A 101,330-nucleotide genomic window follows, 5' to 3' on the forward strand; every position below is an offset into this window, starting at 1 on the left:
GAAATACAGGAGTACTGTTTGGATCATCTGAACACAGCTGGACCCAAATCAAGAAGTAAAAAAAATCACAACTTGGGGGAAAAAAAAAAAAGAAGAGTTTGGATGATTCTCCATTCAGCTGCACTTCAACTTTTCACTTTACATACATTTATAAAGATAAACGGTGGGGTCTCAAAGTCTGAGACCACATTGAAAATCTCTATTTTCATGTAAACCTGAAAATAATCAGAAAGTTTGAGGATTCAGAAACATTTAAAAACACAAGAAGTTATGACATGTTTAAGACTCTGCACTATTTCTAAGTCAGCAATCAAATTTAAGCAAATTTGTGGCGTTGACCAACTTAACTCCTTTGTACAAAAGCTCAGATTTCCCTGAGTTGTATCTCTTCCATTGAAGCGTTCAGATGACACTCAGGTGGATTTGATCGACTCATCAGAGGCTCGTTCAAGTAACTCAACTTGCAGCCAGTGTTCACCTGTTATAATTACAGTTGTGCCTCAAATTTTCCAGCAGATCATTGCTCACTAAGTACTATTGTAATAGTGAGAAACATGGCATCAGAACTAAGTGAAAGTGTTAGAAGTCAAATTGTTATTCTAAGCAAAGAGGGGCTTTCTCAGCGTTAAATCATGTCTAGACTAAAGGTTTCTATGGGGGCAGTGCGTGGAACTCTACAACGCTTTCCAGAAACTGGATCACTTGTATCCAAAGCAGGACAGACAGACTGAAAGTGATCACACCATCAGAAGATCAGTACATCAAGCTCAGTTCCCTGAGAGATAGAAAAAAAAGCAACTTCATCACAGATACAGAATTGTAAAAGTACTGTCAAAAGAAGTTTGTCTTGTTGTGGTCTCAGAAGACGAGTAGCAGTGTCTAAACCGCTTCTCAGGAGGGGAAACAAGGCCAAACGCTTGAGGTGGGCTGAGAGATAACAGCATTTCATAATCCAAGTTTGAGATTTATGGCAGTAGCAGAAGGGTATATGTAAGGAGATGAACAGGAGAGAGAATGATACCGCAGTTTACAGTCTATGTATCCCACGAGATACGTTGCTAGATTAGGGGTAAAAAATTTGTTTGCATATTTTATGACAGGCAAGTAGAGAGGATTAGGTTGATTGGGAGCAACCGCAGGTCACAAACAGTTCTTTGTATTTGAGTTTTTCTTTCTGTTTGAAGTCACAAAGTCATGACGGTCATTGCGCTTCCACAGAGGTACATGGCGGGAAGGAACGCATGGATGAAGTCGATGCAAATTAAATACACTTGGAAACCGCTTGTCACAGCCAGTTGGAGTGTGATTAGAATGCCAGCTGGAACTACCTGCGAGCAATATTCGTTTGCAGCAGTGGAAGTAGTCAAATAGTTTTCATTGGGCCAAAAGTTCATCTTGGTGCCATGACGTTGGCATGGTGTTGGTAGTCATATCTGGTATTTTGCTAACGTCAGTTGCTTTTGGTTGGTCATGTGTCACACTGCATGCCAAGGTTTTGGTTTTGGAACTGAAACTTATGGTAGGCCGATACTATGACAGAAATGATAAAATCATTTTAAAAACTAGTATGTGTGATGTTATGACCAGGGAAAACAAAAATATATCACTTCTCTCCATCAAATAAAACATTAAAATGTTTACCATTATGACCATTTTTATACCATAATAGGACAACATATACTGGGAGATGCAACTCATAAAATCCAAAATATACAAAATATTTAAAAAAAAAAATAAATATGGAAATGTTTTACTTAGGTGCAAATGATAATGAGATAATTAATAACATTAAATTATTTTTTACAACTTATTTTCCACACTATTTAAGGGTTAAAATAGTTTAAGATGTCCACCAATAGGGTTAAGTGTGTTTAAAAATGTCCATAGATGTAAGTAGCAATACAGCTAGCACCCAAGCTAGCTCAGGCATTAATGAGTCTACTGGATGCACCTCAAAGCTTTGTAAGAACTACTTGAAGACCAAGGAGTCCTGACTGTCATGGACTTTCTTCCACAGCCACCTGACCTCGACCCCACTGAACATTTATGGGAGCACTTGTCAATTCATGCTGGGACAACATGAGTCATCAGGTTTTGCACAAACTTGTGGAGTCCATGCCAACTCGAATGCATGCTGTCATCAAAGCAAAAGGGGGACATACCAAACATACCTAAGATATTCTGAAATTTATGTACATTTTTCAAAGTACATTTTTCACAAAACAGTATTACGTTCAAAACAAATGCAAAATAGAAGTATTTTGACTGGTGGTCTCAAACCTTTAGACCCCTCTGTATACATGAGAAAATCCACTCTAATCAGCCCTGAATTCAGGTTCACCTGAAGTGCATGCCCTAGTGACATTTGACATTTCTGATGCAAAAATTCAACGAAGATGCAAAAGTGCTGAAGAGGAAGTTTCACCACAACAATGTCTGCAAGCCTGAAGTACCGTATGTCCGTACCGTAAGTTACTCAGGAGGGGAATTCAAGGTTGGATAAACGACAACAACCCTCTCCTAGAGGTGTAAATTATTCTGGATCCACTGGATACAAATTTATAAATATCAAGTTTGCAAATAAACTCAGTCCCTTAAATTAAAACAAATATTAAAAAACATATAAACAACAACACAAAACTTAAAAGTAAAAGAGCTAATTCAGTTTTTCTCACTACGTCATCTGTTAGATGCGTTTAGCCATGCTAATGTTTGTATCACACCTTGTCGGGAATGGCCCAAATCTGGCGGCAGATGTTATCAGGTCTGTCAGGAAAATTAACAGGCAAATTTGCCTCCAAGTACGCATATCACTACAAATTTCAATGAATGCTGGGAAGCAGACGGAATGAATTTCTTTGTTTCATTTGAACAGATATCCATGTGTGTTCATGTAAAATATGGTATACTTCCCACTTCATGGCAGTAAACACAATGTTTGTGATAGTGCTCAACTTCAGCTCATTTGTTTTTCCAACTTCAACTTCAGTTTATTTGAAGTGCACATCTACAGAGAGTCTCTGTACACTTTACAAGTCAATAAAAGAAAAAAAACACACAATATTACATGTTAAAGTACACACATATATAGGTAATGATGTTAATATGACAACATGTTTGAGGTTAGTAATTTTAAGCAGAGATCATATAACAGTAACAGGGTTGGGGTAGCTACTTGTCAAGAAGGAAAACAGTCAGTGGTTTGAGTTCCCAGCTGGTGAAATTAGGGAAGGTCCTAGTAAACAGAGAAAAGATGCATTTCCAGCCTGTATTTGAAAGTATCAACAGATCTTGCCTCCTGAATGTGCAGTGGTAGATTACTGGAGCTCGGTGGGCAAAGGCTCAATCACCACAAGAGTTCTTATTAAACTGAGGAACAGTTAAGTAACTGCGATCAAGGAAACATAAAGAACGTGATGGACTATACAGAGCAATAAGGCTGGAGATATATGAAGGAGCCAGTCCATTTAAAGCCTTATAGGGAAGAAGGAAGATTTTGAAATCAGATCTCGCGTGAACCGGTAGCCAATGCAGAGACAGTCAGTGTCAGTGCCCTTTTTTTATGATCAGCTGCTTTCTGGACCAATTGGAGACCTTTCGTTGCTATCTTGGGTAGGCCAGAGAAAAGGGCATTACAGTAGTTTATCCTAGATGTTATGAAGGCATGTACAGGGATTTCAGCGTCTGAATTTGATAAAATGGGGAATATTTGGGCTATTTTGCGAAGGTGGAAAAGGGCAGTTCTCGTAATGTACTTGATGTGTGGCTCAAATGTAAGAGAGGGATCGAACACTATTCTCAGATTCTTAACTGCATGGGTCTGAGAAATTGTGCAGCCATCAAGATTAATGACAAAATCTGTAAAAAGCAATGTGAATCTAGCTGGACCAACAAGCAACTTTTCGGTCTTGTGTGCAGGAAATAATTGCACATCCAGTGATGGACTTCTAACAAGCACGTCTCTAGTTTAACCAGCTATGAGGATTCATTGACGGAACACCGTATTTGGCCTTAGAGCAGGGAGTATTATTGTATACACTGCGTTGTGTTCTATTACTCAGGCATGAACAGGAACTAGAAAGTGCCCCCCTTGAGACCTATAAGGTTCTCAAGACAGTGGAGGAGGGTGTCCTGGTCCACTGTGTCAAAGGCGGCACTTAAATCTAGTAACAGCGAGACAGATGAAAGATCGGAGTCCATTGCAATTGATGGGTTGTTAGTTACCTTAGTCAGTGTAGTTTTGGTATTTGGATGTGAAACCAGACTGAAACTCATCAAGAAGTGTATTACTGGACAAATGGGCTGATAGAAATGATAAAATCAGTTTCAATACTAGTATGTGTGATGTTAATGACCAGGGTAAACAAAAATGTATCACTTGTCTTCATCAAATAAAACATTAAAATGTTTACCATTATGACCATTTTTATACCTTAAAAGGGCAAAGCATCCTGGGAGATACAACTCATTAAATCCAAAATATGCAAAATATTTTAAAAAATATGTTTGGAAATGTTTTACTTTGGTGCAAATGAAAATGAGATAAATAATAAAATTAAATTATTTTTTACAACTCATTTTCTACTCCTGCCTGTTCAAGAGTTAAGACAATTCTGCATAGTTTACCTGTAAAATGAATATTATATCCTCACTAAGACCAAGACACTGGCTTCCTGTCTGTCAAAGAATTGACTTTAAGATATTGCTGTTGGTTTATAAAGCACTGAATGATTTAAATACATCTCTGATCTGCTGCTACATTATGAACCATCTAGACCTCTCAGGTCGTCTGGGACAGGTCTGCTTTCTGTCCCCAGAGTAAAAACTAAACATGGTGAAGCAGCGTTCAGTTTTTATGCTCCACATATCTGGAACAAACTACAAACCGAAAACTAGATTTTAGATCTGGTGCAACTCTCAGCTCTTTTAAATCGCAGCTGAAGACTTTCCTGTTTGCCTTTCATTAAACCACATTAGGGGTTAATATTTTACACTGCACTGTAACTTTTATTCTCTTGTTTTATCTGTCTTATTCCCTTTTTAGCTTCTTTTTATTTCCAAACTTAACACTTTTTAATTGTTTTTATGTCTTTTTACTTGTGTTGCTTTTATATTCTATTTTATATCCTTTTATGCTCTATGTAAAGCACTTTGAACTGCCTTGTTGTTGAAATGTGCTATACACATAAACTTGCCTTGCCTGTTAAAACTTATAGTTATATTAACTCTGAAAATTCAACCAGGCATTGTGAGTAGGCAGGGGGATGATATAGGACAGCAATGTAGAAAGACAGGAAAGGTGAGGGCAGAGAGAAGGACGTTAAAAGCACCTCAAATGATAAGAAGCAAACGTCAGTTCTGGGATGAAGAGTGATTGAGCTGTAGATTAGTGCAACACCGCCACCCTTTATGATGTCACGGGTGATATGTGAGTAGAGATAATTAGGCAGTGACGCTTCAGCCAAAGGCAGAGCGTTATCTGTGAATAACCAGGTTTCACAGAGTCCAAAAATATTGAAACTATATTCGGGGATGAATGATCAAATGTTAATAAAGCTTATTTTAAGGCAGGTATTGCTGTTAAAAACCTTCACAGGTTTCAGGTTGTACATATTCCGTTGGTTTTCTTTTTGGATTGGATTTTCTCTTTTGGATGAGGGCAGGGATGTATCAGACTTCATTACCTTGGTTCATTGGAAATCAATTTGTAACAGAATTAATGTCATGAGAGATTCCTTGCCAATTATAAATTGACCTGCAGTCATGCCAGTTTCCTCACTGCTTGACGTTTAATTTAACATTTTTGTCCACAGATTCAGTCCAGGGTTCTTTAATAAAAACACAACTATCAAAATAAAGTTCTGAATGTGATAATTCGAAGCAGTGTAAACAGCAGTGCAATTATTCAGAGGTTGAAAACAAGAAGCCTCGTTTGTGTAACAGTGAGCTCATGATAGCTTTATTTATTTACATGCACCAAAATCACACAGTTTTATTTTTGTTTTGTCTGTTTGTTTTTTTTTAAAAAGGCTCACACGTTATAAAATACAATTATTTTCCTTTTTCCAAAAACATTTCCTAAATGAAAGGTACAAACTTTGACATAATTAAAACTGTTCAGACACTGAGTTGGCAGTGAAAAGAGCTGCAGGTGGACTGTGCAGGCAACAAAGACCTCCATAAACACTGTACACATTGAGAAAATCAATGATAAAAATTACAAAATAAGTGACTGGTTTCAGTCTTTCCAGTGGGAATGTGTCACAGTGCAGCTCACAGCCCCATCACAGAGGGAAACACAGCAGCAGCACCTGTTGGAGGAAGAAGAGTGCTTTCAATCCACTCACAGTGTTTCTATTGTTGCCCTCCACTCTAAACTCATTGTTAACATAAACCTACATCTAATTCAACATTATTTCGTACTTTTTGGGCTACCTTGACCATCTCCTGTGTCTGTCTCCGGGACTTTCCAGTCGAACTGGCGGCCTTTTTCATAGAGTCCCTTCAGGACCTTCCTCACTTCATCGGAGCCACCTCCACGACTCAACTCCAGGTACTTTCTGTACAGCTGCAGAGCGGTGCGTGCATCCTCTATGCTGTCATGGGTTTCCCCTTGGATGTTGAGGTCTGTCAACAGCAGCCACACAATGACAAGGATAAAAAAATGACTAGTCATTCAGCCGTTCAGCATCATTTACACTGCAGGTTATCAGGAATTAACACCTTAATGCTTTGGTGCCAAAACACACAATCATTTATATTATGTATGAACTTTGAGGAAGTAGACAAACCTCAATACTAATTATCCAAATCAAAAGAAAAAATGAGTTTGCATAACTACAAACTGGAAATTTACTGACCAACTGATGTTGAAGTCACCTGCTCATCCTCAGAATTATGAGGCGAAAACATTTGACGATCAATTAATAATTGGAGGCAGATCTGCGATTGCATGATCTTATTTGCTTTAGTCCTGCACCTGCTGCCTTTTTGATTTTTTTTTTTTTTTTAACTTACCGAGAAAGTACCAGGCGAGAAATCTCAGAGAAATCATCCTCTTGCGAGGCAAATGGAACAGGTAGACAGTGTCGACGACTTGATCTTTCAGAACCTTAAAAACAGCAAAGAAACAGACTTTTGTCACGACTGCTCAAAGACATGTAAGATGTAATGAGATATAATTGTGCCATGCACTTACACAATCGACTATAAACTATCAGGATACAAAACAAATCTGACTTGTTGTGAACATACCAATAAGTTAATGACCCGAAAGTCCTTCTGCAAGCCGTGACCAACAAAGCGAACTCCCGTGTCGATGAGGAAGCGCAGCTTCAGGTAGGTGGACTTCAAAGTGGTCAAATGCTTTGAAGAAATCTTTGCATCCAGGTCACCCGGTTTGATGCCAGAATACTGCGTCAAATAGTCCACCACCTGTTAAAACAAATATTCACATTCATTCAAGGTGTTAACGGTAGAAACATGAGCAGCAGCAACAAAGGATTAAAGGATAAGTTCATGATTTTTTCAAGTCTGTCCTAAAACAATAGTCAGGTGCTGTTCATGTCAGATTTTTCCAGAATTAATTGAAATTACTGCTCTCAAATGAACCAGATTATCATACTGTCTTCTTCTTCTGACTAATCAAATGTATTATGAGCACTAACAAAAGGAAACACTGTCTAATGACAATGGAGGCAACATGATAGAGGTAGTAATGGGAAAAAGTGTCATCTGTGCATATTTTTGGTATCCTGTGAATTTCCTTTATAACAATAATTTGTTTTTTCTGATGTTAGGCCATTTCTGCAACCCCTCACCTGCTCCTGGGTAGAGATGTAGTCATCGATGAAGGGCACCCCCTCATTGGGCCCCTGACCCCTCACACAGGTGATACGGGCAACAGACATCTGACTGGGCTTGATGGTCGACTTGGTGCCATCGCTGCGCAGTTCTGCCTCTTCCTGTACACACACACACACAAACACACACACACACACACACACACACACACACACACACACACACACACACACACACACAGTATATTCATGAGTCAAGTTTATTTAAAATCTGTTAACAACAATAACAAAAACCGTATTAGTAGGAGCATTTTTCTAATATATCAGGACAATAATTCCCTTCTTTAGAACATCAGTATGCCACCGTCTTTCCTGACAGTATTAGAGAAGTTATTCTTTAATTCTCGTATTTAAGATGTCGCTCTGATTCACCTCCTGACCGGCTCAATTTGTCCTGTTCAAACATCTAGATGCAATTCAGGAAATGCAAAAAGTTGTCTCCCTCAACCGCACTGCCTTTTCGTCTCAAGGAGCTTTATGATGGTATTTTTTCAAGCTAAGCTAGCTGCATGGAAGGCTGTGGATAAAAGTCAAATTATGTTATTTATAAGCTGTAGACTGTACTTAATAATGGGATAAATGATCAGCTTTGGTTCAAAAGTATTAAAACCAGTAACAGACTTTAAAACTCATTTGATCAAAGACCAGCGTGAGAACTCGTGTAGCTCCAGAGATGATGGATTCAGGTATCAGTAACTCCAAAGGAAGTGCTTGTCAAATCATCGAACAGCGTCTGAAACTTCCTTCCCCCAAACCCCCTTCCAACCCCCCCTCCCAACATCTTTCGGATGTTTTGATTTGAACGTCTCTCTCAAGCTCTTTTCTTCCTTCTTCACACGACTATTTCTGTCACTGTTCATGTGTATAACCGAGTGAAACACCATAAATATGTTTCAAGAGTCTGTCCAAAAGCATGCGCCGTTATTTCCATTTGTAAGATTACGATTACTTGTCACACTTCTGTCTATAAGCGCAGGTGTTTTGTCCTGCTGTCAAGTGTGAACATTCAGAACAGTAATAAATACTTTTGTCTTTAGATGTAGCTGGACAACATACTATACTAACAACTATTTCATTTCAAACACATCCCGACCAAAAATTGAATTGCCAACTATTTTGTTAATCAATTAATCGTTTTGAGTAATTTTTTAAAGAAAAAAATACTAAAATTCTCTGGTTCCAGCTTCTTTAATGTGAATATTTTCTCGTTTCTTTAGTCTTCTATGATAAACTGAATATCTTTGGGTTGTTTGTGGGGACAAAACATTTGCATCTTGGAAACATTTTTCACCATTTTCTGACATTTTACGGACAAAATGACTCATCAATTAATCAAGAAAATAATCGACGGATTACTTGATAATGAAAATAATCGTTAGTTGCAGCCCTAATGCAGAGAGTCGCATTATAATCCAGACTCACCTGGTTGAGTGTGACAAACTCTGCGTCCAGCCCCACCAAATCACCAGCCTGCGGCATCTCGCTGACCATGAGGGGGATGAAAGTGGCGTGACTCTTCCTCTGCTTCCGAGCCAACGAGGCCTCAGTCAGGAGCACGCTGGCATCGATGGGATTTTTAACTGAGATAAAAACAGCAAAGCGTGAGCAGATAAATGAATGCGCTGAATGCAGAAAAAAAAAACTAAAAACTCCAGATTTAATATCCTAAAACTCACTGCGGAGGTCGTATTTGGTATGATAGTTCCTCTTGGCGTAATACAGAATGGCCGGCACCTTCCAGCTCACGTCAAACTGAGCAGCTTCAGCCTTCGACAAAGCAAAGAGTAACAATACATTTTACATGAGCGCAAACATGATATCTCATTAGAATAAATCAAATAAGAAGTCAAATATTTACCTTGTCGATTGGCTCAATTAAGAAATCATTGAAAAGGTACCACTGCTGGTGTGTGACGCCCTAAAACAAACACATACGTCATTCTAAACGTCGATACTCAAACAATATAAAACATCAACTACACTTTACTACTGAACAAATATAAGAACATATGATCAGAAATAAACATTGGCGTTATTATAACAGGGAGCAGGATATTGTTGATTTGTTCCGTGATGTCACTTCTTTTTTTTTTTGCATAATTGTCTCTGTTATTGATTGCAGAACAAGATAAGTGATAAAATTTCATTGACTTTGAAGAAGAAAGTCTCTCTCAGTCTGTATTTCCTCATCTAAACTTCACTAACCTCTTTTCTTTGATGATACGTTTCTCCCACTTTGATGTGTGCGACCAAGTTTCCGCCTGTGCGAGCGTCGAGGATGTGCGGCACCGTGACCACCAAGTCATACAGAGAAGCGCCCTCCGCCTCTTCGGCAGAACTCAACTAGGTGGAGATGACGTAACGGGTGAGTAGTTGCATGTAACTCCGAATGAATTACACAGTCAGCGAGAGAAATTAAAGAATCAATCACCTCCTCTCCTTCAGGCCAGCTGCAGATCTCCAGTCCCTGATTTTTGCTGATGGACATCTTCAGAGTGAGCGGGATCCAGACGTGTCTCAGATCCTCCGCCCGAGTGTCGAAGGTGAAGCCCTCCATACTGCATAACTCCTCCCCACTACACAAGAGGGTACAATATAGTGAGGATAAAAGTGGTGCCACACACTGGGTACGTCTCAAGTCTCTTATTTTATGGCTCCTCGCCTGAACTGGAAGTTGTTCCTGATGCACTATTTTGACGAGCATCCCAAGTCTCTTATTTTGCTCAGAGAAGCGAGTCACATGTGAGGCTGAAAATTCTGTGTTGGGTTTGATATGAGTTACATCATTTCCATTTGCCCTGAAACATTATAATAAATAAATAAATACATATTTTCCAGTGTTCAGAAGACACCCTGATCATATTCTGGGTTATTGAATGATGAATTCACTATCAGGGTTATCAAAAAATACAGATGGAAATGATCGATAAATAGTATAAATGCATTCTGCGAGTAGAAATGGTTTCTACAGCTGTTAAAGCCGACTGACAGCTGATTCAACTGTGATCAGCTGTCGCCGTCATCAGAAATGGACGTCGCTTCACATGACGCTTCAGAGGAGAGGACGTCTCGCGTCTCTTAAAACAAATTTCCTCGTTTCCTCTCTCCTCGCTTGGTTTCCTTGCGTCTCTCCTTGCATCCACGGACTAAGACGCAAGGAAAAGACGCAAGTGAGGGAAACGTGGATGCAATTTAAGAGACTTGGGACACTCGTCAAAATGGCGCATCAGGAAAAACTTCCGGTTCAGGCGAGGAGCGAGGAGCCATAAAATAAGAGACTTGAGACGTACCCACTGACTCAACTGATACAGATGTTGTTATGTGATATTAAAAAGGGATCTTACTCCAAACACCACTCGGTGGGCATGGGTGGCGGTTCTTTAGGTTTCGCAGGTTCCATCGCCTCTTTTTGCTTGGCTTTATTGAAGGCGTACTGAGTGAACAAACAAAGGATAATTAAAATAATGTGACAAACAAAAAATTATAATACATTTTGAAGTGATAATGAGTGACATTACCTCTGCCTGAACTTTCCAGAATTCAGCCTCTTTAGCGCTGTTCACCTCACAGTTGATGACCAGAACGTCCGGTAGACATCGAATGTTTCGTGTCTGCACCTACAGCAGCACACACACAAAAAAAAAAAACACTCTCACAATGCTGAACGGAGCTCGATCAGACTGGAAAAGTAATTTTTTGTTTAATTGTGAGCTGCTGTTATGTCTTAGCTGTAACTCACTGTGGGCTGATACTTCTCACAGTTCTCACACCACGCCTGAGTGCTCTGCTCCAGACAGATGCTCTTCTTCAGGATCTCAGCGAAGTCGTACTCCTTTATTGTCTTTTCTGAGTGCAGTGAAACGAATATAATGCAGTCAACAAATACAGAATATACATATATATATACACACAGGTTATCCATTCTTGCAGAGCTCCACCTCAGGTATATGAATGTCAAAATTCTGCAGATGTAAGACTATTCATGCATAGCAAGTGTAAAAACAACACCTTGAGCTCACCTTGAGAGTTTTGTTCAGGGTAGTGCATGGTGAAGAGCAACGTGAGGGAGGAGCGGACCGTCTCCTTCCCGCAGCGACACAGGCTGCTGTTCTCTACTTCACATCCGAACAGCTTTCCGATGGCAGACTCACCAGAGGAGCCCAGAGAACTGTGACAAATGCAGCATCGACACGATTATGTTTAAACTCGTTTCTGAGAAAGCCACAGACAGTCGGCTGAAAATGAGACGCTGATACCTACATGTTTTCTATTTCTCTTTGCAAATGAAAACAGTGAGAATAGTGTAAAAGAAAACTGAATAACAGGTTATCATTTGATGTATTTCTTCAATATATCATACATGTTTCAGACAGTGTTTAAGTTCAGTTTAGTGTTAGTTTGTGTTTCACACATGTTCTAAATTCTTCTGTGCTATACCTATTCTAAACTTAGTTCTTTGCTGTGTAAGATGAGGCAGTTGTGTGTCTAACAGTTAAGTTTATTCTGTTATACCCTTACCTGAGCCAGTGATAAGATAAATTATAGTTATGTAGATGTTTATGTGTAAAACTGATAAGCTTTAGAGGATAGTGTGGTTTGTCCTTAATTTAATATAGTAGTAATGTTATTTTGTGATGCTACTTGGTGCATGCTTATGTACTGTCATATATGGTCGTGAAGAAAGACTGTTCCTAGGTTAGCTGAACTTTTGACTTATGTTTCTATCTGAGGGTTGGTTGCTGACCTGTAAGGTTAGTAAACAGATGTCTTAAATTCTGTACGAGCAGTATTTAAGGGACTGGTTAAGTGCCAACCTTTCAGACAAAGAAAAGATAGCTAGGTGGTATGTATCTTTGTCTCCAGAACTATGATGCATTATACTTCTGATTGTATTATTTGATTACATTATTTCATAACCTGACAATGCTCTCTTTGTGTGTTTATTGAGTGATCAGCAATTTCCCATTACAATAGACAAGAGGTTTGATAAGAGATTTGTTAGTATCTGAGCTGAATGAATCTAGATCCTTAGCAGACCAGGAACAGGTCAAACACCGCTCTACTGGCTGCTCTGACCTGCTGCTGGCTCCTCTGTAGGCCTGTGGACCCTCCTGCTCCTGCGTCTCCTGGTGGAGCTGGGTGAGGATGAAGCGGTTCCAGCTTTGGATTAAGCGACCGAGTCTGGCCTTCCCTGTTTGTTCGTCCGAGTCTGCGAGGATCAGGCCCAGCGCCGACGCTTCAGGGATGGTACGAAACGCTCGGAGGAAGTTACTGGCCTTGAGGGGAGGAGACAGGAGAGGCTGCGTTCAGAAATCTACACGGTAGATGTGGGTGAAAGTTTCAACTCTTCTGCATTATCAACCTACTGTTATTTAGAGAAGAAGCGACAAACAGCTACCTGACACGGATCTCCTCGAGACAAATCCAACATGTGGAAGAGGAAGCCAAGCTCACAGGCCAAACAAAACTCCTTCTGGCACAAATGATTCCGCACGAGACACCGAATCGGCTCCAGGAAATATAAAACCTAATGTTTCAACACATAAACAAGAGAACAACTCTGCATGGGTACAAAAGAAAACAACATATCTGTAATACACACTAAAACCTTCATAGTTTCTTACCTGGATCATGCAGTTACAGTAGGCGTTGGGGATGTGAGGCTCCAGACCAGCAAACAAAGTTCTGTTGTAATGTTTGAAGTCAAAGTCCTCGAGTCCAAGTTTAGAGTATTTAATGGTGACCTGATCGAGCACAAAGATGTCATCAACACATGTCTCTGCAAACAAAAGCTATTTTTTTTCTCCTTTTATATTAAAACCATAATGAAATATGACAAGTCCAACCTTTCTGTACTTTTTTGGCACCATGTAGAGGTGTGGCTCTTCATCACGTCCAATTGGTGATTCAGGAACCTGGTTGTAATTATCATAATCGAGCTCCACGTCTTTAATTTTATAGGGAACCTGAAACCAACACAGAAAATATATTTGGATGGTTGAGATCTATGTGTGAACATGACACTGAACACAGGAAACATATGGATGTTTTCTAAATGACACCTTGTAGAAATCTGCCCATGTATTTATATATTTAGTTATTTTAAATTTCTTCTAACCTACCAAATGTTTGATAATGTAAAAGGCTGTTGTAAACATTATGACATGTTTTTTTTTTACTCGCCTGGTTCCGAGGGCGAGTCCGAGGATTTGCTGCGTAACCGATGAACCCGACAGTCTTCATCGTGCGCAGGATTTCCGGGTCCACAGGAGGAGCCCGTCTGCAGGAAAAGAAACATTTCATAAAATAGTAGCAGTTAAAAAACAAACAAACTGTGAAGCCACTTGCCAAACGCTGTAGGTGATATATACACTAATGCAATTTACTACAACAGCTATGCACCCTTATACTGAGAGCTGTTTCTAATGTTTTATATCGATGAGGTATCACCTCTAAAACTATTTCAACAAAAACATTTCATGAAGATAAAATTTATTACACGGCTGTTTTATTATACTGAATTAGTTTTAGCTGATAAACTGGCAACTAAGTGTATTTGTCTACTTTTGGAGATGCTTGAAAACAGAAAACAGAAAAATGGCAGCTCATATTCAGATTTGGACACACCCAATCTAGAATTATAGTCGATAAATTATCAAATCTAGGCAGCAAAACAAACATAAATAAATTAAGTCAGATTTTATACCCATTAATTAGCGATATGAAATGTGATTAAATCAGTGGAAATGTGTCCCAGTTACATATATCAACTGCAATATGAAATACAATAAAACACTGACATCACTTCCAGACAGTTAGCCAAACATGACTGCAGAAAGGAGAAATGAACTAGTTCCACACGGTAACTAGATGTGTCTGTGGTGTGAAGAGTGAGATCATACATCTCCATTCGTGATACATATTTTTGTTATTGTCAGTGAATCGTATGACAACACCGACTGACAATGTGTTAGTCCGTCCCTCGATCCTCTCGGGCTTCCTGAGCCTGTCTGTGGCTCATTAGTTTCCACTGAAGACACATATTTACGTCACAAATAGTTTAATATGTGACAAATGCTAATTATTAGGGCTGCAACTACTGATTATTTTTAATATTGATTAATCTGCTGATTATGTTTTCTATTAATTGATTAAACGGTTTGTCTATAGTAAATCAGAAAGTTTCTTCAAATTTTGTCTGATCAACAAAATCCCAAAACGATCAGTTTACTGTAATGTGTGACACAGAAACACTGTAACCAGCAAATGTTTTTGCTCATTTGCTCAATTTTCTGTTAATGGACTAATTGTTGCAGCTCTACTAATTATTGCCTGAAACAGCTGTGTTCTGTAGGTTTTAAGTTACTCAAACAGGAGTAAATAGTACATTTAATGGGGACTATTCTCAGCTGCAGATTTGGTGCTCTAGTGAGTTTTAATAGCAGCATGACAGCGTGCATTTAATTGACTCAAAATAAACTACAGCAGCCATGTTCACCGTAATAAAGGAACATGTCACTCAGTGCAAGAGTGTAGCTCACTGATGTGTTTTTAATAGTTTCTGGACAAGAATGGAGCTCTACAGCACAGAAGAACAAGATATATCGGGCTTCGGATTGACAGAAAATACCTGTTAGTAGGATCAGTTCATTCAGTGTTGCCAGTGCCAGTTGTACAGAATCACCTACAGCACTTGTGGCGGTGTTACCTGGGGCTAGGTGTAGCCAGCGCAGTGGGCCAGTCTGACAGCAGCGGCTCTGTGCTGGTCAGCGGCATGGGGATGAGAGACAGCGGCAGCAGATCGTGGTTCCAGTCCAGCTGAGTATCCACTAGGCAAGGCAGGGCAAACTCTGTCTCCCGAGAGTAGTCGTTGAACGAAACCTCTGGAGCGTCAGACCACAGGTGCACACATCCCCCAGAGTCCCCGAAGGCCAGAGCTTGTTTGCTGGACGATACGTCAAAACTCATGAGCAACTGGCCCACGGTGTTGACGTGGAAAATGTCGGCCATATTGGCGAGACCAGTAGGCTCACAGAACTGGCACTGACCTGGAGAAAGAAACACGTACATGGGAAACACTTCAGTGCTTGAGTGTGACACTAAAATACAAATCTTGATGTTGGCGTTTTAAAAAAAAGCACACATTCATTGACCAAACTCTCCAAGAGAAATAAATATCAGCCAACAAACAGACAGGCTGAAGACTCCCTGCCTGATACCTGTCTGTGAGATGATCGCTAGGCGTGACGTGTAGGTAGGAATGAAGCGCAAGAAGAGAGGGTCAACGTGCACTTGAAGCGGAGTTACGGCTCGCATCATGCGGAGGTCGTACACCATGAGGAAACGGTCACACGCCAACCCGTTCAGTCCTCGGCTGGAGAACCCGCACGCAGCCAAGAGGTTTCCGTGGACGTCGAAGTCTGAGAGGCTGCCAGAGAACGCGTCAAACTCATGTTCCATCTTGAAGGTACGCAAGTCCCGAAGGGTTACCTGGTTTTAACAGAGGGGGAACATGAGTGTTGTGGTTTGGATTAAACCAGAAAAAACATCTGGATCATCACAAACTTACTGGATCATCCTTACCTTGCCAGAAGTGTGACCACAGAAGAAGAAACGACTGGTTTGGCGCATTATTGCCACTCCAGGCACCTCAACAGTGAACTGTCAAGAACATACAAGAAAAAATTACCTTATATGGCAAAATATGGCATGTGGTGCTGTGCAGTATGTATAGGTAGTGTGGGAGTTACAATATCTCACCTTTTGAGTTTCTTGAACAGTATTCAAATCCACTTCGACAACATAGTTCTGTAATCCGCCCATGAGCAGGGTGTTGTTGTCGGTCATGAGGAGACTATGCATATCAGCCCCTTCCTCCATTCTGCAATGCACACATGCTTTATTAATGATAAATTAATAAAATTAAATGACAGAATAAATGACGTAACAGCTGCATGATGTCTACAATCAATCTCTGCAAAAGAGCACTTACGGATAATCAAACATGACTAAGCCGCCACGAGTGTGACACTTGAGGTTAGACTTAGAGAGGAACAGCACGCCTGTTTCCAAACTCTGAATGTGTCGGATGTCATCAGTCGAATGCGCTTGGAAAGAAGAATAGCGGCCCATTGTAGGTCCGAAGAACGAAGTTGCATGACCCTAAAGAGAAGGGCAAAAGCAAAATGAGACAGAATGACAAGGTTGAACAATCTGCGTTTTTATTACAATGGAAAACAAAATGCTTCAGGAGCATTTTCATCATAATCAAGACTCTCACTCTGTGGTTTCCCATCCAGAGCATTTCCTCCTGCAGATCAAAATGCGTTGCAGTGACAGGGATGCCGACTTCTGAGACTGCACTGTGCAGCTCAGAAAACATCCCCTCCATGAGGTGCACGGGCTCGGGGACCGTCACGGCCAGCCCCTCTGGGTCAAGCTCCACACCCTGCAGTAAGTTGGGGTTAAGGTGGGGGTCCATGGAGGGCTCCATCCCTGCGTCCAGAGTCCCGTGGAGGCTGGGTGAGTACTCACCCATCCCCGCGTCGAGACCATCAAAGTTCATCATGTGTACAGCGAAATCAACCTGCAGAGGAATGACAACATCTGTAAATAGTAATAGGGCTGCAACTAATGATTAGTTTGATTTTCGATTAATTGATTAAATGTTTTGTCTATAAAATGTCAGAAAATAGTGAAAATTCCTGTTATAATTTCTTCAGATGTCTTATTTGTATCCAAAACACAATTATTCATATATGAAAATGAAAAACAGTAAATAGTCCCATTTGAGAAGCTAAAATTAGCAAACTTTTGACATTTTTCCTTTAAAAAAAATGACTAAACCCATTATTCGATTATCAAAATAGTGGCCGAATTAATTTTCTGTTGATTAACTAATCAATTAATCTTTTCAGCTCTAAATACAAGCCTAGCCTGCTGATGAATATATTGAATTTTGTTGCTTATTTTAAACATTAAACTTAAGTGTCGGCTCTCTGTGCAGCAGCAGCTCAAATGAGTTTTAGCTTCAGTTTGGCTAACAGTAGCTAGCCCCGGAAGCTAACGTCTAAGCTAACTGCTATAAAAAGCCCCACAAGCCAAAGTTATAATAGTGATTAGTGAAATGTGCACGGGATGCAAAGCTGACATTTCTTCACTCACAATAGCAGCATCTCGTTTCTACTATTTGCACAGCCGTTTAATGTTTAGCTACTTTAACAAGCTAACCAGACAGACAGGCTAAACTGAGCTGCACATAACGTTGCAGTCAGTTTATCAACCAGACACATCTGTGTCACTGAGAAGTTGGTGTCCTTTCAAAGAGTTGAAAGACTTAAAATATCAATAAAACAACTTTACACCGACCTATTCTTGAACAGGAGTCACAGGAGTCCATGCTCACAGCTCATTCACAACAATAACACGTTAAATTAAACTGAAACATATCCGGAGCAAACGGTGGTGCGTTCAAGAGCACCGGTAGAGCTCCGGAGATGTTGCGAGTGTCTCAACTCACTCTACAGGGTTCAGTGTTTTCCAACGATGGAAGAAGTATTCAGAGCCTTTACTTAAGTGCAAGTACTAATACTTTAAAAAAAATCAATTACAAGAGAAGATAGACTATGTTTGTATGTTTGGGGTCGTTGTCATGCTACAGAATTAATTAGGGACCAATCAGATGGTTCCTCCCTGATGGTTCTGCATTATGGATAAGAATCTGAACATCTAAAGCGCCTAAAACCTTTGCACATTACTGTATCTGCAGAGTTTCCCATTAGAGTTTATCTGTTTTCACATTCATCTGCTGAAGGATGAAATTTTACATTAAGGGTAAAACTGCTATACATACAAAACTCCTATCCACTCAAAAATGTGTTTTTCTTCTTGTTCCTTAAGTTCGATGTTTGGACTGATGTAAGTGCAGAGTTTGACACTAGAGGGCTGTTCTCACATTCATTTGGCAAAGGTGGAAAGTTTCTCTAAACTCACTTTAAATCTGAGTTTACAGTGGGTACTTCCGAGCAGGATTTGTGACATCACAACAATTTTGGAGCCAATCCTGGTCCAAAATTCAACATAAACAAGTGTGATGTGGAAACTTGAATCCTCTAGTTCACAAACAATGAGAATAGACTTTACAGTGATGTAGGAGAAGTCTCGTATCAAGCGGTTTAACTTTTAAAATAAACAATATTCGCTTGTTTGAAGATTCTGGATTCTTAATGAACATTTTAAGGATTTTTAAAGTAATTGAACTTTTCTGTGGAAAAAAACATAAACACAAATTATTAGGGTATTTTTTATATGCCTTCAAACATGTCTAGAGGGAATCTTTAAGTAATGTTTAAAGCATGAGTCATGATGATTAAATGCATGAATTCACGCAGGTTGTCTTGTGAATTCCTGTTGCTCAGCATCAACAAATTATCACTGAATCATTATGACTTAATGTGATAAGTTGACACACTTACTTCATACATTCATTGATATGTTACCAAATTAGTTGAATTCTAAGTTGTTGTAAAGGAAATTTTATATGTATGTGATCAGCCTCTATGAAGCTGCTTTGTAATTTAATCAAACTCACATTTAAAAGCGAGATGGATGTATTGATCCATCATGATCAGGTCGTATCAGGCTTTAATCTTACACTCACAGTAACTGTCGATTGATATATATATAAGTAACTGTGAATTAACATTCATTAATCTGTTAAACTGATCACATATGATTTGATAATTTGTTAATGGTGAGCAACATGATACATCCTGCATTAATTCATTCATTAATGCTATTTGTAAATTCATTGATCCTGGATTTTTCAATGGTGGAGAAGGAGTAGATGTGATTTTAAGAATTTTTAACACAGTAATTGAACTTTTTGATTAGAGGAGCCATATCTGCCACTAGTTATTATTCAAATCAGAGTATATCAATAAGTCTTAAAACATGTCTGGAGGAGATCTTTAAAGGCATCAGTTGCCTGATCTTAAAAGCACAAAAATGCATCAATCTTTAGTATATTTATTTAAGACTTTGCACAAAATCTCAGTTATTTTCCCATATAAGTAATAAATTCATTTTGAGCAGCAGATTAAGTATTTTTGTATTAGCAAATTTGTTATGTGTTAATTTGAATTGAAGGTTATCAGCACTCTTTCTACTTTTTTACAACAGTTTAAATTAATCCTAAAAAAAAAAAAATGACAAAAAGTTTGCTAAAGCTGTTAAAGTTCTTAATGAATTTAGTGATTTGTAACACTTTGGAAACCTCTTAGTTTGATAATGTTTATTGCTCTACATGAGTCAGTTAAATTACAGACGAAAAACAAAAACAAAAAAAAAAAAACAGAACATAAATGGGAAATGTACAGGAAGCACGAACGTCTCTAATGTCTTCCCTTTATCGTTTTCCTTCACTGAAAAACAACTTGAACCAAATTTGCTTTATTGGCATTAATGTCAAAACACCAATAATCAATGAAACAAACATTAACACAACATTAGTATTGATATTAATTATGTATATTTATATATCTTATGCACGTGTGTGTGTGTGAGCGTGAGCGCGCGCGTGTGTGTGTGTGTACGTGTGTCTGTGTGTGCGTGTGTCTGTGTATGTAAAATACAAAGGTTTTTCTCTGGTAGAGAAGAGGGACAGATCGCGGACTCGGATGGAAAGTTTGTTCAATCTGTGCTGAGAATTTACTTCATTATCGCCCTGAAATGTAAAGGTTAATCTCACTTCCTCGGCATAACCATAGATGTGAAACTTGATTATATTTGGGTTAATTGGTGTGTCATTCTGAACAGTTGATATAGTGTACTTTCGTTATAAGAAATTACAGGTATGAATAATTTTAAATGAGAATATTAAGTATATGAATAAAGCAGCCACACCACACTAATGCTTGGGGATCCGAGAAAAATCTCATTAAACAATGATGAATATACATAATAATAAATAATAAAGAACATTATTAATATAAGTATACAATGCTCAAGTAAGTTTAAAGTTTCACTTTTGAGTTTTGTGTTGAAAACAGTCGAGCTTTCTCTTTTCTTTTTTGCTCACGGATAATTACCTAATATAGGTTTTTTATTATTATTATTCTATCCTCATCCTTTTTTTCTCTTCTATCAAACATCAGTTCGGGGTCTTCCTGCCTTCTTTGTTACATGAATATTTAATTGGCACTCATGAACTCACCTGAGGGATGCAGGAAAATCCTGCACTGACTCATTCCGCAGGCTACTATAAAGCCAGCAGGACTCCCAACAACTCACACAGAAGGACCACAGCAGTCAACAGGAGACACCTACTCACTAAAACCCAACCATGGCGTTTGTTTTCGCGACTTTTGCTGCTGTTTTCTTGCTCCTCAACGCTGCATCCTGCGCTCCGGCCGGTCTGCAAGATGCTTGTGTGGATGTGCGGAACAGCTCTATGGAGCTTAATCGCATTGCCAAAATTGTGTCAGTACAGGTAAGTCGTTTTTTGTTTGTTTGTTTGTTTGTTTGTTTGTTTGTTTGTTTTTACATTTAAAAGTTAATATATTTGGATATAGCCATGCAAAATACACATAAACACGTTTCCATACAGCATCTGGAATATTTTTAGTCACTAAGATTATGTTTTGTGTGAATGTCATCTTTTTATAAATACACATTTAACCAATTCTACTATGTTGAAACGTGTCTAAAAACACATTTTAATTTTATTCACATTTATTGCTGGCACGCACTGACTGGGCAGATTTCGTTAAGACTGCTTGAAACCATCAAAAACTAGCAAAATTAGAAATACTGATTCTAAATGTGTTGTGTATTTATTGCCTTATATATTTCTAACCTTACATACTGTCACAGTGTACTAAAGCATGTCTGTTTTAAATGTTCTGTAGGCACGAAATGGATCCAAAGATTTGGCAGATTTCTCCACCTCACTTGTTTGGATGAGGGCCGATGACATGTGTGACCCCGAGACCCTGAAACTCAAGTCTACGGTAAGAAATATCACATAAATGTTGTTATATGACTGTTATGTCTGTGACAGTATAAACACTGTTGAAGAAAATCACTCACGTCCTTGTTCAAAGTGTGCTGTGTTGGTGGTTTCTATTAGCGTTTCAAAATACGGTGAGTTTACTGACCCAGAGCAGAGGGACACATATACTAGAGGGTTGAGGTGGGGGGGGGGGGGGGGGGGGCATCAGACCATATGCAAATACAGTTGTGGGTAAAGGAATTATGATCGGATCGGAAGGAAGGAAAGAAGCATCTGCATTGGGGGGGGGATCAAGTCACTATATTAATATAACAGGCTACTCATGATGAGTTCATGATTGTGATGTTTTTTTCCGCTCCTGCTCCCACACAGACGTGCACTGAGAGGATGGTCAAAGCCCTGACAAGCTACAACTCTGTGGTCGAGACTGTTGCTAGATTTCCAAGTTGTTCAGAGTTTGTCAGCAAAGTGAAGCCGGCGCTGGACAAACTGCACGAGGACATGAGCAGATGTGTGAAGTCAAAGGGAGTGACGCATGACCAGCAGGTAAGCAAAACTAAATTTTGTTTTACAAAAAGTCTAATAAGTCAGAGCAGATCCAGGATTTATTCGAGGTCGGGACGGTTGGCTAATTGTTTTCTGATTTTCTGCTCTTATAGGGGTCCCACACCAGTGAAGAGGAGACCAATAGCCAATGGGAGAAGCCCTTGTTGTGCCAGTACACCTTGGACAGACTCTTCTCCTTCTCCATCCTCACCGCTCGTGTCTTCGCTGTCGGTGATCCGGCTAATCACGCCACTGAAGGATCCGCTCAGAAATGCATGTAGAGCATCAGCTGTATTCAGTGTTCACTGACACGCAGCTGTGAGATTGTTACAAGCGTCTTTAAATCTGATCACATTGATCAAAGTGTCCAGAACAGCCGTCAGTGCTTAATTTTGTTTCTACAAGTGTTTCCACTCTTGTTTTCTTCCATGTGCACATGGATTGTATTTCCAATGGAACTATAATTTAAACGTTATCTAAGATATTTATTCAAATTATATTTATTGCATTTTATTTATTGATATTTATTGAAATCAGTTTTTTTGTATTTATCCCTATGTAATTTTTTTATGCATGAGAAATGCAAAGCTCATAATAAACAAGTTTCATCATCATATGTGTTGTGGGTTGTAAATGATGTCATAGTTTTTTTAAATTATTATTATTATGGTGACTTTTCCTTCCAAAGAAAACTATCATGATGAATAAGTCCTTATTTATGGAAAGATATGAAGTTCCCTGTATTGATCTTTTGGAATGAATCTTTGAATTAATTTACAAAACACCCTGACAAATATGCTGAGCTAAGAAGGAAGTTGTGCTTTCCTAAAACATTCCTGCTGCTTCTCCGGAGATCCACAACTTCCTACATACTTCCAACGTGTCTGTTATTGCAGATGTGTTTACTTGAGTTCCTTACACATGCTTTCGATGATGCAATGTTAATCGCATTGTAATTCAAAGGCAAAAGGTGTCACGTTTAAAGGGGAAGAGGAAGTAGCAGTGAGCTCAGTGTAAACGTACTGGATTGCTCGACGAGGAAGTTTGTTCTCCGAGTGACTAAATATTCAGAATTCATTCAACCTCTCGGCGTGTCACGCCCACGTGACGCCCACGACCACGTCACAAGATTACTGTTTACCTCTGTTGGTAGAGTGTCATCCTACGCGGTCATGGCCCTCAGAGAAAAAAATAAAAAATAAAAACAACAAATGTATAGTATCAGGAAAGGTTATAAAAATCAAATAAGATGCATAAACATAAGGAAATGAATGCATGGATAAAATAAAATAAAAAACACAGGAAAAACTAAAGAAAAAACACAGCATTGAAAGTACAAAAAGCCATATCAAAGTAAACATATAACAAGATGTTCTGTGAGGCTGAAATATTCACTGTAAAACAAAGTTGAGCTCCAAAATGTGTTTTTTTTTAATATTGGATATGATGAGTTTTTGATGTGATTGTGATGTAAATGTAGTAACTCACCAGTGGGAAGTGAGAGACTGAAGTCACTTATGCGAGAAGGGTTTATTATGTTGTGAAGAGATGTGTTACATTACATCACTTACCCGTGCGAGGATGATGTAAGCAGAAATGTCAACATGTTAAGTCACCTGAGAGATTTTTATGATAACTCAGCAGGCATCATAAAATGTGAGAAATGAGCCGGATAGGTGTCAGGAGGATTGTCTTTTATATCATTTAGGGATGAATATTTAAACTTAAAGACTGAAAAATAAGAATAACAATAACATGTATGGTCAATGTTTTCATCAATGCAAAGTAACACTGAACACAGAGTACAGTCGAGGCTGATGGGAATGTCATTATTTTGTATTTCCGTCATACACCAAAGTAGTTATACCATAGTGTATTTATATTTTAGACATTTCACTGGATCAGTGAAACTTTTGACTGCCAGATTATTGTGGCGCTAGAAGAGTCAGGGGAGCATGAGAGTCAGTGGGATTCCTCCTCTGGGCACCACATCATGATGGCAATCCGTCCAGTAGTTGTGGAGATATTTCATAAAGAACAAATATAGTAAATCTTATGGTGATGCTAGAAGAAAAAGTCTGTGGACCTTGAAAAATTTCATGAAAATTTCATGGGATGTTTCAGTCGGGAGCAAAGTGACAGGAAGAAAGACAAACATTGCGCTAGCGTGGCTCTAAGGTTTTGAGGAAATGAGGATCAAAGAAAATGTTGAGCTTGATGGTTCATTCTTGACATTGATTGATAAAGGTACACGCTTGCTCTGCAGCTTTTGACCGTATAACACAGTCCTCATCAGCAGATGGTGTTTGTTCAGTTGCTGTTGAACTGTACAAACTCATGTTCCTCATCCATGTTGATTTAGAAGTTGAGCCCGCCAGTTCATTGTTGATATTGAAAATAAGAAAAACAAAGGTCGATACAAAAATGTGTTTCAAGAAATGACCGACTCAGCAAGGCAAGTTCCTCAGGACGTCCCGTGCGTGTAATCCACGGGTCGTTGGCAATGTGAACATGACATCACTTCCTTATTTAATTTCTCTATACTCAGCTCATGCTACTGGGAAGTGATGTGCTCAGCCTGTAGAAAACCGCAAAACAGCCTGTGTGTGTTTTTGTTTTCATGCAGATTGCGTTAGAATGAAAAGTTACTGTTTCCAGCGGCATCTTAATGTTGGTCTAATGGTTAAGGTGCATATCATATTACAAAAAAAGCTACTGCAACCGCAAGGTGACAAAAGCAGTCTGGAGAGTTTCACTGTTTACTTGGTTGAACTTTTAAACCAGAAAAACAGGTCTAGTTGAGCTTAGGGCTGATCCTGCTCAGACACTAGTAAACAGCCAACATTGTTTTCTTTGAGCAGTTACAGCGAGCTCCACAATTATAACGATCTACGGCTCTGCACTCTTTCTATACTGACTATAAACTATGAGGTTCAAGTGTAAATTTGATTTGTGGATTCAAGCCACAAAGGTTTTTCTGATGCACTGACAGTCAGGTCAGGTGTCAACTGTTAGATCTCTCTGTACCATTAACAGCAAAGAGTGAAAGTTGTTCCTTTATTATCTCAATTCCTATCAGGCCTCGGTGGGCAATAACCTAAATTAACGAGCAAGTCGGCTTTACGGCAATACTGGATTAACAAGGATAGCAGCATCTATGTTTATTTCACTGGATAAGCCAAAAACAACAGAACTTCCATGTGGTTATTTTTTATCTACAAACGTTTTCTCGAATGAGTTTTGTGGATAAAAAAAAAAAAACAACAGTATATTGATATGATGTCAGATTCTCTCACAAGCCCATTTGCATGTACAGTTCTCCTGATGATGTTTATCTATGCGTAAAAACATTTCAGGTACATATTAGGTATCAGTTATTATAGGCTGGATGATCACAATCAACGGTGGAAGAAGTATTCAAATCCACAAACACCTGTTGAAGGTCAGACAAACCGAAACGGTGTGAACTAAGAAATATTCCAGCAGTCCACGAGACAGAGTGCGGGAGTTTTTCTCATTCTTCTCCAGTTGCACTTTGAAGTTACACACGTGTGTGGCGCATTCAATTGTGCAGGAATTTTATTACAATTTTTGATGACTATATCCGCATTCGTAAAAGTAGAAACGCCACATCGTAAATCAACTACAAGTCTTGGATTCAAACTTGTACTTGAAAGTACAGTTTGAAAGTATCAAAAGTTATTACGCAGAATGCCCTCTTCCAGAGTTTTATACCATGAATCATGTATATTATAGTATTAGATAACTGTTTACAGAAAGCTTGTTTTAACAACTTTAAGGTGTCATATGATGTAAATTTGTCAGATGTTTTGTATATAAAAAACTGAATCTGCAAAGTGAGAATTATCTGCAGATGTCGAGTAAATGTAGTGAAGTAAAAAGTGTAATATTTGCCTCTGAAATGTGGTGGAGTAGTAGAAGAATGGCTGGATTAACCTGTTAGGGGTCCTGGAGCAAAAATTTAGCCCTTACTGACCTCCACCTACTGCCCTCTGTGTCTGTATGTGTCTGTATCCTGGCGCTCCTATGCTGAAATGATGTGTTAGTTTATAGTGATTTATATAGGAATATGTACTGTGTGAGCACAATATCAACTAAAATAATTAAGCTCTAGATTTCGACCCAGGACCCCTCTACAAGACACAAGTCACTAATAGCGGACCCACTGTAGCTGAAATCGTTTTGTACTTGTGTAAATTTCCAAACACATTTGCAACCTGGCGTTGTGTAAAAGTGTAGAGTACCATAACGTGGAAATACTCATGTAATACCTCGGAACTGTTTCATATTTTTGTTATTGTGAGCAAATCCCAAATGAAACAACCAAAACTAACAATGCAATAGTCTGTCTCTCAATACTTCCCAACTTCCTTTCTTTGCCCCAGAGCCTTGAATCTTTTTTTTAAAAACAGCTCCTAAAACAGCTGAGAACTGTTTTTTTTTTTTTTTTTTGCAAACATTGGCTTTGGTGTGGTAGTGAGGGAGCGGGATGATGTATGTAGGTGTTTTTACATGTTTTAGGACAACAATGGAGCTCTGTGACATAAAGAATAACACTTACACTAAACAGACAATACTTGTTGGATTCAGTGTTTGTTTACATGTTTCATGGGATTTGTTGGTAATACAAAAACTACAGAGGATCTCCTGAAACATCTCTAAAATACTCTACACCGCTGGTCACGTTTGAACCAACCTCTATATTCCAATAAGTTTGTTGACCTTTGACATAAGGTTAATTTTTATGATGCAATTGTATAGTAATGAATTGTGTCACTACATACAACTTCATCACACTTCTAAAACATATGTTTTCTTTAAATTATAGATGCATTAATAACCCACCTACCACATGTAATATGATTTAATATTTTGTCAAATTTAGCTCCACCTGAGAAGCAAATAATCAGTGGTGGAAGAAGTATTCAGATCCTTTACTCAAGTAAAAGTACCAATACAGCAAAGTAAAAATACTCCATTACAAGTAAAAGTCCTGCATGAAAATTCCTACTTAAGTAAAAGTACATAAGTACTTGCAGCAACATGTAGTTAAAGTATTGCACTAAAAGTAGTGGTTTGGTTCCTCTGACTGATATATTATTATATATGACATCATTAGATTATTAATACTGAAGCATCAGTGTTAGAGCAGCATGTTACTGTTGTAGCTGCTGGAGGTGGAGCTAGTTTGAACTACTTTATATACAGTTACTTTATATACTTTATATATTAGGCACTTTATATAGTTTAGTTCAGTGGTTCCCAACCTAGGGGTCAGGCCCCTCCAAAGGGTCACCAAATAAATCTGAGGGGTCATGAGATCATTAATGGGAGAGAAAAGAAGAGAAAACAAAGTTCTGATACACAAATCTGGTTTCAGTTTTTGGACTTTTTCTCTAATCTTTTGGTGAAATATTGGATCATTTGAACATTTATAGAAATGAAACCATGTGAGAAGTTTAGAGGGAAAAATCACTATTTGGTGGAGCTGTTAACAACTCATAGACATCTGAAATGTGACCCCGACTACACACTGCTTTTAGTAAGACGTCAAAAGGCAAAAAGGTTGGAAATCACTAGTTTCATCTTTAACAATGTGTTGTATTTTAAAAGTTTGTTATATTGTCCATTGTGTCAAATCTTCATCTAAAAAGTAACTAAAGCTGTCAAATAAATGTAGCGGAGTAGAAAGTACAATATTTCCCTCTGAAATGTAGTGGAGTGGAAGTATAAAGAGCATAAAATGGAAATACTCAAGTAAAGTACAACTACCTCAAAATTTACTTAAGTGATTAGTTACTTTCCACTACTGCAAACACGCAGTGCAAACTAGCTGAGAGCTGGATCCTGCATCCTGTTACTGTGCTGTCAGTCAGTATAGAGGGGAGGTTGGGGGGGCGGAGGGGGGGTCCTGGGAATTCCTTGAAGGACAGCTGATGTGTGAGTAATGAATTTTCCCCTCACACCTGTTTACCTGCTGGTGTTCAGGACAGGAGGACGCAGGCTGGAGTTTTGACAGATGTCTGCTTCAGCTGCAGCAGAGGAACCAACCCGAACCTAACGAAGGCGGGGTTTAAGAAAAAACAAGGAATTTCCTGGTGAGCTACGACAACACGGGAAGGTAAAGTTTGCTCCGTTGAAATGTAAACTTTTAAATCCGTAAAAGCAGCGAGGGCCGGGCTAATTTAACCACAGTTGATCAGAAGCAGTTAACCCCTTCAGTTATAACCTGCCGCCTTTGACCGTTACATCACGATTACCTTCACTTTGACGTTAGCACGGCAACCTGTAGGTAGCAACTTAGACGGTAGCTAGCTAGCTAGCTTAGCTTCTGAACGTTATGTTATCTAAAGCTAACTGTCAGGCTGCGGTATGTGAACTCCTACAGACATGTCTTCGTAGAGTAAGCTCATATTTCACAGTTTAACCTCACAGCCGCTTCATTGTTGTGTTTTTGGCTCTTCTAGCTTGTGTCTGAATGTTGCGGCTAGATGTGGCTGAATGATGTTAGAGAGGAAGCGCCTGTTTAGTCACAGAGAACAACTCAGTCGGGCGGAGTCATTTCCCCAAAGTTGCTCTAACGATTATCAATTAATTTATCGATATTCCCTTCGATAAATCGTGTACTGTGAAATTTCAGAAAAGTGGAAAAATCCATCACAACTTCCCTTAACGCTCGGTGATGTCTTCATATTCATATCAAAAATGATATATTATATTTTCATTACCGATTGTTGATTATTTTCTCCCAATTAATCAATTAGTTGTTTGGTCTATAAAATGTTGATCACTATTTCCCAAAGCCAGATATCTTTTTTCATCTCAACCAACAGTCACCATCCAAAATATATTCAGTTTATTGTCATAGAAAACTTAAGAAAGCAGAAAATATTCACATTTAAGAAGCTGGAATCAGAGAGTTTGGACATTTTCTTCTTTAAATAAAACAAAACAAACTTAAAACAATGAATCAATTATCAAAATAGTTGCTGTAAAAGTGGGCAACTTATAGGTTAATCTATTTATCATATTTGAAAAGCTGGACCTGATAAGTGTTTGGTATTTTTTGCTTGATAACATTAAATTGATTATCAAAATGTTTGTCAATTAATTTCCCCTTGATTGACTAGTTGTTTCAGCCCTATCAATACACAGATAAATACGAAATGACTGCAAATGGTTTCTTCTCAATTAGAACTTTTTTTAGAGATATAATATTTAAAAAGATTTATTAATTGATATTTAAATCCATCGTCAAAATTAGTCATTTATCTAGAGCTGATAAGTTGATCACCAGAAAAATTGACAACTATTTTGATAATGGATTAATCATTTTGGTATATAACTGCTGATTGATGGATTAGTTGCCAGCTATTTAGATAATACATTCATTGTTTTGAGTCACTTTTTAAGAAGAAATTTCCAAATTCTTTCATTCCAGCTTCTAAAATGTGAATATTTTCTGGTTTCTTCAGTCTTCTGTGACAGTAAACTGAATATATTTGGGTTGAGGACGTCACACTGGGCTTTGAGAAACAGTGATCGAGAGTTCTTCAGCATTTTCTGGACCAAAAAACTTGGTCCAAATAATCAACAGAGTAATCGATAATGAAAATAAACATTAGTCGCAGCTCTATTTCAAGCAGAAATACCAAACATTCCCTGGTTCCAGCTTCTCAGCTGTGAAGATTTACTGCTTTTCTTTGTCTTTTGTGATAATAAATTAAATATTTTCATGTTGACTGTTGAGCAGGCAAAATAAAACATTTGATGACATAATTCCTGGTTTTAGTAAACTGTGATAGACATTTTTCTGACATTAATCAAGATTAGACATTAGCAGGGCTTTTAGATAATCGTAAATTGAATCTTTGGGTTTTGGTCAGTTGCTGGGACAACCTTGGACTTTAGGAAACTGTGACGTGCATCTTTTATCTTTTACAGAAGTAACCTCTGTTTAGCAACGGAGCAGATTAAGATCTTGATGTTGTCCAAAATAAATGTTCTGTTGCCTTTTAAGGAGGTTCCTAAAACTGGCCTCCGAGCACTAAAAAGGTTTTAAAAGATGATTATATTCACTGTAAATGCTGAAATATATAATATAAATGCTGTAATATAGCACATCTGTAATGTTTGGTGATGATGGCAGGACTTGATGAAGCTTAGTGCTCATTGAGTTTTGCATCCTTGTGGATCCGACGCCATAATATTAAGAAATTATGTAAGAAATGTTGGTTTTAACTTAATTTAGTAGGTCAACCACATGACCACTGTTTTTTTTACCACATGCCTCAGTTCCCCAGACACTACCAAAAACAGGTTTTCTTTATTTTTTGGATTTATCTACAGTTCTTTGTTTTTTTTAGCATCCTAAACTCTCAATGTTATCTGTCTCTCTCTCCTCAAGATGAACGTGGGCGTAGCTCACAGCGAGGTGAACCCCAACACGCGGGTGATGAACAGCAGAGGGATATGGCTCACCTACCTGCTGCTGACCGTCGTGTTGCACATCGTGCTGCTCAGCATTCCTTTTTTCACTGTGCCGCTCGTCTGGACCCTTACCAATGTCATCCACAACCTGGTGAGTTACAATGACGACGAACCTGCACTGAATAACAATTAAACTGCCGTACTGTAAGTAGTGTAGCGCATTTCTAGGTCACAAAATTCTTACAACCTTAGCAATTGTCAGGTTTTCATGTTAATCTACTCTTAAGAGAATTGCATCGATTACATATCTGAAATATACAGCATTTATTTTTAGGGTTGTGCAACATGACAATAAAGTTTTGTATCTTTCCCTTTAATATGTCTCGGTGTTTAGACAGTTTTGGGCAATGTTAAAAATAAACGAGTGAGGCTGCTGTATGTCATTTTGGGAAATATCCTTATCAGTTTCTTGCACAGTTGCTTGAGAAAATGGATATTCCTATCATATCTGTCTATTCAATACAAAGCTACAGTTAGGAGATGGTTAGCATAGCTTAGCATAGAGACTGAAAAATCTGCCTACCAGCACCTCTAAAGCTCACTAATTAACACATTATATCTTGTCTATATGAAACACAAAGTGTAAAAATGACAAGTTGTGGTTTTATGGAGGGTTGTGCTGAACTGTTTCTCAGCCGGGCGCAGTGACCTCTGAAGTATTTAAGCAGTAGAGTAGCTTAAGAGGTGCTGGTTGGTTGTTACCCTCAAACAGAGCCAGGCTAACCGTTTCCCTCAGTCTTTATGCTAAGCTAAGCTAACTCTCTCCTGGCTTTAGCTTCGTATTGAACAGACAGATATGAGAGTGGTATTGATCTTCTGTGGATAGATATGATAATTGCATCCATACCATCAAGCAACTCCATATGTCAGGTATTTAATTCACTGGATTAAAAAGAAAATAATAATATCAGAAATAATGTGAAATGCTTCATTGTTTGCAATCATAATCAAAGATCAGAGACAATTTAATTGCAGAATTGTAACAACAGTGTCTATAAATGATTAAGTACGAGGTAAATCTATAAAGGCATAGTTGACATTGAGAGTTGTTGGTGTTGTTGGAGGGCAGCTAATGAAGCTGTGGTATAGCTGAGCCTCTGTGGAGGATTGTTTATTGAAAAATATAAACTGGAGGGAGACTGAAACTGTAATTAAAGTTTAATCACATTTCCATTTGATGTTCTTGTACCCGATTTCATAAAAACACCATCTGAACCATCTCTCCCCAACATGTAACTGGACTGCAGAGTCTCTCATGGAGAAGATACAGATGCTTTATGTAATCGTGCAGCTTAGTGTCAGAGTATGAATTGGTTGATCTGTCCGTGTGGCTGATGGTAGTCGTGTATTGTATCTCCGCTGTGTGCGGTTTTTCCCCTGCAGGTGATGTACCTGTTTCTACACACAGTGAAGGGCACTCCCTTCGAGACACCAGACCAAGGCAAAGCTCGTCTGCTCACACACTGGGAACAGATGGACTACGGGGTCCAATTCACAGCTTCGCGTAAATTCCTCACCATCTCCCCAATTGTTCTGTAAGTATGTTTGCTGCTCATTTTGAAAGGTCACCGTCAGAGCTGTGCAGTTTGCAGTTTCTCTTACATTATGATGATTTCATCAGCATGCAGTAAAATACATGAGTTGATGTTCAGGCTGTTGGGGTGGCTGGCTAAGCCCCTATCCCACTCAGTTACTGTTACTACGCCTGTCGAGCTCTTCATTTTCACACAGCTCATATGCAGTTTACAGTAATGTGGGCAGAATTAGCACTCAAACACAGGAAGTCGCTAGCAGATTGTATCAGCTGTAGCTAGCTAACTAATTAGACAACGTTAGCTTCATGAGTCACTTGAAAACGATTATCAAAATAGTTGCTATCACAATGTTTAACTGTATGAAATGCTCTTTGGTCTTCAAAATAATGCAAAGTTAGTGTTATTACTGTAGGCAGTAAGCCGGACATGCTTGTGTTTTTAGCTTTTTCTTTTATTTTAGAGCAGATAAAGACACAGTTTAAGCCAAATCATACACTTTTGCTCTTGTATTTTTGGTTTTGGAGAGAGTAAAAAAAGACACCATCCTCCAAACTCTTACTGTTTGATCAGGCATGCGGTGCTTAGTTATGGTTTCTAAGCTATGATTGGTTGATTGCTGTTCGAGGGAGGGGTTTATCAAACAATTAATTGAGCAAATTATATCTCTTTATCTCTGCTAATGAATGAGAGTGCCTCTCAGTGTGATTTTTGCAATTCATTTGATTGTGCCTCACAGTTTTAGAGTATGGAGTGAAATAAATATGATTTGTGATGATGTTAATTGTACAATCAAACTGCTGTCCACACTGCCAGGTATGTAGCAGCTCTCACACGTCCTTCATTTAATCTGCAGACTTTTCACACACTCATGTTCCAGCCACAATCAACTTCAGTGCACTATCAGAGCACCTGAGTGCAGAAACAATCGCTCAGCTGTGAAGCTTTGGAGATTGAAAGGCTTTATATAAACTGATGCACTTCATGGAACACAAATGTGAAAAGAAGGTTTTGTGAAAAATAGTTATGTGACTTTTATTCTTTCAGACCTTCTACTTAAATTCTCAAATTCACCAATACATTCGGAGAGCTGTCACAGAAACTGACACCATGCTAGACTCATATCTTGCATGCCAAAAGCTCTGCAAGATAAACTCTTAACCTGTGTGGTTTTGCCTGTGTGGTAATAAGTTAAAGGCTGTATTTTCACTTTTGATTATGTAGAGCAAGACTGTGTAACTTTTTGCTGAACCGTAGTCACTGCTGCCACAAGTGACCTTTAGGGGATAATGGTAAATGCTACAACAGTGTAAAACAAAAGTGAAAAGTCATCAGCAGTCTAGCCTGGTAATGTCAGATACTAGACAATATCTACAAGGGCTGGGCGATAAAGCAATCTCGATATGGGATCATAATATAAGTTATGTCGATTGCAATGACAAACTTTGGACATTTTTTTACTCGATAGGGATAGATCTACCAGCAGATATAAACGTGACAACAGTCAGTCTGCAGTTTTTGACCTGCACGGCAAAGCACACATCCATTTCCTACCATGATTCATTGTTTTAGCTGCCAATGAAGAAAGTGGATGTCCTCTGGAAAAGAGTAAAAAAATGAGTGGAACCGAGGGGCACAAAAGCGATATGATGATATTATTATATTAGCCTCTATGTTGGAGTCTATCCCCGGGTAAAAATTGAACCCAGGCTGGCAAAGAGGGACAAACTCTGCCGCATCTGCTGATGAGGCTATGCCAGTGCTAACATTAGCAGGGCTACAGCTGGAGTGTCTGTCACGTCTAAAGTAACCCTATCCGAAAAAAAGCTGCTTTAAGTCACAGACACTTCTCAGTCATCACACATCATCGTTTTAACGAGGCTGCTTCGACTGTGGATTCACAAAGTTAACTGCTAAACTAGGCTAAGCACAAAGCTAACAGAGTAGCAATGAAAGGCTAGTTACCCACTAACACTAGTGTTGTTTCATAAAGAAAATCAGCTAATCTAGTGATATTTGAACTCAGAACACAGAAAATAATGCAGTCAGTAAGATAAATGAAGAGGTGTATGTGTGTGTGTATATATATATATATATATATATATATATATATATATATATATATATATATATACTGTATATGTATATATAAATAAAGATGTAGCATAATGGCTGGTTTACAATTTTGAACTTTTTACTCAGATTTCTACCTGTAAAACTGAGAGATGGCCAAAGGATTCTGATGTGACAGTTGTTGTTTAAGTTATGCTAACTTGTATTGTTAGGCAGATAAAGCATGTTTTCATTATGTATTTCTTTTTTTATGTTAATAAACTGTTCTAAAGTTTAACTAATGAACCCTCTAGTTTCATCAGGCTTCAGTCATTATCAGGATACTCCTCAAATTAGCAGCATAATCAAATAATATATCATGATAAATACCAATATTGATCAATATGGAAAAAATTATTGCCATATTTTTTGCCATATCACCCAGCCCTGATATCTACTGGTCATACCAGACCAGGTAAGGCTGTAGCAGCACACCTGAGTGTATTTTATTGAGCAGTGGTGTGTTTTTATTGCTCATGAAATCAACTTTTCATTTGTAAAAGGACGACTGTTATTTCCTCTTTCAAAAGTTACATAGTGTCTCTTTAAACGGAAATGTTGATCCTCATTTGTTGATGTTTCGTTCACACCGTTTCCCTCTCTCCGCAGGTATATTCTTGCCAGTTTCTACACAAAATACGATCCCACGCATTTCCTAATCAACACAAGCTCCCTCCTGAGCGTCCTCCTCCCAAAGTTACCTCAGTTTCATGGAGTACGGATATTTGGGATCAACAAATACTGACAGAACTGATTCAACACTGGATTTTAACCACCAACACTGGACTTTTAGTTTTCTGTTTCTGCTGAACTATTTTTAGGTTTAGAAGTCGACGAGAAGAGTTTATCTGTTCAGACTGTGTGGAGTAATATATGAAAGTTGCAGTTCGTGCTGCCTCTTGTAGCCTGAGAAAGAAAAAAAAAAGCAGTAAATGCACTGCTGCTGTTTCATGAAAGTAATTTTATTTTTCTTTAAGGACATTTCCTGTCAGATGTTTTTGTTGTCAAAAAGCCAGATGCTTTGCTCTTGTCATGGAGAGAGAGAGAGCAAAGTTTGACCTGCACTGCTTTCGAATGTGATCTTTATTCATTATTTTTGAAAATGCCATCACTCTCTGTCTTAAGACTTAATTTTACAAATGTTACAAACTGCACTGGCTGCAAGTCTGTAAACTGAGTTTCTGGTTGTCGCCATAAATGTGAATGAATGTTTTCATTCATTGTGGCCGTGTGGTTCATGTTCTGAATGATACTTGCAAGTTTCTTTTTTTTTTTTTTCCATGCTTTCTTTTTGATTTACTTTTAAGGATTCACGTGCAGTATGCATTTACATGCCTACAATAAACACTGCAGACTTTGTTTTGCTATGATACACATAATCCTGTAATTTACTGTTTAATTTGAAAGCTGGATGTCTTTTTTTCCGGCGTATAAAACGAGCGGTGAGAGCTATACGATGCGCAAATGTTTGGTCATCTTATCTGTATTCCGCATGGCCAGAGAATGCAAAATCCTTTTTTTTTTTTTTTGCGGAGGTTTGTGAGAATCAATTGATCGAATGTGGGCCAGTTTGTCAGCTTCGGGGGAACTCCAGACACTTTACTTGGAGGCACCATGAAGGGGGGCTGTCACAGTTTTTGCAATATGTTTACATATCCAAAGGGATTCCCCCCCTTCCGCATGTGTTGCTGCCGTGTTTGCATCGCAGTGAGGTTTCCCTGTTACAGACCTGTGTTTTTGGGGAAGTAGTTCCTAGCAAATGCAGCGGCATGTGAATGCGATTACTCTGTTGGTTATGCCAACCAAAGTCTGGGAAAGATGCAAATAACGCTCGATGTATCTACTGTTTCAAACACGTGTAATCGAGTGTAATTTGGGTGTTCCTGCCGCTTGGACAAGGACAATGGAGACAAGCCAGTGGTGGGATGCAGACTGCAGCTGGGCTAAATGTCACAGTGTCCCCAAGACATCAGATATGGCTACCTGGAACTAGAGAGTGGGAGAGAAAGGATGAATACATATTTTTTTTTGTGACTCCTACTGTACTGAAAGATTTAAGATAAGGTTATCTAGCTTGAACAGCAAATTAGGTCATCCACTGCAGTTTTTCCCAGTTCTGCTTCCACTTTTTATTTAATGTGAATCCAGTAAACCTCGATGAGAGGTACAAGATAGATGATGAATATTTAAAACTGAGGCAATTCAGTGTAATATATTGAAGTATATGCCATCAACTTATTTTTTTTAAATTGTTTTAAACTTAAAAATATTAGATTTAGCTACATAGAAAGATATGCCAAAGAAGATGACAGGGGTAACGTACAGATAAGATAAAGGTCAGAAATTTCTTCTTTGCCACAGATGGTAGAATTTCCTGAGACTTCTTAGAAAATTAAGGTCATATTTAACAAAAAATTTAAAGTTAAACAGAAGCCCAAGAGACAGGACAACTAAGAAAAATCACTTAAGGGACCGGGTGTGGGGGGGCTGGGGGTTTCAAAGTTAGATGCAGTTTCACTTAGGGATTCTAGGTAAGAGACAAAAATCAAAAGATGTAATTCATAACGCTGGTTTTAAGTGACTCACTTCCCAAACACATAGATTAAAACTGTTTACCGATGCTGTTAATAGTCACATTCAGCCTCTGTAAATGCTGTGATTGACATAATTCAGCCCTCTGCTGTTCGTAGAGTGGAAATTCCACTTTATCTCCCTCCACCTGGTCATGTATTTAGTAACAGTCTTTCTAATACTATCTTCTTATCTCAAGCAATTTCGGTAATGGATGAAGTCATTACTCAAGCAAAAATGCCCCAAATTTTAGCCTCTCTGCTGCAGAGATTTGCTGTTTTTTTTTAATGTTTTGTCTCGTTGTGCATTGAATATTTTTGGATGTTGGGATTGTTTTTTTTAGACAAAGACAATTTGAAGATGTCACGTCTGACTTTGAGAACTTGTGATGGGCATTTTTTTAAACAATTTTCTTGCATTTTATAGACTAACTGATAAACAGAAAACAGAATGAATCATTAGTTGCAGCCCTTGATGCAAATAGCAAAATATCTTGAATTGTTCTTGGGAAATACTACAGAAAAACAGAAAGAAATCCTGTTTTAGTAAAGGTGAAAACATCCTTCATGAAAGATAAAATGTTAGTTTTTTGGCTTTAAATACATTTCATAATTAACCAAAACCATGTGGACATTAAATAACACCCAATAATCTCTTACAATGATACTAATAATGCATTACCAGAGCTGAAATATATTTTTTTTATTCAAAATACTTTGGGAATATAAACATGAGTACTTGTACCTCATCATGCTGCTATCTCAGAAAAATGAGAACTCATCACAGTGACGTGGATACATGTAACCTGAACGCTCCTAGTTTGCATTTGCAGGGAGCCCATTTAGAGCCTCAAGGCTGTAAAACACAAAAAAAAAAGAGTTCTGAAAACTAAAACATGAACGTATTTCTGAGTTACGACTTAAGACAACACAAACTACAATCACACAGTAAAAGTTCAATTGCTTTGATCTCCAACCGGTCTCAATCACTGAGTTCATAACTTCAAGTTTAACAGAAGCCTTTGTTCCCCCAAAAAAAGAAGACATTTGGTTTTTGGTGTTTTGTTTTTTTTGAAAATACATCACATTACCATTTTTAACAAATCTGACCACATTTGTTCTGCTTGTCATTTCTTGGATGAACACTGTGACGCAAGTTGGCTCGTATTACTACGATGACAATCCAGTCATTTGTTGACCCCGCCTCCACACTGATTGCTCAAAGTCAGTCTTTGACGTTTACAGAGAAGCCACAGGGAGCTGTTCTCCAATCACCTTTTCTGAAAGGCAAAATCAAAATGATTGTTTCTGTTTTCTTTTTTACACACATCCTCTGACACTGCGCTTCCTCACTCTGGTTTTGTCATAGGTTTAATATCTTCTTCTTCTTCGTCATCTGTGTCAAAAAATTCTTCCTCGAAAAACGATCCTCCGAAGCCATATTCCTGTGCGTGGACGGACACCTCGTTTGACATCAAGTGAGGTGACCCTTCGATAAAATCAGCAAACCTGTGGATTATAGTGACAATATCAGTAAAAACCTTTAGATAGCATGTTATATGCAAAACATTTACTGTAAGAGTAGGTACGTCGTACACATACACTGGTTTTTACATTAGAAAGATATCCAGTTTCACTTCTGTGAAAGACCATTTGTTTTTTTGAATATGACCTTTCTGTTAAAGCGTGAGTTGTTTTGCATTTTGGTTAAACTAATTTTAATATAACTAGACAACAATCTGCAGTTTACTTAGGACAGTTAATCAATCTAACATTTTGAATAAATTAAAAAAAACAAAACAAAACAAAACAAAACCTGATGATTAATGTCTCAAATTTGATTGTTCTCAATTTCAGCCCCCAAAAGTCAATAACATTACTGAAAACAGTACCCATAAAGCATTAATAATTCAATTTCCAAGAGGTTTGTTTTTCAGTGATAGATTGCTCCGTGATGCTGGAAACATCTACAAACTTACTGATGCTGTTAGAAATCCAAGTGTGGGAGGCAACGGAGGATCCCAGTCAGTGTTGGGCCACATGGTTTTTATTCAACATTTGTTAGATGGTGATTCTTTGTATCCACTAATGTATGTAATATCGCATGAGTAGGTAATCAATGTTTACTGCACTGATGTCCACTGCATGCTAATAGAAGAGTATAATTTTTTTTTAAGCTTCCCTGCTTATATTTATTAATTATATAACAAAATTCAGTGCCTATAAAAAGCATTAAATGGACTGTACTTGTATAGCACCTTTCTAGTCTTCTGACCATTCAAAGCACTTTTACACTACGAGCCACATTCACCCATTCATACGCTCAGTGGGTACAAAGTCCCAACCTGCCCATCAGAGGGAATCTAATCTTTCATACACTGATGACGCAGCCATCGGGAGCAATTTGGGGTTCAGTATCTTGCCCGAGGACACTTCGACATGCGGACTTAAGGAGCCGGGAATCGAACCACCGATCTTCCGATTAGTGGACGCGCTGCTCTACCTCCTGAGCCACAGCTGCCCCACAATCCCCCATTAATCACCCCTGCAAGTTTTTATGTATTATTGTTTCACAACATTGAATCACAGGAGATTTAATGTGTCTTTTTTTGACACAGATCAACAGAAAAAAAACCCTGTTAATGTCAAAAAACATCTCTAGAAAGTGATAAATAGAAAAAAAAAACCCTGTTTGCCTAAGTGTTCACACCCGTTAGTAGGATGGACCTATTATTATAATCACTGGTGCAGCTAACTGGTTTAAGAAATAATAATAATTAAATGAAGATCACCTGTGTGTAGTCAAGGGGTTTCAGTTGATTGTAGTATAAAAACACCTGCATCTGGACGGCGAGTCTTAATCAAAACCTACAACTTCTCTGGTCTTATACTTTTCTGTTGATCAGTGACAAAACAACCACGTTAGAAGAACACGCCACCGATTTAACACTATTCCTATAACACTGCTGGACTCCATGGATTGTTATTTTTTAAGGATCAAAACAATTCGACCCAGCAGAACCAGAGATAACGTCTTTTTTTATTCCATGTATTCTTCTTCCTTGTCAAAACCTGGCGTCTACATTACCCACAATGCCACTCAATCATTAACAGTTCATACTCAGATTAGAGTGTGTTTTGCTTGTAGCAGCTCATGTTGCCTCAAACAGAGATGAGATGAGAGGCAGGTTACGGTCGAATAGTCTTTTTTTGCTCAGGAAGGTTCCTAACTGAGTGAAATGACCCGGAAGTATGATGAGAGCTGAGAGCTGGTCGAATTCTCTGAATGCTTCCTTTCTAATCTCCTTCAGCCTAGGGTACACGTGACCATCCTTTACGAAAGCAGAGGAGATCATTTCATCCCACAATTCCTGTTAAAGTGATATGAGATGTTTTTAGTCAAATTATGTTTTTAATTCAACATGTTTGAAACTTAAGAATGATGATATGTACAGTAGTAGATTTATAGGCCTGACATGTAATGTGTATCTCGCATATATTTAACTTTTATTTTAATACAATAATTGGTATTCAGTAGGGTGAGCGTGAGCAAGCATTCTCAATGTGACAATTTAATTTCAGTTTTGTGGACGGTAGCCTTTATTCCTTTTTTTAATTCACTTCCGATCTTGGTAATGAAGTAACATTTTTCACTGTGTTGTCCACAGTTATATAGCCTGCATGAAACAACACGGTAAGAACGTACAGGGCAAAGTATCTAAGATGAGCTTTTTGTTGTCCATATTTTCAGAACATTGTAGTTTCTCCACGTCAACAAAATCCGCCATCGCCATCTTTCCTTGACCTCATGATGTTCTCCATCGAGGTCAAGGAAAAGCGGTTAGGAAAAGACGATAGGACGCATGTTTCGACCGCAGCAACAGACTTTGATGTATAAAATCAGTGTTTCCGAGTTCCCCTTTAAATCTTCTTTGGTTCAATGTTGTAAGACAATATAACATGAAAACATTTGGGGATGAATACTCTTTATAAGCACTGTATTGAATCACAGTAACTATAGATCTTCATGGTAATAATCTACTGAGTTATTAGCTAAAATGAGCCTAAATCAAAAGCATCATGTATCTAAGTGAAGATTTATATATGTAGGAAAAGAAAATCCCAATATTAACCTTTTTGGGGACTGAAGCCTGGACACTGCCTTCCACGGGCTGAACTCTGGGCTGTTACAGTACTTCCGCAACTCGTCCAGCGCTCGCCGAGTCTCTTCCTCCGCTTGCTTCTGATACTCTTCCTCAGTCAGCAGGCGACGCGGCTCTGGCTTCCAGTGAACAAACCTTCTGATCCTCCTTCACAACAATTATACAGTATTACTATACAAATATAAATGAATGTGACAACCAATACTAAAAGGGAGAGTAGTAGTAGTAGAGATCATAAATAATGTTGTGCAGTATCAGAAACTCTTGTACATACAATAACAGATCTACATTATACTGCCTGAGATAACAGAAACACCAAACAAGCTGTCTAAGAGTGGATTTTCAGTTCAACATATCGCTGTACTCTTACGCCACCTTCTGTCAGCATTTGAAAACACCCACCTCCATGCAACAACTGCCAGATAGACTGGATACTCCAGATGTTTGGAGAGCAAAGCCGCCACGATGATGGCGAACGCGACTTGCTGGATTTGAATTCCTAAATAAATCAAGAGCAGGCCAAAGAGCTGTAGTGTCCACGACAGGATGTTGATGCTCTTCTTATCCACCAGAGGACCGTATCGATAACACACAGCAAAACTGATGAATCCCACTACCACCACATAACCTGACAAAGACAGGAAAACAGAGATATCGAGTTACACAGTGTTAAAGAAGAACTAACCCTGTGGAGAGCTGTGCAATGTAAAGACTGCTTGCTGAATTGCAGCTTCTGTATAAGTTTCAGTGTGACAATAGACCTGTTTTACACATGTTTTTTTCTGGCCCACAACCCATCATAGTTTTGTATGAGGGGACAGGAGCTAAAATGGCCTGCTGAATAAAGGCCCGGTATAAGATAAATAAGGTTCATACAGACCATTAGAAGATCCCTTCATAATGCACCTATAATATAAGTGATGGGGGACAAAATCCACAATCCTCCTTCTGTGCAAAAATGTATTTAAATCTGAAGCTAATATGAAGCTTCAGTCGTCCAAATGAGTCAAATCAAGTAGATATCTTTCAACATTACAGTCCTTTTTAGTACCAAAATCCCTCTTTTTGTTACTATACTTCCACTGCAGCTCAACAGAGAAACACTATGAAGTTGAACTAAATATCTTTTGGTTTGGGGCTGTTGCTTGGCAAAAAAAAAAAACAAGCAGTTTGAAAAACTTTGGAAATTATGATGAGCATTTTTTATCATTTTCTGGCATTTTATGGATCAAATGATTCATCGCTTAGCAGATGTCATCAGAATATACAAAATCAACAGACTACTATCCAGACAGAATGAATAGTCTGTATTTCAGTGAGGAAATAAAAATACATGAAGAGATTTGTTTGGCTGCTGAGCTTCTAAGTCACAGTTGAGTTGATAAATGGCAAAGTTAACTTGTATTCATGGATTGTGCATCCATCGTTTACACACGTGAGTGCAAATAATTGGACTCCTCATTTACGGCTTAAGTATATCCATCTGGATTAGCTTTCGAAATACTCCTTTCACTGTGCATGTGTTCAGTCTATATTCAGGAAACACAAAGATATCCACTTGATATGACTAACTCAGACGGCTGAAGCCTCATAGAAGCTCCAGATAAACTTTTAATGTATTTCTGCACAAAATGACTTGAAAGCACATTTGAAGGTGATCTTTCCTCTTATATCCTTTATCCTCTTTCAGTGTTCATATGGACACCTGACTGTTGTTTTAAGACAGACTTGAAAAATTGTGAACCTGTCCTTTAAGAACTTTCACTATATGAAGTTAGTGTGCATGAAGGGTCTGTACCTAATGCCATGTTCCAGTGTTCTCGCAGAATCACGCCGAGATTCCTGCAGACAAGCTGGATGGCGTAGACGGAGAATGACCAGCCGCCAATTATCAATACGTAAAAAGGGCTTTTCTGTGGGAAGAGCAAACACAAAGTGTAGAAAACTTAAGTAAGAAAACAAAGATTATTCTGTAAAATCATGAATGTTTTGAGGATAAACAAAAGACCTTACCTTTGGCAAAAACCGAGCCAATATGAACAGGAGGATGATGAGGGAGGCGATCATTCCTGTGCTCATACCGGCAGAGTAGAAGAAAACTTGACTCCTTCACGTGAGAGATAAAAGTAGTTGATTACATATTATAAGCTTTTAAAATCATTTTTAGGACTTAGAGCTAAAAAAAAGGGAAAGGAATGGAAAAGAATTACCTGCTGAGTGAGTCTGCAAAGAGGAATAACAACGTTCCGGTGAGGAATACCAAAAACAGATAGATATCAAACTCTGCAAGGTAAAAAAACAAACATCGTGTTGGACATGTGATCAATAACAAGCAGATTAATTATGTTAATTAAAAGTTTTCCCACTTACTACGAATTGACTTGACAGTGTACTTAGTGTTATCAGCGGGGTCGATCTTAAAGCAGGTCTTCTTGCTGAACAAGCTGATGTTAATGGTGGTTTCATTGTGGCCCTCACGTAACAAGCTCTGGAACCAGCTCCAGACACTGAAGCGCTCCAGCTCCTGCAGCTCCTCCTCCCCATCTACGGTCTCCACCTTAAACGTGTTTGAACTCCACACTCTGACCTGTCAGAAATTCTTCATTATTATGGACCTAAAACACCTTTATTGACCGTGTGACTGTGCGGAAATGTGCTGCAAAATATAACTTATGTTTTAATAACTTTTGACCCTCCATATTCTATTTTTCCCATGTTGAGAATCACAACATATGTCTGCTTTAAACCAAATTTGCCAGACTGAGGGAAAGAGAACTGTAATAGCACTTTTTTTAAAACATAATTTCACTGTTCTATAACTTAGAAAAATCATTAAAACATAGAATAATAAAGTCTCTGATTTGACAGGGGACCATTCATCTAACTTACCTGAATCCTGGTCCAGATATGCTTCCAGGTCGGCAGTATGGCGTTGTTATAACAGAAGAGATTGGACCCTGTCTTCACATACTGCTCTCCATCCCCGAGATTAAGTATTAGAGACTTGTTTCCTGGGTTTGATGAGCAGAAACATGTATGTGATACTAAGACATGAACAACACATTCAAAAAAATGACATATTTAAAGGCTTTTAGGCTGGTGTTATGCTATACTTTCTCACAGTGGGAAAGCACCGGTGTTACTAGTAAACTTGCACCATATTATATTCAAGTGACCCAGACAATATGACCAATACCAGGACCCTGAAACCGAAGCAGCCAAATTTAAATCAGCCGTCATTAATTTTATTTAAACCTGAGCTTTTCCTACTGTGACATGTCAAAATGTATTCCAAGAGAAACAGCTGATGTCATTAAATCCCATTAAAAGACTAAAACCAACAACAGTTTGTTTGTCTGTCTTAATACTTTCCAACTTCCCCACCCACTGGTTCCCACTGGAGATAAAAATCTTAAAAAACAGGTCAAATATAGTTTCTTTTTTTTTTTAGTAACGGTTCTTAAAAACAACCAGACACTGCAGTTTTAGAAAACATGATTAAAACAAGAGTTAATAGTGCATTTGTGACTATTTTCAGCTGTAAATAATGCATATGTTGTGCTGTGGTGAGTATCTACAGCAGCAGGATGGTGTATGTAAGATCACCCACAGCGACATGTGGCTCATTTAAGTTTTTGGACAACAATAGAGATCTATGGTACAGAGGAATAAACTATATCAGGCTTTAGATATTTCATATTTGTAGGAAAAGGATTGTTGTTGTTGGATTGATTGATGATAGTAAGAAAAATAGTGAATATCAGCAGCAGCAACAACATTATGTGACTATATAGAAGGAACATTATTAAGACAACAAAGTGTAAAATTGTTGAAAATGACAAATGTACTGCTTTTCTCTGGACTGTTTATCGGACTAGAACAAGTTTAAGACATCACCTTGAACTCTGAAAAAATGTGAGGGGAAGTTTTCACTTTTTTTCTGACATTTCATACACCAAACGATTAATCTAAGAACTAACTGACAGATTAAGCAAATTGAAAGAATCATAAGCTCAACCCTAAAATGAACTTTATGAGCTATACGAGGGTGGTGCTCTTTGCAGGGTGATTGTATTTGGTGGCAATTATACGTGCAACAAGTCAATTACTTGTTTAGTCAATTGAAAGCAATTATGATAATCAATTTAATAGTTTAGTCATTTTGTTAAGCAAAAATGCCAACATTTCACACTTGCTGGTTCCAGTTTCTCATATGTGAGGATTTGACAAACCTTTCCTAGACTTTTCCGACACATGGTTTCAAATAAATAAAAGTTTGAGGCCTAAAGAAGTAAAACTTTCCAATATTTCACCAAAAAACAAATATTACAGAAAAGAAAAAAAACAAAACAAACATATTTATGAAACAGAACTATGTTTTTTCTTCTTTCCTACTCAATCTATCATCTCATGACCCCTCAGATTCATCTTGTGACCCTTATAAAGCAAACTAGCTCCACCTTGACCAGCTACAATAATAAAACGCTGCTTATGCACTGACTGTTAAATTTATTTAAGATATCAGTCACAGCCCGATTTTCTGCTAAATAGTACTTTTACTATAGTACTTTGAGTATATTTAGCTGGTAATACTTCAATGCTTTTACTTAGAGTATTGAGTCTGTCTTGAAACAACGGTCAGGTGTCCATATGAACAGAGAAAGAGGTTTTCCTTGCTGTAATCATTCCTACTGTTCATAATGGCCATTAAAAGATCCCCTTCAAATGCACTTTTAATGTAAGTGATAGGGGCCAAAATCCACAGTGTGTCCACAGATGTCAACATTTAAAAGTTTATCTGAAGCTTATATGAGGCTTCATCAGTCTGAGTTAGTCATATCAAGTGGATATCTGCCTCTTTTTAGCATCAAATTCCCTCTTTGTGTTTCCTCGGACAGTCCCTGTTGAGCTGCAGTGGAAGTATAGTAACAAAAAGAGGGACTAAAAACACTGTAACATTGAAAGATATCTACCTGATTTGACTCATTTGGATTACTCAAGCTTCATAATAGCTTCAGATAAACTTTTAAATACATTTTTTTCACAGAAGGAGGACTGTGGATTTTGTCCCCAATCATTTACATTGTAAGTGCATTATGAAAGGATCTTCTAATGGTCAGTATGAACAGGAGGAATGATTACAGCAACGAAAACCAGTTTCAATGTTCATTTGGTCTCCTGATTGTTTTAAAATCTGAAATGCAGGACTTTTACTTGTAATGAAGTGTTTTTACATTGTGGTATTGATACTTTCGCTTAAGTAAAGGATCGGAGTGCTTCTTCCACTTCTGTATAAAACAGGTTTATGATCAGTGACGCAGTAGTTTCATATTTAGGTCGTTATGAGAGACGTGAGGGTGGGGCGGGTTTCTAAGGTCGAGAAACGTTAAGATTTGTCAGATTTATACTCAGCAAATCTTCAACAGCACAATAAATGATTAATTTAAATGATATTTCTCTCCAATATAGTGATAGAATCAGAGAAACTGCCAGCAGTGACCGCGTTATGTGAAAAGTGACACAAAGTCTAAGCATAAACTAACTTCTGTAACGTTACAGTCTCACTGCATCAGAGACGTTAAGACAAGCTAACATGAGTTAGCCGGTAATACTCTGTTGTTTAAAATACGTATCGATTAAACTAAGGTGTCCGTTGCTGCCACGTAACACTTCATCTTACCCGTATCCTGGTGTGAGGTTCGAGGTAAGCAGATAAGCAGCGCCATGAAAACCACTGACTTAGCACTTGCAGAAATGAAAGCGTTTGTCATTTTCATGCATCCCGCCATGATGATAGCACCATATCCCTCCTCTTACGTTTTAGCCCCGCCCCTTCCTCCTCTACCCGCCATGTTGAGTTACAGGCCGTCCAGCCAATCACAGCAGCCAGGCTGGATGTCGTCATCAGTGTTGTTCTTTTTTTGTTGACATGTTAATGAAACTTCTGTCAATTCATTCTCTCAGTGTGAAATAACAATGACATTTTAGTCTGATTCTCATGTTTTCAATACCACTGATTTAATCTTAAAGATATCATTTGTTACTATGACAATATGAGTAACAGCAGAAGTTTTTAGGTTCCCAACCTTGTTTCTCTCTCTTTTTTTGGATTGAGTTTAACTCAATCTTAACTATCTTGCTCTTACAAACAATTTTAAAAAAGCAACAAGTTTTTAGAATATTACAGAAATATATTTGATTAAGGTAAAATTGCAATTTTCCAATGTATTTCCTTTTTTTTTTTTTTTTTTTTTTTTTAAAGATTTAAGAAAATATATATTATTCTTATCATCATTTAATTTTATAAAGTAAAATTTAATTTTAACTTATTTTGAATATTTATTTGTCTCTCATTGCATTGAATTATTTTGTTTTCATCCTTCGTTTTTTAAAATTTATACACACAATTTTTGTTGTTGTTCAGCACTCTTGTATTGCGCCTCTTTTTTTTTAAAGTAACAAAAATTTGTACTAAAGAAATCATGAAAAAAAGTGTTGTGTCAAGTAGGCAATGAAATCTTATATTTATATTAAACAATACATTTCTGTGAAATATAATATATACACATAATGTATTTCTTTATTTTTTTCATGGCCAAATATATATATTTTCATATTATAGCTCCGGTCTAATTACTTTACACTCACCCAGCACTTTATTAGGAACACCTGTGCAATATAATGCAATCCAATACAACAGCTCTGCCATAAATTCAACTTTTATGAAGCTTATACATTTTCAGTTTTTGTTGACATTGTCAGAAAGGTAATAATGTATGTGAATGGGATGGGCAAAATAATAGGAACACTATATAATACATCACCACCACAAGACAGTAAGAGGCTGTAGTTTGACATTGGTGGAGTCAGTAAATACAAGGAGAGATACACAAGCTGCTGGAGGATTAACTACCATCATAAATGAAGGTGTAACAGTGGATTTGGCCACTAAAAACACTGTGATAGATGTAAACACTGGGGACAGTAATAAATCTGAAGGGTCATGGTAAGAAAATTTAACATATACAGAAGCATCACATCTTCATAATCTAATTAAAGGTAGCCACTGCCAACTTTGTCCTAGTTATTCAGCGTCAGCCCTTTTTTTTAAGAGATTGTTAATATGGGCCTTAAAAGACCAAATGTCAGCTGAATGTCAATGTATTTAAATAAGGAAAGAAATTCAGCAGGGGAGCAATCAAACGTTATGACTGGTTGAATTGGCAGCAGTCTTAGGTTTGAAAAAGCACAACATTTTGGATTTACTGCCAATTAGTTTCAACTTTCAAGACTTTGACTGGATCAAATTGAAGATATTTTGCAGATTTGCCAAAAGCCTTTTAGAAGAATGTAGGTTCAAAACAATTTATCTTCTGCATTTTAAGGAGTGGCTGTATTTGACAGATTCTCCACAAGATAATAAATGTACAATGTAAAAGTAAACACAACGCTGACTAAACATCATGGCTCCCTCCTGTGGACAGTCAGAAGAAACGCCATCAACCTGAGGACAATGACAGCTATTGTAACAGAAACCAATAGAGTATTTTCACAGCAGATATATGTTTTCCATTCACATGTCTCAGTTTCAGTGAATCTGTATTATGCACACTCACTGTGATGTCTTACTGGGACATGTAATGGGAGGCAGCCACTGTTTGTATTATTATCTACATCTGTGCCTTTTCCTGCTATAACTGCTCAAAGTGTCCTCTGTGAAAAAACTTGTCTTTAATAGGAGAGTCTAAACATTTTAACATGGGTCCAAACAGATAGCCTGATAGTGATCATTGATTACTAAGAAAAATGTCACTTGTGAGCAATTAGTTTGTTGCAAGTGATTCATTTGTGATATTTTCTGTTGTAATAATGTTTAATAAGCAAGTGATTTAATAATTTTACATCAGATACAATGATCATGTAACAATCAAGTAAATGGAGTATATTTTTACTCTTCATTCTTCTTTTTAATATTAATAATAATAAATAAGTTTATTTATACAGCACCTTGAAAACAAAATTACAAGATGCTTTGCATGAGATAATCAAAGTTAAAACATGTCAGCAGTACAATTAACTGGCAAATAAAAGTATAGAAATCAAAATACAATAAATACACCACAGGATTAAGATAAAAGATGAGATAGGAAAATAAAACAGATAACACACATCAGAACTGGGAAGATAAAACTTTGGGCTCTCATTACTTGAAGGCTTTTTGAATAAAAAGCCTCTAATCTTTTGCTGCATGGCCCTCCGCACATTTAATTCAAATTCATGCAATGAGGTTGAAAAGGACTGTTGAAAACAAAATTACAGGTGGCTTTACACAGGATAATCAAGATGAAAACATTTCAGCAGTACAATTACGTGAAATCAGACGAAAGTACAGAAAATAAGATAAAGAGTGCAATAACCAAATAAAACAGATAACACACATCAGAACTGGAGAGATTAAACTTGCTGCGTCACTGACAAATGCACATTTAAATTCAAATTCATGCAATGAAGTTTACAAGGAAAAATGTCTCCGGCTTAGTTGGCTTGATAACCCTCAGACTGAGACAATGAACCAGTCTTCTGACAGACCTACTCCTACTCTTATTGTACTGTCTGGCTCAACCACATGACGCTGCATTTCCATTTTTCTTATTACTGTAGGCCTACAGCTTACAGAGGGTGCAAACTTTCAAATCTGTCTGCACCAGCACAACAATAAAAGCTGGAGTATTAAAGAGAAATAAAGATTAACCCTTCTGCTAAATATAATATGTCAAAATAACCGACCACGACTTGTTCATAAACCAGTAAAATGAATACGTTATAGCTTTATTTACATAAAGACTAATACAGTTCCTGTATATGAAAGCACTAAACCAGGTCAAGCTGGTATTATCAGTTCATTATGGTCTGCATAGCTATACAGGCCACTCAGGTGTTTGCTTTTTGATACGCTTGTTGTACAAAAAGCATACAGGTCACAGTGAGACTAACTGAGGTCAATGATTTTGTCCGCTCCTTAACAGCATTTATGTGTGAAAACACGCAACATGAGTCAGAAGTCTCCACTTATATTATATCATCGGGAATTAGAGGGAACTTGAAAAACAAAAAACTCATCTTAATTAAAAGAGACTTTGTTTTTAACTCTTAAATCTAAATAGATAATTGGTTGGAGATGGAACAAAGCGTTGACACCATAGAGAATGTCAGTTTTCAGTCATGAATTCTCCCACAACATTCACAAAGACTTGTGACTTTCCCCACATGACCATAACTTTAAGCAACAAGTTCACTTTGTTCAGTCTTACACACTAGTCATTTCCTCATAGTTTGCCCCTCAGTAACGATGCTTACTTTGTCGAATTTGATTTGCACATTAATTTTAGATTTAATTTAATCTCGATTCCCTCCGAAAGCTTATATAAATTAGTTATTGCATTTTGACACAAATTGCGTGGTCACAGTGTCATTTGAAATCTTTGAAAATATTGCTCAAGGAGGCAGTTATTCAGCGGTCGGAGGGTGTTATTCTGTAGAACAGGAAATATTTCAAGAATTGGGTTTCTTACAAATCAGCCTTTGACACAATGATTCATTTCCCATGAATGCAACATCTGAATCTGAATCACCATTGAAAATTATTCTGTTTTAACAGATGAGAGAGAATCTGACTGAGAATATGTGGAGATAATCTCATTGATATATTTCACCATGTCTCCCAGCGCTGTTTTATATTTAATTATTATGAGCTTTGAAGTTAAGCTGTGTTAATCATTTATGCTATAAAAACATGTCAATTGGCATTCAGTCTGAAGTACAACTGTTGACTCCACTTTTACATTTCTTCCTTCAGTCCCTTTTGTAATGAGACAGTGTCTGTTTAGTCTGAAATAATGTTTAGTGCAGCCTGGTTTTATTTTTTTACTATTTTTTTATTTATTTAGTTAGTTAGTCATCAACAACAGTACAATATATACATTATCATACAATTTCTTTCTTTTTCCTTTTTCAGCTGTATATAGCATTGGTACACATTATATTCAAATATTAAGCATAGTGCAGCTTTGTTGACTTTACATTCATTATTGACATTTGTTATAAACCAGTTAATACATCCACAGCTCGTCTGCTGCTTCTCCTCCTTATTGTGTCACTGTCATGCACAGTTTTAAAGGTGTGGTCGGGTGGCCAGTGTAAGTAAGTAAATTTTGTTTTAATAGTTTTAAGCCTGTTTTTAGCTGGCGAAAATTAGCATTAGCATAGCAGTTAACCATGGACTGTAAATCATAGGTGTATTATGCACCATACTAACCAAGCTAGCAGCTAACATTAGGGTCAGCTCCACCCTCAAGTCAAAATATGGTCACTTCTGGCTCCAAAAATCCAAAATGGCCGCAGTCAAAATGCAAACTCGAGGCTTCAAAACATGGATGTATAATAAGAGCTGGATAGGGCCATTGATGTATTATAAGAACTGGATGGGGCGCCGCCACTCAGCCTTGCAGCCAATTTTTCCCAATGGTATGGCAGCGAAAAAAACCCTTATGGTCCAAAAAGCATTTTCCCCATAGGCCACCATTGTAAAAGAGACATCTGTAAAACTGCTGACAGGACACCTCGAACTGCAAACAAGGTCAGTTATGACTTTCTATTATGAACTTTTCATCCATGGAGGTTTGTTTGTAAAACTTTCCTTGAGCCGAGAAAAGCGATTTAAAAATCTATGATGTCATCACAATGTTACGTCTATGGGCCAAGTGGGAACTCGCGGACAGGGCCAGCGGGAGAAACACTACTGCACATATTCAGTGGGCTGCACAACGTGGAAGCTTTTTTTGGCTTATGCGCCAGCCGAACAATTCTTATTGGACTGAATGGCAGCCATTTTCGGTCCGGTATCCAGCTCCTATAATACCTCCATGCTGTAAATGTACTGTGCTAACCAAGCTAGGAACTAGCATTAAGGTCAGCTCCACCCTCAAGTCCAAATCATGGATGTATAATAGAGCTGGATAGAGCGCCGCTGCTGAGCCTTGCAGCCAATTTTTCCCAGTGGCCACTTGTCGTATTGCAGCAAAAAATCCCCATGCGGCCCAAAAAGCATTTTCACTATAGACCACCACTGTAAAAGAGACATCTGTAAAACTGCTGACAGGACACCTCAAAAAGCAAACAAGGTTAGTTATGACTTTTATTATGAACCTTTGGTCCATGGAGGTTTTATATTTGTAAAGCTTTCCTCGAGTATCCAGCTCTTGTTACACCTCCATGGTCCAAATATGGTCACTTCTGGTTATAAAAATCCAAGATGGCAACAGTCAAAATGCAAACTAAAGTCTTCAAAACACGAGTCCACAAACCAACGGGTGACGTCACGGTGGCTACGTCCATTATTTTTTTTGGAGTGTATGGCGAAAACCTAGTCTTGTGTGTACGTGTCTGATTATAGCAAGAAAAAACCTATTCAATGTTCATTTGGGCACCTGGCTATTTTTTTTAAGACATATTCAAAAAATTGTGAACCCATCCTTTAATTGTTACTTACATGTTGTTTAGGTGATTTAGGTGGCTAATCTAAAACAACAACAACAACAACAACAACAACAACAACAACAACAAAACTGGACAACAAACAACACCCGGATTTGTCTTGTGTTAACTAACAGCGACTACACCCAGCAATTGAGGCTGTGTGTTTAACGAGCAGACCGTGAAGGCACCATGCTAATAAAAGGAGAAGGGGTGGTGGGGAGCCGAAGAGCAGGGGAGCAGAGGGAGGGACTATAAACTAGCGTTAGTGTAAAATTTCAACATTTCGTCGTCTTCGTCTCTCATCGCAGGGTTACACAAACTTCTCCACTAAGGTAGGCCTCAAAAAACTGTCGAAAGTACTCTTTTCATCAACCGTTTTCCGTTAACCGTGGTTGGAATGTGGCGTTTAAAGACGTATATCTTCACCTAAAAAAAAGTTGTTAAAAGAAATTTTTAAAAGAAGAGAAGAGGATGTGTTTTTCAGTTTTCGATAAACATCTTGCTGAATCCGCGTATCTGTGTTTATCTTCGACTAATTTATCTGTTAAAACTCTGAGCTAATTCAATAAGACAACTCCGCTTTGGTCGATAATGTGGTAACTTAATTTAGCCGTTGACAAAGCTGGTATTGTTGCCTGGCGGTGATTAACGGTCCCCGGGTTACTCGGGCAGGGCTAGACGGGCTTCTTCCTTAAAAAAAAAAAAAAAAGGACACTTTTGATCCCTTTATGGCTTAGATGATGTGTTGTTTTTCAGCCTGTACAGCTTTAAACACTTTGTCTGATGAATCTGAAAGAGCAGCCCTGCCCTTGTTTGTGGCACAGCTCAACACAGACTGATTATAAACTGGTACTAAACTTTTTAAATGGATATGTCGTGGTATAATATGTGTGGACTAGCAATAAATTCAGCCAAACAATAGGAACATTTGTAGTCCATTGACCTAACATATCTGTTAATGCTAAAAGCTTAATCACCTTCCTTTTTAAAGTGACTCAGATCCTCCAGTGTGCTGCTTGTTGCTGCTCATGTTACAGCTGATGTAATGGTCACATAGTTCAACCTTTAAAAAAGAAAGTTCATGAAATGCAACTCATTTTATTTTTAATGTTTATTTGTTTGTTTGTTTTGGATCCAGGAAATCAATCCTCATCAGCAGCCATGGGTGTAGAGGGGGGAATGAAATGTGTCAAGTTCCTGCTTTTCTTTTTCAACTTTATTTTCTGGGTGAGTAGAAGCAAATGATTACTAACAAAAACACGTAAACACAAACATGTTGAGAAGTGAAGGTGGTTTGTGCTGGCCTAAAAAAAAAAACCCCTCTTCCCTCCCAAAAAAGAAGTTTTTATTCTGCCAGAGAGCAAACAGGAAATAAAACCAGGTTATGGTGTCCAGTGTGATTCCCCGTGATGGAAAGTAAAGAGCACATTACCTCAAGTACTTTTACTTTATTTGAGTATTTACATTATCTGCTACTTTATTTACTTTACTTCCACTTCACTACATTTCAGAGGGAAATATTGTACTTTCTACTCTTAACAGCTTCAGTTACTTTTCAGATGAAGATTTGACACAATGGACAATATAACAAGCTGTTAAAATGCAACACATTGTTAAAGATGAAACCAGTGGTTTCCAATCTTTTTGGCTTTTGACGTCTCACAAAAAGCAGTGTGTAGTCGAGTCACGTTTCAGATGTCTATGAGTTGTTAACAGCTCCACCAAATAGTGATTTTTCCCTCTAAACTTCTCACATGGTTTCATTTCAATAAATGTTCAAATGATCCAATATTTCACTAAAAATCAAAGATTAGAGAAAAACTAAAAACAGATTTGTGTATCAGAACTCTGTTTTTTCTTCTTTTCTCTCCCATTAATCATCTCATGACCCCTCAGATTTATCTGGTGACCCTTTGGAGGGGCCTGACCCCTAGGTTGGGAACCACTGGACTAAACTAGCAAACTGTATATAAAGTAGTTGAAACTAGCTCCACCTCCAGCAGCTACAACAGTAACATGCTGCTCTAACACTGATGCGTCAGTGTTAATAATCTAATGATGTCATATATAATAATATATCAGTCAGAGGAACCAAACCACTACTTTTACTGCAATACTTTACCATTAAGAACATTTTGCTAATAATACTTACATACTGTATTTTTATTTAAGTGGGATCTTTCGTGCAGGACTTTTATTACTTATAATGGAGTACTCTTACATTGCTGTATTAGAACTTTTACTTAAGTAAAGGATCTGAATACTTCTTCCACCACTGGTGATTTGTGTTATCGAGATAAATCAGCTTATCTCTTTTTGGCTGGTGGAAATATTTGCAGCTCTGGACTCATTTTATAACCCTGTCTTTGACTTTGAGCATGAATTCTGGTCTTGTTACCTTACTTTAAGGTCATCATATGTGGGGGAAAAAAAAAAATCAGCTGATGAGCAAACACATACTCACACAACTTATGACATCCCCTCTTGATTTATTCTTCCTGGACACTTTCTGCTTGACTCACATGTTTGGTTAATATCAAATGAACCAAAGCATAGCAGAACACGAACACAAGGACGAAGCATTTATCTCACATATCCTGGCCAACCTGTTTCCTGGATGTTACGTGTTTGCAGTTCTGTCTCGCTGTGTGTTTGGGAGTTTTGGAGGGAGAGTCGATGATGATGGAATTTGAATCTTATGACCAGATTTAAGTGTAACAGCATCATGTGACTCGTCCAGTGTTTTCCTTCTTTTTTTTCTTTTTTTTTTCCTCCCCTTCACTGACACACTGCCACTTAAAACTTTACAGCGAACTTTGTTTTTACTGAGTAACACTCAGATAACAATCTCACACAGGGGAAGAGGAAGCACTGAATGACAAAGCTGATTTTATCCGCATTTTTTAGGGCCGGCTGCAACCAACATTTATTTTCTTTATTTTCAGTTAGATGAGTTAGAAAAAAGAGTCCAACGTGGCTCGAATCAAGTCTTCAAATGTTTTTTTTTTTTGCCAGACCAACATCCAAAGATATTCAGTCCATTATCATATAACAAAAAACTAATAAATCCAGAAAACATTTACATTAGGGAAGCTGGAATGAGTGAATTTGAGTTATTTTTGCTTAAAAATGGATTTGAATGATTAACTGTAGGGCTGCAACTGATGATGATTTTCATTATGGATAAATCCGTCGTTTATTTTCTTGATTAATTCGTTTTTTGGTCCATAAAATGTCAGAAAATGGTCAAAAATCTCGATCACTGTTCCCAAAACCCAAGAAGTCGTCCTTGAATGTCTTGTTTTGTCCCAATCAGCAATCCACAACTCAAAGATATTCATATTTGAGAAGCTGGAATCAGAGAATTTGGACATTTTTTCTTAAAAAATGATGCCAAGTGATTAATCCATTAACAGCGGCCAGAATAAAGACTTTATTACTTTATTCTACTTTTATTGTATTCTGGCATTAATGCACTCCTCTTTGCTCTGTTTGCTTGTTCTGTTCACTCCTTTATGTTTTCCTATGTCAACCATTAGCCACTTATTTGACTCCAGCTCAAATATTTACATTGGTGGTGCCAGCAAGGAGAGGTCGTCAGCTGCAGCTACGGCTTAACATGGATAACATAACAAGCTGGGTCGCATGAGATAAAAGCTACCGACAGATGTCCCGTGTGACTGAAGTAGTCGGTTTTTATACTGGCACAAACATTTCTGTGAATTTTTACTTGACTTGCTTAAAAGGAAATTGAAAGCATTGAAGAGTAGAAAGACCAGTTTGGCTGGGAAATGTTGTTCCTGGAGCATTTGTTCATTTGTTTATAGCGACTCGACTATGCTGCTTTTTAATAGATAAGAAAGACCCGCTGTAGACGATTGACCTCGATTTTAAAACGGAGAGTTCTCACTAAACCTTTTCTGATAACCATAAGCTGAATTTATGTTGGATGTTTGTTTTTGCCTGATGCCAAGTATATTAAGAGTAATAAAGGGTCAATAAATGTCAGCTTGACTCTCAAGTTATGCATAAGCATTATAAGATTATAACAACATCTTTTTGTTTGTTTTTTCCCCTGATCATTAGAGCTGAAACAATAAAGCGATTAGTCGATGAAAAGATAACTTTTTACAACTTTTAAACACTCAATTAACCATTTAAGTATTTTACAGCGATGATGCAACAGAATTTGCTGGTTTCAGTTTCTCAAATGTGAATATTTGCAGGTTTTCTTAATTTTATGATGATAAAATTAATATTTTTACATTCATATTTTGGACTGTAGGTTGGACAACAGTTTGTTTGAATTGGTGTAATTGGTTTATTCAGACTTATCTGACATTTTATAAACTTAAAGATCAATTGAATAAAAGGCAGATTAGATTAATAATGTCACAATAATGAAAAGAATCATTAGTTGCAGCTTTTTTTTTTTTTTTTTTTAAATCATTGTAACATTATAGTCACCAACAATGACTCTGACTCTGAGTCAAACCTCAGTCAGAGTCACTGGATTTTCCATTATTAGTTTTTATATAACCTTTTGCTTTGTGGTCAGTTTTTTTCTGCCCTATATTCTATTTTTATCTTTGACTTGACCGATGATGTCTTCCGTTTCCTCACATCCTCATCGATACATCATCAGATAAATGGATATTTTAAGACGTAGCCTGTCAGTATTTATGAGAAGGTACAAATTTACGATAACACTGAAAGAACTGAGTTACTGGCACCAATGCGTACGTGTTAGTTTGCTGCAGCTTATCTGCATAAAATATGGGAGCAATAAGCCGCTTATTTTTTTCAACACTTTTTTTATACTTCTGCTTTTTGAGATGAACCTAAAGTGCTGACACTAATGACTGACTTACTGTTTGTCCGACAGTTCAGAAACCTTTTTTAAACTATTTGGTTCCTACAAGGGGGGAAAAAAGTACACTTGTATTATCTGAAATTTTTTGCAATTTATTGATTAACTGTGGCTTGTAAAATTTGAAATCACAATATTCAAAAGCCCAAAGTGATGCCAACTAATTGCTTGTTTTGTCTAACCAACACTCAAAACCTTAAGATATTTAGTTTATTATCACAAAAGACAAAAAGAGCAGACAATCTTTACAACTGAGTGTGTTGATTTTAAGTACTTAAAAGTTATTTAAGTAATTGAAAAATTATTAAAAGTTGAACTACACATTGAATGGGGTTTTTTTTTACACTATGCACATAATCACATAGTTCTATATTGGCATATGATAATACTGGTGATTAGTGTGTTAAAAACTACTTTTTTCCTGCTCACAATTATCTTATTTCTATCTCTACGGCTGCAACTAACGATTATCGTCATTACTGATTCATCTGCCGATTATTTTCTCGATTAATCAGTTAAAGTTATAATTTCCTGCTGCCCAGAATAGTGACTTGACATGCCTTGTTTTGCCCTACAGTCAAAATCCCCCAAAATAATCAGTGTGCTATTATATAAATAGAGAAGATCTTTGCATTTGAGAGTTGCTGATCAATTTTCTGTCGACTGATGAACATTTGCAGTTTTAGTGAATTTAAATTCCCCTCCTGACTTCAGCCTGAACCCCATCACACCTGCGTCTACCCTGACTGGACTGCCTCTCCTTCGATAAAGTACCGTCAGAGTGAAGGACGTGTATTTCTCTGTAATGTTTGCCTTTAGAGCTGCTTGATCCCAGCTGATGATGGTCAAACACTTCACCCACATAGTGTTTGTAAAGGATCACTCCACCCTGAACAGTGACACATGAATATCTCTGTTTATCTCGTATCATTTTACATCTGCATACAGGAACCAAAGACTGTCACAACTTCCTTCCATCTGTTAAACATTAGTGCTTATTCATTTAGCCTGCAATGAGGCGTTAATGTGTAAGCAAAGACAGGTTTGACAGTTATTATCAAGTGAATTTTTAGTAATTTCTTCATAATTAATACTTGAATATTGGGTCAATTTTGGATCTAAAAATTCACGTCAAGTCCAAATCAAGATGCTCAAACTGGATTGGTTTAGACCTGCAAGGATTAGTTGATTAATTCTTTGACAGAAAATGAATTGGCTATTTTAATAATCGAATTATAATTTTTCTTAAGCTTTTTTTTTTTTTTTTTTAAGCAAAAATGCTAAATATTTGCTGGTTCCTGCTGATCAAATGATGATAATTTGATGCTTTTCTTCCTCATACATGACAGTAAACTGCATATCTTTGGGTTTTTTGACTGTTGGTTGAACAAAAACATTTGAAGACGTCAACTTTGGCTTTTTCACCAAAAATCAAATAAGTCTTTACTAACATTTTATAAACAAAACGATTAATTAAGTAAAATAATCATTAGTTTTAGCCCTAGATTGATTACATTCAGACACCAAAATTCAGGAAGAATTCACCGTCCGGACTGCACTGTACTTAAACTCTCAACCCTGAATGCAGTCAGACCTGCGCACTATCAGGTTACGTCCTGTCAGCTAAATTATCTGAGAAACAGAAATCCAGATGAGCGGCTTAAAACTCTTAAAAACAACATTTCTGAACCCTGGAAAAAAGTTTCTGAAACAACAAAACTTAAAAAATTACCTGAAATTGTCAAAGAGGGGAATTCAAAAGGCACACATTCAGATTAATGGTGTCAAAGTATTTAGTTGTGGTTTTCTCAATTTCACAAGTACGTATTCAGTTGCTTATATAATTCTAATTATTACAGCCTTTCTTTGCTACCAGATAATCAAATAAAACAATTAAAGTTTCCACTAAAAGGCTCAGATAAAAGAAACAAGCTTGTAGTACATGAATACATCCCTGAGCTGATCTCCCTTTTTTTTTCCTGCAGTTATGCGGCCTAGCGTTGATCGTCGTGGGAATCCTGGTTCAGATTAATTTGCACAAGACCTTCATGATCCGTGATCCGTCAGCCTCCGGAGCTCCCATCGTCCTCATCGGAATCGGTGTGGTGATTTTCTTCATCGCCTTCTTTGGCTGCTGTGGTGCCTGGAAAGAGAACTACTGCATGGTCACCACGGTAATTCATATAGTTTGGTTTCTGTTAAATCACAAAACAATAAAAAGATTTCATTTGTTTTGCTGTGTTGAATGTTAATGGACCAGATTAATGAATAATGTGTGTGCAAAACCTGTATAATGTGTTTAAGTTGATGTAATTCACTGAAAAAGCTTTAATTTTTTTTTATTTTTTCCCCCCAGTTTGCCATCCTTATCTCTCTTATCATCATTGTTGAGATTGCTGCAGCAATTGCCGGATACATCTTCAGGAACAAAGTGAGTCACTGTTTTGTGTGTTAAAGGATGAGTAAAACAACAGTCAGGAGCCCAAATGAAGACTGAAACAGGTTTTGCTTGCTGTAATCATCCCTCCTGTTCATACTGACCATTAGAAGATCTCTTCATAATGCACTTACAATGGAAAAGACAACGGACAAAATCCACAGGCGTTAATTTGAGCAAAAACGTATTTAAAAGTTTATCTGAAACTTATGAGGCTTCAGCAGTCTGAGTTAGTCTAATAAAGTGGATATCTTCCACAGTTGCAGTCTTTTTTTAGTAAAAAAAAAAAATCCCTCTTAGTGTTTTGACAGACAGTGTTTTCCTGTCCAGCTGCAGTTGGAGGATCATAACAAAAATAAGGAATGTGGCACTAAAGACTGTAACGTCTAGATATCTACTTGATTTGACTCATTTGGACGGCTGAAGCTTCATTTTAGCTTCAGATAAACTTTTAAATACATTTTTGAACAGAAGGCGGACTGTGGATTTTGTCCCCCATCACTTACATTTTAATTACATATGAAGGGCTCTTCTAATGGCGGGTACGGAGGATTACACCAAGTAAGACGTATCAATATTCATTTGGGCATCCGACTTAATTGTTTCAGGTCTGACTTGAATAACTGTGAACCCATCCTTTTTAAGTAACACCCTGCAGAACGAGTGTCTTAACTTCCATGTTGTGTTTCCCATCCCATATAGATCTCAAATGTCGTCCAGGATAGTCTCACCGAAATGATCACCAACTACAACAACAGCACAGATGATTTCAAAAAGGCTGTGGATAATCTGCAGGAGGATGTGAGTTCAGTGTAGACACACTGTTTACTTAGTCTGACTACACCTTCACATAACAGTGCTGCATCCTGTTGGTCGCTGCTGCATGACATTACATTGTTTCACTTCGCACCTTCTTGACACGTTCTGTCCTCTTACTATATGTTGATCATGTGATTACTGCCAAGCCTTACAGCTGGCACTTCCTTATGAAATGTTTTGACTCATGTTCTTTTTCCAGTTGAAATGCTGTGGCGTGAACAGCTCCGCCGACTGGAAAAACTACAGACCTAATGGGAACTCAGTGCCTGACTCGTGCTGTGTGAATGTCACCGCCGGCTGTGGAATCGGGACCATGACAGATCCTGCCAAAGTGCACCAGAAGGTAAACCTGCAGTTTGTTGCAAAGTCAAATGAACATGAGATTTACTATATTCATGGTCCTGGTTGATTTGGTGACACTTGTGATTACTGGTGGTAACAGCGAGTGCGGTCTAACACTTCCTCAGCAGCTACTTAGTCAGAAATACAACAGAAGAGCAACTGGTGTATCTGATAACACAAAGTCATGTGGTTTATGTAGTGGAAGTGAGTCAGTAATCAGCCTCTTTTCATCATGCCATGAGAAACCTCGATTCATGCTGGACATGACGAGTAGTTTTCCACACAACAGGTTGCGACAACTTGGCAGAAATGGAATATAATATTCATAAGTATGTTTTAATTAGTGTATAATCCCATGAAAATAAGAATTGTAGTGTTTTTGTTACCTTAGAATGAGCTCTTTATATCTACATAGGGAGCAGGTCTTCTTCCACATAGCCCGCCATGTTGCACCGCCATCTTTCAACAGTAGCCCAGAATGGACAAACCAAACACTGGCTCTAGAGAGGGCCTTTTGCATTTCGCGGCCACCGTACTTCTCCTACACGCTTGGAAGGGGAGGGTGAAGGGTATTCAGTTGGTTGCAATCTGCAACCTCACTGCTAGATGCCGTTAAATCCTTCACACTGCACCTTTAAATTGATCCTTCCGTCAACCTTGTGATCTTCTGTTTTGTAGATGCACTTTTGCGGAACGATTGTTGTGTAGCACAAACCACAGTGACAAATCGTAGACTGTATATGTGACAAATACATTGTGTCTTCAGTGGCGTTTTCACAATGAAAGTTTGCATCAGCAGTAATTTAACGCAGCTCTGATGCAGCCGTGGGAGTGTGAGCAGTGAGGCTGATTATTGGAGCGCTGGATTACATCGTTTACTGTCTGCTGTCAAATAAAGGAATAAAATGTCCCAAAACATAATAAATAAGTCAAACAAATGACTGAAGAGGAACCTAGCTGATATATGAGAGTACATATCTTTTACATAAACACATAAAATAAACATGAGGATCCCTTAAATGTTTCTGTGCCAAATACGTGTATATATACACACACATACAGTATATGTGTGACAGGATCACCACACAGGTGCATGTGAATTAGGCCTTTCTGACTTTCCCAAACCCCAGGGTGACGTCCTCAAATGTCATGATGTTAGATGAATAGAAGACTAAAGAAACCAGAAAATATTCTCTCTTGAGCAACTGGAACAAGAGAATTTGGACATTTTTCTTAAAAAAATGACTCAAAATGATTAATTGATTAACGAAACGGTTGACAATTAAGTTTCTTTAAGTCAACTTATGGTTGCAGCTCTAAATGTGTTCATGCGGAGCCCATATATAACATAAAACTAAAACTCAACATTTATTATTACAAAAACGGCACTGAGTTGTGTGGTTCCTCGAACGATGAGGAAGTAAAGTCAACTTCAACAAAACACGAGGGTTAAAAAGTCAATGTTTAACCCTGAAACATCGTGTCTCTTAAAGAAGTCAACCAGTGAAACGTGCAGATTAAAACTTTTCTCTCTCTGTTCCAGGGTTGTCAAGATGCTGTTGAGGCTTTACTGAAGAAACACATCCAGTGGGTGATAGTTGCAGCTCTCGTAATTGCTTTCCTGCAGGTATGTATCATCAATAAACAAAAGACATGTTGAATTGGCAAAGAATGACTCAGACTTACGACTTCCTTACTCCAGTAACCCTCTAAACACCGAGACTTGTTCTGATGTCTAGTAGTTTCATTGTTTTTCTGCCACGAAAAGCACTTTTTTTAAAAACTTTTTTTTGCATGTAAAGAAAAATCTAAATTTTATAGCAGGCAGGTTAAGAAAAGATAAACAAAGACACATATCTCAGAAACAATAATGCTTATATCCACTGCTTTTCTTCCAGATTATGGGCATCGTGTTCTCCTGCCTGCTGATGAGAGGCATCCGCAGCGGCTACGAAGTCATGTGATTCAGCTTCACACCTGAGTAGGAGTTGTTTGTTCAGGTCAAGTTTGGGAGCTTAATTCGGAAACGTTAAATATTCTTATACTTCAACTATAATGCACAGAACAATATATTTTTCCCTCATTGATTTTTGGATATATTTTCATAGGTGAGCAGTATGTTTCTACTTTAATACTGTATGTGTGTAGGAATACAATGTTAGACTTAGTAGAGATTAACGTCCACTTTTATCACATATTTTCTCGTTGGTTGTGAGGAGTTCTAACATCTTTTTACTTTGCTGGATCTCTTTTGACGCTGAGTTTTAATGTCTTGCTGGTTCCCAAGTCTCTATTTTTATTAAAGACTCTTTAAATTACATTTGAATTTGCGTGAATTGTTCATAAAAATCAGGGAAAAGAAACTCACCATTAGGTATTTATTTCAGACACAGTCCCATTACAGTGTATATAATATGGCACAGCAACACATTCAAAGCCTGTTGAGCAAAAAAAAATTATATATATAAAAAAGAAAAATCTTAAACAGAATATAATTTTGCAACTCATATCTCCAACGTTACGTGCCTCTCCTTGCGAAAGGCACAGGAAGCTTATGACATTTCCTATTTTACACTTTACAACACAAATGACAGCGCAAGGGATGCGCAGTTCCTTTCTGTAGCATCGACCTGCAGCAGGAAAACAAAAAGAAAAAGCTTGAATGAAATTTCGTGCTGCGGTATGGTCTGAACTGGGATAAGTTCATGTCATTTTTAAGCTCCCAAAGCAAGAAAACATCAAGTAAACAATAACGTAAAGTGCCATCACGACTCTCTTCAGACAGCTTGTACCTGCTGTGCTGCATCCCAAACAGGTTTATGAGGATAATAATCATCATTTGCAGAAAGTTCAGCTTCTCACCACACACAAGATTGAATGTCTTTGCAATTAAATAATTTTTTTTCAATCTATTTAGGATCAATCAACATTTTTTCTTTCTTTTAAAAAAGGTGCTTTCACTACTGATTTGTTGTTTTTTTTTTTCAATGACGACCAGCTGTTCAGCATTTTACTAAACTATTTCCTTCCCTCTAGACAGTTGCCACAAAATTCCTCCTTCACACGTTATCTACAATTCTTTCTGCATGATCCGGCATCGTTGATGTTAAAAGAAATAAGTGCAGAATACAAAGTGAGGTTTCAAGTACAAGAAAATACAGTACGTGTTTGATGAGAACATGTTAATTAACACATTAACACACCCATGTAAAAGCTCTTTTATCTGTATTTTTTTTTTTTTTCATGAATGGAATGTGTCGGAACAATTGCACCATTCCTCGAGCAAGATATGAACAGACCATGAACTACCGCTGAACTCTGACTAAAGAATATCCTCTTTGTTTCCCTGCTTGTCTTTATTAGCTGTGTAATGTTGTGCTAGCTTAGAAGTAAACAGATGACCAGTCTGTGCCTTTTTTTGTTTTTTAAAGTGGTAACAAGCTTGAGATACAGCGACAGGCAATAATGAAATTACCTCGACGTCACCACTAAATATTGTCCAGTGCATCACAATTTAAATCCCTCAGGAGGGTTGGAGCTTTATGCTGCTAGATATGAGAACTACACCGAGCAAGTTTTCTAAGTTATAACATCTTCTAACAGTGTTTTATCAACCTGATGTATGAAGCGGAGTTCTATCCATCTAATTAAGACACTGTTCACATTATATTTGCAAATGAAATCTGTTAACTTAGTGTTTAGTCAGTGGTATCAGTCACTTCATATTAGTGAGGATGTTTGCAGCTAACACGAGAGCTTTAATTGGCAAAAGGAGATTTTTTTTTGTTTTTTTTGTTTTTTTTAACAATGGATGAGATCTTTTTTCTTTACTGCAGACCTGCTTTGAGTTTTAGGTTCTTAAGTCTAAACCTGAAAATCTTGCCAAGAACAGCTCTAAAATGTTTTTTCCTTAGCAAAAAAGATGTTGACAACTTATAGGAAGTTGTGCTGCGCAGTGCACGAAACAGAACATAATCGCAAAAGCACATTGCTTCAGGCTTCCTGTCAGTGGCGGTTGGGACCGTTGGGGTAGTTGGCAGAGAGCAATACAATGCTGTGCAGGAGCAGTGACACCTCAGATTCTGCAAAAGAAGGCATGAAGATAGTTTAACACTTTAGCGAATACGTTTTGTCACTTTCATGGTGAGAATCAGAGGAGAAGATCAATACTTCATGTGTGTAAGATGAATATGAAGCAACACCTAGCAGCCACTTAGCTTAGCATAAAGACTGGACATCTGCAATTACCACCTGGGAAAACCACAAATTGTACTTTTTAAACTTTGTTTTTGGTACAAATTAAACAGACAAGATATAACATGTTAATTAGTGAGCTGTACAATAGCTGGTAGACTGAATTTGTTACCTTTGGGCAGAGCTGGGCGAGTTGTTTACCCCTATTTCCAGTCTAAGCTAAGCTAACCGGCTGCTAGCTGTGGATTCATATTTAACAGACATAAGAGTGATATTGATCTTCTCATCTAACTCTCAGCAAGAAATCAAATAAGGATATTTTTCAAAATGTTGAAGTTCTTTAAATGTTAGACAAAACAGTCATGTGAGCAGGATATGAAGTCACAAAATTACTGTACATCAAAATGAAAATACCTTTTAAAGAGGAGGACACCTGAAGCCACTGGGATAACCACTCACGGCACTGGTTAGGGCTAAGACTATCAGAATTGAGACCCCTCAGATAACAAGCCTAGAAAGAGGAAAATATGATGCATTTGTAAACACAGAGAAATGTGGGTTCATCATAAATCATCACAACATATGAAATCGTGCAGAGCAACTGACATGTTTGAGTTCAGAGTCACTCAGCTGGTGAGCGCCCAGCCGGCTGAGGGCGCGGTCCAGCCAGAGCAGCTCCAGGGCGTGGCTGTTCAGCCGATGGCGAATCAGGAAACCCGGGAGGCGAGGCGTCAGGAAGAGCAGGGGGCTGATGTGTCTCTGGTGGAAGAAAAGAAAGAATGAAGAGCCAAGTTCACCGAGCTTTTTCTGCATTTCATATCAGGTGAATGAGCAGCGTTTGTTTGTTAGTGACGAGTGGAAGACTTTTACTGACCATGTGATTCACTCTCATCCTCTTTACACCCAGAGGGGGTCCAGCAAACACGTGTCGAACAGCAAGGATTTCAGACACTTGAGGGTTTCCTCCACTTTGCACCTGAATATACACAGAAAGCAGCTTATTGCAACACTGGATACAGGTTTGACCACTTATACTAGACTACTGATCACAGATAAATACTGGTTTCACACAAGATCCAGCTGTGCAAATACAGTTCTATACAGCCACGACTGTATAGACGTGTGGTATATCTTTGCTTAAGTCACTTTACACTGAAGATTCAACATAGTGGAAGAGGCAGAAGACCTGAGGCCAACAACGCTGTGAGAGTCATTCAAACCAACATGCACTCTGAAGAGCCCACACAGTGTACATTAAATAATCTAGAGCCACAAAGATTGGTTGATTAGTTGATCAACAGTAAATGAATTGGGAACTATTTTGATAGTGGATTAAACATTATAGTCATTATTTAAGAAAAAATACATGAAATTTGCTGGTTTCAGCTTCTGAATGTGTTGATTTGATGTTTTTTTGTCTTTGTCAAGCATGATAATAAACTGATATCTTTGAGTTTTAGACTGTGGGTCGGACAAAACAGGAAGTCTGAAGACATCAGCTTTGACTTTAGTAAATTATAACAGCCATCTTTTACTATTTTTGAAATTTATTGGACCAAATGATTAATTGTTTCATTGAGAATAATCAGCGGATTAATCATTAATGAAGTTATCATTAGTCGCAGCCCTAAAAGTCTCAGCAACTGCAATAAATAAATATCACAGCATGATGATTTGTTTGGTCAATAAACTTGACAAGTCAATATAATATTTTTTATTATTATTTTATCTCTATATATATTGGTTAATATTTTATCTCACATTCGCTGTTACAGACGGATAGTGATTTTATTCAGGAAACAAGATGTGATCCATAAAACATCATTTAGGACTCATTGCTGTAAGATAGGATACTTTGAATACAGCCCCTGGTGTCTGTCAGGTAATTCATAAATTTGGGTTATTTATATGTAGAGCTGCAACGTTTAGTCAATTAATTGATTGGTCGATCAACAGAAAATTAATTGGCAACTATTTTGATAATCGAATAATTGTTTCTGTGATTTTTCAGGCAAAAAAGACAAATATTCTCTGGTTTCAGCTTCTCAGATGTGAGGAATTGCTGCTTTTCTTTGTCATATCTGACAGTAAATTAAAAATCTCTAGGTTCTGGACTCTTAAAGACATCACGGCGGGCTCTGAGAGATCATGGAAATTATGCAATTTGATCACCATTTTTAAACATTTTATACAGAGATCAATCAATCAAATCTGGAAAATAATCAGATTAATCAACAATGAAAACAATCATCAGTTGCCGTCCTGTTTATATGAACAAATGAATGAGTTTTATTTTTGTGTCTGGCCGTTTACATCCATCCCTCATGGAGGAAATTATTCAGACACATTAATCAACAACAAACCAAATGTCCCAGCATTTAGACTCACCAGCATCTAACAACACAACACATTTACATCATCCAAATATGAAAAGCCTACACACAAGATAACAATAGAACAATAGAAATAAAACAACCACAGCCCCCTCGAACACAAACATAATATACAAATTTAAACAAACACAACCCAAACAAAACAAATACTACACATGCATCTGTTCATGTCAAACATTGTATATCTGATCCTGTTCGTAAATAAATACTCTAATAATAGATCGTGCATGAGGTGTGGATACCTCATGCAAAATGCATCGTTGATGATTTATGATTGAGGAGTGAGATTTATAGCTGAGAGGACTAGAACAGATGGCAAACAGTGTAAAAGGAGAAAACTAAAAATAACACCGCTGAGTATTTACCTCCTCATAATACACTATTCTTACCTTAGCACACAAGTCCTTAAGGCGACCCTGCAGCTGACCGTCTTCGACCCGGCCGCTCGTATACTCGAGCCCTTTGAGCACCGGCCTGTGCTGCTTCGCCCTGAAGGAATGATACACACCCCGAAACTCCACCTGCTGCCTGGGAGTCCAGAAATGACGGATCAGGAGCTGGCGGGGGAAAAAGTACCTGGCGGTGAACAGGGAAAGATGGTAACAGAGAGAGAGGAGAGACACATGGAGTGATGGGGAAAAATATGTATCAGTGAGGCTATCAATCGTTTCAGAACGCTTTGCTGGATATGAATCAAAGATGGTTATTTTAAAGTAACTCACATCAAGACAAAGACCAGGTAGTTGGCGAAGGGAGGGATAGAGATCATCACCAGAGGAATGGCCTTAATCACGTCTCTGCGAAACTGTGAAGTAAATGTTAAAGTAAAGCTGATATCAAATAACAAACTTAACAGACCAGAAATGAAACAACGGCAAGGTATTAGATTAAAAATAACTCCCACAAAGGCACTAATTAATTAGATTTAATCTGTTATGTATGTGATCTTTAATCAGTAATGAACAATTCTGCAGAAGTGTTGAGGATTATGTCCCGATCTGGAGATGCACTGTTCATTCCTGCATTTAAAAGATGTTACATGTAGTTTTAAACATCAAGACATTATGAAATTAATTATTATACTTTAGTATGATTGTCATTAACAGATAAGACCTCAGTCAATCCGATTGGTCACCTTTATCTTACAAAAATAGAATTGGAAGTGCAAATTTATCGGACAAATTAAGCCTAATTTACCGTACGGTCTGTTGCTAAGAGGATATTTCTTTTTTTCCAAGTCAAAGTTTCCTCTTTCTCTTTTGCTTTACTGTGGATGTGATTGATATGTTCAAGGTGTCACTGCTGTGAAAAATGTAGAACCTGCTGTCTTGTTTTACCCTGAAATAAAAACCTTCCTTTATGTCTGTTATATATTAACATCCTCAAATCTTTTGTTAAATGTTGGACTCTTATTAGGCATGGACTTTGGTGTAGGAAGTCGACACTTTAGTGATTGAAAAATTAATCATAAATGAACAAGTACAGGTTCAGGTTTTCAGGTTCAGTCTTTCTTAATACAACCCTCACAAAATCTAAAAGCAGTAAATTGAAAGAGTTATTGGTCACTGTAATCATTAATCCTCTTTATATATGAAGCAATCCCTCATCAGCACAAGTTCAATGTGTTGTTGTTTTGTGCAACAATGGACTTTAAGTTCAGCCGAAGCTAATATAAGGCGTCAACGGGTGTCTTCACAGTCACAGTCTTTCCAGTATGAAATTCAACTTGAAAAACTGTTAGAGGCCTTCTATAACCTGACCTGGTGTACACAGCAGATGCTACCAGATCATTTTATTTGTGTTTCAGAATGATTGAGAGAATAATGTTTTGATGATAAACTGCTCAGAGTGTTTTGGAAACTTTGTTATCATCTCAGTGTGTCTTAAAAACATAAAATGTAATTTTTTGCCTCAATATCTGGATATGAATGTGATAAAATTTGACTTATATGATGGTATAATAGGATATGGTTTCTTACAGTTACACTAAGAGTGAGTATATAGTTTGTGAGAACCATTAATAATAAATATGTTACGCCAAGCAGCAGAGGCATGTTATATTTCACTCAGCTATAAAAAGACAAGTAACTTTTGAAACAAGCTCATATGTGTGTCAAATACCCGTCCTGTGTGTGTGTGAGGAGACTCACCTGTCTGAGTTTCTCCATGTCCCTGTAGGGTAAATCCTGGACCCGCAGTCTTTCACTGGCCATTTTTATTTTTATCCTCTTCACATCTTTGGCGTCTTGGAAAAGTAGCTTGAATCCTAGAGTGACTCAATGTTAAAAATAATGTTAATGAAGTTAAAATTTTGAAGATGCACTTACATCCGTAGGACAAAGTGCCACGCACACACACACACGCCCACGCACGCACCAATGACAGAGGAGCTGCCATGCTATATGCCGGCCTGCCAGCAGGAACGATTAAGGTTCAGGCTCAAGAACTCCTAAAAAGGTGAACAGGGGGAGTCGGGGAATTTAACCAGCGACCCCCCTCCTGAGCCACAGCCGTCTCGTCCTGTAGAGTCCTATGTAAAGGTTTGGACACTCTTTGAGTTTTTGTACAGTGTGTGATGCCACAAAATGATGAAATTAATTCAATTTGGTTCATTTAACTAAAATTTGATCTGAGTTATACATTGCATTTACATCAGAATTTTAAAAAAAAATCACACAGAGTGCCATTTTTGTAGAGTCTACTCGGTCATATTTGTTTTCAAATTAAAACATGTTTTTTGGAAACAAGTGGAAATTCTGTTCATAGATGGATGAATTGACTTCAATGTAAAAATGAACTAGGATTATTCATTAATATTAAAAAAATGGAAAATAAATACAACAGTGCATTAATACACTGTGGCTTGAAATACTGGTTTGAATACAGAATTTGATTACCTGAATTCGAAGATGAATATTTACTTTTTTACTGATTGATAGCTTGAGATGAAAAAGTACATTTTCTGGATGATATTGTGAAAAGATTAGATGCTCTGTTAAATCTACATTTATCTCAATTTTGTTAATTATAATTTTGAAGTGTGATTTTTATATATATGGTGATTTATTGGTCATATGATGAATCAGCGAAATGTATATAAGGGAAATGGAAGCGGTCTCTGGCACCACCCTGATGAAGGCGAGTTAGCTGAAGACGTTTGGTGAATAAATAAATCATAGTGTGCTGGAGATGAGTTGTGTGACTTGTTTTAATTCTGATGGACTTGCATTGAAGCTCACACTGGTCTGCACCTCACTGTGTGTATTAAAACAGAACATCGACATACATTTCCTTTACACCAAATTCACAGGAAACATATCTTTCTTTTAATGAAGTTAATACAATTCAATTAAATGGAAAATATGATGTACAGTAGCTGAGAAAGTAACTCTACTCTTTAAGTGCTCCATATGTACCGTATCTGTGTCTGTATCTGTACCGTCAACATGATCATTCTTTGAAACTTGAGGAGTTGGACTCCTGAACTTCAAAGTTGGCATTGTGCTTGTGTTTCTAAAATTAAATCCAATCTTTCTACATCCTGAAATACATTTACATTCACTTTAAAATTGAACTGATAAAAAAACTGTAGTTATAAAATAATCAGTGCCCAGTTTTAAGGAAATAAAAATATCTAATGCAAGCTGAAACCTTTACAAAATATCTACAGTACAAAGCAATAGAGTATCAAAGATATTAGTGTTCCTACCTTCAACAAAAGTGTGGTAGAGCTGATAAAAGCGGGGAAATCTTCTTTTGAGGAAACCTTCATATTTGACATTTGCCCACTGGAGCCTGGAGGCGACATATCGACCGATACCTCGCCTAACTTTGGACGATGAGTAGTGTCTACACAGGGACAAACTGTAAAAAAGAAGAGGTGAATATGAATAACTTAACTCCTCATAACATGAATTCTATCTTTAAAATATCCAGGTTTGAAATCATCTTTACACCTCTGTCCCCTGACCATGGTATAGACAGCTTGATGTTGGATATTAAGAAATTCAGCCCAGTTAATTCTCAATAACTTATATTTTACTACAAGAGATGGGTCATATTGCATGAAACCTATCTAAAAACTGGGGGTTGTGTATGTAGTGGGAGGAGGCCCAGATGAAAGAAAGCTGGTTTGACAAGTCTGGGACAAAAGGTCTGGAAACTACTGAGATAAGATCAGGCTGTAAGAGCTCATTGGGCCATATTTCATGACCTGGTGGTACATCTCAAGGTTTCTGGGTCAGTAAGTGAGGAGTGTCTACTGAGAAAATGTAAGGTGCCCTTTTGTAAATCCACTTGGACAGGCAGCTCAACATGTGGTCAATTCAAAATAGATCATGACTGTGAACATTTTAAACTCAAACTGAAACAGTTTTTAAAGAGGGATCAGTCATGTAGTCATGAGCGACCTGGTGCTTGTTGTTTTATGAAACTTTTATGCTACGTTTGTTTGTGAGTTGTTTGTGTTGCTTTGTTGTTGAGTTTCGTGTTGTAATGTACAGTAGGGTCCAAAAGATAAAAGACAAAAGATACTTCTATCTTGCATTTGTTTCAAATGTAATATTATTTTTGACAGTGCTCCAAAGAGCTTCCTGAGATATCACAGAATGATTGGCTTTCTCAGTCTTCAGGTGCCTCCTTAAATGTTCAGTGGGCTTGAGGTCAGGCGACTTTGGAGGAAAGTCCATGACAGTCAGGACTCCTTAGTCTTCTCTGGTCTTTCAGTAGTTCTTGCAAAGCTTTGAGGTGTGTTTGGGGTCATTATCCTGCTGCAGTATGAATCCTTCTCCACAAAAACGCAAAGCAGAGCATGTCTCTGAAGAATGAAGTGGTACTTCTCCTTGGTCAAGATGGAGTCAATTCGGTGCAGGTGTCCATCTTCAGAGTAGGCAAAACAGGCCTTCAGACTTTAATATCCCCACCACCATGTTTCACTGTGGGTTTGATACACTCCGGTTTCATTCTCTCTCCTGTTCGTCTCCTTACATACACCCTTCTGTTACTGCCATAAATCTCAAACATGGATTTTGACATGCTGGTATTTCTTAGTCCACCCCAAGCGTTTGGCCTTGTTTCCCCTCCTAAGAAGTGGTTTAGAAACTGCTACTCATCCTCTGAGACCACTATAAGGCAAACTTCTTTTGCTGATTGGAGTCTTGCGTTCATTATTTAGCAAATTCTGTATCTGTGAAGAAGTTGCTTTTCTATCTCTCAGGGAACTAAGCTTGATGTATTGATCTTCTGATGGTGTAATCACTTTTGGTCTGCCTGATTGTGCTTTCGATATATATTATCCAGTTTCTGCAAAGTGCTTTAGTGTGCCATGCACTGCCCACTTAGAAACCTTTTGTCTAGTCATGATTTGACGCTGAGAAAGCCACCATATATGGATGCCATGTATCACAATGCTACTTAGTACGCAATGATCTGCTGGAAACTTGAGACACAGCCATATTTATAACAGGTGAACACTGGCTTGCAAGTTGACCTCCAGATTTAACATGTCTAAGTATAGTGGGATTTTGATCTGGACCTGGTTTGATGTAATCTGGGTGGGGAAAAGCAGTGAAATCGCCCTTTTTTCTGTTATCATAAGCAAAATACAAGATTCACAAATCTGAAAATGGGTTTAAACAGTGTGAAGGCTTTTGCTACGATGTCTAACACTTTTCACACGTGTAAGTGGTAAAATTAAATGAGAATTAGACACTAAATATCATTCTTCATGCTTCCCTTGACTTTCCCCTTATTACGCCTTAATCAGACGTTAACGTCAGCGCCCTGTTGTTTGGATATATTTATTAAAGACACAAACACTAGACAGATTTATACTGAGCGTGTTTCGAAACGGCAGTGCAAAATACCATAATTTAAGTAGCCTATAAACTGGACAACTCCTGTTAAATCATGTGTTAGTTTACTTTATTTTTTAATAAAACGTAAAGATAAGTTGAAGCAGTTATCTAGATCAACAGCTAGCTTAGCTTAGCAAGGATTCAAGAGAGATGCGAGCAAAACAACGTGACAACTCGCGGACGAATGAACCTCAGAGAGTTTTAGACATACCTGGACTGACGGGACACGCAGGGAGAATAAAGGCCATTTGTTATTCTGTTCGCCCTGAGACCACATAGTCGGATCAAAGACAAACGGCTGCACAGGCTGGAACAGGACAGCGCCATGTTTCCGCCTAGTTACCGTAATGACGCGCATGTACCGCAAAACCAATAGCCGACCTGTTACCGTAATACCTGCTGTGTGCATAAACCAGATGTCAGAGAACAACTTCGTTATTTAGTGGACGGACAAAGTTGTTGTCAGTATAAAAACAGTTATGTTATATTGTTGAATTTACTGTGTATCTGTGTGTACCAGTATGTAGGTTATATAGTTGTAACCCACTCAAAATAGCTTATAATCAGGGGTGAGCCTATTTCCAGTCTTTTTCTCAACTGCAATAGCTATTTTAATCCAGCAGAGGGCAGTGGTGGCGAACTCTCGTAAATGCAAAAAAACATCAAGAGCACCTCTCGTTGAGAGAGTAGAATGAGACAGAGGAATGGTAGCAGGCAGAAAGGATATGAACCACACAGAGTAGAAAATATAAATGCATGGTAAAAAGTTAAAGGACGAGTGTATAGGTGCAGTTTGCAACCCCTCACCCTAACCCTCCCCGTCCAAGTATGTAGGAGAACCTACAGTGGCCACAATACTCGTGACAAACCTGTGAGGCCCTCTCTTAAGCCAGTGTTTGGTTTGTCCGTTCTGGGCTATTGTAAAAACATGACGTTGCAACATGGCAGGCTCCATTGAAAGGGGACCTGCTCCTCATGTTGATATAATGGATATAAAGGGCTCATTCTAAGGTAACAAAAACACAATGATTCCTATTTTCAGGTGATTGTACACTAATGTGAACATACTTGTGAATATTATATTGCATTTCTGCAAATAGATCCCCTTAAATCTTACACACTGGTCTTTAAGTATATCTATCTTTCTATCTATCTTACAAAACATTTGATGTTGCATAACTGGATTTTGGAAACAGCAATCATCATTTTTCACCATTTTCTGACATTTTTATGGACCAAACAACTAACTGATGAATTGAAAAAATAAACAACAGACTAATCAATAATGAAAATAATTGTTAGTTGCAGTTATGTTATTGTTTTGGTTGAATTTTTTTTAGTCTATTAGCCTACATTTATGTGTCATGTACCACAATGTACAAAAAACATTAATGTCATACAAGGAGAAGAAATATATTGTACCAGATTTAGCTACTAGCTAATTTCCATTAGCAGTTTTTTTTGTTTTTTAAACTTTTATTTCTTTTTAAAGGGTATCGTGGTCAAGATATATAGGCAGTAACAGTAATTTAGAACAGATCATTATTAGCTTATTTAGCTACTTGCAGTTTCACATTATGAATATTTTTCCTGCCTATATCAAACACTTTTTTCACACGGGAAATGTAAACTAAAGGTCAACTTGAATAATACGTATTATTTCACCGATTTTAATTAAGAAAAAGCGGATAAAGAGAAATTCGTTGTTCGAACCATGGATGTATAAAGAGAACAGTGGTTCGAACAGGGAGTCACGTGATTTCGCGCGAAGACGGTGAGGGGGCGGAGCTACGAAGAAGTATCGCACTTTAAACGCTAGTTTTCAGCCGCCATCGAACCACAGAAGAAGAAGTGGTCATTCGCTGGTCACGAGCAAAAAGCAGACGGGGCACCGAAGGTCCATGAAAACGCTAATTCTTGTGATAACACTACATTTTTACAAAATGCATTTAAAGCACTTGTTAAAAACTTCAGAGCTGTCAAACTGTAGTCTTTTGAAGATGTTACTTAGCTTTGTTTTCAGGCGACTTGCCAAATTTTTGCTAGCTAACTTGGCTGCAGGCCAAAAGTGGAAAAAAAAAAAACACTTGGCTGCAGGCCAACTTTACCTGTACGCGCTACTTTAGGGCATGTTTGACTGCTTCATTTTGACAGTTAGTTCGAGGAGTGTTGTTAGAAATTGTGCCTTTTGTTACCCGTGAATCGCCTTAAAATGTAGCTGAAATTTAAATGTAAACGTGTTCCTTTGGGCCTAATGCCATCCAGGTGAAACTGGACCGCATGCTGTGTTGGAAACTTAAAAAAAGTTGATTGCATTGTGGAGTAAAAAACAAAACAATAATGTGCTTCTTAATTCACATTTTGAAGTTGATTCATAGACGGCGGCGTCAACATTTAACTACAAAATGTAGTTAATGAATTGTTGCGAAATCTTAAAATAAATTTAGACTGCTACCATTTCTTAACTTCTTATTAGTTTTCTCTCAGGCCAGGGTGCTCAAAACACGTTTCTAGATTATTTTCTAATTCATTCTCTCTAAAAACGTCTGAAAATAAGTAGACAATGTTTTTTTTGTTTGTTTGTTTTGTGGTTTTTTCTGGTGCCTACATCAGCGCGCAAACACCTTTTTTAGGTGACACAAAATGTGAGACACCTGTGATGTTACCTGCAGAGTTTGTAATTAATCCTGCACACACATGATGTGATGGATTGTCGTGGCTCTGCATCTTTTAAATGCTGTATGTGCATCTAGCAACCTGTCATAAGTTGTTGCTATATTTTATGTACTATATTGTTTTTTTGCATTCCATTTTAACCATATTTGTATCTTTGACATTCCCAGTTGACCAGCTGGTGTGTCGCTCATTAAATCCCAGCTAGAGATGGCGACCACCATCAGATTTGGAACCACCAGTAGTCCTTGCACCACCGCTGCTGCAGAGCGAGCACAGTTGGCAGAGGAAATGGGTAAACTGAAGTTATTCTTCCTCATTTTCAACAACAAAGGTTATTATGGACAGGATGTATTTATTTGTTGTTCTCTAATTTTAAAGATGGAAAAGGGAACTGTGACCCTGACAAACTTCTGCAATGCCCCTTTGACAAGAACCACCAGATCCGGGCCTGCCGCTTCCCTTACCATCTTATTAAGTGCAGGAAGGTGAGTTGAGCGCTTGTTTATTGTAGCTTACACTAGAAGTTATGGAAAAATATTGTGAAATTAACAGCTAGAGAATTACATTGAATCGGAGTGTTAGGGACGTGTGTGTAACATGTAGAGCAGTGTTTTTCAGTCCTGGTCCTGGGGCACCACTGCCCTGCAGGTTTTCCTGCTCCAACACACCTGATTCAAATGAATTGATTGTTATCAGACTTCTGCAGAGCTTGACGACACGCTGATCATTTGAATCATCTAAAACATGTAGGGCAGGGATGCCCCAGGACCAGGATTGAAAAAACACTGATGTAGAGCTGCAACGATTAGTTGATTAATCAATTAGGTGCCAACTATTAATTAATCACAAACTATTTTGATATCGGTCAATCGTTTTGAGCCTTTTTTTCTTTTTCTTTTTTTTTCCAAATTCTCTGTTTCCAGCTTCTCAAATGTGACTATTTTCTGGTTTCTTTAGTCTTCTATAACAGAAAACTGAATATCTTTGGGTTGTGGGCTGTTGTGGACAAAACAAGACATTTTAAGACGTCACGTTAGGCTCTGGAAAACGGTGACAATAACAACAACAGTGACAGATTAATTGATGAAAATAAGTGTTAGTTGCAGCCCTAGTATCATGCATTAGTTAAAATTAGTCAGAAGTTAGTTAGTTAAAATAAACTTTGGTGCTTTTTATACAGTCCAGTATTAAGTTTAAGTACACATAGCTAAAATTATTGCCGTCTAACACAGCAGCACTGCAATAAGTTTATTTCATTTAGCTGTATCTAATAAACTGGCTGCTGATTGTATGTCTGTATTTTCTGCCTTTGTCATTATTGCTGTTCATAGCTGTTTGTCATGTTGAGATTGAAAGTTGATTCTTGACCTTGTAAATAGTAAAAAACAATCACCACAAAGTCAGTTTAGTAGCTTTTTTTGAAGCTTTCAGTCATATCACCTGATCTTCCTCAGTAAGTAAAGTTTGCTCAGTTGTCATGGAAATGTAGAAATGTTTCAGAGGACTTCATAAGAAGAAACCAGTGTTCCTCTTCTGCCTTGAAATTCAGTTTGGGGCTCTGCTTTTATGAAAATAAATGTCTTTATTCTCCATAATTAAAAATCGACCCAAAATCACTGAATGTGTTGATTTTCTTTTTTTAAGATACATTTATTCACAGTCAGTAGGCTCACAAATTCATCTGTGTGCTGCCTGCGGTAACTATTGAGACACCTCAAGGACTTCTTGTCTATTTTGACTCAAAAAGACTTTTTGAAACTAAGACTTGATACTGTGTCCAAGGAGGAGAGTCTTCAACCTTGAAGCCTTTTCATATCCTAAAAGTGAAACACTTCAACTTGAATGTAAAGCTCACATTTGTGGAGCTTATATAACCGTCACCTACTCTCACGCTCTCCTGTCGGGCGCTTGAAGCAGTCAGAATGATTTTCTCTGAGTTTTCAGATGTTTTGAGCTCTTCATCATGACCTTCTGTGACAGTGGCAATTCACAAGGATTTTACAGATGATTTGGTCCCGATTGTGTAGAAAAGACACGGTATCGATTTGTTCTCACTTGTCAGAAATACGTCCTGCAAAACACTTTATATGAGCCGTCAAACTCCAGTACAACTAACTGGGTTTACTAAACACTGACAAACTCTAAAAGACACACTATAAACAGACTTGAAGAAACTGGCTAACATGGCAAGGTTGAGACTCCAAACAATCCATAACGCAACACCTAGACTCTCTATTCAAAAAGAATATCTGCTGTTGTGTGATTATAAGAACCATCTTTTTCCAAAAACGTAATTTCCAGGCAATTGAAAACTGTCTTGGAGCAACATCAGCGTCAAAGTTTGATGATAGTTTTGCTGTCTTGATTGTGTTATATATGTTTCTGGTTGTTAGTCAGATCTGATGTAGCCACAGAAAACAAACGTCGCTGGGTGACTTTCGCAGCAGTAACTGCTCACTGTCCAGATTCTTTCACCCACTACTAAGCTCCTTTCTGACAGATATCTTAGTGTGTTGTAACAGGTCAAACGGACGACTTGGTGCTGATTTTTAGAAACCCTCTGAATATAATCACCCTCTTGGCTCGACTGACTGTCAGTTTAAATGTTGAATTTGTGTCTCGCTGACGTAGAATCATCCAAAACTGGCCAGTGAGCTGAAAACCTGCCCTTTCAACGCTCGCCACCTGGTCCCCAAGCACGAGCTGACACACCACACCGAAACCTGCGAGGACAGAATATCTGTGGACACTGAGCACGGTGAGATTATCACCGGATTGCCTTTGTTTACCTCGCGGATTATAAATGATGATCTGTGTTTCTTGAGTTGGGTTATGTTCTGTTTTTTTACAGGTCAAAGCACAAATGGACTCAGGCAGGTCCCAGTCAGCACCTGGGTCAACCCGGACATGACTGAGGACTGGGACAAAGGTGAGATTATAAACTTCAACAGGAAAAGTGTGAAGGTAGTTCAAGCTTTTAAACGGAAATAAGTTGTTGCATTTCAGTATTCAGATTTATTAAACAGTTGTTTTTTTCCAGCACAGATTGTCAAATGTTCATCCACTGAATATTTGAAGATTCTGTACACAAACACTTGAATGTGCTTACTCGCACTAAGTATCGGCATGTTTTGCAATGTTTTTTTAAAAGTTGAAACAGGATGTTGGGGTAAAAGTAATGAAAATACTGTCTGCTTGTGGGCTGAATAGTCCTGCAATCAGTCTAAATGTTTCTTTTTTTTCGACCTAGCAGCACCTCTAAAGTTCACAAATTTACATGTTCTATCTCATTTGTTTCATCTTGTCAAATACCAAAAGGAAAAAACTACAAGTTGTGGTTTTAAACTGGCTTGTGTTGCATGACTGTTTCTCGGTCAGGTTCAGTGACTCCCTGGAGTCTTTGACTTTTGTCTGGCAACAAGTAGAAACTCAGAAAGTCACGGAGATTTTGTTCCAGCACATAACTTCCCGTAAAATGTTGATGTGTTGATTTGATTTTCTTTTTTCTCCTGCTTCATGCTTTAACAAAATATAATGTGTTTGATTAGTGAGCTTCAGAGGTGCTGGTAGGCGTGTTTTGTTACCTGTAGACAAGCGGTTTTCCACTTGTTTCCAGTCTTTATGCTAAGATAACCGGCTGCCGGTGTTGGATTCATATTCAACTGACTGACATGAGAGTGGTATCGATCTTCTTTTAACTCTTAACTCTCAGCAAGAAAGTAAACAAGCGTATTTCCCAAAATGTTAAAGTATTTCTTTAAATATTAGACAAAATAGACATGATGAGGATGAAATCGCAAAATTCCAAAAATACTGTATATAAAAATGGAAATACCTTTTCAACGAGGAGGACACCTGAAACATGAATGAACATTAGACAGAGCCAGGTCAGCTGTTGCCGGTCTTTATGCTAAGCTAAGCTAACTGGCTGCTGGCCGTAGCTTCATATTTACCATACTAAAGCAAAATATCCAAAGCGATATACTCACAATATTTAACATTCATCTTCCATGATGTACTTTGAACACACTGATTTCCACTGCAGTGTCTGTAAAGGTAACAGAGTTTTTTTTTTTTTTTGTCTTGCAGAGGCTGATGATAGCGCTGTTCCGTTTGTGTGGGGTATAAATACGGTCTTGAATCAGAAGTAAGTGGTCTCTGCTCCACCACCAGTCTGCCTCAGCTCTTCATCACTCACCTGTGCACGTTTTCTTTGTTGTTTTAACTCTTGCTTTGTCTTGTTTCTCCTGCAGACCCGAGGCAAGGCCCACCAACCATCTCAGTCCCAGTTTTAGAACGCCCAATACCCTCCCATGGTCGGGTTATAACCCATAATTGGCTCACATTGTACATCCTAATAGAAGCTTTATCTGAGCCTGCTGTATTTTATTTACTTCTTTTTAAAAGTGTTCTTAATAGGTGCCGACCACTTTTTTAAGTTTTAAATTTGCAATTGTATCTAAAATCTCCCCGCCCCCTCATTTTTAGTCACCTGGCACTGTGTCTTGCAGAGAATAACAACAGTTAAGTGGCAAATACACATGCACCTCTATTTGTTCTGTATTATCTCGCATTTCCCCGGTCGCAACAACAAATGGCATCAGTTGAACATGGCTTGCTTGTTTATATTAAAAGTTTTGAAATAATTTTGCGTGTTGACACCTTTTTGGATCGAGGCACCGATGTAGTTTTTGGAAGTGCAGGTTACAATCGGTACTTAAGCACTGCATACAGTATCGGCTGATGTTGCTTTGGTCCTGTTTAGTTTAGTTTTTAGTTTTTGTTGATATTGTCAGAAAGGTGATAATTCTACCTCTTGTCCATCCCAGGTGGGCAAAATATTAGGAACACTTGAACTTAATGCACTCCAGTACACCCACTATGACTTCAACAATAAACATAGCAGAATTATCACCTTTCTGACAATGTCAACAAAATGCATAAGCTTTGTAAATGTAGACTTTATAGCTGTGTACACAAGTAAAGCACAAGTATTTGTTATAGTGACTGCACACTCAGCCCATAAATATATATGATCAAGGATCTTTCATGAACACTAATAAGACTGAAATGTTCTACTTTGCAATAAGATACAGTGTGGAAACTACAGTTCATACACTAGTTAATGATGGCATATGTGTAAAATAAAGAAATACACTGGAGAAACACTAGAAATGCTTGAGAAAATCATTTTTAAAAAATAAAAAGTATACTAATGAAGAATAAATGAAACATTTTAATAGAAAACCATGAAGGAGAAAAAAGAGAAGAAAATAGAGAGGAAGGTAGGAAAAAACATGCAATATCAGTGATAATAATCAATGAATTAGGTGTCAGATTCTTATATTTTATAATAAACATGTCTTTGAGTAAAGTTAATCTTCAGGACGTTATCCCAGAACAAGGAAGCAGCTGTGTAAAGATGTTAGCTGTGTCGTCGTTTGGCCTCTGGATGGCAGTACTGGCTAGTTTTTTTTACTTGTGGTGCAGCCTAAACTCTGCTCTGACATAACCGCTATCTCAACCTCCCAGAACTCTTGAAACTCAATACCTTTCATTGGATTATCTCATTTTGATTTACGCAGCTCCTCTGGTTATCAAACATTTTTAATGTGGGAGCTTTTCATGCACAAAGTACAAACATTTCCATTAACTTTTATGTTATGTTCAGGAAACGCCCCAGGTGAAAGCTGCAGGAGTAGAGGCTCAGAGGGACTAGTGTCAGGATAACTCCAGTGTGAGGGCCGCCTGCCAGCGCACTGTCATATCTAAGTGGCATTATTGATTTCATGTGATGACTGTCTATTTTTGTTGTGGCTATTATTGGAAGTGTTCAGACAGACACTGTGCTGCCCTGTCACCATCTGTAAGGATGAGATATGATTCTTCAGAGTACGTGCAACCTCTATAGCCTATATACGGGTTCCTCAGGTCTATCGAGGAACCACTTCCGCTCAGATGTGCTCTATATCTGTTACTATACAGAGAGTTTACTGTATGACATACAGGAGCTTGTTTTAGTTTTGAACTTTTGAACTTGTCATGGATGAGGCTTAAATGTCAGATCTTCCTCTATAAAAAACGAACCCAGTGATGTTATTTGGCACTCAGCCGAGCCCACACCTGGGTCATACCTGTGAGAAAATGCCAGTAAGATCTGATGCAGCCAATTGAATATGGGAGAAGGACTCCAGCTGTCATGGAGCCAGTGATATAAATAGCTCTGAAGATGTTCTCTGATTTCTATATACAGTCAGTGGGTGTTCATCTCTGGAATCCATCCTGGGAATATTTTTAGAATATTTTTTGAGTATCTCAACATGGAGAAACGGGCAGAAATGTATTTCATCCAGTCTGCTGGCATCTTGGCAGACATAGGCGAGGCCTTTAATCAATGACTCAGTTTGTCCACAAAGGGTAATTTGGTTGTGCAGCAGGAAAACAGGATAAAAACACAAAGCATGTGAACACATCATAGAAATACAAAAACATTGACTAAATATAGAAAACAATACGAATATGAATATATTCTGTAACCACAGTTTTATCACGGAGGTCTGCAGAGAGTTCCTTGGACTACTGGCTTGGTTTTTGTGTGTACATTTCTAAACTGTGTCCAATCAATTCAATTTACCACAGGTGGACTCCAATCTCCAAGACCCATCTCAAGGATAATTAAAGCAAACAGGATGCACATGGCCTCGACTTACTGTACCACAGCAAAGGGTCTGAATACTTTTGTAAAATGAGAGATTTCAGTTTTTAATATTTAATAAATTTGCAAAAAAAAGCTATAAAAGCATGTTTTCTCTTTGTCATTATGGGTCATAATGACAAAAATTAAATCTACGACATAAAGTGTGCAAAAAGTGAAGGGGTCTGAATGTTTTCTGAATCCAATGTAAATTTATAAATATAAATGTAAAACTTTAAGATATTGAGAATTTGAGTGCTGAGTGTGCTTATATGTTAAAACATTTAAGGAACTCAGAGGAGGGTATGTTATGTTTCACAATTTCACATATAAAAGTCCTGCTTTCAAACTTTTTGTTATGTAAAAGAACAGAAACAGCAATAAAATGTACTTAAAGTATTTTAAAGTTAAAGCACTCATCATGCCAAATGGCCCCTGTAAATGTTGTATTACTATATTATTTGAAAGTTATTTTTGCTACATTAATATTTGCATCATTTCAATGGTGAAGCTCATGTTCACTGCTTTATACACTGTTGGGTAGTTAAATCTATAACAATGAATCATATTTCATGAGTCTATGTTTTGTGAGAAAATCTTAACATGAAAAGAACTTTATACCTGTTGAATTAATGGTAAAGTGTATAGTATTTGTCTCTAAAATGTAGCGGAGTAGGAGTATAAAGTAGCGTAAAATGGTAATATGTAGGTACAAGTACCCCAAAATTTGACTTGAGTGCAGAACTTGAGTTAATGAACTCAATGACTTTCTACTACTAGTTTCAATGTCCTTATTATACAGTTTCATCCTAAGTTGGAGGTCTCTAATGAAAATGCAGTGGGGGTCGATCAATGTATCAAGATGCTAGACTAAACAGTGTTCTTCTGAAATCATTTTGTTGTTGCTATTGATCAGTGATAAAGCATCATTAATTAAAAACCTTTTCCCCTTTTTGGCTAGACATGCAATGCCAAATCCATATTTACACTCCTGCCAACCAGCAACATAAAATGAAACTGAATAGCTTTAGTACAACCTGTTCCAGACCGAGTGCCCAGTACAGGCAGAAGACACTGCCAGTGGGAGTACTAGTACTATCAGTCCAGTCTACTGGAGCAAAGAAAATAGCTTCTTGTCAGTCACAAGGCAAACTTCTTCTCATCGTGTTATTTGGCTTGATTAAAGTACAGTTCTAAATATGGAATGATTAGGGTGTATATTTCCTTTATCCCTCAGAGAGAACTGTACGTTCTGTTATTTTGTTGGTTGATGAGTCTGAAATTATAGCAGGAACCAGAAAACATTGACATTGTTTATGGATGGCAAAAAAACCTCACAATATCAGGACATTTTCAGAGCCGCACCGAAGATTAAGAAACTTAATCTGCAAATATTTTGATAATCTAATAATTGTTTTTGTTATTTTTTACAATTTAGAATACCAAAAGAATCCGGCTTCTCAAATGTGAATATTTAATGCTTTTCTTTTTTATACATGATTGTAAACTGAATATCTTTGGTTTTGGACTGTTAATCACACAACATTTAGTCTTATTTTCTTCAAGTTGTCACCTTTAACTATTTAACTTGTTGACTGCTGTTGACAATGCATGTAAATGTTGTTAATTTAACATGCTAACACACTAAACTAAGATGGTTAATATGCTAAACATTATACCTGCTAAACATCAGGATGTTAGCATCGGCACTATGAGCACGTTAGCAAAATACCAGATAAACATGACAAAATTATAGTAATGAAATAAGAGAAATATAAAGAATAACAAGTAAAAGATAAATCTTATTTTTAAATATTGAGCTACAAAGACTTGTGATGTTTGGCTGCTCGATGTCTTCCATGTCTTCACCTTTTTGAGATTTGTGTATGTGTAATTTCCGTAAAAGTGTAATTAAATGAATCATGTTTTTATAGTCTGGCATTTTTGGGGGACAGATTTGACCCCAGTATGTCTCTTGATGGTTTAATATCTGACCTTTTCACTTGAAATTATATTGTAGTATAATTCCAGTTACCTGCTGGTTACCTTGTTTGAGTTGATGATCTTGTTCACTTGTTACAGAGTGGTGACTGTATGTCACATTGCTGGCCTCATTTAGTCGTGACCCTTATGAAACTTATCATGCTCACGCTGACTGCTGGACACTCTGCAAACAAGTTTCAGGCACGCATCCCAGGCTTGTCGCCTGCAAGTGAAACTGAAGCCTCTCTATCTGTCTTGTTTTATAAATGTGACATTCTCATATTCTCACAGACACAAGAGTCCTGCACAATGTGCAGTGGGAAGTTTGAGCTCCGGAGCCGGTGTCTAATCCTGTAACTCTGTCTGAAGCTTGTGATCCTCTATTATCACTGACATATCACGCTCCACTCAAACAAGCTGCATTCAAGTTGTTCTCACTTTCCCCAGTTTCCAGTGAGACATGATGGGTAGATCGTACAAGAGCTGCCCAATCTGCACTCGTTGTCAGTACACCATCACCCACATACGTTCTATAATCAGAGTGATGCTGACTTTATCCGGTTGCTCTTGTTGCATAAGTTCAACATTTGCAAGGTTATGAAGTCCTCCAACATGTGTATTAGGTTGTGGCTCAGTGTAGCTTAGGAGATAGCTACGGAATCAAAACAAGGTGAGCTTATTGTAAATGTAAAAAACATATGTTTTTTACGAGTAAGACTAACGGGCTTCGCTATGGGTTTACCCTACGAGCCTCTGCCTCGGCACCTGAGAAAAATCTTTGCACTCACAGCCCAATCAGGTAGCTACTGCGCAGCACCGTCCCCCTTTAAAGCTCCAGTGCACTTACTGCTCATCTCCCTTTGAAACTCAGGAACAAACAACTGGGGCCAGCTGGGCTTGTGGTTAGAGGGCTACACAAGTACTCATAGAACTGGAGTTACATCCAGGTAACAACTGTTCCTATGTCATACATGCTCCACCCACTAATGGGCTTTGCTATCTGTTAAAACCTAAGGAGGCCCTTAGGGATGAGATGTACTCCAAGCTTGACCTGAACCAACACTAGTCCAAACCCAACCACAACCAAGAAACAACAGCAATCCAGTGGTCAGGCACCGCCTGCTTGAGGGTCTCGCACCAGACTGCAAAAAGCCCGCAATAAGCTGGATGTTATCAAAAAACACCTTAGCGTGCTCCAAACGAGGTCCCCCCAGACAATGCACCAAGCACTGAGTGAGACACAGAACCAGCGGTCTTATCCCTGAGATATGACTCCACAAAGGTCAAAGTAGAGGACGAAGAAGCGGCCAAACAGATGTCCCTCACTGAGACACCCCTGAGAAGCACCACAGAGGACACACGGGCCCTGCAGAAAATCTGAGATACCCAGCAGGAGCCACGTACATAGCGATCCTGGCCTCACACCAGTCCGCAAACACCCCACATCGAGCTGTGTAAGCCCTGGAGGTGGATGAGGCACGTGCACCAGGTCTGGGAACTACCTGGCACCCGGACTCTGTGGTACCACAACTACCACAAATAGATGCTGTATCTGGACCCTGTGGAGCAGCTGCTCCCCCCTGTCTGTTGAGGTAGGCCACCAATGTGGTGTTGTCTGACCTCACTATGATGTGCTTCCCACTCAGATGCGAGATAGGGTTGCAAAACCATCTGGACTGCTGTGAGCTCCAGCAGGTCGATGTGGCAGGGGGAGTCTACCATCTGCCTCCCACACTGTCCTGGCCGAGGGTTCTGTCCCAACCAGCCAGGGAGGCGTCCATGAAGACCTGGACGTGATGAGGGAAAAACCCTGGCCGCGCCCCTTTAAGGTGGCAGCCAGGTGAGAATCAGCCAGTTATCTATGTAGGTCAAGATTCTCATGCCTTTTTCCCTGAGCGGTGCCAGTGCCTGTATCTGAACAGGAGGCAGCAGTATTAGAAGCTCCGTCCATCCATCACGAAGTGCAGGTACTTCTTATAGCGTAGCAGTATGGGGACGTGGAAGTATGCATCGGTCAGGTCTATAGATGTCATCCACTTGCCTGGCTGGATGCACTCCAAAAGCTGTCTGACCGTCAGCATGTGAAAAGCCCTCTGCGCAACGTGGCCGTTCAGAACACACAGGTCCAGTATGGGTCTCATGCCCCCCAATTTCTTGGGCACCAAGAAGGGTTGGCTGCAGAATTGTAACGCGTAGTCCCTCTGCAGAGTCATGTCCAGCCAGGCAGAGAGAGGGCCTCAGAGCTGCACCCACACCAGGTGACCCTCCCATCTTGGGAGGGAACATACAGGGGAGCCCAGCAGAGAGAGCTGGGAAGCAGCTAAGGCCGGCAAAGACATCGCTGCATCCTTCGCTTCATACCCCTTTGCTTTGTTGCTAGCTAGTGCTGAGCCAGATAGCAGTGCCAGCAGGTCATGATATGGTAAGGGCTTGTCGTGGAAATTGTCAATGGCAAACAGCCACGAGATACATTTACATGCACAAGTATGTTAGATAAGAGCCACATCTCCTAAAGACACAGAAAGGGAAGATCCCAAAGCCATATGTGGCCTTTGACCCCTTAACATATCTTGTTTACCCCAAGACACAAAGATTTACCTTCTTGAGGATGAAACACAATGGAGAAGGCCAGTGGGCCTCTCAACAATAACAAAAGAACATGTCTGTCCAAAGGCAAACACAGAGTTACAGAGAAAATGTAATGATCTCATTTTATATTTGTATATTAAAATGATAAGACAATCCTTTGGTCTTTCATTACTTTTACAGGCTAACCAGCTAGTGTAGCTATTGACACAACTTGAGTGACAGTAGCCTAACCATTAGCTGAAGTGTGCTCAGCCTATGGGTAACAGTTGGGTGTTGAGTCTTCCTCCATGAAGATGTGATGATTGTCCTCCTCATCGTACTCGTCCCACAGCTTGGACCGAGCCATCGCACTCTCTGCAGGCACCAGACTAGCGTGGAGGGAGCGGATTGACTCAGTGAACTTGCATCGCTGCTCGCCTTCCTCCCAGGTGAGTGTGAGAAAGGTGGAGCAGGAGTTGGCCTCAGCCTAGTGCTGCCAACCCAGACAGCAGAAGCAGGATTTGTGTGAATCCGCTGGTAGCACAGGAAAGACACACGAGACGCAGGACTTGCTAACAGACATGTTTGAAGTTTGCAGATGATTCATTCTCAAAGGTGGCTGAATTTCAAAGGGAGATGAGCGGCGAGTGCACTGGAGCTTTATAGGGGGTAACTACCTCCCCATTGGGCAGTGAGTGCAATGATCTTTCTCAGGTGGGTAAAAGTTGTAGGGTAAACTAAGAGCGAAGCATGTACAACATAGAGCAGAAACTTTCATTCTTGGAGCGTTTCTCTGCTTTTATGTGTCTTTTCCTCCTTTGTTCATAAGCTCTCATGTTTTGTTCTCTGTTCAATTTGCTCGTTCTCACTGCTGACCCTGTTTTGATGTGGGGGTGGGCTTAGTGACCATAAACCATGTTTTCATGGTTCCTAGGAGATGAAACCTAATGACTTTGGTGATCCCCTGATTTCTCCACTAACGCCACCATGAGTTTGACATTTTTGGTTTTGAGTAAAATATCTTAGCAACTATAGGATGGATTGCTATGAAATATGATAGATATACACGTCTCGCTCAGAATGATTTGTAATAACCTTTGTGATCTGCTGACCTTTCACCGAGCGCCATCATCAGGTAAACTGCAGCGTTTTCTGTTGGCTCAGTCAGTCCCCCTCATCATTCCTGAGCATCATTACCTTGCTGTAATCATTCCTCCTGTTCATACTGGCTATTAAAAGATCCCCTTCAAATGCACTTCAGATAAATTTTAAAATACATTTTTGCACAGAGAGAGGCTTGTGGATTTTGTCCCCCATCATTTACATTGTAAGTGCATTATGAAGGGATCTTCTAATGGCCAGTATGAACAGGAGGGATGATTACAGCAACAAAAACCTATTTCAATGACTATTGTTTTAAGACTCACTTGAAAAATTATGAACCTGTCCTTTAATAGTGGACGAAAGATGCCCACATGCTATGAACAGGTGCACCTGAGTAATCTGTAATTTATAATCTGTATAATGTATGAGTCCTTTATAGCCCCGATGTGTAGCAGAATTTCCATAATATTTACTTCATGCATTACAAGATATAAATTCATACACACTCACACACACACACACACACACACACACACACACATGCATGTGTGAATGCAGCACTACACAATGATGAAGTAGTCTGAGTCACTTGAGACCGGACAGGGAATTCCACCGCCATCTAAAAAGAGACCAGTACATAACTGGGAGGGAGGTGGAAGGGGGAACATTTTTCAGCAGTATTTTCTGATCTGTTGCCAAAGAAGAAGATACACTTGACTCAGGCTTACAGGCAGCTGGCACAGTATGATACTCAGCACAGCCACACAATGGAAGAATAAACAGAAGATAAACTTACTTAAAGGAGCAGTCTGTAGAATTTAGTGGCATCTAGCAGAACGGACTTGGCAGAAATTGAATATAATGTTCATAAGTATGTTTTAATTAGTGTATAATTTCATGAAAATAAGAATTGTTGTGTTTTCGTTAGCTTAGAATGAGCCCTCTATATCTACATAGGGAGCGGATCCTCCTCCACGGAGACCACCATGTTGCCCCGCCATGTTTCTACCACTAAATCTTACACACTGGTCCTTTAATATAGAGAAAGAAATATAGCCTTGAAAAGACAGGGCCACTGCTGACGCAGTGTCGACTGTCGAAATTTATATAAATGGTAGAATGTTAACACCCACCTCCCCCAGCCTCCACCCTTGCGTGTGAATCTGTGAAGTCGCCCATGCTCATTTTCAAATATATGCTGATTGAGACAGTTTTAGCTTCAACAGCTAACAGCAGCTAACAAAAAATACTTCTGGCTTGTTTAAATGTCATCCCACTTCATTTGTCTTCTTCTCAGTATTATTATTATTATTATTATTATTATTATTATTATTATTATTATTATTATTATTATTATTATTATTATTATTCCCTGGCCAGGGGACTGAGCAACTCCTTCTCTCTGGCCTCACACATCCACTCCAAGCGTGGTGCATCAGAGCAGAAAGCTCGATCCCCCATTGTGATGAGCTTGGTACTGGGGACCCAGCTGAGCAAGCCCCTGGCAGATCTGAGGGTGCGGAGGATTGTGGTATGAGCAGTTACTTAGATAGGGACTCACATGTCCATTTGTAGTCAACCCTGAATGAGACAGGGAGCCAGGACAATGAAAACAGAATTGGTGTTATATGTTTGTGTTTTTGCACTCTCATCAGGAGTTGGATGCCCCTGCCAGGGATCCCTGTGAAGAGCAGTAGTCCAGTCTTGAGGAGATAAATGCATGGACAAATTTCTCTGCTTCTCTGCTTTAGAGATGTTTTTGAGATGGTAGAAAGTGGTTTTGCATAGATGTCTTACATGGTCATCAAAAGTCAGGTGAGGGTCAAACCTAACACCCAGATTAGTGACTGGACGGGGGGAATGATTATGACAAGAAAAACCTATTTCAGTGTTCATCTGGACACTTGAGTATTGTTTTAATGCAGACTTGTTCAGCGTAAAGATAAGAAAAGCAGTTGGTATATGCAGTTCTACATTTTATTTCATGTTTTGCTGCAATAAAAGATCATCTCTTAGTATGTAAAAATAACAGGCACAAAACAACAATACATTTCCCCACACTGTCAAATACAGTTCATGAGGCAATAACACCAGCAGGTTTAAAACAAATTTGAAATAATTTACAAAGAAGACCAGTGTATAAGACTGTACTGGATGATAAACAATATGTTAGCTGCTCAATGTCTATTCATGATACATGAATGATACTACTGAATAATTCTGTAGGTTTAACTTATTCGATTATCACCAAAAATATATGGTGGTATTGAATATAAAGCAACCTGGAGCTCTGAGTGACTGATGCTTCTATGTTGACCATTTTTTAATAACTCAGCAAAGGATACCACAATAATGCTTTGTCTGATATTTTATGTGCAATTTACAGTCATCCAAATCACAGAAAAGATTGTAACAAAAAAAAAACCAAAAGAAAAAAACAATTGTGCTCATTACAGCCTTGAAATGATGGCGCAAATATTATTTGTATTCACTTTGTTACTGTTTGGAAAGTGTGATCATCTTCCCTCCATCAGAAATGTTTCCATTCATGGCATCTTGTTGTATGTAAACAGTCACCTTTTGGTCCATGAGCTGGCCTGTCTAATTTCATCTGGAGAGTACACAATTTCCTGGTGATGCCCGACATACATGTTTTTTTCCCATAAGTTTTATAATTCATTCATTTTATATTTCAGAAGTAGCCCTTTTCCCCTGGAGATGAATAATCCTTCATTATTCTTCTTAGGCTGTTGCAGGTTCACTCCAGATTTTATACCACAGATGGTCAGTCTCACATCGCACACTCAAAACGGAAGCGTATCCATGAAGATTTTTTCCACAATCGGTGGTGGAGGAACTAAATCTTCTAATTTAAGGTAAAAGATGCGTTGGAGGCCTTGAGTGCACAGTGTCCTGAGCTCGGGCAACTTCCCCAGCAGCCTGGACAGATAATTGGGCCGCAAGGAGTCAGAGGCGCAACCAGAGACATGATCTTTCAGGCAGGTGATGAGCTGGTTCTGCAGGTCCTCCACACGTTTGGACTCCTTGAGACCATGTCGGTCTGCAGAGGAAAATAAGATACATGTTGAGAATGAGCTTTATGCTTCATTATTATGACTGCAACCAAATAATACACACTCCAAACTTTTAAATCATGCACTGACTAATCTGTTTCCCATTTGCTCATTTGATTTTAATCAGATTAAAAAAGAGCACAACTAAGTATTGTATTTGGAAAATCTTTATACGATACATGAACGTTATTTAGTGGACTATTGCACCACTAAAATGGACTTGCATTAGTGTTGTTACTGCGGCTACAGTGGAACAATTCCTTGCTTTAAATGTAAACCTGTGTTGTGGTTATGTTTAGTCTGCTGTGATATATTGCTACTTCTCTGTGTTATATGTGAGGTCGTGTTACATTTTGTCATACACCTGTTGTGCCAATCCTTGTGTTACATAACTGCCTTGTTTTGTCCACACCAATGAAACCAGATTCCTCAAGCAAACTGTTGCTCTGCCTCTATAAAAGTAACTCTTGATATTTCCTCTTCTGCTCGGTGTGTCAAAGGCTCTTACCGGTGATTATGACCAGGGCTGTTAGGCAGGAGAAAGAGGAGACGTCCAGCTTCATGCGATGGAGGCTTTGAGAAAACTCCAAAATAGAGTCAATCCAGTCCCCGAACCCTCGGACACATTGCGTCTTGTGAAGCACGGCCCCGTTGCAGAAGATGAGCTTGTCCATTTCAGCATTGGACCTTCAAAAGACAAAACAATACATGTTGTTGATTTGATCAACGATTTGATTGACTTTACATTTAGGTTGTATATATATGTATAAATATTTTGAAATTCAACTGTGCAAAAATACATGTCAGTTTGTCATCATTGTCTTCAGTTGGACTCACCGATATGCAAGACGGAGGATGAAGAGTTCAACAAACGCAGACTCCAGCAGCAGTTCCTGGTCTTCTGAGCAGAAATCAGAGAAACCTGGGATGCTCTTTGACCACTTCCTGATCACCTCCATGGAGGCCGTGAGTAAGTCGTAGAACTGCTTGATGTCATTAGCATCCTCTTTCTGGTTTGGACTGACTTCTGTCTCATCATACTGAAATTATAGACAGTTTCCTCATGTAAGTGGCCAATTAAACTACTCCAAATAAACTGAAAAAAAAAGGGATTGTGTTTTTTGCCTACCTTGGAATAGTCCATTTTCCCAACACTGGGGTTTGAGTCGATGTGGGCCCTCACAAGTGAAGCAATCATGCTCACTGGAGACACCGTGGTTGCCACATCCTGGACAACTTTAGGCTTGGAAGGCAGGCGACCTCTCCGTCCTTTCAGGCTATCCGTCCTTACAACTGGAAAAATGGTGACACCGATGTTAACTGGGAAATCACCCCGTGTTTCCTTTTGATGTGAAATTGGAAAATTGCAAATTCTACCCTGATTCATTGGTGTTTCCACTGAACTCACCTTCCCTCACCATGCCCACGGCTAGACACTTCTGGAAACGGCAGAACTGGCATCGATTCCGCCTCCTCTTGTCCACAGGACAGTCTTTGTTGGCAAGGCAGACATACTTGGAATTCTTTTGTACTGTACGCTGTGAAATAAAAAGAAGAATTGCTGAAAAAGACTGTAAAAGACTGGCAAATTCAGTTAGGGTAACACATTTTTGCATTGCAAAGTTATATGTTTCTAAACTGGCTGCACAGGCAGATCTGATTACCTTGAAAAAACCCTTGCATCCCTCACAGGTGCGGACCCCATAGTGCTGACAGGAGGCGTTGTCCCCACACACAGCACAGCAGCCCTCGTTTCCATTCGGACTTTTTAATTTGGGTGATAAGCTCCCGTCCAGCTGGTCAGTGCCATCTTGGCTACATGCCTGCTCCATCGCCAAGGCGGGGAAGGTGAGTGTGGATGCGTGAGGATGGGTCAAAGTGAAAGGGTCCTGCTCTCTTAAGTGGGGCTGACCCAAATGAGACATGTCTTCCACAGACCCTGAACTAAATGTAAAGAAAGAGGGCGCATGTGGCACTGAGGTCTCCTCAGCTGCCCAGTATCCTGGACTGGGTGAGTATGGACCGAAAGCTGAGTCCCAGGTGGGTGCATGTTGACTCTGGAAACCGGGGGTTGAAGGAGACGAGGCTGATGCTGGGCTGCCGAAATAATCAGACCCACCGGGAGACACGGCCTCATCCGGGTAACTCAGCGTGAACGCTCCAGGGTAGCAGCCGTAAACCTGGAGGTCATCTAACTTGAATGGGGTCTCTGGGCCTGATGATGGCGTGATGTGGGCAGGGGTCGTAGTGAACTGGCATGAATATGCGTCAAAGTCGCCCCCCTGAGTGCCCACCAGGGAGCTAATGCTTGGCAAAGATGGAGCAGAGAGGTGGTCCCGTGGGCTGCTCATATCCACAGCCAGCCTGGAGATGAAGTCTGTGTTCTGGAGTTCCGAGCTGCCGAGGCTGTTGTCATAAGGCTGGGATCCATGCTGGGGGTGTATGCAAGTCATGGCTGCAAGACTGAAAAAGATCACAAATATTAGAGCTTGTTTTTCTGAAACTTTATCTTAAACCTTCAAGCCATGGCCAAATAACCTGCAAGAGGTCAAAAATGATGGGCCTTTGCTGTGTGGTAGTTTGATTAAGTACAAATCAAATTAACATTACAGTATCCTCATGTAAGCACAATATCAACTGAAATAAATTTTTCAACAGGGCCTGAAGATTAGAAAATAATGCAGATCCCTCCTTTAGATCCTTATAATATCAGTGTGTAATGTGCATTAGTAATGCACATTCCCAAATAAAGTTAAATTAAAATATATTTAACCTAAATTCAGTTATAATAAACCAATAAGCCAATGGGTCTGAGAACCTGAGGTTAGTTGACAAACTGCATATAAATGAATCAGCATCTGACATTTAATGAGAAAACCTGGAAAGTTATTTGCTCTTAATAGCAATAGTCATATATCTTCTCAAATATTAATGTGTAGTAGCCTATATATAGTCAGGTGCACATGACTGGAGTGTAGGATTGACTTTCAGACAGGGGCACATGTCACATACTGCATGGAAAACACTCTCTGGTACACATTAAACTTAATTCTACAACTTAAGTTCATTGCTGCACAGCTATGAAACAAATTTTTTTAAAAATCTGAAAATCGATTTGTGCAAAGTAGCCTCACTTTTAAATCTAAACTAAGCTATTTTTCTATTGCAAAAACAGTTTCAGTTTGTATATCCATTGAGCTTTGAGACATGCAGGAGCTTTGGATATAGCACTCGTACATATAACTTTTGGTTTTCTTCTCTATAAATGAGAAGGGGGCGGCTGCTTTCCGTCCGCTTTAAAGTCTTTCTGATGCCCAGGTGTCCATATCGCTGCAGTTGTAATAACATAAACATTTAAAAATAAGTATACAGTATTAAAAAATCGTAATATTTCGTAAATATTTCTTACCTGTTAGGCCCGTCTAAAAATGTGTTTAACTGTCTGTACTCCACAAACAACAGTCAGTCATCTTCAGTGTTTCCCAGCTGAGCAGCAGTCCCTCCGCGCTCGTCTTTTCAACACTTTTATAGCTTGAGCGTTATTGTATCCATGACGTCAGAGAAAGGTTTCCATACATGGTTGCGCGGTGGGCGGGGAGATTTCCAACCTCCAGCCAATCAGCGCACGTCTTCGAGAGAATAGTCGCTTGATGACGCACTCCGGGATTCCGTTGACGCGCGTACAGCGAAGAACCGCAGCATTGTCCTCCTGACAGACACTGACACACACACACACACGCTCACACACATACACACAGGCACATACACACACACACACATACACACACGCATACACACACACACACACAGTCTCTGCTAAATAAAAACTCGATAAAGCTGAATAAAACTTCGATATTGTGAGCAGGAAGGGGCTGATTAGGAAGGCTGATTACATAGTCACAAATAAATTGTGCAACTAACCACAAGAGTGTCTTTGTTATATGGTAACAGTATGTCTCGTTGATAAAATGGAAACATGATTTCATCATTTATAAACAGGAAGTCACAGTAACTTAGAGGTTTTTCTAAGAGAAAGGGCTATCTTTGTCTTTTGTGGAGAGAGAGAGAGAATTAATTGAAAAAAAAAAAAAAAAGATTATGTGGTGTGTAGCCTACCATAGAATTGATATTACCTTACAAACTACCAGCAGCTGCCTAAGCCAGGTGCCTGTAAGTACAAGAGCCCAAAAAGCTCTAGGTTTAGTGTGTGTGAACTGGTTTGTGCCAATTCAATTAAAAATTTGTTTGGGTATATGCTCCAGTAAAAGCACAATATCCACTTGCACGAGAGACTTTAGTTGGGTCATGTTTTATTACCTAACTATGCTGAAGAGAGTTCCTGTGTCTAAATATAACTGTAAGACATTCAGTTTAGAGCTTCTATTTAGCATATTCCTAAATTAGCTTGTGTTTAACCAAGTTACCACAGGGCAAATCTGGCAGTAGTCAGGTAATATTGCACAGACAGTGAGTGTATTTTTGTGTAATTTCATTTTTATTCCCTGTTGTTTCATGATCTGTTGTTTGTTTTTAACTACTGTTTGTTAGTTGTTTCTTCTTTTCTGTTAAGCACTTTGTAACTTTGTTAAGAAAAGTGCTATATAAAGACAGTTTATTGTACACTATTTTTCCGTACATATACATGAGTTGGACACAAAACCACTTGTACAACACTGACTCCATGGAGCTTATAATGTTGACTTATTTGAGATTGTCACATGCTACTTCTATGTGACATTTAAGGGTAATAATTTATGTTTATATATGTCATGTAAAGTAGATACGGTCCTGTCAGAAACCACAATAAAACAAATCATGAACTTTTGACTACTAGTTACTTAGAGGCCAACATTTGTGTTTTATGAAATGTTGTTGTGTTTTGCACCTCCAGGCCACCGTAGCATAGTGCTTCTATTTAGCATATTCCTAATTTCATTTTTGTTTAATTAAATTACCACACAGCTAATCTGGGGTCAGGTAGTATTACTAGTATTACACTGAGAGTAGGGAGACCAGGAGCCCAGCAGGTTACTTATTCCAGGCATGAACAAGACACAATACCAAATGTAAAACAAAGACAATTATTGTACTCATGATGATAATCATCTTTCCACAGCTTATAATGTTGAATTATTTGAGACTGTCAGACATGCTACTTCAACATGCTACCTTTAATAGTTAATCTTTTGTAAAGTTGTATACCAGCATATACTGTAGTATGTTCTTTTAAAGGTGTCTATATGTTTCTCATGCTCCTGTCAGAAACTACAATAAAACAAAGCATGAAATTTTGAATACTTAGAAAACGTACACAAATATACTTTTTTCAGGCCTTCTCTGAGATCTCTCTGTGCATCTCTGACCTTTACCTCTCTTCCCACCTGGACTTTTAGTTTTGTAAAAGCATTTTTGAACCCCCAGCGGTTTCACTAATGATGTGTTAACTGCCCCTGAATGTCATTCATAAACTCCTGTTGGGAGGAAGAGCTTTGTCACAAGCTGGTGCGAGAGAGGAAGTAGGACACACGCGTCTGGAGACAAATCAAGCTGACCTTGTCATTATGGAAATGCTGCACGCTTTAATAAAGGGAATCCTCATCCTTGTTCAAGGCTGTTCTCGTAAAAAGAGACAGGTGCGATCAGCTTCAGGAAGAAATTTTGGGACAGTACACATTTTGTCTGTGCAGCCTGTGGTGGAAACTAATCATCCTCCCATTGGAGTCTTTTTTTTTTCCTGTGAATGACTGGGCACCTGTGATGTCATGCCAGTACAGGCTGGACCTCCCTGCTGCACAGAAACTGATTTCACTGGTTATCTGATCTGGATTATCAGACACAGCCTCTTCCTGCCAAAAATGACAATCATTTTGTGACATCAACAGGATCCTTTCTTTGGATCTTTTACTCAGATGTCAGAGAACAACTTCAAGTTATTTAGTGGACGGACAAAGTTGTTGCCAGTACAAACAGTTCAGCTATATTGCTGAATTTACTGTATCTGTGTGTGTACCAGTATGTAGGTTGTAAAGTTGTAACCCACTCAAAATAGCCTATAACCAGGGTGAGTCTTTTTCCCATCTGCAGTAGCTATTTTAGTCCAGCAGACAGTAGTGGTGGCGCTGCAGGGAGGAAATATCAACAGGGTTTCCCAGTTAGAGCGAGTCCCCAGGAACAGCAATGGGCTTTGAAGCCAATTTGACATAGTGGCCAAACTGTGTAATTACAACGTCACATGATGCTATTGGGCCCAAAAAGACTTTTTCCCATAGACTTACATTGTGAAAGAGATGTCTGTAAATCAGCGGATACATTTTCATGAGCGTCACAACCCCCACAAAATGATTTGTTTCACTGTCAGAATTTGATCCATTCGGTCTGATAACATTTGGAAAGTCTAGAAGAGCCACACAATTGAATAGTTTTATCCCCATTCAGGTTAGCCAGAGGACTAAACCACAAGTCACTAGTGCACATGATCTATGGGCCCCATAGATGCAGAAGCTATGTGTAAGAAGTCCAACTCTTTTGGCCTCATGTGCAACTGAGCAACTTTCATAAGAATGAACGAGGCCCCGTCTCCGACGCTGTATCCAGTTCTCTTCATACATCCATGGGTTAGAGAGAGAGTAGACAACAGAACAGTAGCAAGCTAAAGCTGAGGGGAAATTACCCATGACTCCCTTTCCAAGCATGTAGGAGAACCTATGGCGGCTGCAAAAACTCATGAACAATGTGAAAGGCCCTCTCTAGAGCCAGTTTTTGGTTTGTCCATTCTGGGCTACTGTAGAAACATGGCGGTGCAACACGGCAGCTCCGTGGAAGAGGACCTGCTCCTTATGTATATAAAGGGCTCAGTCTAAGCTAACAAAAACACAATTCTTATTTTCAGGTGATTATACACTAATTAAAACATACTTATGAATATTATATTCCATTTCTGACAATATTTATGTCAATAGATTCCCTAAATCTTACACATTAGTTCTTTAAAGGTTCTTCTGAATGAAATCTGTCCCAAACTGGGTTACAAGGAGTAACTGGTTGAAATTCTGCCATGATTAATGATTGTATATTCCATTCTCCCATGAGTGTTTGATGAGTATTTGCCATTTTCATATTGTGCAGATAAGCACTGAGATCTCACCACACATCATTTAAAGGAAAAAACACACTACCTGGGTAGATGAACATTGGTTTTGTTTGATTTGGTTTGTTATTTTCTCAGAGCTCTGAATTGTTTATTTCGTTTGTTTTCTCGGGTTGGTTGAAAGGGCAAAGAAAAGACACTAAGTTTGCCAACTTAAAGGATAGCATGAGAGGAAAAAAAACAAGACCTGAACTGACTAATAAACTGAACCTATCTGAAACTATTTGGCCTAAGGGAGATTTTGTGGTACCATGTTCAGTATTACTGTTAAATAAATGTTCCAGGTAAGCTAAGTAGGTATTGTCATTCCTCTACTCCTCCTAGAAAAGCACGCCTACAATGTGATATGAGAGAGAAATGCAGCCTTTACAGTTGTATGCAAAAGTGTGGGCACCCCTCGACAAATAACATATTTTGGTGATTTTTTTAATTGAAAAGATGTAAACACAGCCTCTCTAGGATATGGAACATAAAACACAACATGTTCAGCAGTCATTAATGCATTGGTGTAATGTTTCCTGTGCAACTGGCTGCAACTCAACCCCGAATCATGATAGATCCACCTCCATGCGTAACAGTTGGCAAGGTGTTCATTTCATGAAATGCTGCACCTTTTTTTCTCCAAACATACCTTTGCTGCTTGTAGGGTTGGGTCGGTTTCCGGTTTTGCCAATTCTGTCTAGTATACAAGCTTAAACTGGTATGATTATATGCAAACCGAGTGAACCGGCATTTGTCATTATCAGACATTCTGGCAAATTAAAAAGTAGCCTACATCAGCAACTTTTGCTGACGGTGCTAATTCCAACTTGTATTGCATTAATAATAAGCAATATGACAGCGTAATTAACGTAATATTGTGTTTTTTGATAAATGGAGCTACTAGAAAAAAAAAAGATTGACAGGCCGTGCTGAGCCCAAACGGCAACCTCCGGGGCTGAAAAATGAAGCCAATAGACAGAGGTGCCAAAAACTGCAGTTCCTTGAATGGCCACTTGAGGCTGGCTCCAAAAGCGAGTCAATCCGCATAGACCCCCATGTTAAAATACCAAACTTTACAACAGAAGTAATGTTTACAGCCTGATACAAAAAACAGTTTTTGTCTCTGTAGCTAATTTCCTCTTTAAATTTTATTAAGACGTAAAGTTATGAATAGTTAAGGACATGGCTGCTTTGAGTGACAGGTCGCTAGCCGCTAGGTGGCTTGTTTCAGCAACCAGGCTTCATTTGGCCTGCTTCAGCTCCACCTCTTTGTCCATTTTGGATTAGCTGGGAGTTAGATGGAGTCAGGCACTGCCAAGATGGCGACAGCCGGAGCCGCCCACTTTGAGCTTCAAAACCGCTCTTCAAAAACCAGTGGGTGGTCTCACAGTGGCTACGTCCATATTTTTTTATGGACGTGTATGACTGAGGCCAGCAACAAGGAGATCAAATTTCAGTGGACCAATCAAAGGTGGGTGGGGGGGAAGACAATGCACACCGTGTGTTGTTTATTAGAAAGTTCATGTGTTTTGGGGGTGATGAAACGTCAACATTTTAGTTTTGAAGCTGTTGAAAGAGGTGAGCATGCAGGCTTTAAATGGAACATAAAATATGGGCTACAAGCTGTAGGCGTAAAGCATTTCTCATGTTGTACTTGCAGCTGGACATTTTAACTGATACTTTCTGTTTCACAGTTACACTGTGGAAACTTCAAGCTGGCAACACCTTGCTATCTTCTTGTAGCCTCCCCCTGCAGTGTGGGCATCGACTTTCATTTTCTTACACAATTGCTTAGAGGAATCCATTGTTGCTGAGTGTTTGCACAATGTTTGAAGAGTCAGAGGATTTGTAGAGTTTTGAAACTGGCATTAGCTGACATTTCCTAATGACAATTGTTGACTTGCCTCAGGCCTAATGAGCTGATTAAGGTCTGAGACGTTGTAAAAAGAATCTGAGATCTCTTAGGGTGCCCGGACTTTTGCACATGCCACAATGTTTTCATTTATTTATTTATTTTTGTCCAATTTATGACATAAAAAGTAACTGCATTAATGTTTGCTGAAAATATTGTGTTTTGTGTTCCATGTCTTAGAGAGGCTGTGTTTACATCTTTTCAATTTAAAAAAAAAATCAAAATATGTTATTTGTCAAGGGGTGCCCAAACTTTTGCATACAAATATATGTGCAACTGTTCACACACACACACATACTCACACATCACATACTTGTTATGTATTATCACGTGTGCATGGCCAGAGCTCCACCCACCACCTGTTGCTCCTTCAGGGAGCTATTTTTGTGTCGAGAAGATGTTTGTCATTGTGGAGAAATCCTCTAGTTCTTCAGTCCA

General features: G+C 38.5%; 7 protein-coding genes across 12 annotated transcripts; 3 read left to right on the plus strand and 4 right to left on the minus strand.

Annotated features, from left to right (window-relative positions):
- Positions 1-5,931: 5,931 nt before the first annotated feature.
- On the minus strand, positions 5,932-18,355 carry pan2 (poly(A) specific ribonuclease subunit PAN2). 3 transcript variants are annotated; one of them, XM_067593050.1, is made up of 26 exons: positions 18,231-18,355; positions 17,143-17,448; positions 16,855-17,024; positions 16,623-16,743; positions 16,446-16,523; positions 16,082-16,352; positions 15,571-15,910; positions 14,046-14,142; positions 13,709-13,828; positions 13,487-13,606; positions 13,261-13,389; positions 12,939-13,138; positions 11,882-12,030; positions 11,602-11,708; positions 11,381-11,479; positions 11,207-11,295; positions 10,294-10,438; positions 10,068-10,205; positions 9,721-9,780; positions 9,539-9,629; positions 9,285-9,442; positions 7,821-7,964; positions 7,255-7,434; positions 7,018-7,111; positions 6,436-6,627; positions 5,932-6,311 (listed from the first exon to the last, which is right to left on the minus strand). In XM_067593050.1, exons 2-26 carry the CDS (start codon positions 17,428-17,430, stop codon positions 6,274-6,276), a joined length of 3,618 nt encoding a protein of 1,205 aa, XP_067449151.1. In that variant the 5' UTR covers positions 17,431-17,448; positions 18,231-18,355; the 3' UTR covers positions 5,932-6,273. The 3 variants fall into 3 exon arrangements, with proteins under 3 accessions (XP_067449151.1, XP_067449149.1, XP_067449150.1); XM_067593048.1 differs by having other exon boundaries at positions 6,424-6,627; XM_067593049.1 differs by lacking the exon at positions 18,231-18,355 and adding an exon at positions 18,027-18,048 and having other exon boundaries at positions 6,424-6,627.
- A 10,046-nt stretch (positions 18,356-28,401) lies between these two features.
- Positions 28,402-35,953, plus strand: ormdl2 (ORMDL sphingolipid biosynthesis regulator 2). 2 transcript variants are annotated; one of them, XM_067593055.1, is made up of 4 exons: positions 28,402-28,538; positions 30,848-31,021; positions 32,314-32,465; positions 35,184-35,953. In XM_067593055.1, the coding sequence occupies exons 2-4, from the start codon at positions 30,848-30,850 to the stop codon at positions 35,317-35,319; spliced, it is 462 nt and encodes a 153-aa protein (XP_067449156.1). In that variant the 5' UTR covers positions 28,402-28,538; the 3' UTR covers positions 35,320-35,953. The 2 variants fall into 2 exon arrangements, with proteins under 2 accessions (XP_067449156.1, XP_067449155.1); XM_067593054.1 differs by having other exon boundaries at positions 28,419-28,561.
- A 1,879-nt stretch (positions 35,954-37,832) lies between these two features.
- Positions 37,833-47,130, minus strand: nemp1 (nuclear envelope integral membrane protein 1). Of its 2 annotated transcripts, none has more exons than XM_067593051.1 (9): positions 46,988-47,130; positions 44,197-44,318; positions 43,678-43,894; positions 43,518-43,590; positions 43,321-43,414; positions 43,106-43,220; positions 41,710-41,935; positions 41,278-41,454; positions 37,833-38,653 (listed from the first exon to the last, which is right to left on the minus strand). In XM_067593051.1, exons 1-9 carry the CDS (start codon positions 47,094-47,096, stop codon positions 38,494-38,496), a joined length of 1,293 nt encoding a protein of 430 aa, XP_067449152.1. In that variant the 5' UTR covers positions 47,097-47,130; the 3' UTR covers positions 37,833-38,493. The 2 variants fall into 2 exon arrangements, with proteins under 2 accessions (XP_067449152.1, XP_067449153.1); XM_067593052.1 differs by lacking the exon at positions 37,833-38,653 and adding an exon at positions 39,930-40,039.
- A 5,898-nt stretch (positions 47,131-53,028) lies between these two features.
- On the plus strand, positions 53,029-63,630 carry cd63 (CD63 molecule). Its single transcript, XM_067593058.1, has 8 exons — positions 53,029-53,174; positions 53,981-54,069; positions 59,698-59,886; positions 60,069-60,143; positions 60,852-60,950; positions 61,168-61,311; positions 62,854-62,937; positions 63,209-63,630. Exons 2-8 carry the CDS (start codon positions 54,004-54,006, stop codon positions 63,272-63,274), a joined length of 723 nt encoding a protein of 240 aa, XP_067449159.1. The 5' UTR covers positions 53,029-53,174; positions 53,981-54,003; the 3' UTR covers positions 63,275-63,630.
- A 44-nt stretch (positions 63,631-63,674) lies between these two features.
- On the minus strand, positions 63,675-74,109 carry letmd1 (LETM1 domain containing 1). Of its 2 annotated transcripts, none has more exons than XM_067593057.1 (9): positions 73,964-74,109; positions 71,607-71,761; positions 70,048-70,163; positions 68,620-68,702; positions 68,287-68,473; positions 66,379-66,480; positions 66,111-66,263; positions 65,919-66,015; positions 63,675-65,392 (listed from the first exon to the last, which is right to left on the minus strand). In XM_067593057.1, the coding sequence occupies exons 1-9, from the start codon at positions 74,077-74,079 to the stop codon at positions 65,316-65,318; spliced, it is 1,086 nt and encodes a 361-aa protein (XP_067449158.1). In that variant the 5' UTR covers positions 74,080-74,109; the 3' UTR covers positions 63,675-65,315. The 2 variants fall into 2 exon arrangements, with proteins under 2 accessions (XP_067449158.1, XP_067449157.1); XM_067593056.1 differs by having other exon boundaries at positions 70,048-70,172.
- A 1,430-nt stretch (positions 74,110-75,539) lies between these two features.
- On the plus strand, positions 75,540-81,074 carry zgc:56699 (uncharacterized protein LOC405758 homolog). Its single transcript, XM_067593059.1, has 7 exons — positions 75,540-75,649; positions 76,596-76,720; positions 76,807-76,913; positions 79,060-79,186; positions 79,280-79,357; positions 80,518-80,575; positions 80,682-81,074. The coding sequence occupies exons 2-7, from the start codon at positions 76,636-76,638 to the stop codon at positions 80,761-80,763; spliced, it is 537 nt and encodes a 178-aa protein (XP_067449160.1). The 5' UTR covers positions 75,540-75,649; positions 76,596-76,635; the 3' UTR covers positions 80,764-81,074.
- A 9,662-nt stretch (positions 81,075-90,736) lies between these two features.
- nr4a1 (nuclear receptor subfamily 4, group A, member 1) lies at positions 90,737-95,379 on the minus strand. The gene is made up of 7 exons (XM_067593060.1): positions 95,261-95,379; positions 93,516-94,314; positions 93,260-93,389; positions 92,981-93,144; positions 92,689-92,891; positions 92,360-92,538; positions 90,737-91,838 (listed from the first exon to the last, which is right to left on the minus strand). Exons 2-7 carry the CDS (start codon positions 94,302-94,304, stop codon positions 91,582-91,584), a joined length of 1,722 nt encoding a protein of 573 aa, XP_067449161.1. The 5' UTR covers positions 94,305-94,314; positions 95,261-95,379; the 3' UTR covers positions 90,737-91,581.
- Positions 95,380-101,330: the final 5,951 nt, after the last annotated feature.

Source organism: Thunnus thynnus, chromosome 6 (genome assembly GCF_963924715.1).
Source record: "Thunnus thynnus chromosome 6, fThuThy2.1, whole genome shotgun sequence".
In the NCBI taxonomy this organism is placed as follows: domain Eukaryota; kingdom Metazoa; phylum Chordata; class Actinopteri; order Scombriformes; family Scombridae; genus Thunnus; species Thunnus thynnus.

What these genes read in the sequence shown, in the direction of transcription:
- zgc:56699 (XM_067593059.1), top strand. Translation starts at nt 76,636, where the DNA reads ATGGCGACCACCATCAGATTTGGAACCACCAGTAGTCCTTGCACCACC. An exon ending in ATCTTATTAAGTGCAGGAAG is followed by an intron (nt 76,914 to 79,059) that starts GTGAGTTGAGCG and finishes TCGCTGACGTAG; the next exon opens with AATCATCCAAAACTGGCCAG. An exon ending in ATCTGTGGACACTGAGCACG is followed by an intron (nt 79,187 to 79,279) that starts GTGAGATTATCA and finishes GTTTTTTTACAG; the next exon opens with GTCAAAGCACAAATGGACTC.
- nemp1 (XM_067593051.1), bottom strand. Translation starts at nt 47,096, where the DNA reads ATGGCGGGATGCATGAAAATGACAAACGCTTTCATTTCTGCAAGTGCT. An exon ending in CACTGTCAAGTCAATTCGTA is followed by an intron (nt 43,591 to 43,677) that starts GTAAGTGGGAAA and finishes TTTACCTTGCAG; the next exon opens with AGTTTGATATCTATCTGTTT. An exon ending in TGGCTCGGTTTTTGCCAAAG is followed by an intron (nt 43,221 to 43,320) that starts GTAAGGTCTTTT and finishes CTCTTCCCACAG; the next exon opens with AAAAGCCCTTTTTACGTATT.
- cd63 (XM_067593058.1), top strand. Translation starts at nt 54,004, where the DNA reads ATGGGTGTAGAGGGGGGAATGAAATGTGTCAAGTTCCTGCTTTTCTTT. An exon ending in ACTACTGCATGGTCACCACG is followed by an intron (nt 59,887 to 60,068) that starts GTAATTCATATA and finishes TTTTCCCCCCAG; the next exon opens with TTTGCCATCCTTATCTCTCT. An exon ending in TCGTAATTGCTTTCCTGCAG is followed by an intron (nt 62,938 to 63,208) that starts GTATGTATCATC and finishes CTTTTCTTCCAG; the next exon opens with ATTATGGGCATCGTGTTCTC.
- nr4a1 (XM_067593060.1), bottom strand. Translation starts at nt 94,304, where the DNA reads ATGACTTGCATACACCCCCAGCATGGATCCCAGCCTTATGACAACAGC. An exon ending in GGAAAATGGACTATTCCAAG is followed by an intron (nt 92,892 to 92,980) that starts GTAGGCAAAAAA and finishes CTATAATTTCAG; the next exon opens with TATGATGAGACAGAAGTCAG. An exon ending in ATCCTCCGTCTTGCATATCG is followed by an intron (nt 92,539 to 92,688) that starts GTGAGTCCAACT and finishes TGTCTTTTGAAG; the next exon opens with GTCCAATGCTGAAATGGACA.
- letmd1 (XM_067593056.1), bottom strand. Translation starts at nt 74,079, where the DNA reads ATGGCGCTGTCCTGTTCCAGCCTGTGCAGCCGTTTGTCTTTGATCCGA. An exon ending in CTACCACACTTTTGTTGAAG is followed by an intron (nt 70,173 to 71,606) that starts GTAGGAACACTA and finishes TTTAACATTGAG; the next exon opens with TCACTCTAGGATTCAAGCTA. An exon ending in TTAAGGACTTGTGTGCTAAG is followed by an intron (nt 66,481 to 68,286) that starts GTAAGAATAGTG and finishes GTGTATATTCAG; the next exon opens with GTGCAAAGTGGAGGAAACCC.
- pan2 (XM_067593048.1), bottom strand. Translation starts at nt 17,430, where the DNA reads ATGATGAACTTTGATGGTCTCGACGCGGGGATGGGTGAGTACTCACCC. An exon ending in TACCAAATACGACCTCCGCA is followed by an intron (nt 9,443 to 9,538) that starts GTGAGTTTTAGG and finishes TTTTTATCTCAG; the next exon opens with TTAAAAATCCCATCGATGCC. An exon ending in AGTTTGTCACACTCAACCAG is followed by an intron (nt 7,965 to 9,284) that starts GTGAGTCTGGAT and finishes GTGTGTGTACAG; the next exon opens with GAAGAGGCAGAACTGCGCAG.
- ormdl2 (XM_067593055.1), top strand. Translation starts at nt 30,848, where the DNA reads ATGAACGTGGGCGTAGCTCACAGCGAGGTGAACCCCAACACGCGGGTG. An exon ending in CCAATGTCATCCACAACCTG is followed by an intron (nt 31,022 to 32,313) that starts GTGAGTTACAAT and finishes TTTCCCCTGCAG; the next exon opens with GTGATGTACCTGTTTCTACA. An exon ending in ACCATCTCCCCAATTGTTCT is followed by an intron (nt 32,466 to 35,183) that starts GTAAGTATGTTT and finishes CTCTCTCCGCAG; the next exon opens with GTATATTCTTGCCAGTTTCT.